This window comes from Microchirus variegatus (genome assembly GCF_963457635.1).
Source record: "Microchirus variegatus genome assembly, chromosome: 12".
Classification (NCBI taxonomy): domain Eukaryota; kingdom Metazoa; phylum Chordata; class Actinopteri; order Pleuronectiformes; family Soleidae; genus Microchirus; species Microchirus variegatus.
The window spans coordinates 12,413,845-12,558,023 of NC_139813.1; the positions used below are offsets into that span (position 1 = coordinate 12,413,845).

General features: G+C 41.2%; 4 protein-coding genes and 1 long non-coding RNA gene across 7 annotated transcripts; 2 read left to right on the forward strand and 3 right to left on the reverse strand.

Moving 5' to 3' along the window:
* Positions 1–2,215: 2,215 nt before the first annotated feature.
* pak5 (p21 protein (Cdc42/Rac)-activated kinase 5) lies at positions 2,216–72,649 on the reverse strand. Of its 3 annotated transcripts, XM_083898969.1 has the most exons (12): positions 72,524–72,632; positions 60,379–60,439; positions 36,213–36,436; positions 16,276–17,115; positions 12,369–12,578; positions 11,647–11,788; positions 11,400–11,554; positions 9,839–9,972; positions 7,122–7,248; positions 5,320–5,445; positions 5,070–5,204; positions 2,216–4,065 (listed from the first exon to the last, which is right to left on the reverse strand). In XM_083898969.1, the coding sequence occupies exons 3-12, from the start codon at positions 36,414–36,416 to the stop codon at positions 3,910–3,912; spliced, it is 2,229 nt and encodes a 742-aa protein (XP_083755095.1). In that variant the 5' UTR covers positions 36,417–36,436; positions 60,379–60,439; positions 72,524–72,632; the 3' UTR covers positions 2,216–3,909. The 3 variants fall into 3 exon arrangements, with proteins under 3 accessions (XP_083755095.1, XP_083755094.1, XP_083755096.1); XM_083898968.1 differs by lacking the exon at positions 60,379–60,439 and having other exon boundaries at positions 72,524–72,649; XM_083898970.1 differs by lacking the exons at positions 36,213–36,436; positions 60,379–60,439; positions 72,524–72,632 and adding an exon at positions 28,671–28,883.
* Positions 37,341–38,637, forward strand: LOC310934917. The gene is made up of 3 exons (XR_014592969.1): positions 37,341–37,600; positions 38,164–38,269; positions 38,352–38,637. It is a non-coding gene; the product is annotated as an uncharacterized lncRNA (long non-coding RNA).
* Positions 72,198–84,542, forward strand: LOC310934722 (uncharacterized protein; the record flags this gene model as incomplete). The annotated part of the gene is made up of 5 exons (XM_083898517.1): positions 72,198–72,297; positions 79,949–80,796; positions 80,890–80,978; positions 81,457–81,628; positions 83,753–84,542. The coding sequence occupies 5 exons, from the start codon at positions 72,198–72,200 to the stop codon at positions 83,909–83,911; spliced, it is 1,368 nt and encodes a 455-aa protein (XP_083754643.1). The 3' UTR covers positions 83,912–84,542.
* Positions 84,543–85,847: 1,305 nt separating this feature from the next.
* mapkbp1 (mitogen-activated protein kinase binding protein 1) lies at positions 85,848–111,350 on the reverse strand (the record flags this gene model as incomplete). The annotated part of the gene is made up of 33 exons (XM_083898518.1): positions 85,848–86,087; positions 87,056–87,141; positions 88,164–88,252; positions 88,788–88,875; positions 88,971–89,594; positions 89,762–89,910; positions 90,276–90,380; positions 91,593–91,659; positions 92,017–92,247; positions 92,914–93,008; positions 93,158–93,303; positions 93,707–93,904; positions 95,023–95,063; positions 95,269–95,408; positions 95,527–95,637; positions 95,957–96,020; positions 96,196–96,307; positions 96,398–96,473; positions 96,569–96,690; positions 98,702–98,772; positions 99,751–99,876; positions 99,956–100,047; positions 100,881–101,071; positions 101,176–101,307; positions 102,467–102,656; positions 102,851–103,011; positions 103,415–103,597; positions 104,819–104,956; positions 105,030–105,200; positions 107,012–107,069; positions 107,192–107,254; positions 109,173–109,264; positions 111,249–111,350. The coding sequence occupies 33 exons, from the start codon at positions 111,348–111,350 to the stop codon at positions 85,848–85,850; spliced, it is 4,554 nt and encodes a 1,517-aa protein (XP_083754644.1).
* Positions 111,351–135,342: 23,992 nt separating this feature from the next.
* ora6 (olfactory receptor class A related 6) lies at positions 135,343–136,272 on the reverse strand (the record flags this gene model as incomplete). The annotated part of the gene is made up of 1 exon (XM_083898519.1): positions 135,343–136,272. One exon carries the CDS (start codon positions 136,270–136,272, stop codon positions 135,343–135,345), a length of 930 nt encoding a protein of 309 aa, XP_083754645.1.
* Between the last annotated feature and the right edge of the window lie 7,907 nt (positions 136,273–144,179).

The following is a 144,179-nucleotide window of genomic DNA, read 5'->3' on the forward strand; positions in this document are numbered from 1 at the left end:
ACCAGTTATCTCACCTTAATCTTATACAGATTATATTATCCTGACAACAATAATCGAATATCAACAGATTAAGACAAAAATAAGACGCCTCTATTTCAATTACCTTAACTTTGTATTATGTATTGTATCATCTCCATTATGGGTTTAAGAGATAAAAATCAATATATTCAGTATAGTATTATGGTTAGCCCTCACAGCCATTTGCAGTAAATTACAGTTTAAAATACAGAGGAAGAGTTTGCCAAACACAAGTTTGACCTAACTGAAATACACAATTTGAACTTCCAATACTTATGTCCACGTTAATTGTCCACAATCATGTCACCTAATCATCTATGATAGCCAGAAATTAAGTGAAATGGTTGTACTGCCAATAACTTAGATTAGACTGGACTGATTCCACACTGGGAATATTCACTTGTTACAGAAGCAAGGATCAGGGTTATACACAGGACACAATACAAGTACTATACAAGTACTAAATGAAATAAGCACTATGCAAACATAGTACAGCAATTGGTGTAAAAGTGTACACTGCTGTGAATATGGAAAACAAAAACTGCATTTTGTTTTTGTGTCAAATCTTAAGTTTAGTCAAACGCCACATTATGGTGTATGAGTAAACAATGAGTAAAACGTAAGAAACTGCTGTAGCCACATTCACCAGCAACAACAAAACACATTACAACAGAGCAGCTCCACAGCTGCGTGAAGCTCACACAACCACCACAATATCAACACAATATCAACACAAAGCAGCCCACAGTTTCCCCACAAATGACTGTAGCTAAACTAAACAACAAACAGTAAACAGTAAACAATGCAGCAAAGTAACACAGCAGAACACGGCACAGGAAAACACTCACCCGGTGCTGAGGTTGACACGTCCCGGTGCAGCTGCAGTACAGTCTGTTTGGTTTCATGGTGTGGACGAAATATATCCTGGATACTGGATACTCGCGATTTCCGTTTTCATTTGTTGGGGGAAGAATTTACAAATTCCATTTTCACGGTGAAAAAAAGATTAACTTTTCCACAAGCAGCGACAAAGTTCAATATCACGCCGGCTTCTTCCTCTGTCCTAAACTACTAACTTTGGCTAACTATTAACCCGTCAAACGCACATTTTAGGTTAGGTTAAAAAAAAATGTGTTTGCTACGTTTATTACTGTTAGTTGTTTTGTTTTCCTCGCAGAATTAGCCAGATTCGTGACAGCAGCACACACACAGGTGTAGCTAATGTTGCTAATGACGTACCTGAGAACCAGCATGCAACGCGGCAAGGCCCGGAGATTGACATGTAAACTGAATACAGACAGCGTTTCAGAATGCCGTGCAACAAATAAGCACAAAGTAGCTAAATGAGCAATATTTTGATAGCTACGCAGCCAGAAATATGATATTAGTGCAAAAATAAATTGTTCATATATTTTATTTTAGACAAAGTATTTAAAGATACCAACTCAAAATGAGCCTATAGTCTGCTCTTACTGTAAAAGGTGCAAGTGTCTCTTTTAAGTTAAAATATAAAATGAAAAAAAAGTTGATAATATCATTTTTAATATATTATAACCACCAACCCTCATAATCTACTCACATACTGTAACATGACACTGAGTCACAATAAAATATGGTGTTATGTGAGTGTAGGGGTATTTTATTATTCACCTTAATTGTAACTGTGTGCCTACAGTCGTCTGAGTGATCCTCATTGATTCCTGCAGTCTGAGCTGCCAAACTACGTGTGCTTTTATTTACTGGGCTGTTGGCAGCGGCGTCTCTGTCCGAGGGAAGAAGCTCCATTCTTTGTCTGAACCAGATCAATATCCTATTATAGTGTTTCAGAGGGAAATGGCTTAAAGGAAAGAAAGAGAAATAACCTCATATATTATGACAACGCCAATCCGTGGACCTGTCTTTCTGCTTTTTCTGTTCAGAGATGAGGTTAGAGCGAAATAGCTGGGAATGGGATTTGTTGAATTTAAGAGAATATGAAGGACCAAAAGCACAAAGAGAAAAATGGACTGTTGATGGAGGCACTGTAAACAATCTGACAGTGCGCTGTTAAAAAAATATCTGCTTGATATGAGACACTGAGAGAAGAGGAGTGTAGAGGGTGATGAAGGAAAAATCCATGCAACACGTCTCAATGTTATTATGGGTGTTTGTTTGTTTTTTAATTGAAACCAGCTTCACTGATAACAAACATGCAATATCACTGTACAAGCCAACACCACAGATAAGTGTTACTCATTCAAGTCTTGACACATTGTCAAGGATTAGCCCCACACACACATACACGCACTTTCAGATGTTGTACAGAGATAAACACTCTCTACCTCTTTTGCACTTTGACACACACAGACACCCACTCACACTGAAACACACTCACGCGCTCAGTCATATTTACATATCACAGTGAATGATGGGTAAAAACGATGCAGGGAGGAGGATAACACTGTTTTCTCCTGGTCCAACCAGAGATGAGAATGGGAGCACAGTTCCAGTGATAGCGAGTGAGTCTCTGACTGAGGTGGGATAAGAAGTGAAATGATGACAATGGCGATGTGAGTAGAAAACGAGACCTTTTATGGGCATCCCAAAATCTGTGCGCTTTGAACGAATGCCTCTTAGGATTTATAGAAACAGGATGAGACACCTATTAAAGAAAACACATCAGCGTAGAGTAATTTTTTTTTTTTCCTCATTTTTTTGTCAAATCCACTCAGTCTGTGCTACATTTAGATGCATGGTGTAATTACAGGTTACAGGTCATGGTTTCATAAATAGGTTTGGGGTATTGCTTGGATGATATACAGTCAACAACTGATATCACTGTCGGTCAACGCGCTTCTAGTAATGCAAATCAAAACCCAAGAAAAACAAACAAAAACAAAAGAAACAAAAACAAAAAAAAAGGCCACACTACCAAAAAATAAATCCTCAATTCGAATAAATAAATAAATAAATAAATAAATAAACACTTTAAAACATCATACAAAATTCTGACATTACCCTTTTTTCCCCAAACATTTAATGGAAGTTCTGTCTACAAATGTAAGATAATAATAAATATATTTACTATTTTTTTAAGTGACAGTTTAGGTTTAAGTGGTTTTATTTGGGATATCTCGTATCTTTAAGCAAAAACTGGATTATAAACAGTAGGAAAGATCTCTGCAGAAACTCTGTTTAATACTGCTCATATCACAATGGTTACGACACGATAAAATACTGCAAATTATCAAAACTGTACAGGAAAACTTACAAGTTTCTCTAAAATACATTTTCACTGTTAGGGTGTGAGAAGACGTCTCCATCTGCTCAGGTGAACAGGAGCCTGTCCTTCAGATGGACTGACGACGCAACACCTGTATGACAGTCAGTGCCCATCGCTTTTTTCCTCATTCTCTCTGCTCTAAGCCGACTGTTCTGCCCTCTGTTGCTCTGGTCTGGAGCAGAGCATCAGTCCTCCGTGTTCCTCCACCTCGCCACAAACATCTGAGGCTCTCACTGATGGCTACTACAACTCTACATGGAGCCAGACACTCACAGTCTATAAGGAGAGAAGACTGCAGCAGGGTGAGCCAGCCCTTACGTTTCTACTGGATGTCTACGGAGTTCCTCTTGCACAGACCTACTCCAGTTTGTATTTTTCAAATGTTGTAGACACATTTTTTTTCCTCTTTTCTGTGTCTGTGTATTTTTTTAAATATTTTTTTTAAACGTATTTATTAGATATTCCTCAAGCTAATCTACTTCACGGTTACAGGTGTGAGTGTTAGTGGCGCACCACCAGGTGGTGGAGTGTTTTGGCTGGGTGAGGGCAGTTCCACCCTGGTAGTGTGTGTATACAGTGGGCTATGTATGTGTTTTCAGTGTTGTAAAGGGTGTGTCTGAGCCAGCAGGTCAGCGGTGGCGGTAGTGTCTCATGAGTGGGACAATGCAGGAAGGAGGGCCCGACAGCTTGAGGAAAGGGTGCTGGAGGAGTTCCTGGGCTGTGGCTCTCTGAGAGGGTTCCCTCACCAGCATCCGGTCCAGGAAAGATCGCAGCACCGAGGACACCTGCAGGTGGTAAAGAAATACTTCAGCTCTGACCCGTAATTATCCATTTTAACATCCTTGTGATAAAGCGATAGTAGCTTCGGGATATTTACATATTTTTAGTACGACACATGATGACATGGCTAAATATGGAAGACGGCCTAGTCTCTGTTGTGAAATGATCTAACACTGTCCCCGATATCTAGGAAGAGAAGGATGATGATGACATTTCTGGCCATATATGTTTGAACCGTGATATTGGCTGGCTCATCCATATGTTTAGTTGGGTTGGAGTGGGAAGGAGCATCAAAAGAATCATCAGGAATCAAGACTCAAGAATCATCAAAGGTCTCAAAGCAGATGTGATGGCATAAGTACTTCTAAAATCCAATGGTAATATTGGGAGAACATCTTTTTTGATATTATTAGGTCACATACGGGAGTGTAGGTGACGTTTAAAGCAAAACATACACGATTAAAGCACTAAAACATTGATTTTGATGTCATTTTCTTCTTAAGTTTCCAATTCACCAAAAACCAAACAGAGCTGCAGCCAAATCCAGTACAAGTGAAGTAAATGGTGAGTTTCTTCAAATGTAAAAAACAAACTACTCCTGTTCTCATCTTAAGTGCAACCTTTTAGGGATGACAAAAGCACTTGGTGATTTCCAAATCGCTCGTCCTCTCTCCTTTATTGCAAGTTATGATTGCATGTTAACATAGGTGTGGACTTATCTCGAGTTCTCACTGATCTTTTCTCTCAGGAGAGATTTCACACTGTCTAAAGGGGTGGACTTAACTGAACATTTAGGTTAAAAACTTGTGTGACACCAGAGGAGCAAGATGGAGACATATCATTTACTTCAATTGTGTTGGATTTGGCTGCGAGTCTGAAATTGTTAGAATCAGAAACTTGGACTGCAAGGAAAACCAATAAGATCACAGATATGCAAGAAATGACACGAACATTGAAAAGATGTGCTAATAATATATATATATTGTTTTAATATCGTGACCTATCGTACCTTGTGTGATTCTTTTAACCGTGGAGGCAGGTTGTCTCGTATCCTCCTCATGGCCTGCAGAGGGGGCTCGTTAAAGTAAGGTGGCTCTCCATCCACCATCTCGATCACCATGATACCTAAAGACCAGATATCCACCTGCACACACACACGCCACACATTTCATTCTCAAATGCGATAAACTGCCATGCACAATATTTAGTTTAGCTTCTATCATTGTTAATCTGTGCATGTGTGTGTTCCTGGTCCTCACCTCCGTCCCATAAGGTAGTCTAGAAATGACTTCTGGTGCCATCCAGTACGGCGTGCCCACGAGGGACTTCCTCTTGGGCACCTCTTTGGAAACTTGTGCACAAAAGCCAAAGTCTGACAGCTTGATCTGCAAACACACACAAACAGCGTGCCGCCATCATCTTTCCACTCGTCTCATGTGTGTATCCAGACACACAGCTGGGACTACATTAGTTCAGAACCTCGAGTGCACTGACCCATTGTGAAGAGCTTTCATAAAAAAAATCACTAATCCTTGTATTAGTGGTTAATTATCCTTCAATTAATCATGTCTTATCAGCTCATTCGGATGCATTAGGCAGGATTTAATTACTGGGGCACGAGTGGTAATAGATGATGATGAGTTTCTGGCACTGGCTGTTGACAAGTAGAGGGAATGACACCCATGAAGAAGGTCAGTGAGTGTGTGAAAGAAAATGCGTGCGTGCTGAAATTAGGAGGGACAGGAAAAATGGTAGAAGTGGTTCAGTGCATGTATCTGATTGGCCAATCACAGGACAGTAACTCTGCGACAGTTAACCCTTTAAAACTGAGCGTATGTGTTTGCACAGCGCACTCTGCATGACTGTAGTTACGCAACAATGTGTGCTCATGAGAGAGTGGGAAGAACACCTGTACATAGGTAAAAAAAATTCGGCCTGTCTTCACACATTGAGAGGCTTTATTGTAAATGTGTTTTATACTGGTCCAATTTCAAATTTAACATGCACAATCTGTTGTTCGTGTACAACTGCAGTGTTTTTCTTCATTTTAAACAGTATTTTAACATGCAGTAAATTGTAAATAACTGGTTTAAACAAGCAACAAGTCCAGGCAGACATTTTGAGGGTAAAGTGTTAAAGGGTTAAACATGGGGCCAATTCCAATTCCTATCTTAACCCTCAATAACGCGAAAGCTGTGTCCAGTCTGTCAACTCCAAAAAAGAAGAAGAAGAACACATTTACGTCACAATTATTTATTTATTATTTTATTTCAGTCAAGTTATTAGGTTGTCAGTTAGTTATAAGATGATACTCATACAAATACCACAACCACAGACATATTCAGCTGACAGTTACCTCACACCACGGCTTATTGAAGGGTAAACGATAGTAAACGATCGCGTGTGCGCACCGGCCGGCTATTGACAAAAGATCATAAAATAAAAATGTTACGCAACAATGACGTAAGTTATCCATAATATGGGCCTAAACTAAGATAATACAATGGTTTTCATAATTTTTATATCTCTATTAACAAAGAAAATACTTGTATCGTACTCGCTTCGCTGCTTTCGACGCCATCTTTCTTATGTGAAAACATGCAATGCATTCTGGGTAGCCCTTGCTCCCAAGGGTGGTCTCGGAAAATCTCAATATTGAGGGCGATACAGCCCTTAAATCGCCCCTCAACTTAATTTTTCTGAGAATCGGGACAGCACTTGCACTAGCGGGAGTGCGCATTTTTGAGATTGAGGGTAAAGATTGAGGGCTAAGCAAGGAATTGGAATTCACCCATGATCACATAAAACATGCTTTTGAACTTGCCATGTTTGGCAAAACCATATTACACATATCCAGTGAGCAGCAGTTCTCACAAATAAGCACCTGTTACATCCAAAGAATGCATAATCATCTCTGAACGCACAGACCTCGAGGCAGATTACAGTACAAGCCACTCCCTAAAACTCTATATCACCTAGTGTGTATCTAATAAAGTGGCTGCTGAGAGTATAGTGTATTAGTAAGATCCATAAAAAAACACCACACTCAGCATCAACTTACCCTTCCATCACTGGTCAGGAGAATGGAGTCACTCTTGATGTCGCGGTGGATGACGCCCTGTGTGTGCAGGTATGACAGAGCCCTCAGCACCGACAGACACACTGTAGCAATCTGCTCCTCATTCATCCTGTTAGGAAACACACACACAAACACACACATATAAATAAACGTGTCAGCAATAACTCTAGCAGAAAAGCAGGTCGTGTACACAAGGAAACTTGACTTTCAACTATCATGCGGTACAAGCAGCATCACCTACTAAAACTTATTGTTGATGAAAGTCATTCACAGTATCAATTACACGCATTTCCTGTTTTTTCTTCCAGGACAAGACAAATGCAGTCAGTCTTGAATCTATTTCCAAAAACTGTAAATCAAAAAAATACATGATAGTCAATCAATGGAGTACTTTCCATATTTCATATAATAAGACACATCTTTCGGGAAGCAGAAACTACACTGACAAATCTGGTCACGGACAATGCTGTCATCCTAAAGAGATTACAACACAACACAACAGATATGGAGGAGAAATCCGGTTTGAAAATATCCCCCATAGCCTGCAGCGACTGTAGCTGTGCTGTGCACAGCAGGCAGGAGGGTCCCATATGGAGAGAGGGCGATGCAGTGTGTCTGCTCACACAGAAACTCATGGCTTCACTGAACATTAACATCTTCACCCAGCTGGCCTCTGTGTGTGTGTGTGTGTGTGTGTGTGTGTGTGTGTGTGTGTGTGTGTGTGTGTGTGTGTGTGTGTGTGTGTGTGTGTGTGTGTGTGTGTGTGTGTGTGTGTGTGTGTGTGTGCTGCCATCAAACAGTACATGTGTCGAAACAGCGGGACTTTCATTTTCATATAAGAGGTGCATGTACATATTCGCACATGCACAGTACACACTGCTCATTTTATTTCTGACCTCTATCTGAAAGAATCTACTTTTGGAAGTCACTTACAATACATAATGTGAAACAATGCCCCCCCCCCCCCCACACACACACACACAAACACCGCAGGCCACGCACATGCACACATATAGATCCTCGCACTTCACACTGCAGGCTGCAGCAGATTTTATTGTCACACTAATATGCATTTACAATCACGAGAGATAAATGAGCCTCCTGCTAATGTAAAAACAACTGGCTAACTTAAAGTGAATGGGAAAGCAACACGGACAATCAAACTAGATGCAAACTCATTGAAATAGAAAATTGTTTCATACACACAACGTAAAAAAACAATTTTAATGAGCCTGTAAAGGTTGTCAAGGAGAGACTTACATAAACACCTATGTACACACACGCACACACACGCACACTTTCGCACTTACACTGAGCCAAATCTCTGTGAAGTGCAACTCATTAAGAAACTCTCAAGGTATAATTGAAATTAGAACGTGAGTGAAATGGTATAGAAGCAGAGACGACCATTCCGCCACTGCTGCATGTGTGTGTGTGTTCCTGAAATTCAGTGTGTGCGTCTGTGTTGACGACAACCTAGCGAGCTGATGAAGCTCGCGCAGCGCGAGGCAGGCAAGTAGCGATTTTCCGCAACAAAAGGCTTAACAGAAATAGCACACGAGGCTTCACCTGGACAAATGTGGCTGAAATTAGCAGAACATCACACTGCTGTAGTCCTGACATTATGAATGTGGATATTCACTACAGTGTAATGGTTCATTTGCATGTCCACGATCAAAACAAACTCAAACTGTCTGATTTTAATAACGTCTTGGTAACAGAGTACCTTTTAACAAACACATATATTTCACTCTGCCTTTGTGTCTTTATTCAAATTGGACTGAATAATGACGTGTTTGTTTGACACACTGACATTCATCTCAACACCCAAGCAAAAACAGCTATGTGAGATGATGACAAGGGGTAAAAAATGGTGAGTTAAAGACTAGCATGTGTATATAATACCCTGTGTATTAGGATTTTATGAAACTCTCTCCCCCACACACACACACACACACACACACACACACACACACACACACACACACACACACACACACACACACTGAGCGCACAAAGAGACAAACATCTGCATAGGAGACTGTTTAAGGCTTCACCAAAGCATGTTATTAGCATCTGACACCACACAGTGCTAATGCTGACACTCCACACAAATGACTGTAATTAAACACCAGACACAAAGTAAACTTAAAACAATGAGATGGCAGCTCGGCACACGACTCGACAACAGAGAGGCAATTAAGAAAAGTTGGGAGAACAATCATCTCAGAACTACTAAAACCAGGACTGAGAAACAGCCCACCTGCTTGTAAGTGTAGAGCAAATTAAATGACCTTATGGTTTCCAACAACCTGTCTCAGTTTGATAATTACCGGCTAAACCACATCGACACAGAACTTTCAATGTGCAATCTTTTTCTTTTTCATTCCTAAGAGGGTTTTCTATAAACACAGCATCATTTCATGAAATGTCTTCATATTAGTACAAGTACTGCTCTCAGTAGACATGTACTATACTCTCATTTTACACAAGTATACATACATATATAATATCCCACTGTATACTGTAAATATCAACTCCATATTGTCTGGAAACTGGAAATTTATAATCATATTGTTAATACATTTCTTTACTGTACTTTCTTATTATCTTCATTTTTACTGTCTTGACTAATAAAGGACTATCTTATCTTATCTTACACTTCAGTGGATTTACAGTATTATAATATTTAAGGTTACCTGGTGTGAGTCACTATATCAGTTAGTGCCCCGCCCTCCAGGAACTCCATGACGACCCACAGCTCGTCTCCCACCAGGTAGCTGTTGTACATGTCCACCACGTTCTCATGATGGTAGTCCCTCATTATCACCACCTAAAAAAAAACACACACACACACACACACACACACAGTATATAATCATTTGGTCATGCTAAATGCACATTAAATATGTTACTAAGACACGATTTACTATTTCATGACTTCAATAAATGTATTTGTGCCATTTCAATTATTAATTAAATTAACAAAATTGGTGGGCACAAACTATAAAAGGATTACATTCAGCAATTCATGAGATTACATAAATCAAATTAGTTCCCAACTGAACACCCACAGCTTCAGATCTGCGCACACACTCGTTTATTATTGACATGTTTCTGACAAACAGGCGATCATAAAGTTTTTTTTTTTCAGAAATTATGATTCATTTTTGTCTAAGTGCAAATGAAACTGAGCTAATTTTTCAAAAGTTAGCATCCCATAAATAGAAACTGCCATGAATTAATTTGTGGCAGAGGGTTTTTCAGCGTGAACACTATTTCAGTTTTAGTAAATAAAAAACATTATGGATGCAAATGTGGTAGTGGTTCAATGAATACTATTTAATATTATATTATGAACCAAGCCATACTAATTTTGTGGGATAGATTTATTTTTATTAGGGCGATGGCGGCTCAGTGGTAGAGCGAGTCATCCTTCAAATGGAAGGTTGTGGATTAGATTCCCTGCTCCACTAGTCTAGGTGCTGATGTGTCCTTGGGCAAGACAGCATGTGAAGGGTATGAAAGATGTGTGATAGAAAAATGTGCTGCACTGTATGAATGTGTGAATGAATGGATGGATGAATGAGTGTAAAGCAGCTTTGTCTGTGATGGTAAAACTGACCCTCAGTAACACACCCAGCAACATTTATATCAACGATCGCTCTAAAACAGCAAGGGAAGCTCAACTTCTTCTGAAATGTCAAATATGTACTGTGTTGTATATACATTTAAGTACTAAATGTGCACTTGAACACGATTAGAACATATCGCTAGTTCTTTCAGAATAAGCCGTTTACCACAGTTGATGGATCATCACCACATTAAAGGACTCATATTATACCCTATTTCTCTAAGTTAACCTAGTTCCCTGGTGTCCTAATGAACATGTCTGTGACATGCTTTGGTCAAAATACCATCAGGATGAAGCACTACAGCAAATTTTCATGGACTTTGCAGAATTTCGGTTTGCAGATACCGCTGCCCTCGCCAGCACTCTCGCGTTGCTGACAGCGTTGCAGAAACCTACAGGACAGTGAAGTCTGTAGACAAATACCCGGCTGTTGTGCGTAGTTGCTCGTTTGTACATATACACTGAGAATAAAAACACTATTATAGCATTTCAGTTTTACACAATTTCCTTGTTCTAGTTGTTCATTTGCAGAATTAATGTATAAATAACTGGGTCTGAAATGAGCTTCCCCTGTTTCAAGGAGCAGCAGCCGCCACTGCTGCAGTTACTCTGTCAGTCTTTCACACCTCATTAAAAAGCAGCTCTCTCCTCTGCTGTTTCCTGAGGTCCATCTTCTTCACAGCCACCTGCTTGCCACTGTGTTTCTCACTGGCGATGCACACGATACCCGTGGAGCCCTCGCCAATCTTGATAAAGCTGTCCAGGTATTCCCGTGGGTCGCCTGGAGCAAAAGAGAAGCTTAACACCAGCAAACAAACATGGGGACAAACAAGGTAATTCAGTATAGCTTTTACTTCATTGTCCATTTCTTACCTGGGTTGACCACCAGTTGGAGAGCAGCTCTGAACTGCTCGTGGGAAACTCTGGAAGGCTGAGTGTCTGAGCTTGAACCCCAGGAAGGAGGGGGATAAGCCCCCGGGGGAATGTAAGGTGATGAAGGCTGTGAGTAGGCCCCCTGGATGAAAACATGCATAAATTCTTACAAACACTCTTTTAAAAAAAAACCTTATGCACTAGTCATTTCACATTCAAAGCACCTTGAGAATTATGGCCTTCATACATCACATATTTTATATTGTCTGTCTTTGGGAACACAGCCTATGCTGCTTCTCCTTATTTCTATTGATATGTGTTGTTATTATCATGTTAATGCATTTTTCTTTACATGCACTGGAGTAGTTTGCCTTCATCCATCAATCTACCAAAGCTAGAGACATAAATTACAGTAGCTAATGACTGTAATCTGGCATATTAACATGTTGATGTTCATGAATGGGCAATGTCTATACGCAAGTAAATAAATAAAGCTTAGTAAATGAAAGCACACTTACAAAACATCATGTAATCATTATACTGTCCAGTGAAATTATGATTATTATATATACTGTATATAATATTATTATATTAATTATACCTTTTTAGAAGCATAAATGATTTCACCCTGTATACTTATTTTATTAAATATTATTAAATGTTAAGCATCTCTATCATACTTGATATTATGTTTATATCCGAAACCAGAGAACACACTGTACCTGCGGGGTGTACGGTGGGCTCGGCTGCGAGGGTGGATGGTGGTAGGGCGAGGGTTTGTAATGGTGAAACATCGGGGGGTAGGGCAGGTGTACTGGGGGGTAGCCAGGTGGCTTGCTGTGGCTCTGAGGTAGCTTAAGAGGCCCTCTGGGATAGGTGTCACCACCCGTAACATGGGGACTGCCATCACGTGAAGGCCGCTCGTAGTCACCCTGGAGGAGACATCAAAAATAACGGATGACTGACGAATACAAAAACAGTTAACATTAACATTGAGTGAATATTTGTACAGAAAGAAGAGGCCTAAAAATACTGTCCAGTTGCATACATCCTGAGATTTATGTGTACATTAGCAGAGTAATGGTTGTACTGAATGTATCAACTTATACATACTATACTCCCAGTCCCAGGTACAGTATGTCTGCAGCTACACCGGTCCTCTGACAGGACATAATGTAGACCACTTAGTCCACAGGACAGACTCCATACTTTATCATTAATACCCCACAAAGTTCCTCAACGACTCCATTCATCATCGAGAAACCCAGCGAGGATCCAGATCTGGGACACACCTTTTCTTAAAAGATCCCAGAAACGCGTGAGGCTCCTTTAAAGTCGTGGTTGAGCAAATGCAGGAAACCTCTATTAATAGCTTGCAAAGTTGTATGACTCATCTTAAATGATGTGACTCATAACAGATGCACACACACACACACACACACACACATAGAGGAGAATCTCAGACCACAAATGACCAAACCAGTAATGATGATGATGAACCTGTCTTACTGTAAAAAATGAATATGGCAAATTGGAAAAAGGAAATGAACTGAAATTGCTGAACGTATAACAGATGGGCCAAGAAATATGACAAAATATAAATATGCAATTTTCACAAATTCAGCTCCTTCAGAGACAGACACTCACTGCTATTTTTATGAATGAACGCACATGGTTGGTGTAGTGCTTAGCACTCTTGCCTTTGCAGCAAGAAGACCTGGATTCATGACCCGATCGGAACAAGTGTCTCTCTGCATGGAGTTTGCATGTTCCTCCCACAGTCCAAAAACATGCAATATGGGAATTAGGTCAATTGGACACTCTAAATTGATGTAGGTGTGAGTGTAAGAGTGGATGGTTGGATGTGGATGTTTCGTCTCGGTGTGGCCCTGTGATACCCTGCCTTTTGCCCTATGTCAGCTGAGATTGCCACAGCACCCCTGCGACCCTCGTGTGGAGGACAAAGCAGTAGAAGATGGATGGACAATGCCAATAGTCCAGGATGTGAGCGATAATAAGAGCAGTGGATCAAAGTTGATTGAATTAAGATTCAGATCAAATTAAATGACTGTTGTCTCAGCTCCTATAAATGGTCTTCAGCCAGCATGTTCTTTAAATTGGGCATTGAATATAATTAGAAGATAACAGAAAACTGCATCTGTTTCAGTTTCTGTTTATCGGCGTCTTCTCTGTGCCTCCTTTCACGTGCACACACATGCACACGCAACACGTGCGTAGACAGGAGTCGTAGCCATAATGTGTTGGAATGGTGTATAATTACATGGTGTGAACTCTTTTAATCAATCACTCAGGCTAGGTATGCGTGTGTGTTGGGGAGGAAGGCGCGCTGCCGCTGGGACGGCCCAGCCTCGCGCCTCACTATCATTGGCCGGCACCACTGGCTGGCTGTCAGCCAAGGGTCTCCTGATCCATGTTGGTTAAACGTGCATTAATCTGAGTTTGGCAGGGTAATCAACAACCTAACTCAACTGTGAAATTGAATTCCGCGGTGGAACATCGTTCGGCCAGTTTTATGCTAAGGCTGCAGAAAAAGGAAAGTGCCGCAACATCAATTTGTCACCGAGAGCTGCGGCGCCGAGCTCATACTCACCACAGAACACAGAGAAAGAGAGAGAGAGAGAGAAGAGAATGGAAAGGGGGAAGAGAGGGAGTGTGTGCTTGTTTGTATCTTTGTGTGTGTGTGTGTGTGGCCAAGTCTGCGTGGTGTCTACTGTTACATCCCCACTGGCTCCCAACAACAGCAGCAGGGAAAAAGAAGGATTTACTTCAGTGGTGTGAGCAGGCTGAATGAGAGGGAGAGGGAAGAAAAGGCAGAGAATAAGAGAGGATAGAGAAAGTGGATTTGTTACAAGGTCCGTGAGCCAAGAATAATAGTGCTTCTTAATCTGCCACATGACTCCTTTTTTTCTCTCTCTATTACTGTTGTAAAATCTGTAAATTGGGGCACACTGATTCCACAAACAGCATTTGATTACAGTTCATTTCATTTAGCCGACACATTTAGCATATTTTCGTCTTGCTGGATCAGTACACAAACTGTGGAAGAGAGTTCACCCTTTTAAGTCCTTAATATTTTCTCGCCTACAAATGCTGTTCATTTTCAAAGAGGCAAATGTGTCCCCTCAAGCAAAACAATTCAGAAAATGGCAATAATAAACAATATGTTAGGGGGAAAAAAATGACCTTCTCCTGCATCACGCGCAATCCTGCTTCTCTTGCATTCTTGTTTTATTTTTTTTCTCAGTGGCTATTTACTGAAGCATGCAGGTTAAATGGTTTTTCATCAAGGCACCCTGGGATCTACATCAGCAAACCCAGTTTTCCTCTCAGCTCCTGGACTCAGTGTGTGTGAAGGAGGAATATTGGAGAGCAGTGCACACTCCTGTGTAATGGACCTAATGGGGCAATGAAAGCTTTGGATAGAAAGAGGTGACCAACTCCTGCTGTTGCATTGACTGGCAGCATATTCTGCCCTCTGCTAATATCTGCTTTCAAATGCAGGTCTCTATAATAATATTAATAATAATAATAACAATAATAATAATGATATAAAAAACTGGTTCTCTGGCTGCTGCACTGGACAACATCACAGACTTAAAGTGAATGTGTTTCTTACAGTAAACAAGTAAACCATTTTACATTTCTTTTCTGATCAGAATGTTTTTGGAATACTCATTTTATTCTTTGCACTTTTTAATATTGTGTTATTTTTCTATGTTGTCCAATATGTCTAATAATTAAAGGTGTCATATGTAAGAATGTGGCCAAAAATGGTTACTACATTCAAATTCAAAATACCGAGGTCTTTTAGGTTTCGTTTTCTGACATAATTGGCAACCCGTGGTTGCCTGACAGATGAGACTCTACTGACTGCAATGATTGGTAGACGGCGGTAGGTGGTGCCACATGCCAAAACATGATTTCAAAACATAAACATGATTTGCAGTCTGCAAAATATTTTTTTTAATTCAAATATTTTGGCTGTACTGTTGTTGTTGTTATATGAACATTATTCCTGAGTCTCTGTGACATATTAGGAGGATTTTATGGACAGTTTATTACATAATGCACGTTTAATCACCGATGAACATTTTACATTTTGTGGCCATTCTGTTTCCTGCCATGTCAACGCCTCAGTCTTCTGTGTAACTGAGAGATCTCTGCTCGATGGTCGGTGGCATTTTAATTGATCTGTGTGCAGAGACAAGCCCCTGTACAGAGCTAATTCTGTCCTGCGTGTGGCAGTGGCTGCCTCCTTTGCAGACGAGCAGATTAGCAGGTTGCACTGTCGCAGGTTGTCTGCTTGGCAAAATAGCCAGGAAAGAAAGAAAGAAGGAACAGATAAGAGGTAGAAAAAAAAGGGTAATGAATATGTGAAATTGGCTGCAGGTGGATGGGAGGTGGGATTAAATGCAGGCACACGTGTGCAATTTTCTCTGAAATGTTTCTACAGATGTGTCAAGGTAGGTATAAGTGTTGTGTTGACACGTTTCCTGGACAGAGACTGTAATCAAGTATATTATATGATATGCTATTATATGAGTAAAACTTCTCAACACAGCTATTTTCATATGACAGATATTATTTTTTAGGTTTTCTTGTAGTTACCTTAGCTAAGGTCTGTGAATTAGCAAGACTCTCCGAGAGACGAGGGTAGGTGTAGGAGCTGTATGGATGGGCCTGTGGAGGGTTCTTGAAAGCCCCACTGGCTGCATAGGGGACGTTTGGCTCCTGCAGCCCAGAGCCTGACCGAGATCGCTGCCTGATAGCTGGTGTAGGGCTCGTCTGCGTCACATAAGAACTCTTGGGTCTCTTTTCATATTCGTCCCGTAGACCACCATAGCTCCACTCACTGTCTGGGTAGTTGATCTGCTCACTGTGCAGGGAGGCACGGGACGGTGTGCCGACTGATGTGTCCCGGTAGTCCTGGCTGGACGAGCCACCCACTGACGCCCGGTAGTAGCCACTGGAGCCGACCCCACTGCCCACAGTGGAGGCCACCTCATCGGCTGACCGCCCTTTGCTCTCCAGGTAAGTGTGGTAGTCTGGGGGCAACTTTCCATAGTCTGATTTTTGGGGCATGGCGTCTGGGTAGAAAGGGCTGCGTATTGGGTGTGAGTGGCCATTCTGCTTGGTGAATCGATAGTGCCTCCCCATTGCCCAGTCTCCATCTATGGAGAAGCTTGGTTTGCCAGGATCCAGAGAGAAGTCCCTGCTGGATGTGTCTAAGTCACAGGAGTAGCGGGAGTAGTAGTGGTTGAATCCGTTCTCCTCTGGGGCGTTGGGTCGACCACTGCCTGAGGGTTTGGAGCTGCTCCCGGCCTGGTGTGGACCCGGGGGACTCTCTTTACGCAGGGAGTTGGACCGCGTCACTGAGATGTTGTCAAACTCTTCTAGCAGGCCGTTGATGGATGCGTCTTTGGGCGGTCGGTTACCTCGAACAATTGTCTACAAGAAGAACAAACACGTTTAAACTTAACATGCAAAAGAGCCTGCAGAATAAATAAAAAAAAACTAGATGGGAGACAGCCCTGATACTTTGGGTTGCAGTACGTTTGATTTCAGTTGAATCATTCCTGAATGAAAACTGAACGAGATGAATTCAAATTCCTGTTTGATTCAATACAGTTCAAAACAAAGCTGGAATTTCAATTCATGCGTATCAGGGCTTTGTGACAAGTGTGAAATTAATCATCACTTGCGGTAAATGAATACTGATGTTTGACATCTGAGAGAACACAACAGCAGGCATTAATCTACACAACCACTAGTTGTTGTGAGATGGGGATGCAGCTCGATAATGCATGGAGATAAATGACGGGGTATCTCAGATGCTAAAAAGGAAACCGCTGGTGGATGAAAGGAGCTAATTCCTGCCCCATTTCCCTTGCAACAGATTAGCTTCATTTTCCGTGGGCTGATCAGGATACATTAATAGTCGTGACGTTTGGTGTAGTGCTCGTGAGGTGCGCGAGCACTACACCAGCTTGTGCTTGCACACAAACAGAGAGAGTGTGGAGGAGAGAGAGAGAGAGGCTGTACACATATGCTCACATCTGCTTCAAAGCAAAGGCAGCTTAAACATCAGGGGTGCTGCTTATCCCCTCCTACCTGGTGTTAAGCTCTTTACACGGCTGTGTCGTGAGTCATGGGGAACTGGTGCCACAGCAGTACTCCTAGACTCACCCCACCGTGTGTGTGTGTGTGTGTGTGTGTGTGTGTGTGTGTGTGTGTGTGTGTGTGTGTGTGTGTGTGTGTGTGTGTGTGTGTGTGTGTGTGTGTGTGTGTGTGTGTGTGTGTTGTAATGCTTTTTTGGGGGGGTTTTAATGTGGACTGTGAGGCTCACCACCTCCACACAGTGAAAATCGTGAGTGATGGCAGAAGCAAAGACAGACACACAGCCTTCATCTACTCTCCTTCTCTCTCTCTCTTGGATAAGACAGGAGCGACTGCGTTAGAACAAACATGTTGCATGACTGCTGAGCTGAGAGGAGGCCGCGCTGCTGGGATTATTTGAATTTCAAACTCTTACATAAGCTATTTGACAGGTTTTTGTCATGATCAAACATAAGTGCAAAATTGTATTTCTGTATCACTGACTCTGAGATGTTTTACTTGCTCTACAGCCTCCAAATCCATCTTGTCATAATCCTGTGACGACATTGAGTCAGTATTTTGTATCTTCTTTTTCCATTAAAAATCATAGTATACCTCTGCATCATTTTGATCTCCTTGTGACACCTTGATAAATATCCTTAAAGGTGCCATATGTAAGAATGTGGCCAAAAACGGTTACTACATTCAAATTCAAAATACCGAGGTCTTTTAGGTTTCGTTTTCTGGCGTAACTGGCAACACGTGGTTGCTCGGCCGCTGAGACTCTACCGACTGCAATGATTGGTAGACGGCGGTAGGTGGCGGCACATGCCAAAACATGATTTCAAAACAAAAACATGATTTGCAGACTGCAAAATATTTTTTTTAATGCAAATATTTTGGCTGTACTGTTGTTGTTGGTGAGTTCAGTTTGTTATATTAACATTATTCCTGAGTCTCTGTGACATATTAAGAGGATTTGATGGACAGTTGCTTTAGATTTATTACATAATGCACCTTTAATGGTTTTGGTTAGTTTTCAGCTCCCTATCCACAACCATAACTGTTTCACTATCCTGAAATTTCCTGAAAAAAGTCATAGATTATCATCCACTCAATCCAAGTAGCTTAAATATGTAACTTTATGTGTTCGACACAAACAGCAGCCTTTAGCGGCGGATGATAACAACACACCTACGCCTATTTCATCTGTTTGTCGTGACACACTTGTTAGCCTTTTGCACACGCGACTGTTTGCTGAACCGCACTTTTACGTGCAACAGTGTCACATCAGCAGGTTCTCTGACAGCACACACGCCTCGCTGTCCGTCACACGGACTGTCATACTTGTCTCCCGCTGTGCTTTGTCTGTGTCACATGTGCTGAGGCAGAGTCTCAGAAAAAGCTGGGATAATCATCAGCGCTGAGCAAACGTGTTGACACAGCGACACATCTATGGGCTTCCTTCACACGCAGCTACCTGCAAACTGCCTCGCTGTCCTTTTATTTATCCAGGAGATTGTGGCTCCAGCAGGCAGCCACAGTTAATAAAAGCCGAATTATCACGTCTTCAGAACTGATTGATCCTTATAAAGACACTCTGCTTTCATTTATAGCCATCCAGAGGAAGAAAAATGCTACAATACCTGGTCTGTTGCTATTTTACTTTGCTGCAAACCTATTTCCAACATGCAATACCAACCGCTTTCATCATATGTCATATAATGTGCAAATATTTGAGGCAAAATTGTCACATGGAGGTGGAGAAGATCAAGTCAAGACCAAACAATTAGATTCCGTAATGTTGATCGTAACTCGTAAAATATTCACATTTAAGAAGCTATAACAATCAGAAATATTGTTTTAGCGTCAAACCGATTAATCGATTATCGAAATAGCTGACAATTAATTTAGTAATTGATTAATAATCGATCAATCGATTGATTGTTTCAGCTCTACAAACAATTGTAGACTTCTCCATTACTTTCTCCATTAGAGAATGCTCTCTTCGGAGGCCTCTGCTATTTATTTCGCACACACATTGTCTCTCTCTCCGTTTGTTTTGTTTCTTGGAACACCTTCCCTCTCCCTCTTGAACACTCCAGTTGCTCTCCTGTGTTTGAGAGCCATAGGCTGTACGGTGCCGTGAACTGGAACCCAAGGTGAAATGGCCTATAAAAGCAGTGAGTTAAGTCATGCTGAGAGGTGGAGGCTGCTGCAGGACGGATGGTCCTTTAAACAGGTCGGTGAGTAGAAATCTATCATGCTCTGGACAGATGTTGCAGAGCGTGGAGCAGACTCGGCCTGACATAAAAAAAATATTTCAAGATGCATATAATGGCACTGTTCTTCATTTCTTTTTTAAAAAATAATGCATTTAAGGAAAGTTAAATACAATTAACCAAAGCAAGTAAATCTGTTAATGGTGTTATTTGTGTGAATCCAAAAAACGAGGCCGACTCACATCAGGGCAAATCAGAGCTGATACGATTGGCTGTAATTGAATAAACCATGATCGTCTCTATTTGGTTCATAATCAATAACAACTGTGTCAGGCAGCACGATAGGTACAGCGGATGGAGAGAGTCAGAGAGAACACAGCAGAGAATGGAAGTGGGGGAGGTGATGGGGCTGCGGTGGAGGGGGAGAGGGAGACAAGGTTAATTGTGTGCCAAATCACTGTCAAACGGCCGGCATCAGGCCTTAAAATCTTAACATTAATTTGAATTAGGGGGCTGATACTGGCTTCCGTGGCGCGCTCCCCTCCCCCCGTTTCCCTATCCCACTTTTACCCCCAATCCTTAAAGCTCTGTGAGCCTTGTGCACAGGTTGTGTTCAGCGGCAGCTGTGACAGCAGCCATATTTCACTGGCGTGCGGCGTTGGCCTGTCCTTTAGTGATAAGCTGTAATAGATCTACTCTCTCCGCTCACCACGGCCAGTTCAAGGTAAGCACAAGAGAGGAGGAGGAGGAGGCGGAGAGGAAAAGGAAGATCACATGGGGGAAAGGGCAGAGGAAGTGTGGATGGATGGAAGGACCAAACTAAAATGGGAGGGCGATGAAAAAGTAACAACAGGAAAAGTAGTAGAATTCGAGAAGCAGCTTTAAGGGAAAAAAGGGAAGGGTGGTGAAGGGGCGAGGGAGGGGGTGACGTAGAAAGAGAGCCATGAAAAATGAGGCTCATTGGGAGATAAGGGGGGATTAACCTTGCTGGTAATGAAGGGAGGGTGTGATGAGAAAGGAGAGGGAGGAAGAGAGGGAGAGATAATTAATGAGCTTGCCCTTCCTGTGACTCCTCACTAGAACCCTGGTTTGGAGGCTGTGCTTCACTGGTCAGCAGGGTCCCGGGACAACTGAGGAGGAGGAGAGGCTCTGCTCCTCTGTTGCATGGATCATTATATATGCAGTCGTTTTATTGTTGTTTTTTCCTACAGTTTGCTGGACTATGCAGGGAGTAACTTGAAAGTAGGGCTGAAACAATTGCTCACAATTAATTTCTAGTTTCTTTGATCCATGTAACAAAAAAATACTGATCATCCAACATTTTTCAACATTTTCAGGACCAAACAAGTACTTGATTATGAAAATAACCAACTTTAAAGCAGAAGCATGAATTCCTACCCTCTTAGAAATAAAAGTGCTAAGTTGAACCATATATGGTTCTTCGGCTTGTCCTCATAAGAGAACCCTTTTTGGCTCCAGGTGGAACCTGGAACCTGAACCACCAAAAACCCTTTTATTCAGGAAAGTGGTTTTAAAGGGTTCTCTGCATCAACATGGGTCTTACTGGAACCATTGGCGTTACCAAGAAACCTTGAAAAACCCTCTCTTCGGGAAAGCAAATGGTTCCAGGTAGAACCTCAGCCCTTGTAGAAGAACCCTTTTGGAACCCTTATTTCTAAGAGTGTAAATTAGCATTACTCATGCTAATGACAATTTCTGGCCTATAACTATTATTTCACAATTTTTCAGATTAATTGTGTGGAATAATTTGAACTGATTGTATTGATTATAATGCTATAATCTTAAAGGTTGCATGGTTTTGTGGACTGCAGTTCTGAAACTTTTCTCCCCCGTCACTTTATTTGCTGCACAAAATACTGTACACGATGGGAAGGACAAAAAAAGGTTCTGTGTGTGTGTGTGGGGGGGGGCAACAGGGGCAGGTGTGTAACTCCTCCCTCTTGGGTGTCTTTAGTCACACATGGAAGCGCAACAACTACTACACCCCCCACTCACTGCCACACATACACACACCACACACACTGCAGAATACTACTCCATGTGACCACTTTCAAGTCCTGCCAGTGCTCAAACACTACAAGATTATTTTACTACTATATTATTGTGCTAAATGCAGGTTGCGATTTGCCTCTATACAAATATAAGTGAACTGCAGTGGTACATGATGAAACGTATTCACAGAAATAGTATATCTCTTTCTATTCCCCCTCATTCTCTCTCTCTCCTCGTATTAAATCCCATGCACACACCGTCTCTGCTGTGTGGATTTCTGTCACGACTCACACTGCAGAGAGCAAACACACACACACACGCCCGCACACACACACACCTCAAATAAATTAACCTATCATTGTGTCTTTTCAGTCTAATCAGCTCTAATCAATTTTAGGTTCACTTTCTTGTCCAAGGACACTACAAAATGCAGATTTGGGATTGAACCATCAACCTTCCCATGGACCCACTGCACTTCCTGAGCTGCAGTCGGCTACGTTTGCAGACGCCGCTGCACCTCAGGTGCAATATCCCTCTGCATCAGTGACCAAATTGTGAGCAGAAGCTTATTCACTGCCGTCTGAGAAAGATAATATCAGAGAGCCCTTGAGACAACAGACAAAGAGCACACTCACGACTCTTCTGAGTGTCTCGATAAGCACCAAACATGGCCCACAGTATACTGACTAATGAATTATCAAATCACACAACCACTGCAGCTGATGCACACGCCAAGAGTAAAGAGGCCATTTGTAGAAAATGAAGCATCCATCACTCACAGTGATACAAAATGGCTCTGTGTATTATCACTGCTCTGTATCAGGCTCATCTATGATGATGATGATGATGATGATGATACTGTACATAACAATGGCTCCTGTCTCTTCTAACATTGCATGAATTAATGCCCAACATGAACCGACTGAGAGCGGGAAGTCCTTATCCTCTGTCTCTCTCTGCTGGACGGAAGTGGAAAAGGAAAGTGGTGCTGGAAAACTCCTGTAGTAGGAGAGGGAGGAGTGGTGTTGTTAGGTTATGTTTTTGTTGGTTTATCTGTGAGCAGCTCAAAAAGAACAGGACATTTTCTATGAAGATCTCTGAGGGTGTAGGTCAGGGGTATCCAAGCTTTCCAAGGGCCAGATTTGATAATGTGAATATTTCCAGGGTCTACTGGTCACTTCAGACCTTTTTTTAACGGTAACATTAACATACAAATGCACTGTTTGTCATAATTACAATTTTTAGATGGAAATGTAACCAACTCTTAGCCACATAGGAGTGAAAAAATGAAGAAAATACCTCGAAGAACATAATAAGAGATGAGAGATGCATATTTAAGTAATTATGAAATTTTGGTTTTAATGTGGGAAACTGAGTGGCCTTAGTGATACTTTCTCTCAGATACAACTGAAAAGTTACCCAAGAAAATACCTACCAATTGACATAACCATTCCTTCGGATTCTGTGAAACAGGAAACTCTCTGATCCAATAATTTTTTTACGACCTTCAAATTTGACAAATCCCATGTACGTATTCAGACCTGTGCTTTCGTTGACTGGCTGTAGAAGTATAAAAGGCCGCTCAAGTAATTGTGCCCTTCCCTGAACTCACCATGACACACTTACAACCAAAATAGTACTTCCTGGTGGTTCAGGATTTATCAAGGATATTTCTACATAAATTCATGTACACAAATAAGACTTTTTGTTTTGTTTGGCTAGTAATTACAGGTTTGAAGTTGTTTTTGATTCCCAGATGAAATCATGTTTGCATTAAAGCATATCATTCACTATCCAATCTGAACATACTGAACTATGGTGAGATGTATGGTTGGAAACTAAGTTTAATTTCTGTGCAATAAGCTTTGGGACATACCAATCAAAACATTCATTCATTCAATCATTCATCCATCATCTACCACGTTCTCCTCCACATGAGGGTCAAAAGGGGCGCTGGGTCACACCCTGGACAGGTTGTCAGTCCATCACAGGGCCACACAGAAACAAACAACCATCCACTCTCACACTCACACCTAAGGTCAATTCAGAGTGTCCAATTCTCCTAAAATCCCAAATCCAGAATAAAGAGAATGTGTAGAAAACCCACACGCATGCAACCTCAATGCAGAAATGCCTCGATATTCATAATTGTTAAAAGTTAAATTCAACACATAGTTGTATTTTTATGTGATATAAAAGTTAGATTTTAATGTGAAATATCTAAGGGAAAAGAGCCAGGAAGTTTTCCTCCACTGACAGGTGGGTTTCATTCCCTCTGCACTGGCAGAAGCAGCTTGTGCTCTGCTGCTCTCTGCTGGTCTCACTCAGTTACTTCAACCATGAACCACAGCATTTAATGTTAATTAAACGAGCATGCACTGAAATGATGTGGATGTTAATTTCACTGATAGAGAGACAAAGTACAGTGAGGCCTCTGTAATATGCTTCCCTGAGGCACACCAGCCCGAGATATCAGTCAATCATTGGAACGACTAATCCTGACCTCAAAACCCTGATGCATACACAGTATGACCTCGGATCAGTGTCCACGCTGACAGGTTGACCCACCTGTTCTTACCCGGGCCGAGGATTTCGCAGAACATTTTCACTCAGTGCTTGACATGTTATTACGTAAAACCACAGATGAAGTCTGAACAAACACGAACAAGATTATTCAACGGGTGGATTTTTGTAGCATTAGCGTGATTAATAGGCTGTGAGCTGACCTGTTTCCTCGGGCCATGCTGCTGCCTGTTACTTACAGGAGCTAATAACCGTCATCTCAACATGCTGAGCAGAGGCCTTCACTGAGCGGCCGGACAGTAAAGCTGACTTTGAAATGATCAAAAATGTGTCTTACAGCGAGTGGTCATGTATATTTGGGGGTTTCTGAATAAGGACACAAAACCGATAGGTGTTTAGAAGTGTGTTTTTCTAACAAATCAATGAGACAAATGAATTTTAAAGGAAAAATCAAAGGGTTCAAAGTCACAGTCTTCGAAATGACCTTGCATTACGTCCTGTGACTAAAATGTATTAGCATAAAATGATTAAAAATCTTCTTAATAAACTACTATGTGTTTTTGGAACATACCTTTTTCATACATTTTTTAAAGATTGGTTATTGGATATAAGATTCGAAATAAAAGACAGTATGGTCAAAACTGTATTTTTACTGAAGTAATCGTTAACTTTTTTGATCTTGATTTTTTAACGTTTTCTGATATTTTATGGACCGAACGATTACTCGATTAATCGTGAAACTAATCGGCAGATTAATCGATTATGAAAATAATCTTTAGTTGCTGCTGTACTATCAACTTTGACCCCTCCCACTTCACAGCTGGGCCGGTGATGAACATGCAAAATACATAACCCAAAAAAAACCTGTATAAATTACATTAAAGAATTAAAGATTCATTTGATGTCTTTACCACTGTTAAAAATACTATAGGAAAACAAGAATTGGCTATAACAGTATCAATATTATTCTAAAAGTTAGTGATTGTTCTAAATTGAACAGGAGAGTCAATGGTAACATGTAAGTGTTATGTACCACATTCAACAATTTAAAGTGACGCAAGGAAGGATTTCAAACTTTAAAAAAATGTCTCCAAAATAATCTTGATGGTAAATCAACTTACAACAGGGTGAATTGTTTCCCTGTCAGGTATTGACGCTATGTAACATCTAGCTTTCAGGTCCTTGCCACAAACAGAACCACAACAACAACAACACGCCTATGTTTTCCAGCAATGACACAACGTCTCCGACCCCCACAGCTCCCAGCAGCTCAGACCAGGGTGACCCAGTCACCTTTAACCTCAGATCAGTCGAGCCTCAACTTTAAGCTCCGTGATCCACGAGTCCCACTGGGTGCAGACACGTGGAATAAAGGATGATTTCCAGAGAAAAAAAAAATGGATTAGTGCAATAGACGAAATGAAATACAAACATCAAGTCAGACCGAATTCCCCGAGCTTAAGCATATTAGTGCAGTAAAGCCCGGAGCAGGGAAGCCGTATGAGCACCGGCGCATTTAGACTGATTCAGAAACATAGCTGACAGATATTTCCAGAAAAATATGACAATAAGAAGAAGCAGTGTCTCTCTGTGTGTGTAATCAATTTGACGTCCTTCTTTCTCGACGGAAAGACAGATTAACAGACAGCTGCTGTTATAGATTAATTACACTCGGCGGTCATTAATCTGAGCCCCGTCAGTCTGTTCCTGCGACACAACAGGATCCTCATCAATACTTTCTACCCCATTTCCTCCTCTCATTACACTGCTACTGTTGTCTTTGATTTACTTATTAGCATGTTTGGTGTGGCTGCTTTATAACAATACGATCGAAATAACAGTTTAGTGAAATAAAGGTCCAATGCGTAACATTAAGGTGGGCTTATTGGCCAGAATTGGATATACTACACATGAGGACATGCGTAAAAGTTTGAAATTGCTCTCATTTTGTATTCTTACTTTTAGAATAATACTTTTATAAGTACTTTAGGTCAGAGCTTTGCCTCATGGAGGCCATAATCTTGCTCCCTGACACACACAAGAAAGAAAGTTGTGAACAGAGGAGTCCTCTGTTTGTTACAATCTGCAGCCTCACCACTAGATGTCGCTATTTCTTACACACCTGACCTTTAAGGTCAACCCCATTTTAAAGCATAGCAGCAGATACTGAAAGTAAAACAGTAAGAGTTACTGATGTTCAAGACATTTTAAAAAGTCAAAGTCAACCCATGATGTTGTGCCTGTGATAAATTCTGTATTATAAAAAAGTATAAAAGTTTTTTTTTTATATCCAATAAAAATAAATCAATGAAGACGAAGCTCATCAAATAATAAAAATGATGCAGTGTCTAATCTGCTGCTGAAATGATGATGGATGGATCAACAGTCACATTTATTCATTCATTATTCTTCCACAGTGAGGAGGGAACATACTGTATTATGGCTCGTCATGGGAGTTGTAGTTTGTCTCTTTGGCCACACGAGGATACTACAGGTCCACTCATTCAATTACATTACACACCAAGTATGAATGAGCACGTGCTGGCTGGGAAACAAAGACAGTGAGTATTGTTTACAGAGCCATGTTGGGCTCGTATTAAAAATAATATGGCATAACGCTGCTACTTGACTACTGTGGATGCAAAGATTCACACTGGAGTCACTAAAACAGTCCCTCGCAGTTCCTTATCAGGAAAATGGAGAGGTCTGCCAATAAAAATGACACACCAATTACCTAATTTACTACTTTATATATATTTCCCTGCAAAAAAAAAGCATTTCCTATTTAGAATTCACAGCTTAAATGTCCTTCCAAAAGAAAACCCTCCACTTTCAGACACTGTTGGATGGTTGTTAGCCAGGACATTTTGAGATGCCCTGGCATAATACGCGGCACATTACTGAGAGCCAAGATCCCCCCCCCCCCAGCAGCGAGAGGAGACAAAGTGAGAAAGCAGAGGAGGAAGGAATGAGAGAGAGGTCTAAATCAATGCCATCCACTTCACCTCAGTGCCAAGAAAGACAGATGCTCTCTTTATCTGTGTGCGTGTGTGTGTGTGTGTGCTCCAACATACATCAGTCATGAGTGATTTTCCTCTGAGTCTATTTCTGCCATGACCAATTTCACTGCAGATCAATGAAGATGAAGACATATTATAATACACACTGAGCCGAATTCAAATGAAACTTGAAATGAAATGCATATTGATCACATCATACAACTCCATTTGTTTTCTTTCTCTATGAAGAAGCTGAATGATTGCCATGGTTATTGTACATGACACACTGGCAGATTCACCTGTTGCAAACCTTTACCAAAGAAAACTATTTCATGTCTGTACAAATAATGTATTCAAAAAAGCAAAAAAACAACAACAACACGTGTCATGCTTTTACACCACATGTTAAAGATTGTGGACATGTTTCACACTTGTCTCAACATCATTCACTCTCAGTCTGGACAGTCCACTGTCTTGGAGCTCAGTCAACATCATTAATACACACTGCAATAAAGATGTCTCCTCAAATTAGCAACTCCCTGTGTGTGTGTGTGTGTCAGAACCATAACACCCAAATTCTATATTCAATAATAACTGAAGTAAGCATTTCTGCCCCTGAAGCAAGGACTGGGTGACCCTGTTAAATCAGAAACACTATCCCACTAAGCTCAGTCGCCATATGCACACATGCAGCAAACCCAGCAAAGCTACAAAAATAACTCTGCCATGCAGCACTTAGAGCACAAAGCTGCACTCACTCAAGAAACACGAGTAAACAACCTGCTCCCTGACTGTGCGACAATAATTCTTGGAAGGTCAAGGCTTTGTGTTAAATATGCAACGAAAATAGAAACAGGACATTTTTTCCTTTTTTTTTTTTTAAACACACGCAGAATATGTGACCCTTTTTTAACATCTGCAGAATCGGCAAAAGAAAGAGTGAAGGAAATGCTGAGTGTAGCCGCTACAGTCTTACACTAATCTTGCACGATCAGTGTTTGGTCTGATATATACAGTATGTTTCCACTAAGGGCTGATGGGAACTGCTGGCAGTCAGAGGCTGAGACCTGTTGCAGAGGCAGATCTGCATAGCCAACATACCAGCATGCAACCTTGGCTCACACCAAACAGAAACAGTCAAACGCCCCACCTGTAGCTTTTTACGAGTCGCCTGTGCCTGAGGTTTAAATGCCACTGACTCTTCAGTCTTCACCAGCTGCCTCTGCTCTGGCCTCAGTTGCCCCTCGGCCGCCCTGCTCTCTCTGGCCTCGGTCCCTGCTGCTCCTCGCCCCCCCGCCATAGTAAGTAGCTCTGTCTGCCTGCAGCTGCATCCAGGCTGCATCGACTGAAGTCAGGCACAGAGAGACTGAGAGAGACCCAATGATCGAGTTTCCTCCTCCGTCACCTGCCAGTAAACCGGAGGGGGCTGTGGTGGCCGAGCTATCGCTGACCGAATGCCATTTACAGTGTTGCTGTACTAGTGATCACCGTGTCCATTGTCATGTGATGTTAGTAAACCCATGTCTGTCTGTCTGTCAGCCACAGTGATAAGTTTGGACTGCTTTGAAAGCCACAGAATGTAATGCTACAAATGTAATAAGAAAATCTAGAATTATTCGATTGCATTGCAATACACGTTTAAGCCATGTATTATAATTCAAAACAATAAAAAAAAACATGAAAACAATACAGCACTGATGTAAACATCTATGAAACAGTTAACCTGCTGTCTTAAAATCTCAATTAAGTGGCATTATCAATGTATATCCCATTTCAAGATAACCCCTTTGACAATGTTAACAACATACATTAAATAATTTAAATCGCCTTTAGTGTTGTGTTGACATGACAACGTGGTCACACCTTTGCATTTCAAAAGTCTGATATGCCAACATTTTATTGCTAGACTGAGATAAAAACAACAACTAAAACACAATATAAAGTCTACATACAATGCACCTTACAATTCTACTTCTTTTAATGTGATGTAAGACTGAGATATTTACAGGAAGGCTATAATGGACTTGACAGCAGGGAGATCTTCAGCTTTCTAAAATATCTAAAGCCACACTTCTCTCCTGCCTACACTACAGGTAGGCACGGACTCTGGGGTCATCAGCTCTGTTAGAAAAACACATGAAACAGGAGGAAGAAGACTTACAGAACTTAACTTTATGGAACACAGTGCTCATCAGGAACTGCTGAATCTGAAAATGAGTGAATCCAGGGTTCAATTTAGCATCTCAGTCTATAACACATTATTAACAGATTCACATTAGTGCCCTGTAGGACATAATCAAAGACCACAAATCTACTGCGTTCATACATGTCTGTGATCTTGATAAATGTCATTCTTTTCAAATTCACTACAAGATGCATTCACAAAACCTCGTAAATGTCATCACTTCTGCAGCAGCAGCTGCTGCCACTGCCAGAAAACATTGTTCAGTTGTGTATCTTTTTAATACAATCATGTATGAAGTCACCTTAACTCATACATTTTTTATATTCAAAAAAATAAAATAAAATAAAAAATAAAATAAATAATTGAATATCCCTGATCCTTTCATCGCTGAACTTGTGTGATTAATTTGTTATAATCTATCATTAACTTCCAGTACTCACACAGCGAGAGGCTGAAACTGATATCATTAGTCATCCCCTAACTGTCAGGATACACATAAATCAAAGTGGGCCACTTGAGGTGTTATTTTTAGAAAATAAGCAGTTAGTGTTCTGCTGTATTTTGCAGTGAAGACGGCGAGAATCGAGGAAGAGGTATTTCAGACATGAGGAGATAAATCGGGGGATTTTCTCAGCTTCTTTAAGGAGGAGGGATGTGTAATTGGAGGTAGCATTAAGGAGAAATATTCACCTTAGATCATGATTTACATATTACTCCTGGTTCTACAGGTTCAGTGATGATCATGTCTTTTCAACAGCATAAAGAGGAATAATCTCTTACTTCGTCTTCTTTGAAATCCAAGTTCTTTTATCTTTTTTCTCTCCACAAGTCTTTAGTGTTGTTGATGTTTATGCCTCTAGGGCAGTTTGATAAAGCAGAATGAAGACAAATGATTTAAGCTGCTTTCAAAAAAAAAAAACAACAACTCATGCCCTGGAAGTGGAAATGAACTAAGATTACTGCAGCCAACTGTCACAAATGACAGAATGACATCTTCACTCTTAGTGGGTTAAATCCCCCTTTTTCTACCAAGGTAATAATGACCTCATAAGAAGCATGAAATTAGAGACACTTAGAGACAAACAACCATGCAGACCTAAACGCATTTCTGCTGGACTGTGGCAGGAAGCTGGAATACTACGAGCACAGAGAGAACATGCAAACTCCACATAGGAAGGACCCCGTGGCCACTGACACACATAATATCAGGTTATTATAGCATTGACCTACTTTTAATAATTGACGCAATTGTCTTAATCCCACATCTAATGAAAGCGGTGGAACACAGTCCACTATCAACCATTCAACTTCTTTGCTATCACATGTCAACTCTCCTACTCGTGTCCTTCTGTCTCTCACTTACAAGAACACAGACATCTAGTCATGTTAATATCAGGCCCCAGCTGAGGTAACATGAGCAAATGGGAACAATGAGACAGCATTAGCAGGGCTCTTACATGCATACTACACACACACGCACACACGTTTGAGCAGCATTCATAATGAGGACACTCATTGACATAATGTATTCCCTAGGCCCTTAAGCTTAACCTTAACCATTACAACTAAGTGACTAACCCTAAACTACACCCAATCCTAAACCTATCTCTAAAACCAGGTCTTGACCCTGTAAAAGCCATTTTAAGTGGTGACAGAATGTCCAGGACCAGCCAATGTCCTCACTTCCTTAAGTTTTAGGGATCTAGATACCCATACAAGATCCCAAGCCCATCACCCTAAATGCCTAACCCTAACCCTAACCCTTACATAAACCAAATTCCAACCGTAACCCAAAAACTGTTAACCCTTAAAAGGCCCCTTTAAGGGATGAAGGAACATGAGGACCAGCCAAAAGTATGTTGGTCCTCACAAAGATACATATACAAGACAGATAGACTATTCTTAGGACACTGCAAAGACTTTAAATCATTTCGACAGCATAATTAAAGTGTTATCCCTTACCATAACCATAACCAGTTAATACTAAACACAATTAGGACCAGGTTTTAATCTCTATGAGGACTACAGTTTCAGAATTTATGCCAGAAAAGGTCCTACAAAGGTAGCAAATCAATTCACATACGCGCGCGCGCACACACACACACACACACACACACACACACACACACACACACACACACACCATCATGGTAAATTACCCCTTTAGCAGTTTGAGGGTGTCAAACTAAAATCAAGGTGCAACATGAGACTGCCATTAATAGCCATGGCAAAGCCCCCGCTAGTGCTAATGTATGCAACACATTAACACAAATGTGACCCTGTATCACACACACACACACACACACACACACACACACACACACACATTTGAATGTATGTCAACATCAAACCAAGGAATGCAGCATAAGAAGATGTTTTGCGTAGGCGTTGTATATTTCTACTTACATACGCACACATCACACACTTCGAGGCCACAAGAGCAGATATGGACATATTGTTAGTCCATGGTGTGAGTCCAAAGTTTTGAATTAGCATGTGCTGTTGAGGGCTGGTGGAGTTACAGAGAGAAGAAGAAAAAGAGAGATGACAGCAAAAAGCTTGAAGCAAAACTATAATGCTCAGCCTCGATGAGCGCTTTTGTGAATAAATGATGAGTGCACAAGCCAGAGGGCAGGAGGTCGTGGTTGTTACAACACGATGACCACGCTGACCTCTTTATATGATCTATATATATATGTACATATATTAGAGAGACAGGCAAACATGCATATTTTCCATGTTGAGCAGGACTAAAGTGAGACAGACCACGTCATCTACTGTATGTACAAACACACACACACACACACACACAGGTTTGTGCGGTTGTCCTTTTAAGAAGTGAAATTGACTTCCTTTCATTTGGACAGCCTAAATAAAGTCTTATCACTAACCTTAACCATAACCACAAATCAAACCTTCACCTTAAACTTAACCAGGGTCTTATAAATGAGGTTCTGCCGGTTTTTGTCTGTAATGGTGCTGACAAGGTCATTGTTTGAGCCAGAAAAAAGGTCCTAAACAACAAACACAAGTGCAGTGCTGTGGGGGGAGTCTGCTCAGGCAAAGGAAGCCTCGTGTCAATCAAGTGTCGGGGCAAACTGGCAAAGGATATCAGGTCATCGGTGAGACTCTAGAAATAACCCAGCTCACCTTCAGAGTCAGGGTGTCACACACACACACACACACACACACACACACACACACACACACACACACACACACACACACACACACACACACACACACACACACACACACACACACACACACACACACACACACACACACAAAAAAACATGGACACATTAAAGACTAAAGATGTCTGGCAGAAGGCAAAGTCTGAGTTTCTTTTTTTGAGGTAAAGTCTGGCAAAGTGGGCAAACTCCATAGATCATGTCCATGCAGTGTTGAATAACCGCCGTTAAACTTCATTTTCATCAAGTCTGAGTTGTGTGTAAATCCTGGAACTAAGGACCATCACTTGAATGACATTTGAATGACCTTCGTTACCAAGCAGCGTGACAAATATTTAGTTTTTTTTCATCTGGAGTATTAGCTCTAATAATATCGAGCTATAAAAAGATACGACAGGTACTGTAAGAGCATGTCCCCGTTTGAGCCAGTCGATTGAAGAACATCTTGTGCTTAAATAAACCTGAGGGGAAGACTTGAAGATGAGCAGAAGATCTAAATTCTTACACACTCATATGTTGTCTGGAGTTACTTCTTATGTCAATTGAATAACAGCCTGTGCTGTAGAAGAGGAGGAGAGGAAGAGGAGAGGAGAGGAAGAGGTTTAACTGAAGAGGAAGACTTTAAAAAGGGTCTTCTAACACGTGCAAACCCTTCATGGCCTAATGTGTAGTGGCCTGCAGCAGAGCCAAATCAGTTGTCATGGCAACATGCACTACAAATCTCAGCACCCATCACCAAAACCATCATTGTGATTATCATCATCATCATCATCATCATCATCATCATCATCATCATAGGGAACATGCTGCTACGGCTAATATTGTCTTTACTGAGGAGGCTCATGCGAATGAAACAAAGGGACGAGAGAGTGAGAGATGAAGTCTAAGAATAGACTTGGCAGAGTAATGCAGTTATGTCATGTGCGGAGTCATTCTCAAAGTGTTTCTCCGTGCTCCTGCTGACACAACACCTCCACCTGAGTGCATGACGGCAGGCATTGGAGGAGAGATGTGGAAACAAAACAGCAGAGTTGTGACTGTGTGAGAGTGACAAGAAAAGACAAAAAAACAATCAAAAAAAAGAGGGAGGGGAGGGGTTAAAAACAGAAGGGAAGAGGATGTCATACTTTGGGCAACGGCGTTTCGGATGACCGGACTTTCTTGGGAGATATCTGTGAAGAGAGCAAGAGAATTATTTTCTTGTTTCCCCCTCTTCAGAGATATCTCCTGTGGCATATTGCTGTTCTCTGTTCGAGGACGTAAGGACTTAAGAGGTTCCTTGGTCGTTAATGTTTCCAATATGTGTCGTCGTTTTAGGTATTTTTTCTAATGGAGTGTCGTGGAAAAAGACTACGTGTGAAATGCTTATGGGACCAAAGCACTCAACTTATTATCCATGTCAACAGAAATGGTGTGAGCAGGTGTTGTAACACACACAAGACACAGGAGACTACATGTGTAGCTGAGGTTTGAATACGGGTCACACAAAGCAAGATGGGACCACAGACGATGGAAGAAGACAAAATGTCACGGTTTAAGCGGTGACCGTTGTGCAAGAAAAGGCCATCACATTACAAAACCATCACATGTTCTGCTACAACCCAGAGAAAGGTGCACAGAGAAATGAATCGTCAAGTGTTTTTTTTGGGACTATAATTATTATATAAATAACATCAATAAACTGTGCCCATGTGATTGCATTTGCACGTGTGATATAGTTTTTGTTACGAAGAACCAATGAACAACAACACATCAGAGGAGACACTCAGAAGGTTTGGAGACAAGAGGAGACACACAATCACAGTCAAAGGAGGATAAAGAAGAAACATCACAGAGATACATGGAAAAAAAGACAAGTTCGAGTGTTTGTTCTAATGGCAGTTGCTGATTTTTTAACGGAAATGTTTAATAATGTCATTAAAGCTGCATTTAGCAATTTTTGACCAGCAGGTGGCAGAAGGTCTATGAGTTTATCAAATGCTGGTGATTTGCATGTTAGCAAATGTTTGCCGACTAACACATACAGTTAGGTCCATGCGTATTTGGACAAAGACACAACATGTTGTCATGAATTGGAAATGAAACAATCAAGATGTGATTCATTTGAGGGATTGAACAAAACTTTTATACAATAATGTATAAAAATGCTTGTAATTCATCAACAGTTAATGTGATTCTTTTGTTCAATCCCTCAAATTAAAGCCAAGAGTCCACACGTTAATCTCATCTTGATTGTTTCTCTTCAAATTTATGGTGGTGGTGTACAGAGGCAGAATGACAAAATGTGTCTTTGTCCAAATAAATAATTCAGTATGGACCTAACTGTGGATCATACACAGAGACAATGTGCACCTCATTTCAGTCATGTGCTCATCTGTGGTGCATTGTTCTGTTTTGCTCTTAGATCCATATTTTGCACAATTCTTATTGTAACAATTGGATTATATTTATTTCTGTCTTCACTGTTTTATACTTTTGTTTTACTCAGTTCTCAGCTGCTTTGAGTTCCTGGTAAGACTAACAGATTAATTACTTTTACATCCACAATTTTAAAGCAATGCAATTGGCAAATCCCAAAAGCTGCAATTTATTTGTTCTATTATTGATGTTTTTTTGTGCTATGCAAGTAAAAAAAACATTGATTCATATCTTTAATTTCTATTCATCTTTAGATGATTAACTTATATCACAAAACTCACTGCAATATCTGGCAGGAAATCTGCAGTCATCATTCAACCCTAGTTCTTTGCGAGATAAAGTAATATTCTTCTTTTTGTCAAAAAAAAAAACCAAAAGAAAAACAAATAAAAACAGTGAAATATGTTGTGCTAAATTCAAATTAAAATGAGTACATGTATAGAATTGCTGTGCTGTTGTGTGGGAGCTCATTTTCTTCAACATTTCAGTTATATTATGACATTCTGAGAAAGTCTGGTAGTTATTCAGTTGTTATTCATAAGAAAAAAATGCTAAATGCAGATTTAATGCGATACTATTTATAATTGAATGTGAATAACGGTAACTGAAAGAAGAGTCCGGGTTACACACTAGTGAGAGACAGCAACACTGAGGTGAAACAGCGACAGAATGAGAATTTAAACATAGAAAAGTAAAGGAAACACATTAAAGACAGTGAATGGAAGAAATAAGGTTTGTTCAAATATATATTCACACATATAGATGGACAGAGGAGAAGGGTGTGGGGATAAGAGAAGGATAGAAAGTCACAGGTAAGAGGCAAGTGATAAGAGAGGAAATGTTATTGTTGTGCCCACTGCTCAGGCCTGATGCCCTCTGCTCATTCACACTCTACCTTCATTGGTGCCAACTGGATGGGGGTGATGTAAGAGGGGTCCACCATGGGCTTGGGGCGGTTGGCAGTGTCTGCCAGGAGGCTCTGCCATTGCTGTGGCAGCCCTGTGAACTTCTGCTCCCGCGGGTCGAAGCCCGTGTGGACCCGGTGCTCAAAGTTAGAAGGAGCGGAGATCTCCAGCCGTTTCTTCTTCTTCCCAAACATGCTGGAAAACCCTGGCAAACCTGGCAAAGAAGGAAGAAGAGAGCTGCAGATGAGCACGACAGATAAAAACAGAGATTAAACCAATTACTGCACTGCTACTCAGTGTTGTAATGTACTTACTCAAGTACAAAATTCACATATCTGTACTTTGTTATTTATATTTCTAGAAACTTAAATGTTTACTCCACCACATTTCCTCTAACTATCCTTGTTACTTGTTACTACCAAATAAAATCAGAAGAAGAAGAGTTGGTTATGGTCTGTATTTATATAGAGCTTTTCTAGTGTGTGTGTGTGTGTGTTACATGAGGGTGCAGGGAGTGGGGATGTTTAAGGGGTTCGTTTCATTTTCTTTTCTTTTAATGTAAAGCACTTGTGCTACATTCTTACATGTATGAAAGGGGCTATATAAATAAAGTTTATTTGAATTTAGTCTTGATGAGCTGCTTTACACTATATTTTTCACACATCTTACACATCATACCCATTCACACGCTGCAACATAAGTGTGAATGGGAAGTTAAGTGTCTTGCTCAAGGACACATTAGCAGAGCCAGGAATTGAACCAACAACCTTCCAACTCACCATACCACTGAGCCACCATGGCTCAATTCTAACTCCTCACTAATTTTTATACTTTTACTTCTAAAACTGAAGTACATTTTATAACAGATAATTACTTTTGATACTTAAGTACAGTAATGGCGCTTTTCCACCGGCCCGACTTTAAACGGCACTACACTACACGACACGGTTTAGCGAGTGTTTCCACTAGCGTAGTACCTGGAACTCGGCACTATTTTTAGTACCTGCGGTGGTGAGGTTCCATTCGTGGTGCCGGTACTATGCGCAGGTACTATGCGCTGATTGGTCAAAACTGCCGGTAACTGATTGGCCAGAAGTGTCGTCACTGGGTGCGTCATGAGCGCGACATAAAATACAGGATGCAGGAGTCTATTTCACCATTTTTCGAAAAATAGTAGCGCGCAAATACTTCGACATGGCGACTCTGCATAAGAACACTCCATGGTCCAACGACGAGGTCCAGACTGTCCTGTGTTTAATCGGAGACGACAAAATACAGAGAGCTGGACGGAGCCGCCCGTAACGAGCAGGTCTTGCCGGGAGTCGATGTCCGCTCACGGCGTAACACAGCAACTCCAATAACTCTGCACACGCCAACGGTAAGTTTTTTATTTTCAGCCTAAGAGCAACGTTTAACTACTGCTGAGAATAAACTCGCTTAAACAAGACATTATAAAAGTAACATCATGTGTGTCGGTAATCTCTGTCCGTCTGTTTACACGAGACAACGTAGTTGGCTAGCTAGTTAGCAATGTCGCTATTAGGTGCTCAACCTACAACAAAACATTACGTAAACCTGTAAAAGAAACCAGATTTGTACAAGTCATGAATTAGACTTACTACCGTGTAACGTTTTGTCTTTGCGTGTTAAAACAGACTAGACCAGAATATACAATATGGGTTCTATATTTACATTATAGACAGAGAATGAGCATCGGATATTATATGTCTATATTACACTTTTGCAAAAAGACAGTATATTGCACATGGGATGAGGAGCCTGGTTATATGTTGTCTACTGAGAGCTAACAGCTGCAGGGAGGAATAAAGGATAATAATAATGATAAAGCTCCTTCATTTAGGGTGTTTCAGTCTGTGGCTGAATATATATATATTGTTATGCGTGTAATTACAGCGTATGTATACACTTCTTTTGTTCAAGAATCCCATTCCATATGTGAGGAGTGTTCATCCACCCCAGCAGAGCCATCAGCTGCTTCGTTATCGGGGGCACCAACTTCGCCACAGACCACAGATCTGTGCAACTGGTAAGAAATAATAAACATGATTTACAGCATTTGTGTATTTCCTTAATGGTTTGATTAATAACCCCTTTTCTCTTCTCTATAGTGTTATGTAGGGAAGAGAAAAAGAAGCACACAGCTGTCCTCGCAGAGCTTCAGGTGGAAGATGTTCAGTAGCAGGAGTGGAACCGGACACAACGTAACCGCCACATCACGAGAGTGCTGCGTTCAACCACGCATTCCTTTGAGTGATTGGGCAGCTTGTCCAGGCAATAGGTGGCAGGAGCATGCGACCTATTTCCTCCCTCCTGTCCTAGGACTCCACCACCTATGTACAGTTTATTTGATTTGCTGTGCAATTTAACTTTGGTTTGTTGTGTTTTTTTGTTTGAATAAACAACAATGTGACTTATGTGATTACGTCATGCGTATTTCTTTTCTTTTAATTGTGGCAGCCTTTACAAACAAAACGTATACAGACAAAAGGAGACATCTCTGCAGAAAGTACAAACTTTTATTTGTAATTCAGTGAAAAACAGTACAATAATAAAGCATTTTACAAATTCACAACAAGTGACACATCAGGCCCTCACCTACATCTCTGCCATCCTCTACACCCTGTGCCACTGCCACCACAGGTTCAACCACTGTAGCTGCTGTGTGTGCATCTCATTCAGTGTCATAGGTCTCACCATGATTTTCACACAGGTTATGCAGAGCACAGCAGGTCATCACCACCATGGATTTCACCAGCTGGACATCACAGTCATTCCTTTTCAGGAGTGACAGAACCATCTGAAACACACAGGCAGCATGCTTACGTTAATACCAGAATACCAAAAATAGAGATTGCTTTCGGTCATTACTACGCTGTACAATTGTACAGTACTATGTAGAAGTCTGAGGCCACCATTAGATTGTTGCTATAATGACAATAGAGGATCATTATTTCTATTTCACCATACTGGAACACAATCAGAATATATGTATGCAGTTTTTTGTTGTTTTAAAAAAAACATCCTCTACAGGTGTCCAGTATTTAGTGTGATCGACCCTTACACTTGAACAATAACACAACTCTGTTAATACTGGAGTGGAACCTTAATTAATGTTTCTGGTTCAAGACATGCATGAGTATTACATACTCAAAAAAACAACATCGTTTCTGCACAGTACTGTATATGAGCTAGTTAGCGATAGCAACTATATTAGCTTACCCTCACTCGTCGTCTCGTAACATCTCATCTTCAGTTTCATGATGTATGACTTCTCTGTACTCCTCCACAGTATTTCTTCTTGCCGCCTGTAGCTTTTTCTGGCGATCTTCTCTTCTGTGTGTGAACAAATGCCACAGACCGAGCAACAGAACGAGTACACGTCCGTCATTGTTTATATGCGTGTGTGTCTCGCGTATAAGACGTCATAGCAGTTTCGCGCAGCCGGGTTGCAGCCGTGTTGTGATAACCACGCCCACGTTGAGAAGGTACGTTCTCTGTAGTGGAAACACAACTAAACCGTGCCGTTTCGTGTCGTGTCGCTCAGTGCCGTGTAGCCCGGAGCTAGTGGAAAAGCGCCATAAATGTCATTTAATTTAAGACTTTTACTTCTGTAATGTTATACAAAGTGACTTCAACTACTTTATACAAGACTGCTGCTACTTTTATTTTGAAAGGCAAAACTAGTACTTTCCTTCCCAATCTTCATCTTCCTCAATATGTGCTCCACTTCCTGTTATATATTTCCTCTATAACCTAAATATACATTTGTTTTATATTGTGAATTATTAGATTGACATTACTGCAGCATTTTCTGTTAAAATGATTATATTACACAGGAAATACATCGTATTTTGTTTTGTTACACACAACAGAACACAATAGGGATCACATTTTTGACGTCACAATATTGTTTAAGGGTTTTTAAAGATGCAAGTTAAGATGAAGTAAATAATCCTTTTGTTGTAACAACATTTTAAAACATGAAAGCTCCATTGAATTTCATCTCATATAAAAAATAATGATTTTTAGAGCATTAGAGCTCACTATTCCATTGAAAACTGTGCATCACCGACAGTTCACAGTGGTGCACGATATGATACAAAATATTTACAAAGGTATGAAATAAGAAAACACGATGAATAACTAAATAACTTAATAGTCTGTTTTGCTGCAAGGTTTACACACTGTAGCAAATATCCAGGTTTAGTTTACCATGCCTGTAAGCTGCATGGTTTTACATAGTGATGTGCTCCGCTGCCCTGTAGCTTAGCTCGGCATTATAATGCTGCAGGATACAAACAAGAGAGAAAGAACAAACAAAATAAATCCACACATGCTCGGAACAGAAACAACCACTTTTGGTTATGTAACAGAGCACTATTTAAAAACCTGTTCGGTTTAGGCAGTGGACGTGTGCAGCTACTGTCAGAGCTACAGTACATCGTGCATGGCAGCTGCTCGGCACCGACGGTGCTTTCACTCCCAAACCAAGAGGAACTGTATGGAAATCCCACAGTGGTGTTGGTGGTTTGGGTGGAAGCATGATGTCCAATCATAGGAACAAAATGTTAATGTGTCTGTGAATGGAGTCTATTGTGTCGCTCCAGTCTAGGAAGCATTGTCCTCAGAGGGGAAACAAAGTCATCCTTCATCCGCCCTTTACTTATTTATCCCCCCCTCACCCCTCACCTCCCTGTGGCTGTTACACAAAAATGTTTTCTGTTATCAGTCTATGCCACTAATTCCTGCCTTTACATATTACGTGTATAAAAGCAACTGTTATTATGGATTTTACTGAGTCATGTTTGGCATTTTCTTCTGTTACAGTCTGCAGTGGTTTACATGCTGGTGCATGGCAAGACTCCATGGTAGGAGATGAATGTGATAATCACATATAAAATCTAATAACAAATGTATTTATACATACATTACTCTCTAAATAAGAATGGTGGTTCCCAAAACATACAAAACACTAACACTAACCTCTACCTGACCTGACAGATCCGTGCTGCACCCTTGGTAAACTGCCACGGGAATAACACACAGCTCTTTATATGGACTTCCTGGGGGTGTGTGTTTATAGGTCATATCTTCGGGCTTTACAAAATGCATGTTTTTGTCTTCGTATGTGTTGTTGAGTCAAAGTTATGATTCATTTCATGTTGGAGTAGCGATAATTGTGCAAAAGTCACAAAATAGACCGTTTTTTCTTTCATTTCTGTTGATAAAAACAAGCCAAGTGAAATTTGAACTGTGACGTATTTCCAAATTTCACAAATTCGATCCGATTTAAAATACATTTGGGTACTTTTTGCTCAGGTGTGTTTATATAGTTGATGAAAATGATAAAACATTTTTTCATCAGATTGCCTATTACTGGGATCAGCAAATAACAGTTTTCTTTGTAAGCAATTAAATATTGGGCCAAAACATCATATCTTCATCAGGTAAAGTGCCTTAAAGCATCTTCAGTCACACAAAAAAAAACACATGCTGCCTTTAACTAGGAATAATGTGGATGCTGTCTGTAATCAGATGATTGTTAAGAAGACAAATACGCGACAGACTCGTACTTCTACTGTTAATATTTATTGTGAAACATTAAAATTTTAAGAATTACCACTTCAAACCAAAGTTAAGTGGCAATTCTGGCAACAAAATCTATTTAAACAAGTAATTTTTTTTCAGAATAAAAGCCCTGAACTTGATATAATTTCTGTAATAATTAAATGTATCTGCCCATGGGCAAGCAATTGCTGACCACCGGCCTATTAGTTGTGCTGAAAAAAGGATATCTTAAGATTCTCTAGAAGCAGCCGAATGCTCTGTGTTCTCAGGGTTAATCTCCAGCTACATTTTTAAATGATATAATGAAAGAACAGCATTATGTAACATATACTACTACTACTAATAATCTTCTTCTTTCAGCATCTCCCTTTAGGGGTCGCCACAGCAGATCATCTGCCTCCATCTTTCCCTCTCCCCTGTGTCCTCTTCTGTTACACTAACTGTCGTCATCCGTAAGTGACAAACATTCATGTTTACTAGAGTACATTTTCAGAGCACAGTGCTAAATCAGTTTTGGTTGTGAAAAATGACTGACTCTTTTGATCTGTCACATGCAATTACAGAAGTCACAGAAGGCTTTACTTCTAAATGTAACTTTAAACAGCTAGACATGGCAGGGAGAAAAAAAGTAATTATGAAAATAGCTCTCAATCATTTCCTTTGCTGCCCTGCGGGGGAGCCAGAAAGACCAAATTAGCAGCCTCAAACAGGAAAGATGGAGAGAGAGATAGATTGATGGATGAAAGGCGGGGGTTTGGGGAAAGCAGACAGAGAAGGAAAAGGAGCATGGTGGGGCGAGATTAAGGAAAAAGAAACTGATGAAGGAAGCAAGAAAAGGAAAGAGAGAAAAATGTAAATAGTGATGGAGAGAGGATGAGAACCGAGAAGGCTCTAAGGCTTTTGTGATGCTTTTAGTTCAGCACAATCATAGCACAACAGATTATTATGCAGGACAGTGCTGCCTTTAGAAAGCTCAATACTGGATCAAAAAGGTGTTAGGTCATAGATGGAAAACTCATCCCACGGGCATGTTGACAGATCTCTGCCTTCTGAGTTCACACTGATTCAAGCGTGCGCTGCATTAGTTGCGAGAAAATATGCAGTTAGAAAGACTTGAAGGCACATCATGTCATATGTATCGTGACGTTATAGGAATCCATTCGTGCAAAAAAGGGATGAATGATAAGGAAACGAAAGAAGGGCACAGGATGTGTGCTACCCTGAAGGAGAACATAGAAAAGATAAGAGAAGACTTTTTATGCAGCTATCAGATGACCCCATCTACAGGATTTACACATTTAAACACAGAGTGGTGGAAGCATCTAGCAGACAGGAAACTTGCTCTTTGTTTTTCTCTCTCGGTCCAACTGTGTCGTCCAATTCCCAAAAACACATAACTTGCATTCTCTCCATAGGTATCCTCACAATAAACCTGCACATAAAATGCCCCGTCGGCCACAGCCCTCATCCTAATCCTTTCCATTTTGTGCTGAGCCTGAGCTAATAATCTCTTATGCAATGCGGACATGTCAACCCTTCTCACTTTTGGCAGGCATCCACTCCATCTACAGAAATATAAATATATTAAGTGGCTTTTGCAACATGAAGTACTCACACGTAGACACTATTTGGTTGTAAAACAAAATCAATGAAGACAATAAGGCTGAAAAACAGCTCTTGGGAGAGTCAAGTGTGACAGAAGGCGACGCTCAAATGTTTTGTAAACATAAGCCATAAAGTGGCTTTTCTGCCGTCACCGCAGTCAAACACACAGTGAGTAAATACGAGGGTTTGATTGCTGCCTTGCAATGAATCATCAGCTGACACACAGCCCTCGCTACCTCTTGAGTAACACAAACACATGCTGTCATGTCATGCCCGTTGTCTGCTGATGTCTTGTCACGGTTAATTTAATAATAAATAAGTACATAATGACTCAGATGCGATGTGTGGTGGACATGACTGGATCTAAATCTACGTAAGCCGCAGACTTACCTCAACCAGACGAGACATTGTGCAAGGGAAACCAGCATAAAACTGATTCATATACTTGTAATGTGCTGAAAACATTGTGTTTTTGTACATTTTACACTACAATTGTACACATATAGCACTTTGACGCATTAGTAAAATAATTGTTTTAATGTTGGGGCAGCTCTGAGCATTTTTCAGTCCAGTGAGTGAGAAATAGTGACATCTAATGGTGAGACTGCAAAACTTAACTAACTTAAAAAGCTAGTTTGTCCATTCCATTACTGTAGAAACAAGATGGCAGCCTCTATAAAGGAAGTCCCTCCCCTAAAGTACACATTAAAAGCTTATTCTAAGATTACAGAAACCAAATTATATCCATTTTACAGAGTAGTATAGTAACTTTATTCCAATAAACAATTGGGAATGTGGGTTGTAGCCCCGCCAAAAAAAGATTATTATGGTAATGCTGGAGACACTGTGGGAACCTGAGCATCCTTGGATGATGTTTGTGCTCTCTGAGGGCATTCGCTGGTTAAAAATTTAATTTTGGATGAAGTAAATATTTGTGGAATGCCCTCTCTGCCCCATTCTCTGTGGTCTGTGTGCAGCCATAAAGAGGGTGGAAGCCCCTGACCTACATGTTACATCTTGGGAATGAGATTATTAAAGGCTAGTAAGGCTTAAGTAGTCTAGGCCAAGCTCAACCGCTAAGAGACACAACAACACATGTGACACACAAAAACACACACTGAATATGAGGTGAGACAACAGATGGAGGTGTGTGTTTATGTCGTCGCCCAGTCCAGCCTTTCTCCTGTGGAGCTTTTAAATAGCGTGTGTCCCCCTCTCAACACTTCAAACATGTTTGGACTGAGAGTGTTCTTTGAGGGTTGAGGGCTCTCGGGGAACTACAGAGGAACTACAGTGTACACAGCTCAACTTCTCCCGGCTGCCACATAAGCACCTCTTGAGCTGTAATTTATAGACAGGTTGTAAAGCACTTGGTGAAGTTTGAGACTAATGCCTGCAAGGTTATTCTCTGCCTGAGAGTAACAGTCACTCTAGTGAGAAATGGCACCTGTTAAAATATGGCACAGATTACGAAACTCCATTTCTCTACAGTGTGTGTGTGTGTGTGTGTGTGTGTGTGTGTGTGTGTGTGTGTGTGTGTGTGTGTGTGTGTGTGTGTGAGTAAGACTGAGGTGAGCTGTGACGGTGTGTGTGTGGATCTGTGTCTGTCTGTGAGTGCGTTGTGTGTGTACTCATTCATTAAACACAGCTGCGAGGGCTCTACAGTGGAGTGGAGGTGCAGATTGCTCCGAAAAGCAATCCATTTTGATGTGATGCCATAAATAAAACCATACGCACGTTCATATACACCAACCATCTCTCTGTATTGTGTGTACAGGATCATAGTATACATAAAACCTGGACACAAAATACAGAAAGATGCTCACGTGGCAGCAACTCAATGACATGTAGACATGGATCGGACGACTTGCCGAAGTTCAGACTGAGCATCAGAATGGGAAAGAATGGGGTCTTCACTGAATTTGAACATGGTATTGTTATCTGAATATTTGAGAAAGTGCTGATCTACTGGGACTTTCACGCACAACTAAAGAGTTTATAGAATGCAAATAAACACTTACTAGACCATCTTTGATCGCCAGAGGTGGAAAAAGTACTTAAATATTGTACTCAAGTAAAAGTACCAATACTTTGATGAAATATTACACAAGTAGAAGTAAAAGTAGTCATCTGAAAATGTACTCGAGTAGAAGTAAAAAGCAGCATTTGAAATGTACTTAAAAGTTACTTGGTTACTTTGCGTGGGGTGTGAGGATAGTAGAAATATGACAAGGGTTCCGGAATCCAAAACTATTTTGGAGCTCACGCGCCCGGCGCTACACAGGATATTACATCACTTTTGGCGCGCGCCCTCTATGTTCACGCACCAGTGCTGGTGCTAATCACATCATCATTCGTCTGGTTCTGGTTTATATTTTCCCCCTGTAGGTCTTCATTGAGCTGAATTTTTATTTTTACTCAGTAACTGATAGGATTTATAAAGTAACTAAGTACAATACCTAATATCCTGTTTTTAAATTATACTTAAAAAATACAAAATACACAAAAAAGTATTCAATACAGTAACTTGAGTAAATGTATTTCGTTACTTTCCACCTCTGTTGATCGCTGATCGAACCTTGAAGCAGATACTGAAGTAGAAGACTACACGAGTGCCCACTCTGCTACTTTGTTAAGTGTAATGTCTAGTATGGTTGAACAACTTAGGGAAGAATATCTCACACTACAACTTGAGATATCATCAATACAGTGATGATGCAGGATGAGAATTATGGCGCTTTTCCACCTGCACTGTATAGTTTGCTTCCAAAATGTAGGAATTACATTGTTTTGAATTGAGAATATTCAGTAAGTAAGTAGATCAATCATATATAGCACAGATATCAAAAGCGACAACAGGGTTCAATCAATTAGTAATAAAAAAATCAAATAATTTTAGTAAACAATCTGTCAACTATCTCTGACACTGAAAATAAATCAAATGAGTCGGAAGTGCTATTTAACTTAAATCCTTAATTGCAGTCTTTGCAATATGCTAATTGAGAGTCTACTATACTGAAGACTAAAATGGACAAGATTAACATAAGACACATTTATAAGAACACATAAATATGTGCAGCTATTCTTCATAGGACAACTGCACTGACAGCCTAAACAAAGGATTATCCCGAACCTTAACAAATGCCTTAACTTAACCTGACCACAATTCAAATCTTAGCCCTAAAGTTAACAATTTCCTAAAAAATGTGATTCTGCCTCATTAAGATCGGGTTTTGGCCTCGTCTGGTTCTGCTTCTCACAAGGCCAGTGTTATGCCAGAAAACGTCCACACACACACACACACGCACCACATACACAATCCTACTTAAAGGGGTGACTGGTCCTGGGGCAGAGATCCTGACTCCCAGGCTGATTTGTCTGCAAACCATCTGTCACCATCTGAGCCTCCGCAGGCATTTCCCCTTTAGTACAACAACACCTCAACAGACACGCACTTTCACTGAAACCTGCTTAAGTACAACAACGTACGCCTGTCTGCGTGTGCATGTGCTGGAAAATGCCTTATATACATAATATCCTGGTTCTATTTTGGTTTCCTAAGCACGTGTTAGCACCCAGCATGGTGCATTCATGTTATCAAAGCACCACATTAATTTTGTCTCCTTAAGATTGTAATTTAGAGGCCTCGTTTTGTATTGAGATTCAAAGTATTCACTCATGCACAAATATGCAAATACATTTCATACATAATTTAAAAATCAACATGAAAAGGACACAAATTCCTTCTGATAAACAAGCAGGGGGAGGAGCGATATTCTCCTCTGTACTTGCCGCTACTGAGAAGAGGAGGAATGCCTAATTTAATTAAAAAGGTCAAATCTTTCAGAGCCAAACAACACAATCCAGTGATACATATTTGCCAGGGTATTATCCTTTTCTCAGTGCAGTTTTGAAGGACAGAATCTGCACATCATGAGATTATAAGTGTTTCTGCATCCTCCTCATCATTAGCGTCTCTGCTGTGTTGTCTGAGCCTGCAGTCTGTCCCATTTGCATTCACCTGTTCTCTCCAAAACTTGCTCCTTCAGATGATTTAATTGGCTGGAAAAACTGTTAACACACTCACACTTCACCTTCCATTCCCTGCAGATGTATTTGTAGAGCATTCACAACTTTAACTGAGGCAGCTTTTCATCATTTGCACACTATTAACAACATGCTAAGAGGTTTGTAACAGCCCTCACACCGCGTTTCAAGAAGGGACGATTCAGAACCTGTTGAATTAAAGATCTGTGATGAATATTCTTTATTGCCCTTCTTAAATGTTTATTTCAAGCCATGTAAACGCACTGCTCTTACCTGGAAACACACTGATGGTTTCTTTCAACCAATTAAAGTGCTCTGGATTAGTCATCGTGAGACAGTCCAGGACAATCAGAGTCTCTCGTCTTTGATGTCAAAATAAACTTCAAATGCCCACCCAAAATCCTTAATGGACCTCAGTTTTCCTTCAACAAAGATGAAACAGTGAATCTTCGGCATGCACCACAATTGCTGAATTATACACCGAAGGTTCCCCAGAGAAGCGACACTTCGCTGAACACATCACATGGACAAATCAGGTCACATCCAGGACCTGCTGCAGCTCCCAGTGAGCTGCTGCTACTACTACTACTCCCAGCCTGCTGCTGCTGTTATGCCTGTCCCTGCCTGCATGCTCCGATAACTCCCAGTGTGAGACGCACTGGGCATGGAAAAAGTGCTGACACCAGCAGCCCCAGCCAAGGCACGGCCAGACAGCTTAAGCCCAGACCCGACCCATTTCACTTCCATTGTTTGTCTGACAGGGTCTGACCAGTCGTGTCCCAAACTGACCACACTCTGACCTTCACTGTCCTCCTCCCACTTGTCACTCTGTCGACAAAATACACAAAAACAACAGAAAAAGCCTAAGTGTCCTCTGCGTTTCCACAGTCCACAGGAAGTTTGTTTGTGTCCTGCTTTCAGACACAAACACACACACAGAAACGTCTCCCCCCGGCGTACAGCATGTGTGGATATCAACTTTGGTGTGAGGAGAGCTGCACCACCAGGCGCCCAGTCACTGTCACTGACACAAGGAGAATCACACAGAGGAAGACAGATCGTGAGACAGAGGAGATAAGACCAAAGAAAGGGAAAGAGGAAGCAGCCGGTGCAGGCGGCGGCTGTGACAGAGTCCGGCCTTATGACGGTGCTGTGGGGACATTTAGTGGTGGCAGCCACGGACGACAAACACACACTCACTTACACAACAAGTGTGTGGCTTTTAGCAGGAATGTCCCTCACAGAGAGAAAAGGTTTGGCCTTGGAATTATAACAATAATAGGAATACGTTTTATTTATATAGCACGTTTTGAAACTCGGTGCGGTACAATAATTAAAACCCAAATTAAAAACAGGAAAACATAAAAGCGCAAAAAGAACAGACTAGTTAAAATAAGATAAAGCCACATAAAAGAACAAGCACGTTGAAATATCCCATAGTTTTCAAGAGAGATTTAAAAACAGCAACAACACTTGCAGCCCATGATCTCTTCAGGCAGGTTGTTCCACGGTCCATAGTTTCAAACAACAAAGTTAAAGGAGGCGCCCGAGGATGTCAGAGTGCCAGAGGGTGAATATGACATTAAAGGTTCAGTTCAAGTATCTGGGGCGAGGCTGAGCAGGGGTTTACAGGTCAGGCAATAACATTTTAGAATCAATCCTAAAAGCAACAGGTAACATGATTTGATCAAACATCATTTGAAATTAATACTTTTTAAAGTGTTGCTGCCATTAATAATATAAATTAATAAGAAGTTTTTCTAAAAAAAAGTAATGTTTCATCAAAACAGAGCTGACTTCACTGTGCCCATTCCTGATTTTCAAATGAAAATGACAACAAATGTTGTTGTAGTTTTTGAGTATCGTTTGCACACTTGACATTCATAGCACATTCATGCAGATGCTAAAATTGCATCCTAGCTTTAGTTTGGTGGTTGCATATTTTTTTTCCTTCCTCCTCATCTCTGTTTTCATTCAGGCACAGAAGAGAGTTAGAAGAGAAGATCTATATCATCATTGCACACTGTCGGCTCTTTCATGAATAAACAAATAGCAGTGAACATCTGTTCAAACCCGGTATTATCATCAAACCTGAGAGATCCGATTAATCACATTTACAGTGAGTATGACTGCTCACACTGGGGTGGACATCACAGACTGACGTCCAGGTCATGTGTCACACATTGAGAACCTGACCTTTATTAATATTTCATACTTTCGTACAATATAAAAGGTTCTAATGTCAGACTGGGCAACATTGCGATTGACACAAAAGATGTAACTAATATAAAAATTAAGCGAGTATAATGAATTGGATCAAATGCATCTACTGGCTGCCTGCTATAATTATACAGCCTCTTATGAAGTTGTGCTTTTGATAGCCTCTGTGCTTTAATATTATGGGAAGAGAGAATGTGTTTGATGGTTAAAGGACATGTGCAGCAGACACACCCCTCTACAAGTGCGACTGGATATAAATACACATGCCACTCTTTCCTCCCTCCCTCCCTCCCTCCCTCTCTCTGTAAAAACCAAACACACATGCAGAGGAGGAGTGGAAGTGTGAGTGCTGTGGAGGTGCAGACTAAATGGAGAATGAGACAGCTAGAATTATGGCAGCTGGAGCTGATTTGGCTACGCTAAGTACCCCACACTTTAAAAAGCATCAATACAGCTCCCTCCACTTGGCGAGTGGGCGGCTAGGTCCTAACTGTCAAAGACAAATGCCTGTAAATGAGACGAATGATGAATTCTGCAAAGCTCAGGGTGATATTCTGTTATCGGCGTAAAGTTTGAGCAACGTCAAAAAAATTCCTGCTAAAGACGGGGCATCTGTGAGAGGGAGATATCCAAGTTCAAGTCTCTCGCTGATCTGTCACCATCGAGGGGGAAAGGATGAGCTTAAGCTGTTGTTGTCTCCACGTGTGGTAACACAATGGATGGATATAGCATGGAAAGGGCGACTGTGGGAGGCAGTGACAGATCAGCAGAGTTATCTAAATGAGATCTCCACAGTCCTGCGGACAGAAGAGTGTGTGTCACTGTCTGAGAAAGAGTGAGCACACGTGTGTTGCCATCCGAGCAGCTACATGTCTTGGATTTAAAAGCATATAAAAGCAACCGAGTGACCTAAAACTCCATCTGCAATACTGGCTCTTCTAGTGAATGGGTCTACCATACTTTTCTTTACTTCTGTCTTATGAAGGTCAAGGAAATAAACTAGTTAGAAAGGGAATACTCCAGATTTTGCTGACTCACTAGTGTTCTATTTTCATTTTCTGCTACATATCATGGTCTAGGTCTTTTGCTGGGCCCTTAATAGATTAGACCAGACACCCACCCCTTTGCCTTGTCTCCTTCTGAGGTGTTCCACAGGGATAGACTATATCCTTCCATGGTTCTGGGTCTGCTTCTCGTTAGCAAAGCCTCAAATGTAACCACATACCTCACCATCTCCTTTCACTGTGAGGAAGCTGCACTGTGTAAACACCGGGGGTTGAAAACCCTCTGTCAATCATCATCAATTCTGGCTTATTGTTTTTTTTTTTTTTACAGAACTGCACAGGAATCTTGATTGTGAGGTGATAATGAATGTATGGCAGGATTTACAGCTGCTTATTTGCAAAGGATCAGATAATGCATGCGTTAATAATAATAATAATGCTGCTCCAGCTGTTGACCATATTAACTGAAATATCTTCCCTACCCTTGTTTTTATAGTAGGAAGCTCACAGTACATGACGATGCAGAATTCCAACACATTCCAACACATTCATTCAAAAGCACACAGCACAACAGAGCACAAAACAGCAATCTGTTATGAAAACCAATCTAAAGCATTAAAGAAAGCATTAAAGAAAGCATTAAAGACGTTTTATAAAAATCTGCTTGTTCCCAGTCCCTGTTCCCTGACACCAACTGTAAAACCTGCTGGTTGTAACAAACAACAATACATAGGAAGTTCACAACACTCTCTGCATCTGCAAACAAACAATATTCATGTTCTTTATCTGCACAACAGAACACACAGATAAAGAAAGAATGAAGAACTATGAATCTCAGCCTCGCTATCAAACACGTGAACAGAAGACACTGACATATGGTGTTAGTTTCATTGCAACGGGACAAACATCTGCATGCAGACGTCGTCCGTCCACATCCTCCCTGAAGAGACAAACGTCCCTCTTTTCAAAACTGAGAGCAGTCCTTTTATAGATTTGCCATTTCAATGTCACAGTCCAACATAAAGAGAGTGACTGGCAACGCTGGAGGCTACTCTGACTATTTGTTTATTAGCATCTGGATAAGTGCGTGTGTGTGCTTGTGTGATATAAATTGAAGAATTTATATCAGACTTGTGAAATGATTCTCTCATAAAACCAAGAAGCAAAAATAACTGAAATTAGTTTTTTTTTATCAGGATAGCCTTTTTGGTTATATCCCTCAACGATAACCACTAGCTAGAAATAGCTAAGTAGCTAGCTAGAAGTAGCTAGCTATCTAGCTAGATATCTATTTACTTGCAGTGCCAAAGTATCTAGGTGTTTTCTTCAAGGACAAAACAAGAGAACCTGAAAACACTCACACCAGCAGAATGACTTAAAATTCCAGTCATTTGACTGAAAGTGCTGGGATTAAGTACTTAATTGACTAAACTCACCCAGTACTTGGATTTGATGATTTGAAGGTCAAGATGTCTGGGGGAGTGAACCTGTTTACAGACCTGTTTGTGTCTGCAGTAAATCTGTTTGCAGACACGGCAAACACATTGATTTAGAGGTTAAGGTCATGTACGATACAGCCGTTGTTTTAAAAGCAATGGCACATTGAAATTGTGATTACTAAAAAGGAATATTGACAAAACTCTGACACAGTCATTTATGTAGCAGTCTTTAACAAAGCATAATAACAAATGTTGCACATTTGTCATATTAAAACACATTCTGTTGAGGGATAATTATTGCTTATGTTGGTATGTGCACATTAATTATAAGAAATGTCTTTTATGATTTGTTAATTGTAACAAAACAATACTTACAACAATAAAAAGCCAGTGCCTTCAGTGTCTGACCATTAAAAAACAATGTTCTTCCTGCTGGTGGTTTTTCTCAGCTAAAAGCACTCTGTTCTTTGAAAGCCTCCTCCTTTCCACCCCATTATCTACACAAGGATGTTAAACTCTCAGCTTAATCGTTTATTATTGATAGCTCGGCAAGAAGCTTCTCCCCCTGTTGGTGTGGGGAACGCATTAAAAGACATGTGTTGGATTGGATTTGTGGACCCAGTCACAGCCATGTTTATGTGTGCAACATTATTGGTAAGGATGAGTTTTCTCCAGGCTAGAAATTGCTGGGTCAAGGTGTGGTTGACCCAGTCCATTTCCTGATGTGATTGTGTGGAGAGAAGAGTGAAGCTACTCTACGGATGTGCAGGAGATAAGAAGGATGAGATCAAAACAAGGCTTTCTTTTAAATGTCTTTGTGATACCCATTCTCTGCACATTTTCATGTGGAGTGGAAAAGCCAAAAACCTTAAGAGTTATCATTCTGCAAGTTGGAAAATGAAGAGGATTATTTACAGTGTAATGCATATCTTTTTTACTCAGTTTATTTATGTTTTTTTCAGTTATTTACAGTATTTTATTGTTCTTTACAGTGTAATTTATTTTTTCTACTAAGTGTATATAGTTTTTTTAAAGCTATTTACAGTATGTTATTGTTCTTTACATTTATATTTTCACATACTTTTTAATTCCAAGGTTTTTACATGTCATTTCATTCATTAAGAGAAAAAAATAAATATTTTGGACTCATACATTTTTCGTTGGTGTCAGATTATTTATTACATAATGTTTGGAAGGGCCCCCTGGGAATTTTATCTTAGGGCCCCTACAGACTCTAGAATCGCCTCTGTGTGTGGAGTAGCTGTTTCAAATGTGCTAGTAAAAAGCCATGCAGTGTGTATGCATTTTGTGCCGTTGCTGCACAAATTGGGTTGGTGTGTTGGCATTTAAATCATATATCGCTTGATTACCCCCTAGTGCCCCCAAATTAGAAGGGTTCTGACGTAGACTAAATGCATGTACATTTAACTTAACCAGTAGCATAACCTGTAAATGTACAAACTATTTTAGCAAATGACACAAAGTTCCTTGGAAATTAGGCAAATTGGACATTCTAAATTGACCCTATATGGGCGTGAGTGTGAATGTCTGTTTGTCTCTAATTGTCCCTGTAGATTAGCGACCCTTTCACCTTCAGCTGGAGGATAAAGCGGTAGAAGATGAGTAAATCTCGAAGTTACAATGCAGGAGCAGATAAACAAAATTCTATCTTTAAATTCTTCAATGCTTTTACTGTGCCATTCACGCTACTCCTTCATGGGAAAATCAAAAACTTTGATCTAAAAATAGCTGACTGAACAGTAAGCTGCCTCTGTAGATTCAACAGCCTCGTCACATGCAGCGTGTCTGTCTAATTGCACCCTACGAAACAGCAGTACAGGATATATCTTTGTGCGTCCCTCTGGTATATCAGGGGTCATGCCTCTGTAAAAGCCGTGGCAAGGCCTGCTGTTTATGAGCTGGATTACGTGGCGTCTGACAGCGTATCAATCCTTTACATTTCAGCCAAGGACGCCGCGCAAAATGTCAGCGTTGACAGATGATGCAGCCTGGGATTTTCACCGTAATGTCAGACAGGACAATCCAGTTTACACCACTGCTTTGAGCCCAAGTCTACTCCGAATTTTAATCCTCAGAAAGCCACAAACATGCAGCAGAGAGGCAACGGGCTGACCCACATTTTGTGGACAAGACAGGAGAAGATGACGAAACAGGAGGAACAATGAGAAGATAATGTTGTGACAATGACCGGATACATGTGCAGTACCTTACTTATTAACTATTTGTTGAGAAAGGTTATTCACCATCTATAATTGATAGCTCGGCAAGAAGCCTTTCCTCCTGTTGGTGTGGGGGAAAGCATAAAAGACATTTTCAACATTATACTTTTCAGTCAGAAGGACCATCTGCAAATAAATCTCTATCTGCTCCACAAGCTTGAAACCATAGAAACATTAACAAACGTGCCAAGGTTGCTGCTCACACACAAATTTTATAAATTAAATGCTTCCATGCTCTCTAAATCAAAGTTAATGTTGCTTAATTGTATTGCTGGTTAATTGTACTGGGGGGAAAACAACACACACTGACAATGCAGGGCATTATCTCAACAACACAGTCCAGTGCGACTCACAGCTCCACCATTATCCCGCACATGGGAGAGGAGAGATAAGTCTTCCCTACAAAGAGAGGAGTAATACTTATAAAACATTGATCAGGCCACCACTTCACTCTGTGAGCCAATCATGTGCTGCCATTTTACACTTTATCTCCACCTCTGTACTTCCATTCACTCTGTATGGTTTACATCCCACTGTCTCTCCTTCCACCCGGGCTTGTCTTTATCTGTGGACGGTAAATGGAAGCTTATACCTGTTGACCTAGTTTACCAGGCGCTGACTGGCCAGGACTGAACAGAGGAAGTTGCTTCTCTCCTACTGAGAGCTCAGTGATGCAAAGAGACGCGTGGTTCATCATTGGACTAAAGTGACAAACAGGATGGAGCAGAGCACAATATTATTCCCTGACAAAGCAAATGCATATTCTCCCATCGAGGCAAGAATAAACTACAAATGAGAGAGCACAAAATTCAGAAAGTGCCCATAATGTTTCTATGTTAGTCAGACAAAAACAGAAGAAAATGACTGGGATAAGACTTCCATCTGCCACTTTAAGTTGCATTCTGTTTTCAAAGTCCCACATATCTGTCAGATCTAACAGTCCAAAAACTGTGACAGCAAGTGAATTTTATTTATCTAGCCCAACATCACAAACACAATTTCCCTTAAAGAGCTTTAACGTCTTTATAGCAAGTGATGCACTCTGTCCTTAGACCCTCACATCAAGTTAGGAAAAACTCAACTCAAAAAAACCTCAGGAGTTCAGCAGACTGAACAAAAAATGTATCGTGATAATAGTTATATCACTATAAGTAGTAAGGAGAATATGTGGACACAAGGCTGTGGCTTGTCAGATGTAGGTTCTGCCTAAGAACAGAGAAACTTTAGTCACATTTAAGTTATCAAATCGCATTTTAGATGAAGTAGGTGGGAAAAGCTGTATAATAAACTGTAGTATACTTCTTCGTAAGTATAAGATCATTGCTGCATGAGGTGAATTTATGTAAAGGGGAGTACTGCAAGGATGATATTTAATGGCATGAAGGTTTTCATTGACAAGAACAGAGCAATGATGTCATATTTTATACCACATGTAGCTGTGCTCAGGCAGTGACTCTTTAGCAATGCTCACCGTCTCCACACAGACTTTCACAGTGGAAGTAACTATCTTTCTGGAACTACGTCAAAATGGAGTTTACTAGCGTTTATGGGTGGAAATATTTATTGGTATATTTAGTTTGTTACAAACAATGTTCCCTGAGGCTCCATCTGTGGTCTGATATCAAAATGATATTGGTTTGTGTTAGACACCTCTCCAGGGCTGGCAGAGTGCAAACAGAGAGCAGGTCAGGCAATAAAAACAAAGAATTTACTCAAATAAAAAGCATCTCCAGTGATGGCCCCATATAAAGGCCGGGTGAAAGAACATGGGTAGATAAACTGCTGGTGCTTGTCATACTGTATATGCCAGTTCAACATGCTGTAATTATGTATTGTTCGATGTTGTCACTGTGTGTGTATTTAAGCATCCACTTTGAGACGTTGTCTTTAATTTGTGCTGTGTCACAATTAAAGGAAGTGTCTTCTCAGTGAAAAACAGGAGGGCTATTCATTTTTAACACTTACAGAAAGTGTTGACTTTGTATCAAAAGTGTTCACAAAAACATTTATTTATACTGTTTTTATGCAGGTCTGCCTCTAATATTAGTCTGCTATAAACCTTCTGTACTTGGGGTAAATGGAGGTCAGAGTCTATGATTATTCTTATCCTCTTTAGATGAAAAAAAAAAATATGGGCCACAACCCACTAAAAAATGTTTACATTTGCCAAATTTGGAGACATATGTACAGTTTAATCAGGCTAAGGTCATAGTCTGACTAAGACATCAGACAACTTGCAGAATCCATGAGCATACATGCGGAGGAGAAAACTGATTTATTGGCCGTGTTGAATCAGTTTACAGTTGACTTTTACATCACAGAAAAACGGTGAAATGGATCGTGCTGTGGTTCGGTATGTTTCTTACGTCCTGTACATGTTAATCGTGATGCAAACTAGATCAAGTAATGCGGTGGCTGTGTTGTCTGAAGAAAGACACCGCCAGTGTATCATTAACGCCAACAGTACTGCAGTTTATATGTCGTCTCCTTCTACTTCCAGGTCAAAGACAGAGGAGGAAATTTAGGTGCATGCGCAGAACGCCAAGTCTGACTCCAGTCCAACTAAGTGTATACATGCAGAAGTAATCGGATTATGAATCCAGATATGTTAGTCCAACCAAAACTAGCTTGATTTTAGTTGTGAGTTTACCTGACATTAAAGGCACTTTCACACCTACAGTTCGATTGCTTTGGTCTGCACCAGTCAGAAAAATGTTAATATGTAGCAAACAGACGTGGGTACGGTTTGCTTTCACATATGCATAGTTATAGACGAAGCCAATGCGAAGACCATTGGCACTGGAACCAGACTAACCCCCGATTTCCACCGAGAGCGTCACCGGAGAATGATCGCTGCCATTCTAATCAATGTGAGCATTTCCACCGGGCACACCGCAGCTTCTTGTGTGAATACGGCTGGCTCGCAAGGCTGCACTGCGTTGATGGCAGCACTGCACAGCCGTAACGTGCCCGGTGGGGATTGAAGCTGGCCTGAGAACGGCGTAAAACCGTGCTGCTGAGATTCCGAGGCGCTGGCGCGCCTGGTGGAAATCCAGGGTTATCCCATATCTCATACCCATAATGCATTAAACTAGACCGTTTCATCCCATTTGGTTTGGTTGCTTTCACAACAGAGGAACCGTACCAAGTTAGGGCGGATAAAGCGGTCCGAGACCACCCCGTCAGGCAGATCTCGGACCGGTTGATTTGGTGCTCACCAAAGGACCGAGATTACATTCACACCTACACAAACGAACCGAACCACAGCATTTGTGCTGTAGGTGTGAAAGCACCCTAAGATAATCAAATTATTGTCCTAGTCCAACTAAAATCACACTGTCACACTTTGTTATTCACATGCATATATATGGAAATAAAACGTGTGGTTTCTCAGTTATGGCCAAAAATGATCAATGTAAGATTAGGATTATTTATGATCATTCATTAGTAAAAGAAACAAATTGTTTTCATTTCAAATGTTTCCTGTTTACTTCAGTATTGAGGGCCTTAAACCTCTGAAGTTTTGGAAGCTCTACGATAGAGAGCAACCAAATCCATAAAAGTCACCACTGGTTTCATCGACACTGAGCTGGAACAAAACAACCCGACTGCTCTGTATTTCCCTCTTGACGAACGACAGAGATTTTGACATCTTCATCGCTGTGTAACATCATGCAGGACTGTGCTGTCTTTCAGTGATATGGTATGAGCAATCACAGACACATACAGTGAAAATGCCAAAAACAATGACTGCTTTGAAAGTATCAGCAAATCTGAAACAGTTTACAATAGTCACCCAATAAAAGCTGCAATTAACAACCAATTCAGGGCCAACAAAGTCCCAAAATGACCATGCAGCACTCGACATGAAACATGTGCATCAGTCTTCAGTCACTTTCATCATTGTTGACGTTTACTATTGCTGTATCTGTCACCACAGATCAATAAAATGGTGAAATGATCAACTCCTGGACTAAAACGGCCGATCACAATAAGCCATATTACAGAAAAAAACAAATACAGACTGCCACGACAAAGACAATGTGTTCAGTTGATCTACTGTGACATACTGAGCATTTAAGTCGATGCAGTTCAATATCAGAGTGGAACAAATCCTCTATCCCTCCATAGATGACGAGTACAGAGACAAACAGGCCCGTTTTATGGTTTACTTCAATGAAATGAAAGTTCAATAGCAGCTGAAACAAACATTTGTGGATTAACAAAATCTGTTCACCACCCAGCGAGTCTCTGGAGAACCAAACAAAGAGACTCTGTTTTGTGGCAGATAAAACAAATCGCAAACTGTGTGTGATTTTTGTTTGCGGAGACATCAAATCGGTGCAGTTATTAGAGGGTATAGCGCGGTAAAAATTTGACTATCATTTTATCTTGATCTTGATATTCTTGAAAAATGCTCTTTTTTTTTTTCCTCCACTAAGCAGCTAATGTGGGCAGCTACAGGCGGTGGTGGGACGGAGATGCTCTCATCATCAGATCTCAGCTGCACACCACTTGAGTCTCAGCCACAGACTCATAACAGTCCACACGACTTCATGCACTGATGCTCACTGATAACGTTGTCGGATTAGGGCCAAAGTGTGCATGTGTGTGTATTCAGACGCTAAATTCCATGGAAAAGTCACAGATAAACACACCCCAAAATAGCCTTTTTAAAAGACAAGTTTTACAAATCAAAAGAGGGTAACTAAAACTTAAAGTATCACAATAAAATATTTTGTTAAACTGGATGTCCTATCTTAAAGGTGCTGCAGTATAAAATGAATAAAAGCTTTTTCTGTATTTCCCTTGTCGCTTTGGCTCTTACTTATCATCTGCAGGGGGAAGTAGCAGCAGATAATGGTGTCAGGGCCTCTTACAATCCGATGTGCTCCCTTGTACAAAAGCACAATAGTAATGTTGTCAAGCAGATGATCAACTTTTGATCAAACTTTTGTCATTTTGACAAAAATCCACGGTCATCGCTCTGAGAAAAGGGGAGGCCATCTTTTGTGTGTCCATCTTTGAAAGTGTGTCGACCAAAAATGACCATGAATTTTGCTAACGCTTCGTCCGCAGCCATCACCGAATGTGTTTTCATTAAATGGAACTTGGGGTGAAATTGTTTGGTAAAAACAAATGGAAACAATTTGGATCATAAAGATGTTCAACCACTTAACAGAGCTGCTATTTGTAAGACCACGACAGCTCATAGCTCAGATTCTTATTGCTCAGGAAGCACACACACACACACACACACACACACGCACACGCACACGCACACGCACACGCACACGCACACGCACACGCACACGCACACGCACGCACACACACACACACACACACACTTCACGGGGGTTGACTGGAGCTAGCTGAGAAAGCAACCATTACCTTGTCTGCTTGTAAACCATGAGAGCCAGAGCAATCATCACCCTTAAACACATCGTTTCCTATTACTCAGTGCACACACAGACACACACAGACACACACACACACACACACACACACACACACACACACACACACACACACACACACACACACACACACACACACACACACACACACACACACACACACACACACACACACACACACACACACACACGCACACACACGTACACATATACACACATATACACACATATACACACATACACACATATACACACATCGCATGGTCCATTTCTGCAGATGGATAAACAGAAAGAGGGAAAAGCACAGTGGAACTGCCGTCTGAGGAAATGAAAACTCTTAGCTGGAAGGATAATAGAATGACAGGGGGGAAAAAAACCCAAAGCCAAATAATTCATAATGCATTGTAGCATGCTGCATAACTGCACAATCAGGTAAACTGCCCTTTTTTTTTCCTGGAGCGATACAAAAGTGACAACGCAGCTGCTGCTTAGAGAGCTGATGGAGGTGAAGGACCTACTTTCTGCTGCTGGTTGAAAGAGCCATGCTATTTCTGACTTAATAACAGAAGCATATGACAAGTGTGTTGCTCCATACCGTACAAGAGGAGTGAGGTATCAAACTGAAGTGTTGCATCACCATTTCATTTCTTCTGTAGCTGTAAAACAAATAAATATGTGCAGTGCATTTAGATTTCAGCAGCAGTGTGCAGCTTCCTCCGCCTCCTCTTCTTCTTCCTGCATCTCATGGAAGACTTTCAGGGAGGTTTATTTTTCTATTTCTCTTAAACACACAGGGGGTTAAAAGAAACTCGTGCCTGACTTAATTAGAGCTGCTCTGGCAGTGCTGTGAATCCTGCACAACCAGAAGTCTGCCAGAGCTTTATTTTATGCAAAAACACAGCAAACCCCCATGGTGAACATACAGCTAACAAGCCTATATGCTGCCCATTAAACCTTCCTTTAGACAAATAGACATGTACATTTAAACCAACTATGAATCAGCATCAGTCTAAAAGTATTAGAGTGGGAAACCTCGCTCGGAAATGCTTCTACACAGCTCATCTTATAGTTGTGTATTGTGGTGGTAAATTGTGCAGAGTTGGGCAGTAATTACATAATAAATATAGCATTAAATGTTATATCGGTTTTACAAGTGCTGCACTAATGGAGATGTAAATCAATAATAATAATAAGCAGATGAGCGGTGGCCTGCAGCTGCTTCACAGTGTGAGCATGCCACATGTGTCAGAGTGGATAGCTGGGTTGTTTCTTGTATATATATATTTTAAATCTCTGCCTCCATCTTTTGTTGACATTTCCTGCAGTTTCATGCCCAGGCATCAAAGAGAGCACAGCTGTGTCACTGGATGAATGCTTTAATCTATTCAGCCAGTGCATCTGTGTGTTCTGTCTTACACGTCATCAGCTGCCCGCATGCCCGCCTTGTGTGTATATGTATTTGCCTCTGAGTGTGTGTGTGTTTGTTCCAGGTATTACTCGTGTTGTGGAGACCTAAATCTGTTTACATTATTATGAGGACTTGTCTTCTTTATGGGACTTCTTTAAGTCCCCAAAACATAACTGATTACATTTTAAGGTGAAGACATGTTGGTTAAGGGTTAGGCCAGTAGTAGTTATGATGATAATTAATAAATGTGTGTGTGTGTACTTGTATTAGTTATCTTGTCGGGCATAAACATAAACACTGGCCTTGTCAGGACCAGTAGTCCTCATGGAGACCAAAACCTAGTCTTAATGAGGTGGAACTCAATTTCTGAGGAAGTTTAAGGGTTATGATTTGACTTGTGGTTAGGTTAAGACATTAACTGGTTATGTGTTAATATGTGTGTGTGTGTGTGTGTGTGTGTGTGTGTGTGTGTGTGTGTGTGTGTGTGTGTGTGTGTGTGTGTGTGTGTGTGTGTGTGTGTGTGTGTGTGTGTGTGTGTGTGTGTGTGTGTGTGTGTCGGCAGTGAGGGTTATGTGAGAATTCATATGAGTGCATATACATTCAGTCATGCACACATACAGTATGCATGAGTCTGGGTAAATACTGTATGTACACTCACACGTCTGCCTTGTGCAGCACTCAAGACTAAAAAATGAAACACACACACACAGAAGGCGACGCAATATCGTGTTGAAGGAAAGTCACATCACAGACACTAATCTGTGTCACGGTAGATTTTGCAAAGCTACATTTAGAGCCATATGACTGGTTCACACAGACAGCAGATGAGAAACAACAGGCATACTCGTTGAAGATAAGGGAGGGAGGAGAGCTGGTGAGGAGAGGAGTGGAGCTCTGCAGGAGATTCCCCACAAGCCACAACATCCTCCGCCCTGAACAACACCATTAACACTGTTACAACACAGGTGGTTACAGTGGCAACACCACTGCTAGAAGCCTGACTGCAAGACTCACTCTGGGGACTGAATGGCGTCCATTCCTATGGCTCAAATGAATCCTGGTCATGCATTCTGGGTATTTAGCTCAACAACAAGACACTGGATGTCTTCCCTTCATGCTGACTGAATAGATTTCACTCAAAAGGTCAGAGTCATTTGCTTATCAAATGAAGAACGCAGTTGTTTAGTTTTAGCTCAGTGTCTTGAATCAGAACTTAATCAGACCTAAATCTCACCTCCACACAGCAATGACTGGAAGACAGGAAGTGGATTAAGTTGTCGATTTCTATACGTGTTGAAGCATCACATGCAAGAGTGCAGTTCGGAAGTGATAACACTTAACTGCAGTAGTGGTGTAGAATTACACTCGCAGTGTGTGAGGTGTGGAAAACTGCATTAATATCACTGTCCAGGTCATTCTTTTAGTTTTTAATTCATAATATTTACATAGCAACACGGGGACCATGCTTCAATCTGTCCATGTCTGTATATATAGACAGTAAAATACAGATAGTACTGTATTTTCAACCCTGTAACTGAAGTTTGGCCCATATGGTCACCACCTTTGCTGCCCGAAGCTCTCATCAGGAATCAAAAACAGACGTCAGAACAACCATATGGGACCGGGTTATAGCATGTCAGACTGTTATGTGAGATCCAGGCGGGTAAATACCCAAAGCACTGCAGAATTTCATTATTATGTCGTTTTGTCTCACATTTAATCAGTTTCATTATTTTCCGTCTTTTCGTTTGGATATTGCCCTTAGTTAAAATGTGAAATGTCTCCACATTAAAATAAAATCTAGTGTACTTATATTTGCCATTAGCTTTATATTGATAGAGAACCACATTTCTATTCAAGGTAATTACAAATCACAACGTTGGCTCAGATACACAGAGGTCAGGTTTGGTTCAGTGTCGCCTCGTCATGATTATCTCTCATATGGAGGGATCTGTGTCGCTGGTTAACAAATAAAAAAAAGGATGCTATGGTGTGAGCTATGTTGCGATAGCAGCCTGCATCTTCAAACTCTCCGTTTTTCTTTGAAGTCTCACCATGTGGGTGAGGGAGCTGGGGGTTGGTAATAAATCAGGCTGCGCCATAATGACTGTCCTTATTCATGTCTGCTTTGATGAAAATCCACCTGACTGATCTCAACTCACGGACCAAAACAGACAGAGCTTACTGACAAATGTCGCTGGCAACATGAAGGAAAGTGTGTAGGAAGAAATCAGATGAGAATAACTTGTACTTGTCATGTTTTGATAAAGCGTATAGAACTCTCCCAGGGGAGAAATTTCAACAAATAAGACATCATTTATGGGGATTTTTTCCCCCTGCACTGAATCCTGATTACAGACATACACATGTGCTGCAATTAAAATGTTTTATGATCTCTATAAAGTGATTTATCCACAGTCGATTCACCGGAGCACTGTTCAAATACATCAACCACATTAAAACATCATAAAAAACACTGAAGTGATCACTGTGGAACAATAACCATGTTTACACAGCCAGAGCAATAAATACTGTCTCACAATTCATTTCAGAAATGGCTGTCTTTGTCCACTATCTTTTTTTTTGACACTTCATATGAAACGAGGTGCAGCGTGCAAGACTTGGACCCATCTGGACGCCTGCAGCTTTTAAGAGAGAGGCTGAGAGAACTGCTAGGATTAACAGAAGAAGTGAGTAATTATAGTGAAGGACCTCAACAGCGTTTTTGCTGTGCATAAGACCGACTGCTGCCTTTCCTACTTCAGGTGATGAGTTTTGTTAATGATGGTTGGTTCTGCGACCTTTAATTTTTAACAGGACTTTAACAAAACCGCAGGAACGGTGTCTTAAAAGCAGCAGTGAAAACCACCCTCGCAATTTAACTGAGTTGATATAGAGTGAAAAACGGGGGGCTGAAAATTAGAGATATGAGAAAGGCTGTTGCCAGATTTTGTGTTCAATTTATTCATTAATTCATTCATTGTCTACCACTTTATCTTCCACATGGAGCAAATCCCAGTTGACATAGGGCGAAAGACGGGGTACAAACAGGACAGGTCATCAGTCCAAGACAAACAACCATTCACTCTCACATTTATGTATGCAATTAACCTCTGTGTGTTTTTGAACTGTGACAGGAAACTGTAGAAAACTCAAGCACAAATGAGGAGAACATGCAAACTCAATAAAGCCAGGCCTGCGGTCAGACAGGGTTTCTGTAAGTCATCAGCTAGCCACTACACCACCACCAAGTGGTTTAATTTATATATTTAAAGGTGCATTATGTAGGCCATAAAATCCTCCTAATATGTCACAGAGACGCAGGAATAATATTCATATAACAAACTGAACTCACCAACAACAACAGTACAGACAAAACATTTGCATTAAAAAAAATATTTTGCAGACTGCAAATCATGTTTATGTTTTGAAATCATGTTTTGGCATGTGGCGCCACCTACCGCCGTCTACCAATCATTGCAGTCAGTAAAGTCTCAGCTGCCGAGCAACCACAGGTTGCCAGTTACGTCAGAAAACGAAACCTAAAAGACCTCGGTATTTTGAATTTGAATGTAGTAACTGTTTTTGGCCACATTCTTACATATGGCACCTTTAAATTTGAGTTCCGCTTTATCCACACCATGAGGGTCGCAAGGGGGAATTGTGCCAATCTCAGCTGACATAGGTCAAAAGGACGGGTACAACCTGGACAGTTCGCCAGTCCATCACAGGGACACATAGAGCCATTCACTCTCAAGGCCATATTATACTTCTACAACTGCGTAATGCGTTATCCAACTGCGTAACTGCAATTTCCCGGTCGATCAGTAGGGGTCGCTACGCAAGGTGAAGAGAGAAAGACTGTTGTTGTTGCAGCTGAATAACATTGAAACACAGATACTTGATGTGATGTGAAAAAAGACTGAGGTGGTATGTATGTCCACTAAATGTACCGAGACTGATGGCAGGCAAATTTAACAGTCTTATTGGACCGATTAGGGAGGAAGAAAACCCACTTTAGGTACTTCCGAATGTCAGCTGGCTAAATTGGACTTCTACGCCATGTGCTACCTCATATTAATCATCAGGGCACCCACCGCATGCCCGTTGATGCCACCCAGAGACTGGCTGAGGACCAATCGCAGCCCTTGCCGTCTCCGTTGTCCCTTGACGGAGTGACGGACACTTATATAAATAAATATAAAATATAAATATAAAATATTTACTGCAGCCGGAGACGGCAGAGAGACACCCCGACAGGCTCTCCAGCGACGGAGAGGGCTCTCCGTAACCGACGTAGAGCACTTTACGCAGGAGTATAAATTGGGCTTCACGCTAACACCTATGGACAATTTAGAGTGTCCAATTTACCAAATCCTCATATTGCATGTTTTTGGACTGTGGGGGGAAACTGGAGGACCCAGAGAAAACCCACGCACACACAGGGAGAACATGCAAACTCCATGCAGAAATGTTCAGACCAGGTCGTGAACCCAGGTCTTCTTGGTGAAAAGGCAAGAGTGCTAACCACTACATAAACCGAGTGGCCATTTATCAATTTCCTTAAATAAAATGAATTGTCATTTTACTAATATATTCCTGCAATCCTGCAATATGATGAATTTTTTTTTTTAAAGTTGTAGGAAAGTGCTCCATGTCTGCCGCTATATTCCTTAAATCCCTGTCCCAGAAGGGAAGGACTGGCACTTAAAGAGAAAGGTTCATGGTTTCAGTATAAAGTGGACCATAAGGACAAAGCATATACAAGAGCAAAAGCACAAACATTAAGGGAAACACACTCGGCGGCACCCAGGAAAAGCAATAAATACCTAAACATATAAATAGATTACACACGTGCAACAAGAATAGCTACAGCACCAGAAGTGCTCTGGGAGTCTAAAGGAAGTAATATGTGTCGCACACAGTAGATAAAGGTATGTACTTGAATAAAGGCTTGACATTTTTTCAGATGTTAAGTACTCATTTATGTTTGTAGTGCAGCTTCTGAGATGACCCACTGCAATGTATATACAGTATAGACGTGGGCAGAGAAGTGAGATCTAAAGCTCTTTGGTAATTCAGCACTGGCTCAGTTGTCTGTAGCATTTTTGACATATAATTGCGTTTATAAGATAGAATTTGCTCTCAGATAGTTGTTGTTTGTCAAGGTAAAACTGAATAAATGACATTTTATTGCACAGTTTACATACAGCGCTGCTTATGAAGACATTATAAATTCCTTCATTTTAATAAAATAAATGTTTAAAAACAGTCAGGGTACACTATAATAAATGTACTGTAGCTTTACTTTCTATTGAAGATTCAAAACCAGGAGAATCTTCCACTTTACTCACTGTCAAACTCTGGGGGAAGGTGAAGACACAGCAGCGTTTGAAGGCTGCACAATCTTAACACCTATCGCTTTAATAGCAATTAAACTGGTATTAAGCTCCAATAGGTGAGTGCAGCAAGTGCATACAAACACGTTTACAACAGACTTATGTCTCTACTAGAGAATCATTTATTGCCAACATATATGAAATACGCTGAGACCACCACACACACACACACACTTTCACAAAAGTAGTGCGACTCCCTCAGCCTAGGGCGAGGCTGACAGAGCTGGAAGGGCCATTGCTGTGTTGGGCAGCAGCAGCGGCAGATGCGGCACTCGAGGAGCCCGAGGGCATCTGTGGGCATTCAAGCTTCACTGGGCCTCTTCATCAGTGCCCGTTGATGTCTTGGCCCCATGACCAGTGACACACACACACACACACACACACACACACATGCAGACACATGTCCAACACAGAGCTTGTCAGGCTTTTTTTTCCAGGCCTGGACAAGAGGAGGATTTGAAAAGAAGTAGAACAGCCTCATTGAGTGGAGACACACACGAGCTAAAGCGAGCAAAGTGAAATGGATGTGTGTCTTCTACCAAGTCTGAGCAAGTAACTAGGTCAACTCACTGTGTGTGTGTGTGTGTGTGCACGCCTGCTCTTACGGTCATGACTTCACTCATACGAATGCGAACTCCCATTTTGAAGCATGGAGAGTCGCTATTTTGGCCGACGCCATGTTGACATTTTGAACATGGGCTTCACCTTCACGCCATACTTCATCATCAATTCTCCTCTAAATGTACACCCAGGACAGATCGCCAGTCCATCACAGGGACACATCTCACACTCGCAGTCAGTTCAGAGTGTCCAATTTACCTCAAATAGACTCTACCAGTGGAGTCTATTATGTAGCTTCCTGGTTGGTTATGACTTTGGGGAGGAAAAGGGAAGATTACATAATTGATATATATGTATATATAAAATCTATGATGCTCTCAGAGCTGGTGCTATTCCAGCACACTGGCACAGCTCAAATATAACCACAACCATGACCGGGCTCCTACATGTCAGACGGCATCAAATGTTGTGCAGATGCACTTTGATTTCATTTCTGCAGGTTATTTTTTTTTTAACGACTTATAATAATAATAATAATAATAATAATATCAGATTTACAGTTCAACTGTCATTTCACAGCAAACTGGATTCACAAACGACATTATGAACACATGACGCAACTCCTGTACCATAGACTAGTATTATATGAAGTGTCTTAGCCTGGAAAGACAGAGGTACACAGACACGGTTTCTGTCCTTATTCCCCTGAACTGCTCTTTCTCCTCTGTCATCATGTCTCCTTCATTCGCTCTGACTCTCTGTGACACTGACAGGCCAAGTCATGCAGAAAACACAAGGGATGCTTCTTTTTTCTTTGGGAGTATAATCCCAGGTCAGAAACAGAAAAATGCAATAATGTGGGACACAACGTCACCGACGTCTGAAGATGGCTCTCAGATAGACAGACTGAAAAGAGCAGAAGTGACAGAAAGAAATTAAGACTCCCGACACAGACAGATATTCAGTCTCACCTTCTACATTTCCTCTGCAATAAGATTATCCCCTTCATTGACTCTCTGGTTTCTGCCCTGCTCCTCCTTCTTTTCCCCTCATCTCTGTTCTCGGCTTCACCGTTTTATTTTCTGTATCCTGTACTTTACAAATATTCTTCTTTCATCCTCACCTACGGTTAAACCACCACCACGTCTACGCTGCAGTCCTTATCCTCATCTCCTGTGTAAATCTGCACTTCCTCATTGTTTCCACTTGTTTCTTATTTATTCCACCGTCTTCCTTCCCTCTCCTGGACCTTGTTTGCATGCTCCCCGGCTCTGCTCCTTGATTAGAAAGATCGACCATTGCAAGTCTGCCAGACACTCCTCGGCTGACCATTGACCAATGAGTCTTTTGAGAGGCTCCCATATAAATAGAAGCTTCAATTACAGATAACACATTCTCACTCATGCATATCAAACACTGTTTGACAACAGAGAAAGAGGGAGAGAAAGAGGTGGCACGTGAGGTCAGCGTTGAAGGTTGAGGAAGCGGCAACGTCGGAAAAGACGTGCATCGGCACCACATTCTTCTTCTTCTTCTACAGCCAAATTATTCAATGTATGACTCCCGCTGACTCTTACGTAACCATGACTTTGTGTGGCACAGGCTGCCTCCTCACAGACCCCGGGAGCAGACTAGTGCAGAGCCATCGGGACTAAAATAGTTGGTCATGTGTTCATTATCGTTATCCTTCCTTTATGTGCTCAGCCCGTATCCAGAAACAGTAAAGAGAAGAGAAGAGAAGCTTCGAGTGGGTGTGTAGGTGTTTGTGTGTGTTTGTGTGTGTGTGTGTGTGAGAGAGAGGAAGAGAGAGCAGAATACGAGGAGAATGAGGTTGTGGGATTGTGATAACTTCAAAGGTTATTTTTTTATTATTATTATTACTCCTGCAGGCTGAAGACATGCTCTGGCTTCCCTCAAGCTTTGATCATTATGTAAAGCTGTTGTGCTCGGTTGCTGGCACTGAATACATTACACAGCGGATAACCAGGGAGCATGCAAACAAGCGTTCACACACATTGACTCAGCTTCTTCTAAGTCCCCCCCCCCCCCCCCCCAATTTTAAAATAAAATGAGCTCTAGGGCTGCAAAAATTAATCGATTGGCATCTATTTTGATAATTGATTCATCCATTTCGCTTAATAATTAGAAATTAAATGAATACATGTAGGGGTTAGCACTCTCGCTTTTGCAATAAGAAGACCTGGGTCCACGACCCGGGGTTCACCACCCAGGGTTCACGACCCAGTCAGAACAAGGACCTTGGTTATGGTTAGCTAGTTTGCGTGTTCTCCCTGTGTGTGCATGGGTTTTCTCTGGGTTCTACGGTTTCCTCCCCCAGTCTAAAGACATGCAGATTTGGGGATTAGGCAAAATTGGACCCTCTAAATTGACCATATGTTTGCAATGGTTGTCTCTATATGTGGCCCTGTGATGGACTGGCGATCTGTCCAAGGTTTAGCCCGCCTTTCTAAAGGAAGGAGGGAAAGGAAATCATCTTTATTGTCATTATACAATCGAAATTGCGAAGTCAAACGGAGGCTGTAGTGACCAAAAACCCACACAGACACATGGAACTCCACATAGAAAGGTCCCAGACCAGGAATGGAACCCAGCACCCCAGTGATAACCACGACTAACCACTGCGCCGCCATGCCGCTTTCACCCTATGTCAGCTGAGATTGGCACAGCATGTGGAGGATGAAGCGGTAGAAGATGAACGAACAAATAATTGTTTTGTTAATTGATGACGAGTCAACGATCAAATATGTCATTAGCTGCAGCCCAAATCTGCACCAAAGATACAAATGTTATAAGCATCAATGATAGTCCACCACTCAGACACAGGAGGAACAGTGGGTACATGGTCTACTCGTCATACAGAGGAAACTGATAAAAAATAATGATGTCATCAATGTTATGTCAGCAACTCTATTGAAAAAAAACTGCAATATAACACTGGAGAAGTCGTGTTTAAAGGATATGGTTGTGATACAGTACAGCTGGGATTTACAGGGAGCTGCTTCTGAGATGCAATATGTAGGGTCTACCTTTATTTGGCACCAGTCTGGATATCATGGCATCATCTGCGGGATCAATTCTTTACCATTAATTTTTAATCAGACTCTCACAAGCACCCTACTGTAACCCTACATTTACAACCAAGAGTGCCACTTTAATTTGTGACCGAGAGCAAAGGGCTTTACTTTTATAGCATTGATCACAGCCGCGCTGTTGTTATCAGAACAGAGTTCAGCAGGTGAGCGCCAGCTTAAACCTCCTGAAGTCAATTTATCCACACAACCATTGTATGTTTCCTGATTTAAGCTATAGCATAGCAATGGCCTTTTAATCAGTTTTCTTTGAAAATGCCATACACGGCATCCATCCATACATCTTCTTCCGCTTTATCCTCCACGTGAGGGTCGTAGGGGGGAGCTGGAGCCAATCTCATGTGACATAGGGCCATCACAGGGCCACCATACAGAGACAAACAACCATTCACGCTCACAGCTACAGTCAATTTAGAGCGTCCAATTAACCTAATTAACCTTAATGCCTACCGTGCATGTATTTGGACTGTGAGGGAGCTGTAGTACCTGGAGAGAACCCATGCACACACAGGGAACACATGCAAACTCCACACAGAAAGTCAAACTAAGAGCTAGCCACTGTACCACTGTGTGATCCCATACACTGTAGGTATTGACAGTTGCTATTGTTTGGAGGGCTGCAACTAATGATTGTCTTCATAGTCCAGTCATCTGGGGATAAAATGCCACAAATATGTTCTGGCAGGTCCAGACCAAAACGACTAACTGCTCCTTTAATTGATTCGACAAATGTCAAGTGCTGAAAAACGACCGCAGACATCATTATCTAGCCAATTGTTAAAGGTTAGTTTGTACAAAAAAAGCCCATCACCCTTTTCTGAATCACATGACGACAACGTCAAAGAACCAGCGAGTTTGTGTCACATCATTCAAAGAAAAGAAGCTACAGCCACTTATTGTGACTTGGTATCACCAACGATCAGGACAGAAAAAGAGGTGAGCTTCTACTAATTCCATGACATTTGAATAAATATGACCATGGACGAATGAGAATCTACACACGTGTCACAGAATGACAACACATTTTTCTACAGTTACTGAGCCACTGACAGGTCTGACACCAGGGAGCACTGTGCTCCATCATGGTCTAGGACAGGACTTGCTCCTCCTGGCAGCCTTAGAGCTTTTTTTTGTGCTACATGTTATCATTAGCCCTATTAATAGAGTGTTGTTGTGAGGGCGATTAGGAGCTTAGAAGGGGGGAACCCCGGCTCACGGCCACCACTTTTAATTTTCCTTCTACACGTTCTAATCCAAAAAGCCACGTTGAACTTGAAAACGAGCCATATGTTCCTGGCCTTAAATGGCCAGTGCACACACACACACACACACACACACACACACGTCTCTCTATACTCGTGAGGACATTCATACACATAATACGCATGCTTAATCTTAACAAAGTTGTGAGAACCAGTTGAAATGTCCTCACAATGTCAAAATGATGATGTAGTTGAACTCATATTTGAGCTTCTGCCTCATGAGGACCAGGTTTTGGTCTCCACGAGGACTACTGTTTCTGACAAGGTCAATGTTTATGCCAGAAAAGGTCCTCAAGAGGTAATAAATACATGCACACACACACACACACTGAGTCTGGTTGGCTGCAAGCAAAAAAAAAACAAAAAACATGCAGTGTGAATACATGTCTTGCACTGTCATCATCACTGACATACAGTGGAGCACTGCTGCAGCAAATTGAGATGCTGTGACAGTGGGGAAATAAAGACATTATAGCAACAAGAGAGATCCAAGTCCCTCAACTCAAGCACCGGGCATCATCCACGCACTGAGACCCCACTGTCGCTACGTTATCAGCCCACAGCCATCCACAAACAATCCCTCCTGATTTAAGCAACAGTGACAGCCTCCAAGGAAACCGTGGCACAAACACAGGCCTGCACAGTCTACACGGGAGCATGCATAAGGTGTGATCATGCCCACCCAGTTCAATACCAAGGACAGCGGTCGACGCACGGAGGGGAGCCTGACAGCCATGACAACACATGATGACTTATTTTGTGCAAAGACGCATCGTAAGCAGCGGCGCTAACCTGCCCTGAATGACACTGCTGTTTTTTTCCACTGCAAGGCTACAACCCGCAGACACAAACTACAGCCTTGCAAAAAAAAAATCGCCTTTCCACAGCGGCTTCTTTCCCTCCTGCAAGAAGCAGCAGCAGCGGCAGCGGCAGCTGCTTCATTTCTAACCATTTCCGCCGCGTCAAAGCGCATATGTCGCATCAAATGCTCCGGACCTACCTGCTTGTGCTGGGGGTCGAGGAGCTCACATGTCCCGCCGCTTGTGTGGGTCTGTGACTGAGGATAGTGTTATTATGGTGGGCACCGTTAAGTGTCTGCCAGCGCCATGTTATTACCACAGTGAGTGGACGACTGTGCGGTGGTGTGCGCTACATCCGGGCTGTTGGAGAGAGCGAATGAGCGCAGAGCGGAGAGGGCGGAGAGGAGAGGAGAGGAGAGGAGGAGGAGAGAGGAGGAGAGAGGGGGAGAGCACCTGTGACAGCCAGCAGCGGCAGAGAGGACGACTTCCACTCACATCCTTCACATCCACCCACACCTGCACACAACCTGGGAACCACCTCCAACTAACTGTATATATATATATATATGAGAGTTCATGTACAGGTGCTTATTATGGAGGAGGATACCTGACATATCAATAAATAAATACATAAATACATAAATAAATAAATACATAGTTAATTAATTAATTAAATGAATAAATGAATGAATTTTTTACATGTATTTATTTATTCCTGTATTAATTTATTGATTGATTGATTGATTGATTGATATGTCAGGTCTCGTCCTCCATACTTATTCCTAGTGTGAGAAATATTGGATAATGCTACATTTGCTACAATGCTGCATAACTATATTTCTTTCACAAGAGACGCTGACGTCTTTAAACACATTCAAAGGTCATGAAAAAAACCATGTTTTTATTTTTACGTCATCAATAGTCTCGTCTCTGTAACTACAGTTGTACTATATATGATGCTGATGATGACCAGGACTCCCTGGAAGAAGAGATAGTGTGTCTCAATAGGACCTTCCTGGCTAAATAAAGGATGATTTGATTTATTATAATGCCACGATTACAAAACATAATTGTACGTACTTGCAATACAATCTCTGTACATTTTGAGTATATATGAAATTTGTAGAACTTACCAGAGCTTCAAAATGGACATTGACTGCTGATTTCCCACACAGCTCATTCCACGTCATAAGTTCTTGGTTAGATCATCACTTGAACCCAATCTTATCAAAAGAAATAGAGAAGGAAATATAGAAACTGCTGCTGTGATCATGGTAATTATGGTAGAAAAAAAGGCCTATTACACCAGGTTTATTCAACACATTCTTCAATAAACTGTTGCTTCAGATAAAAACCGAGTCATGCCGCTTTTTATCTTGTGCTACTAAAGAGTGTGTGTAACTTAAGTGTTTTTGAAGTGAAGCCAGACACAGACGACTCTCCAGCCCCAGAGCTCAGTGGAAACACAGACAGTGGGTCAGCTTCTGCCCTCTCTGACATTACCGTCCTCATTAACATCCCCTCCTCTCTGTGTCTGACGTGCCATTTGTAGCACAGGGTCTGGCTCTTACCCCCGACTACGGCGAGTGAATGTTAAAAGTCAATTTCTCCCACTGCTGCTGCAGAAGAGTCCTTATGTCTGACTGTTTGGTTTAGTGTGTGTGTGTGGGGGGGGGGGGAGATGACAGAGGAGGCAGAGTCATTATTATTATACCAGTTCTAGCTCTTCTGTGTTGTTAAACACAGGTGGTGTCGTAACATGTCCTCCGACTCAAGCCTTCACCATTTTGCCAGTTACTTCTGCAGTTGGAAAGTTCATCAAATCAGAAGTGCATTTCTCCTCCAACTATACTATATATATATATATATATATATAGATGTTTCCATATTGACACACTCTTCCAAACCAGATCTATTTCCTGCCCCAGTGATTTGTCTTCTTGTGATGATGCTGCTCGTACCTCCTCTGTCTCCCATGCTGCCTCCCTGTCACCCATAAATCCTCATGGGAAATGCGTGAGCGCAGACTACTACAAGCATCGGAAACGCCCCCTTCTGCTCAGGACTACACACTTATTATGGGCTTTAATGACAGCCACATCTGTCCTGCACACACAGTATATATTATGTGTATTAAAGATGGTGTCTAGATCAGGATAGTACGTGGAAGGACCGATAAAGCTTCTGTATATGTGCTTTGCATATTGCTTGAAAATAAAATCCATATTTTCACATTTTACCTCTCACTTTTCTGGGGGGAAACACTCTTGAGTTACAGACTGAGTGCATATACAAATGACACCTGACCCCCAAATATATCACTTGACTATCAATTAGTCGCTGGAATATGGAAAAGTTTTGCAATTTTCTTAAAAGCTTCGGGGGAGAGTGAAAACATCCACTTTTCATTTTGGCAAATTTGGTTTGCTGGCAGACGTCAACACGCAGTCCAAACGAATCCAAATCAATCAATGGCGACGATCAATATTTAAGGACATAAAAGGGATATATTAAAAGAAAAGAGTATACATAAAGAATGAGTGACGAAATAAAGCAGCATCAGCACAAAAATATATACAAAATCACACAATGCTTTTGAGATGCAGTAAGATTAGACACTGACATGTAGAATAAAAGTCCTTCCTGGTAAAGAAGATGTTGTGTAATTGAAAGTATTTGTATTAAGGCAATTAGATAAAGTATAATCTGGGTTTAAAGTCCATGAGGCACATGTGCAGATTGGATACTTTGCACACAAATTCTGTTTTCTTTCATGGAACATGAACCAAATCATTTCAACACTGTTGTGACAGTTATTACCCCCATCTAGTGGCGGATTGTGGTAGTGCCGTACCTTAATATTATGAATCCAACAGTAACTTGTCTAAATTGCTGCTGTTTATGTTTGACACACAATCCAAAAATATCTATATCATCCTTTGTGATATTACATTGACCTCTCGAGCTCCACATGTGATGATGACTTTAATACACAGAGAGAGAAACACACACACAGAGAGAGAGAGAGGGATACTCCTGCTAAAGTGTGCTGCTGTCCCCATGGCAACTGCAGCAATATTATTTTCTTTGAAACTATCAACCACACACTCTTACACACGCTCTTTGATTTTATCTCCCGTGTTCTCTCACTCTTTGAAAGCCCTAAATGCGTCTTTAGAGGGGAGTTTTTTCCACTGCTGAGTTGTCAAACATCCACAGGTTATTTAAAGACACTATATCATGGGGAATTACCCCCTCTTTTTATTGGGTTAACCACCAGAAATGTCACCTATTTGGGGGGATTACCTGTTTCTTTATTCTTTTACCATCCTATAAATTTGTCTTTAATTTTCAGGGAAAGTGTGAAAAAGGCGGGATAATGAGAAGATGGGGAGATAAGGAGGTTGCCGCTTACGAGTGTTGGAACAGGGCCCAGAGCTTATCAGAGGCTAATGCAGCCACTGTTGCTTCAGAAGAATCCTCTGCCAGAATACTCTCTTCTGCCTAACAGCAGCACATCTCACGGTTGTCTCGTCTTTCCTCAGCTCTCCCATTGGTGGGAACTTCAGAAGGAGATCTGCTGCAAGTGACATCACAAGTCCCTCGGCCAGCTGACAGCATATGTCATGACCACATGGTAAACGTCCCCTCAAATGAGGCTACATGCATGTATGTGGACCTTTTTATTACGTTGTTTACTGGGGTCAAATTGCAGGTACAAGGTCTTGACAGTCCAAACACGCAGGGAAATAAACATGAACCAAATGAACAGGATTGTTTCTCGGTAACAATAGGCACTCTAATCAAAGTCTCAAAGATCCTGACAAGGAAGATTTATTTTGGTGTTTTTTGTTTTGGAAAGATCAATCTCATTAGTCATTTTGTTAATGGTTTAAACAAATATAAATGCTCGTCCCATTGTTGTTCAGGCATTTTGTCCCCAGGGTGAAGTTTGAGCTTCTGCTGAGTTCTGTTTATCTAGAAAATGTCCTTGAGACACAGTTTGTGCTGATCTAGGTTCTTGTAAGCAGAAATAAAAGTTTCTCCAGGTGGTCTAAGGTTTTTTTTGGCCACATGAGGGCAGCAAAAACAAACATCAAACACAGAAAAGACACTTTATCGCCCTTTTTTTCCCATGGACCCAGCCTGCACAGATGGAGACCATGCCCTCTGACCTCATAAGGTTCCATTTTGAAAGGTATTTGTATAGTATTTCCTTGTCAAATTTTATTTTTTACCTTTTAAGAGGCCCATAGCATCAATTCTCAATAAAATAAGTGTGTAATACTGCTCCAAAAATGCATTTAAGTTTTCCACTCAGTCCACTTGCATTTTCCACTCAGTTAATTTGAAGAAACTTACCGAGTAAAACTATTAAACACCTTTAAGAGTGTTTGGGTTATTAAAATCAACATATTAAACATGATTAGTCTTTAAATGTTTATGATTGACAGAGGGGGACCTTTGTGTGCAATGGAAATGCTTTCAGTGAACGAAAGAGGACATTTAGAAATTGCATGACTGAAATGTCCCTCCTGCTTCTGCATTTTACTGTATTGGAATAATATAAATACAATGGACGAAGAAGTGGAGAAAAACACACATAAATGTGTTTTCTCTTTTTAGCAACTCTTTGAAAATGCAGTTAAATGTTGTGTTACGTGTCGATGTCTGAGCACACCACTGCCTTTAATAATAATAAACAGTTGCCCATGCAAACATCCAGAAAACAAACACATTTACTCACTTTCTGATCATTAGCTTGTTCCTGATTTCCCTCATATGATAGGCACAGCACCCCCCGCGACCCTCTGGTGGAGGATAAAAGCGGTAGATAATGGATGGATGGATGGATATTTACAGTCTTTTTCTACTTTGTCTCTCACCACTGCTGCAAAGAAGCTGATGAAGGCAAAGAGAGCAAGTATTAAAAGTTTGCCTTGTAACAGCTTGTAGGAGATCTCATCATACCAGATGCTCAGTTGAACAGATTCGATTACTGCTACTTAAACTAAAACACTCACAGAGAGAACAGGAGGCTTCCATTTCCCAAACTGTCTCGTGTGTGTGTGTGTGTGTGTGTGCATTCTGTTTGTGTGGAATTTAATAATTGAATTATCATCCATTTATGTGGATTGTGTCATATCACATTTCTCAGTGCAACAACCGTGTGTTTAACAGAATATTATCCACATGTTAACTGAAAATGCAGGGCTTTCCACACACACATTCCAAACTTTAATACAGTGATTATGTTTCTTTTTAATTGAGTAAATGATCCTTATACTTAATTATTTATATGGAATGATGACAGCCTGGTCGGCAACCATATCCCCAACACACTACTTCCCTGGATCTCCCCGTTTACAGATAAACACAAAGATCCAACAGGAAATGCGGAAAGGAGCTGAATTCTTTGAGGATTATTATCTCCGCATTCTGAGATACTTTCTGCAATTTCTGACATTTTCAGCTCAGGTGACGGCTGATCTAATAATGGTGTGAGGACAATCACTGCAATTGTGTGACTCCACATAATATGTGACTGTTATTTGTTGTGAAGTCGCTGCCGTGGAGATTTATGTCATTTGACAGTGACTAAGTCGCTCCATTTTGTTTAACAGATGTGAACCAGTATTCGAACAGGTTGGAGGAGATCGAGATGTATCATGCAGAGATGAATCTGAAATCTGAAGTGTGAATTAACCTGGGGGTGAACTCTGCGGTGTGTATGAGTGGGAGTCACAGCGGTGGACCCTGACTCCTCTGTCTCTCTGCTGTAATCGTGTTACTATAGTGAAGAACCAGACTGAACCGAAATGTGAAACAGTCCCATGACTTTTCAACAGTGAAGTGAGCCATTAACACAAGAACAGATCATTGTGCTGTCGGTGGATAGTTTGGGTATAAAAAATGGGAAAGTCATCCCCCACCATCATCATCATCATCATCATCGTCAACATCACCCTCACTACCATTCCCCTCTCTCTTTCTCATCACTGTCACACATTGCTCACTTATGGAGGAATGTTGAGTCTGTGGATAATAAAGGCCTGTTTTATATGAAAAATGCCCAGAATAACTTATTATGGTTTGACACTATAGAAACAAAACACTTGCCTTAACTTGTCTTAGAGATTTCACATGAATTCATACCTATCGCTATAAATTTGCTTATTTATCTATTTACCTCAATCCCCAGTTTCTCTATTTTCACCCCGTGGAGGCAGGGATTGTTCTCTCTACTGTCATACCTCTGATATGGTATTGTTTTTATTATATATATGCAAAAGAAACAAAGTTAAAGTAAATGAACTATAACTAAGTCTAACTTCCTTTAATTTGTTTTAAAGACCAGCGTAACTTTCCCACGTTATGTTTAAACTCCTGAGGAAAATGTCAAAGAGATAACATGGATCCAACCAAACCAAATCTGAAAAAAAAAATCTATGGAACATTTTAAGTGAGAGGGTAACTTATCGCTCACCACGTATATGGCACGTCGCGGTGACGTGTCAGGGTGATGTCCTCCTGATGAAGTGAGGAGTGACTGGACGGTGAGGGAGCGTCTGGGTCTATAAAAGACAGCATCTTTGTGTTGGACAGATTCACCTAAACTACACCACAGCCTGCAGCCTGCTCCTCTGTGCATCTGAGGACAGAAAGACAAGACAAGGTAAATTCTGCTCTTCATTTTAACCGTGGCAGCTCATACGCATAACCAGATAATAGTTTAGATTTCTGAGCATCAGATACAAAAATTTGACATTTGTATTGTCTGGACTGAGGTCATGCTACAATGCAACAGTAAACAAATGTATGATACAATAATATCCTAATACATTGTATAATTATAACTCTGAATGCATAGATTATTGGTGTTCATGTTGTGCAACTGATTTGGTCAAAAAATTAAGCTTCTGAAAAGTCCTAAACTTTAAAAACTAAATAAAAACGGTGCATAATTAAATGTCATCATGGTGCTACCTTATGCATTTGCTCTATACGACTAAATTATGAAGTAATGACTTAAAAAATGATCTGTTAAGTTCTTATATTTAAATCCACGGAGCAGAATGTGCAGTCACAAGAATCATTGTGATTGCACATTCCTCTATAACTGCACATATGACTGAGAGCCATTGTGTCATCATGTTTCTCTCACAGGGTTTTCTGTTGCCATCATTCTATTAGTCCACACCATGGCATCCACTAACCTTTACTAAAAAATATATATAGTATGTGGAGAGACAATCATCTACCCTAAAAATGTGTGCAATACCCTGTTGACCCCCTGGATAACTATTCTGTCAGTGTCTATAGAATTAAAAATACATCTTAAATAGTTAAATAATTAAATATTTTGATGTCCCATAATGTGGCATTTCCATTTTCTTTCATCTTGTGACTCAAATCCATGTTTGTTTTCTGTCTTTCTGCTGTGTTTTGAGTGTCTTGACAATAAAGAATAAAAAAAAAAAGATGTCAAATAAACTGGGTTTTGATCTTGTTCTGACAGGCAGCATGAATGTAAGTATCTCATCATATCCTCAGATCTCTACACTGGTAAGACTGACACAAATTATTGCCGCTACTCTCGCCTCTGCATTTTTGCATCTAAATAGAAAATGTTTCAATCCTTGCTTATGTTTGCAACTGCAAGTTGGTGTCCTCCATCCTTTCCACACTGTCTCTTCCCCGGATCTCTGTCCTTGCCCCTGACCCCACTCTCCCATCTTCCTCCCCCTCTCCTCCTCCCTCTCCCTCTCAGCCCTCTGATCCTCTCTGTGGCAGCTGCCCGTCCACTGGTTCTGCCCCACAGACTAACAGCCTTTGGCCCGGCCTGACACCATCTGCGACTTCATTCCCCGCGTGGCCAGGACAGCCCACCCAGCCTGCACCGTGCTGGACTGGCCAGCCAAACACACCGTGCTGGACTGGCCAGCCAAACACACCGTGCTGGCCTGGGACACAACCAGCTCCCGTCTCTGTTCCTGCACCAGTTTCATATCCAGCCTCAAGCCAAGTTATATCACCAGCTCCTGTACCAACCACTATCATCACCACAGCTCCAGCTCCAGCTCCAGCTCCAGCTCCCTTTCCAGCTCCAGTTCCAGCTGCCTTTCCAGTTCCAGTGTCAGCTCCAGTGCAGCCCTGCGGCCCTTGCTGGTCAGGCACCCAGTACCAGCCTACACAGCTCCCAGCTCCAATTCAAGCTCAGATCCCTGCTCAAGTCCCTGCTCCAACTCTAGTCCCAGTCCAAGTCCCATTCCAGGCCCCTACTCTTGCTCCTGTTCCTCTTCCTACTCCTGCTCCTGTTCCCGCTCCTCGTCCTGCTTCCACCGTCAATCCACACGTTCCAGGATGGCCTATCCTCCCCAGTTGGACTGGTTGGCCAGGCCAGCCTGGTTGGCCTGGACAGAATCCATACACGATGCCTACACACTGGATTCCACCCACATCTGGGCCTCTAGTAAGCAAGAAATCAAATTTATCTTACGCAGTTTTTGGTTGTCAGGTTGTTTTATAAATCTTCCCTAACACTTTTGCTTCTCTTTTTTTTTAGAGCGTGCCGTACAACTTGAACCTGGCCCGTGGAGTGTATGACAAGATGATGATGACCATCTTGGGCCATGTGAAACCTAACGCTAAAATGTACGTTTATTTATGTATACAGTACATACCTGTATAATTCTGTTAACCTTCACTCACTGGCCACGTCTTTAGGTATTATGTGTAAACAATAAGTGTTTGATGGTGTGCTGCTGTAACCCTTCATACCCTGACTGTAACTAGTGGTTATTCAAGTTACATTAGCCTTTTTTCATTGTTGTGCTTGAAAAATCCTAGTCGATCAGCAATTTCTGAAATACCCAGACCCGCCCATTGTACACCAACAATGCCACATTCAAAGTCACTTAAAGTCAGTCTTCACCATTCTTGACCATGTGTTTGTGCCAATTTGACATTTGTGTTAATAAGCAGTTGGACAGGTGTACCTAAAGAAGTGGCCATGAGTGTCTATCTTTGATTTTCTCTATGATTTATTATCTCAAGTTGTTTCAATTCAGTTAAATATGAAGTGCATATCTCCATCCAATGTCAGTTCAAGTCAAACTTTGGTGTCTCACAGGTTCACAGTGAACTTTCTGAGAGGCAATGACATTGCCTTTCATATCAACCCTCGCTTCAGTGAGGGGGGTAAGCAGGTGATGGTTCGTAACCACAAACTGGGTGAGCGCTGGGGGCCGGAGGAGAGAGAGATGAAGGGACCCTTCCCCTTTGGTCTCGGCAGCCCTTTTGAGGTGAGACTCAAACAGAGGAACCACAGAGTGGATTCAGTAACTGAGCTTGAGGATGCCGTGTGTAGCACTTTAACAACATTAACCCATTACCACATGCATTCACCTGCAGTTTGCTTTTCTACTTCATATTTTATTGACAGAAGCTGCTAATTATTTTAACCACGGCTAGACTTGTTGTGTTGTGATATCTGTACAAAATGTTACAAAATTCTCCATATGGTGCGTTTAACTGACTCCAAGTCACTTTCTCATGGCTAATGTCAGGCTAACCTTTGGAAAAGTTGGAAAGGGTTGGAAAGTCGTTTGTGCAAGGGAGCCCTAGATAAGGGAGTTGCTGTACTGCAGGGAGGCTCCTGGAGGTCAGTGAGGGTCTCGTTTTGCTCAATAACATCAATAACACTTAGGCTTTACAGGCTTCGCCAGGTGGTGTCTTCATGTCCATGTTTACATACGACTTTACTTACAACCGTATCCGCTTCAGTGTGCTCTGGTACCACACCTTAAAGCTGGAGAGGACAATGTGACCAGCCATGGCAAAACTGGGAATAAGTATCCTGAGGTGCATTTTGAGTTATTTACAGATTATGAAAGTGTGATCTCTAAGCTTTCCATCAATGTCACACACGTGGAAATTGGATAATATTTAAACAAGATGTGGCCATTTGAATGTAGGCACTCCTCAAACTGAATCCAAATTGTGTGAGCTACAGTGCTACACAGAACAATACATATACAATACATTAAAAAAAAACCATAATAACATGAAAATTATATCGGATTAATTTTAAATTAATTTTTGGATTTTATATCCTGGCCATGCATACATTAATCGTTGCATTTGTCTGTTTCAAAGATGTCAGGCTCAAAATGTTCACACACACAAGACCTACAACACACAAGACCTACCCCTATCTCAACTTGAGAGCCCTGAAAAAACTATTGTAATAGTTTGAACAACGTTTATCAATAACAGGTCTAGGGACCGCAATGGTTCTATAAAGAGGTCCCAGGGGGTTCCAAGATAAAAATAAAATGATATATGAATACAAATTTCCTAAAAATTGAAACGACGTTAATGAAAACTCACCCCATAAGAAGATAGAAGGTTAATAAGAGGTTCGGGCTGCTGACATCATGTCGTCATCTCCGACGTAACTACTGTGTCTGTTCCTCAAGGTGTCCAGTTATTATCATGCCCTGCACTCTTTCAGCTGCTAAATAATCCATCTGTTTGTTGTACATAAGCTCTGGAGAAAGTTTTCTACGATGAAGTCTGCTAACTTTTATGCTAACGCATTAGCATAACGTTCGCTAGCTTAAATGCTAGTGCTAACGCGTCCGCTCCCATAGCAGAAGTGAGATCGGTGTCCGCATGACCGGAAGTCTCTGTCTTCGTTAAGATGTACAGCAATGATTTAGTTCTTCTGCGTTTTCCATCTTCATTCAACGGTGAACACACACCGCAGCTTCTGAAGCACAGCAACAGTGAGGAGCAGGCTGCAGATAAGTAGCCATGTGTTTCCTCTGTGGAGCAGCTGATTGGTCGAAAAAACAACAGAAGCACTGGAATGTGATAATCATTCACAGATCATTCATTCACACATATCAAACAACCCTAATTCAAATAGAAAGTTGATGTTTTTTAGTACAATACTGTGATTTGAAGCATGTAGTGGCTTCTTCAAAACAAAAATAAAATTATTTGTTTACTGGTTTGCTGGGCGGACTTGTTGCTACTTTTGCCATCGAGGGTCACTGTTAAATATAAACAAATGTCTATTAATAATGCTGATTAATCCTGCCAGATATGGCTCTCTGTGATAGCATTACTTTTTGTAATGTCTGTGGACTGTCACTGTGGCACTTTGGGAGGTGGAAGAAGCACACCGCGCAAGTAAAGCGAAACAGCCTCATACAGAAGCAATCTGACTGAAAGCTTCCCAGCTTTAGTTGTAAATTTACCTTTCAGGTTTGTTGTGTTGAGGGGTTTGGTTAAAAAAACACTTTTTTAAAAACAAATCTGTGAGTGATACGTGTATTTTTTGTTATATTTGAGCACTGCCTGCATGATTGCTCCCAGACTATGTGGAAGTATGACATTGTTGATGATGTGCTCTGTTCCAGATGAAGATCATGTGCACTCAGGATGCGTTCCGAGTGGCAGTGAACAACATCCCACTGTTTGAGTTCCGCCACCGCATCAGGGAGCTCAACCAGATTGACAGAATCAACATCCTGCATGACGTCGTCCTCACCTTCGTCAACGTGGAGACACTCCCATAGGACGCACACATTTACTTTCATACAGACACCAACACACAAGACACACACGTGTGTACTAATGTGATGTAAATGCAGCAGAAAGGACATATAAATAAACACAGGCTATTAAATGAAGATTTATGGAGATACTAAAGCTTTCCCACTTTTATATCAGTGTGTAGTGACTTAAAACATAGGTTTTTATATCATTAAGTATTAATAATCACATTAGCTGAGCTCATTGTATAATCTGCCACAATAATTTTTTGCACAACTAACCATTTATTATCCTTTAAGCTTTCCATTAAGGAAATGCTACTGCTATTTATTGCTTACAATTTTTCCTTTCCTGTTACTACTACTAATGAAGAGTAAAACATGCATCACTATTGTCAGAAAACAATGGAGGGTTTAATGTGGCTGAGTTTTTCTGTTAACTGTAATTATTCTGGAATAAAACTGTCAGTCAGAGATAATGATGATGTCTCCACTGTCAAATGTCTCCACTGTGTTTACAGTTTCAGAGACAGAGAATTGGTCAAAATCTCTTTCAGGGAACTCTAAAAATCCAGCACTATAAAACCCTTCATAAATGTACAGGAGCTTTTAATCGAAAAGTAATAATAAGTGCATTAAAGTTACAGTTATTTTTACAATGAGATCGTGCTTGTTGTGGTTTGGTGATGTGCAAATAAAACATGAATTTAACATACTTCTACAGCTCGTTTTTGTGATTTTCGTGTGACTTCACTTTCCTAGTATTGTATAGTAGTATAGTATTGTTTGAAGATTATTCTTTTTTTTCATATCCTATCACACATATGAGTTATGGAGGTCTACTTACGTACAGTAACTTGTTTTTATGGTCAAAAATCTCCTAGTTGCTGCCAATGAGCCGATCGAAATCTCTCCTCACTGAAGCTCTCATCAGTCGCGTCGTTTCAGACTGAAATCTCACCCCCAGAAGAGAGAAGTGTTGTGATTGGCCAGCCAGCGAGAGCTTTCCCAACTCTCTTGTGATTGGCCAGGTACCTGGAAATGTCGCAATTAGCACACCAGCCCTCAGAAGCGCAGCTCCCCCTCTGGAACGGTGGATGCATTGCTACTCATTATCAAAACATTGTTTAAAGCTCACAGAGTGGTCCTGCTGCACATATATGTTAGTTATGGAGGTCTACTTACATACATTAACTTGTTTTTATGGTCAAAAACCTCCTAGTTGCTGTAAACGGGCCGATAGAAATCTCTATTTTCTCATGCTGTTCCTCAGCTGCGATATTTCAGACTGAACTTTCACACCCAGAAGACAGTGTGTTGTGATTGGCCAGCCAGCATAGAGCCTTCCCAACTGTCTTGTGATTGGCCAATACCCGGAAGTGACATAATCAGCACACCCTAAAAATAGCTTTGTCACGACTCCCCGCCGCAGTCCCTTTTATGACTTTGACCCGGAGTCAGACCCAGAGTCAGAAGACACTGTCGCTCGTGAAACACCTCCACAACGGACGTTATTCTTCTTCTGCAGTTCAATGTACGCAACCGGACGTGCCCGGACTAGTGCCCAGAGCAGGATGATCTGCTGTTCCGGAGAACCGGTGTTTACATAACAAGACCGGGTTTTTTCAGCGATCTCACTGAGCCCGAGATTATAATAAAACACAGCGTTTCGCTGAACTGTTTGTTTCGAAACTTTTAGGGTTACATAAATGAGGTAATGGCGCAGACCAAAAAACAGCGTTAATTGGAACTTCCGCTCTATGGGAGCTTTAAGTGGAAAATAAAGACACTCAATACCATCTTGAAAGGTAAGGCAACACTTTTACTCAGTATTATTTCAGTGAACAATACTCATTATAAATCTTTATAATAAAATCTCATCTTTATAACATCTCTGTACAAACAACAGTGCTACTGTTTATGTGTCTGAGTTGTGCCCGTGTCGCGTGGAAAGGAAAAGTCAGGTCTTGTTCTCCAGTCTCTTCTCCACAGACTTCAGCAGCAGCTCGGCATACTGCTCCAGCAGAGCAAGGGCCTTGTCTCCCTCGCCTTTCGCCACCTGCTCCACTGGTGATGTCTCACACTCTGAGGTAGGGGGCAGCAGAGAGTCGAGCTCAGTCTTGACTGTGAGCAGGGCATCAGACAGAAGTGACCTCATCAGCGGCTGATCCTCACTGAGCTGCTGGCCACACTGTAGGACCTGGTGCAGATACATAACCAGAATATGTTTATGACATGATAGATGAAACTACACGTGTTTCACTGAAGCAGGTTTATGAAATAATAAAATAGAAAAACACTCAGATATCCTTAAAAAATAATTACCCACGTAATTATCAAATAATCCAAAAAAGTGAAACCATGGTCAGTTAATCTTTATAACCATAATGCAACGAATACTCTCCGGTTCCAGTTTTCAGTTATGATAATAAGCTGTTTCTATATATATATTTGGGGGTTGAATTATTAATGAAACAAACAAGACATCTATCATAGACTTTTGTAACTCGTCATGGTCATTTTTTATTTATTACTTCATGATGAACCAAGTAAATAATCAATGGATATTTTGCTGCTATGTACAGCAAAGAAAAGCAGCAAATGACTGCATTTGTAATAGATGGAACCAGCACTTCATTTACAGATGTTTAATCAGTTAATCAATAATAATAATTTCAAGCCTCCAGTGAATATGTATAAATTACGGTCTAATTATTGTGGATTCCTGATGCACAAGATACTTTATTTTGTCTATCTATACACATGTTATTAAAGGGCCAGTTCACCTAAAAACTGCACAGTCTTTTAACTAATTTCCTGAGATTGTGTTGTTCGATCATCAGACAGTGGATCTGAGATACAAGCCTCATTTCCACAGAAGAACAGAAGAAGTTGGCATTGTAAAAAAATTGACAGAAATTCAAGGTCAAAGTCACTTCCTTCAAAAGGAAATAAAAGCCCTACACTGCTCTTCACTGTGTTTATATCAAGTTTTATGAGTAAAAACTCAAAATTTAATCGCACTTCATAATAGAATGTGAATTTAAATAACATTTAAAAAATGGGTTAAATTGACCTTTACCAATGAGGCTAACATTAGAGCAGCAGTAGTTGCTGTAATATGTTACCCCCCCCCCCCCCCCCACACACACAGACTCACTCACTGACCGTAGTGTAGAGCATGATGGTTTTCCTCAGACGGTGGTGAAGCTCAGTAACAGTCTGCCTGCAAGTTTCCAAGGTGATGCTGTAATCTGCAGAGAGAGAGACAGAGATAATGACTCTCTCAAGTGTAGCACTGCATGAGGCAAAGCACAGCGCAAACAAATACCCCACAACACACTTTTTAAAACACACCAGGTGTACAGTTAAATGTTACAGATTATTTTAAAAAATACACTATACAGGAGGACAAAGCGCACAAGGACAGCTGTTGTACAAAAAGCAGAGAGCACTTAATAGCATTAGTGGCTACTGTGTTTTCAAACTGAAATTAAATCAGAATGAGTCTTTGTGAGGCAGGTTTGTTCACTTAACAGCAGGTGAAGAGGCATGAACAGCAGGATGAAGGCATCCAGCCACATGCAGCATTATAACACTAATAGATCACTGAGTAATGTGGAAAAAAACAATTAACTGAGGCTATATAGTGTATATCAGTCATTTCCAGAGACTACTTTGGGACCCAAACAGCCTTTTACTCAGAATTTATGTTGTTGTATGTTTATGTATATATTCTAAATAACATGCATTCATGAATTTATCAGACATCAATTTCTTACCTGTACAAAATAATATAGTGCTGCTACAGAAATGGCAGTTAAAAACTAGCTGCTATTTGGTCTTGTAATGATTTATATGGTGAAAAAGGTTGGGAAACGACTCTCTATGTCGCAACAACATTTTAAAATAAAAGGTTATCACTGCATTATTGTCACTAGGTAGAAACATCCTTTCTTAGTCAGATGAAGGAAAGCACTTCACAAATGTTTTGTTTCACATTTCAAATGTCAACTTTCATGTTTGATTTGTTGAATGGTGGCAAAAAGAACGATATATTTGACCTTCAAAGACGGCGACAAGAGGGATAAACACACCAAAAAAATCCTCGTCGTCTTCATTGACCTCACATTATTGACAGCAGGAGGACACCAGGTCAAACAAAGGGGACATGACTCAGACAGACACACCATGATCAGTGTGAAGAGACGCAGTGATAAAGAGGAGCAGCATTCGTGACAGACAGGTTAATAGAAGAGTTCTGTGTCTGACAGACCTGGTTCAGGGTCAGCGCTCGATGTGTGGACACTTTCAGACACCAGAGGGCGCTCTTCGGCTCCACCATGCTGTACTGGTTTGTTGGCACTGAGAAAATAAGAGAAAATAAGAGAAAATAATTGCCTTAGTTTTAGTATCAAGCTAATTCTGAATTATTCATTTAGAAGAGAGACATTAATACTTGTTGTTCTTAGAGGTGGTTTAACCAGTCGCAAAAACAAAATCTGTCCAGAGCTCACCAACACGTGTAATTAAAGCTGCAGTGTATAACTTTTGTTATTCTGCCTCTGTTTGTTGTTGTGAAGGGAAACTATGTAACGTTATTTGTATGCTGTGTCCTTCATCTGTCAAGCAATACTATCAGACTTGACCGAGAGTGTGTTTGTGTGTATTTGTGTGTTTATTCTGTCAAAGTGCTGAACAAATGTTTGTTTTGAGCAGTAGAATTCACTTGTAAAACTTTGTGTGGGGCCTTCTTGGTATTCTCAGTTATACTTACTTTACTATTGCAGTTTTGCTGTTGCCTGATATAAAACACAAAACATTTGTCTATATTTATCAGCACTATCAGACCTATATTTATAAGCACTACAGTTTTTAGCATGAAGAACAAGTGATGTACCTCTTAGAGACGGAGCATCTCCTCTGCCTCACTGGCAGAAAACTTTGCAAAGACGAATCCAAACATAATGACAGATGTCTCCCTGTTACTGAAAATGACAAACACAAGGCAGTACACGTCAAATTAGGAATGTAATTCTTTAACTGTGAGTGTGTATATATTGTCCACTACAGTCCGTCTAACCTTGTTTATGTGATGGGATGTCACACTGAGGCTCTGGTGTAGAAGATCTCATCAGGCCTCTGGACCCACTTGAGTTTGGTTTCACCTCCAAGCAGAGGCTGCGTCGTGGGCTGAGAGGCTGTTTGGGAAGCGGGATGCGAGAGGGTGGAAAGTTCTGGGTAAAAGGAGTGGGTGATGATGTCGCTGAACGGTGAGGAGGGGGAGGAGAGGGGCTTTTTGATAAACACAGCAAGGTAGATGATGATGATGATGATGATGATGAAGACAAAGGAGGGGGAAAAGCAGAGACTGGAGAAGAAGCCAAAAGCGGGGACTCCAGCTCCACAGATGATCTTCTCCTCTTAAAGAAAAGGGGAGAAGAAGGTGGAGATCCTGTCTGAACGCCTTCTCCCACAGAGGAGCGGCTGCTTTTGGCCATGGAGCTGGCCGTGGGGTTCATGTAGGAGTGAGGTAGCTTGAGTTTGGGGCTCTCCCAAGGCAAAGGGGAGAGGGGAGACTGTGGTGATCCAGAGGAGGGTGAAGAAAAGTGGAAGGACGGCACAGAAGAGTCATGCGCCAGGAAAGGATGCTGAGGTCTCTTGTGGAACTCTTTTCGGTCACTAGACAGCACAGGTGAGCGAAGAGCTGGAGAAAAGACGACAAAGAGGAACTTAATCAGTTTTGCATTGAGAAAAAGGCACATTATATAATAATCAATCATTATCCAAAGCTAAATAAACAACTTCACACAGCTGAAGTCAATAAAATGAAAATGACAACATATTTATGGACTCAAAGAGGCTGAAACATACGGTCTGAGGCCAGGTTCTGAACAGACTGGGATTTCATCAAACATGCGGTTCTGTCCACATGAACTGTGGATGCAGGGCTGGACAGTCTCCATAGGTGGGAACTTGTCGTCCTCTTGGCTCTAAGAACAGGAGAACCGTCCTTCTCTGGCCTGCTGGGATGAAACACCTCCTCTTTAAGATGACTTCACAAAAATCCCTCAGTAGACACAACATAGCAAGTGTAGGGATGTGATTCAAGAAACACAAATCTCTTTAAAGTGGTTGGTTTAATCTTATTCAAAATAATATTTATGTAATAATTATAATATGACAAAAAATAGCAGTAAAAATAGTTAGAATCATTATATTACAAATGTGTATGTTGGAATATATGACCTGGTCGCTATCATAGCTGACTTACACTCATGTTCTGTACTCCTAACAATGTTTTACAATAATTATTTTTAACTTTATTCACTTTTAATTCATTAACCCTAATCTGCACAATCTCCTCACAGCTCCCAAACTGTCTTACTCTGGTGCTTCGATCCTGTCCGAGGACTTGTCCTCTCCGTTTCTGCTCTGGTTATCGTCCATCATGGGCTGCACCTTTGACACTGGACACTGTTTAATGGAGGCGCTGCCGCGACACAGAGAGAAGTCAATAGCAGGTTAGAGAAGCAGATGATTAAAATACACAGTGTACGTCCCTAAAGAGAGGCATACTAAGTATACTCAAATATTGACACTAAAGAAACCATATCTCAGTGTTTGAGTGTGAGCTGTTTACTAACATGCATACAAAGATTAGTGATTTGAACCATCAATACATTCAAATATGTTATCTTGGGTTTTCAATATCTGTCATTTGGATTTATCTGTGTGAAAAACTTATTACATATTGACTAGTTACCAACTGTGCTCAGCTCAGCAAACTTGTTATCATTTAATCTCTCTGTAGCATTGTTTAACATATCCTTCAATTTAATTGTTTGGTTTTGTTGTATTGTTTCTTGTATGTGCTGGTGGTCAATAAAGCCAGTTCTGATTCTTATTTTATTAAATATGATAATATGCTCAGCTAAATGGTTGCTGGCTCAAACCAGCAAACTTAAGAGCAGCTTGCTGGAAATGAACTGCCAGTTCAAAGGAATAGTTGGACTGATTCAGAGATCAACAGAGAGTTGGTTATAATTAATGATATTATCTGTGTGTGTGAAATCCAAACTGGTTCACTTCAAGTAACAAAATCACCTCAGGTTCAGTAACATAATACATCTTGATTACTTTATTTGCACAATACACAAAGTGTAAAAAGGTTAATTGGAATTTTGACTGTTTTATGAATTGGGCTATTTGTTAGCCAGAAGCTGCTGCCAGTGAGTGAGAGAGTTATTTGTGGGTGGATGAACAAAGCCAGACTAGCTGTTGACCATGGCTCTGCAATGATGAACAAACTGCATGCTGGCTGTAAATGAGTGTACTGAAGCAATTTCCTCATCTAACTTTAGGAAGGAACGTGAAGAAGCAAATATCCAGGAAAATATTAAAATATTTCTTAAAAAACAATCCTGCAGTCGTACACAAGGTAGGAAGGTAAGTAGGTGGGTAGGTATTATTGATCCCAAGGCATCTTTAATAAAATACATTTTTTTCCATTATATTGTAGGTATACAAGGATAATAACAATGTTCTCCTTCACAGAATTACAAAAATGAATTATAGTCTTTACAATCCGACAGCTTTGCTGTATGAAGGAGGTTTACAGATGGTTCAGCAGAGCAGTGTGAATAAGTCCACACAGATTTGTAATTATAGCTGTGAGTACATGATCTGAAGTGGTCAGCAGTACCTGTTATTATGTCCTCTGGCTAGGAAGCGTGAAGACATACTGAGCCTTGGGACTCGGCTCTGCTCAGCTGTGGACAGACAATCGGCATTAGAGAAGAAAGAAGAAAAAAAGGGAGAATTGGAGACAGTTGCGCAGAGAGAGATGATGCCCAGAGAGGAGAAAAACCAAAACCAACAGAACCAGAGAAACTATGAGACGATCAATATTTTGTGCGTGTGTGTTTTTGTAGCTGTGAGCACCAGTTTTGTTTCAAAAGCGTGTGAACTTCATAGGTCTTTTTGAGGGTGGTTTTATTGTGGTTGTTTGAATTTGACTGAGGTTTTGGGCTAGGCATTTTCATTGTGAAAGGGAAAAAAAGGAATGCATTATGTCTATGACTGTCCTCTGTGTGTTTATTTATACACACGTGTTTGTCTCGTCTGACCTGTGCTGCCGCTCTCCGCCAGCATCTCAAAGTTCTGCCTGAGGAAGTCTTCCTGCCTGCGATCGGCGGTAAACGCCACGGTCCTCAGCGCCTCGTCGATGCTCGTCACTTCTGCCTTTTGTTTCACTTCCTCCTCCTCCTCCCCGTCTTCATCGGAAATGTCCTGGCTCAGGGAAGCCACATCAGCAGAATCTGAAAGGCAAAGGGAAGAACGTGTGCAACGGACTGTTTCTGCAGAGAACAGGCAGGTACCAGATAATCCTTCACAAATGACCAGCGAGAACACTGGGGCTCACTGTGTGTGGCATTAGGCTATTATGTGATATATTTCATCAGGTCTGAAAATGAGAGAAAATAATCTCTCTGCCGCTGTGTGGTCAAATCCCTCTCAGAAGGTTTCAGCTATAGAGTAGGAGATGTGGCTTCTATGTGCATTTTACTCTTTCTGAGGGGACGATGTCTTGATGACTTGAAGCAGATTTAAAAAAAAACAGCCCAAATGTGACTTTAATCACTATTTTTTAAATTACTCTGCTCTACCTGCAAGCTGTAATAAGAAAAACCATCACTGAACGTAACTACGTGTGGATAATTGTGTGGTTGTACAACCTTAAATAAACAGAGTTATAAAAATCTGATTTCTTTTTGTTTAGTTTGTGAAGTTTGTGTCTTTTCTGATACAACCACTAGGAGGTGCAAAATGTAAGAATTATTATATGGACAAAGATGTCTGTTGTTTTTATTAATATGTAGGTACTGTGTGGTTTCAAAGTAGCTTAAATGCGTCATGTATGTTTTTTTAAGGTGGATTAGCAGCACTGAATACATCTCAGATTGACATTTCCTTTCTTTCTTGAGTGTTTGTTTCTCTCTCACCCTCAAACACCTGATCCAGACTGGAGCAGCCACTGTCCGGGCTGTGGCTGTCCTGGCTCTCGCTGCGCAGGCCTCGTCCTCGCGTCCAGCAGTGCTGCTCCTTCACTGTGGAGTCACTGACGAATGAAAACACACAGAGAGTTGGAAACAATGGAGTGAGCAAAGGGCAGAGAGGAGGTGTGTGGGGGGAAACATTAAACTAAGAATAGAAAGGCCCTTTTTCTTTTCTCTTTCACGGTCACTGTGATGAAAGGCAGAGGTTTACCTGCCCCGCAGACTCGTATTGTCCTCGTTGTCCTCCGGGAACGTCACAGCTCCATCATGTCCCACGATGCCCTTGGATGGATGCGAGGACAGCATGTCTGCATGTGACCAGGCCTGATGTCTCTCGGAGCTTTCGTCCAACTGCTGCTGCTGCTGCACAGGATGAGCATGAGTGACTTTGTGAAGCCGTGAAATGACTTACATATACTGTTATATACATGCCCTGTTATAACCATGGCCCATACATAAAAAAAAATGAATGGAGTCTATTTTATAGTGAGACAATTGGAATAGCCACCAGGGGGTGTCTCCTCTTTTTGCAGAAATAACTAATCTAGGAAGGGAAACTGAGTTTCTCACTTGATGAACACCAGTAGACATTTTCTGAGGTGTTAATTATCGAAATCTCTAGTTTTGAGTCTAGCACACAATCAATGTCAGTTATGATAATTATGTTAAAGTGTGACTGACAGCTGGTTCTGTTGACTATGAGTCAGGTGTGAACGTCCAGCTGCCATTTGGTTGTGATGCCCTGTAAACGTGTGCATACCTGCAGTTCCCGCAGACTGGACGAGCTGGGTCTCTGCCTCTGTCTGGCATGAGGAGGATTATTCTTGTGAGCAAAGGTCTCCAGTTGCCTCAGGTCCAGCATGGATTTAATCTTCAGCTCCAGGGAGCCCATACGGTGAGACCAGCGCCTCCGAGGACGCCTCGCAGTGTCGGGGATGACCTGGTCGACGACTCCGTGCTGCACAAAATGAAAAACAGCAAACCCCAAACTTTACTTTAAATGACAATAAAAGGTCAATGTATGTCAGGTTGTGTGGTGTCATTTTTGGTGTCCTCATTTTTCTTTCCCCTGTGTATTTAAGAGAGATTTCTAAAATCACTTTAAGACTCAGCCCCCACCTCCAGCACATTACAGAGGATTTAATCTCATGTTTGGTGGATATAAGCCTGAGATCCTTAAGCTACTTCAGTCCCTCTAATGCAGTGCTTCTTATAGTGTGGGCTGTAGCCCAGTGATGAAGCCTTCAAGGTATTCTTCTTTTTACCAAACACTACAAAAACATGTATTCTTTTTTTTCGGGAAGAACATTTATTTAAATTGTATTAAACGATGCCCAATTAAATATGAGTTGTGTTTGCAAATAACCACAGTTATTTAGAGACACAGGCCTGATCAGTTATGGCCAAAGTGGCCGTCTCTATTATTTTGATAAAAATAGATCAAGTTTTATGATTATTTACTAATTAACTGAGACAGTGTTATCTATTTACTTTACAGTTGTGCTACATTTTTCTTAACACTTAGAACACAGAGCATTTAGACTGCTTTTCCCCCATTACTATGTTAAAACATATGTACAGAGGGGATAAGAATGTGCAGCATAGTGCTTTATATCCTTTTTCCCCAGCAATCTAATCTGACACCAGTTACCTTGATTTGTTTTTTATGAAGAAAAATAAAGGAAATTTTGTGACTTTTGCATACTTACCGGTACTCTTCGTTATATAAAAAATAATATGCAATTTATGATAAATCATGACTCGACAACACATAAGAAAATGCAAAAAAACAAAAAATAAATTCGGAAAAAGCCTGAATATGTGACCTATAAACACACACACACACCCACAGGATGTCCATATAAGGAGTTGTCTATTCTTCCCGTGGCAATTTACCAAGGGACAGCAAAGAGTTGGACATAAACTAAATAATTATGTCTCTAATAAATACTATTCTTTTCATTAAAGAAAAAAATTAATTAAACATTTAACACTATAGGTTTTAATGAAATATGCAAATGAATGTCACAATTCTGTTGATGAAGGTGGAGAATGTTTTTGAATTTAACAACATACCTTGTTGTTCAGCCCCCAGTCCTGTGCTTCATCCGAGTCTTCTGATGGATGAAAGAGCAGAATGTTGTAAAAAGAATAATTATTATTATTATTATATTAGATGTATCTTTGCCTCTTGTTCAAGAAATCTTTCAAGAAAAACTAAGTCCAATGTGTTTTAGATGCTTCAATTATTATTTGAATGACTTCCATGGATAAACATTGGGTTTAAAGGGTTAATGTCTGGGTTTGAATTCTTATACAAACCTGAGTCTTCCTCTCCATGGCTGCTGTCAGAGGAAGCAGTGGATGCGTTGTCAGCGCTCTCCGCTTCATCCTCCCCCTCGTGCTCACGGTCACTGTCCGAGGACAAACCACCCAGAGAGGGCGCACTGTGCACCTCCCGCCTGGAATAACGCCATCAGAGCAGCACAAAACAAAAAATCAGACATTTTCTCTCTGCGATTATACGATCAGTTTTTGGAAAAGACCGAAAGGTCTTGGTGTCGGAGTGTGTGTCGTCACCTGAGACCGGAGGTCTTTGTGGCCGGAGTGTTTGGCTTTAGTCTGAGTTGACAGAGCCTCTGTCTCATGTTCATTGTCAGTTCTGGAGCCAGCCGCCACACAAAGATACAGCTAAGAGATAAAAGCATCCAGGCATTAAATATTCAGCATTTCATTTCAGCTCGACTATAGAGGAAACTGTCTGCAAACACATTTCCTCACTCATTTCCTCCTCCTGCAGCAGCAGAAGCTGTAGATAATTTCAATTTCCCACCCTGATTTCATTCCAAATTATATATTTTACTGCAGGGGGGTAGAGCACTGAAACTATTGTTTAGACATCTTATAATCATAGCTCTGGTTTTAAATACATTACTAATTTGGGAAATGTCATTTAAACAGAGGATTGTCTCGTACAACTACACACAACAACAACAATGCTGTTTCTCACCTGTCACCTGACACCGAAATCAAACGCCTGCAGTCGTTTGTGAACTTCATCGCAGTGACAATCTCTGCGAAACAGAAAAGATGGCTGTTTGGTTATTTTATCGCCCTTGGCAATGCTGGGTGATATATCCTGTTGCCTACTGCTATAAATGTGTCATTTAGTCTCTGCTCAGTGTGGCTACATGAATTATGTGTATGTGAGATAAAGGTGTGTGTGTGTGTGTGTGTGTTCTCTGTTACCAGAGTGTCCAAACATTGTGGCCACACACTCCCCAGTGTAGAAGTCAAAGACGCTGATGCTTTTATCGGAGCAGCTCGTGGCAACATATTGACCCGAGGGATCGATCTGCACCTGTCAACACCAAACACAGAAGCATTCTATTTATGATCTGTGTGCACAGGAAATGAGCGGAGTGCGGACGCCGGGGAGAGAAAATGTTACCCTGAGCAAACTGCCGTCTTCGCTCAGCGAGCCTTTGAAGAGCTTCTTCTGTTTGCCGCTGCCGATGTTGAAAATCCTGGACTCAGAAAAAACAGAAACTTCAGAATTTCTTGTTGTTTTTTTTGTTTTGTTTTTTTAACAAAGTCAAAGTGTAGACGCCTGCACACTCACCTGATGCAGCGGTCTTGGCAGCCGACAGCAGCATAGTTGCACGTGGGGTCTACGCTCATGTCGCACAGCGTGGTCTTCCTCACCGTGTGATGAGAGCACCTGAACTCTGTTCCTCTGTCGGTCTAAAAAAAAACCAAAGGAAACAGTGTCAAAGCTGTGCAGACGTGGAAGACTCCACTGTAGCTTTAGCGTTGAATAACAAAGTGCTGCATAAACTACATACTGTATCTGTAACAATGAGAAAGTGACTGCATCCTACTGATATACCCTCTCTCTATATATATATATGCTTCAAAGTGAAGTATGTGTTGACAAGACAAGTGCAAAACAGAAATGATGAACTGTAATCAAGTCCACCAAGGAGGTTTTGTTTATTGATGCCGTTTGTCTGTCTGACTCTGTCTTATTAAATAAACTGAGAAACTGAGCAGATTTGCATGAGTTATTGTGGAGTGTCAGGACGTCACATTATGGAGAAGAAGTCTGGAGTGGATCCACTTTCGTGGACGGATACGCTACCGTTCAAAAGTTCAGGGTCACCTATACAATTTTTTGGTGTTTTCCATTAAAAGTCACACTTTTATTCATCAAAGGAGTTGCAAAATGAATAGAAAATTGTGTATTTCTGATTCATTTAATGTTATATTCACTGAAAAAAAGTGTTTTTCCTTAAGTGACATTTGAACGCTAGTGTATCTGTATTTGTACAGAAGCTTTGAACAACAGATCGTTTCTGGGACGTGAGGGCCACCGTAGTTCCCTGATGTGCTTGGGAAAGAGAAGGTTTAAAGGAGGCGTCTTTCATTTGTTGCAATCTGCAGTCTCACCTATAGATGTCACTCATACACGCTCACGCACAGAAATGGGTGGATACAGGAAATCAGCGACAACGCTTGAGGAGTTGGTGAAAAGCATGATTTTGGCATTCAGATCTCAGCTTGAATAAACATCATTATCTGTAAATGGCTTCGTACGCTACGCTTCGAAACAGACAGAGCATTCGACGTCTGCCTCAATAAAGATTTTGCTGCAATGAATTTGCCTGGCAAAGAAAATAAGTCATATTATTTTTGAACACAATAGAAAAAAATCAGTGTTTGTGCAGAACAGAAGGCAATCATGAGTCATTGGAAAAACCTTAGAAACACTGACTGTTCACTGTTCACTGACTCAGAAGATGTTCATTTGTGTTTTGCAGAGAACGCGCTGTTTGTTAAGAAAAAAAAAAGACTACATTTCAGTAAATGTAAATGAACGAGTTGAGATTCTGCTCAAGACAAACAAGCCGTTTCTGTGTCACGTACGCGTGGTGACCTGAATTGTTGTAATGTACGCTGGTCTGATCAAACAGAAGAGCTGCCCCAGTGACACAGAAACAAAGAGAGGAAAGAATGGAGCACAGAGTCTCCTTTGTTGCTTTCGGGTTTTTTTGTGTGGCAAATCTTAAGTTGTATTCACAAAGAGGCGACGTGCAGTGTGTTACAGCTGTGCTGGTGCAGAGTTAGTTAGGCCATGATGGAAAGAATTAATGAGGAAAAAAATAGCTAGAAAACAGCAAAGAAAATAAAATGAACCAAGATTAGCTGGTATGACAACTCTCCTTTCTCTGTACAATTAATATGCTGAATTAGCACCAACGACGCCACCTGCACACTTTTGTCTGGATCCTGGATTTAGGCCCATCTTTGTCTGTCTTTGTATTATGCATTGTGTTCTTTTTTTTGTTATCATCTGCTGGGTATTTATTCATAATGTTGCATTCATGTTTTTAGGGCCTTGCTGCTGCAACCAGTTTTTTCCCTCAGATGGGATAATACTGTATGTTTGGCCTGTAATCATGTAATCCTCTTGCAGTGTCCCTCTCCAGTGAAAGTAGGGGGTAATCCAGAGAAACACATTATTAGACAGTGATTTTAACATTCAGACTGGAGCCCTCAAACTGTTTATTGCTTCTATATGATGTGAAAACGTGATAAAATATCATATTTGGTGTATAAAACACTAGTGTAGTTCGAGATTGGGTATATGACAGCTCATATTTAGGTACTTAGTGTTTTTATGTGTATGCATATTAAAATTCTGCAAGAAGATAAACAATTTATGATGCGCTTAAATTTTGTGTTTGTGTCTTACCTTGTGTGCTGTGCGGAAATAGATGCTTTTGTCTGCCCCACAGCTGATCATCCTCACTTTGTTCTCGTTAGCTGAGGACCAAAGAAAATTATTACATTTTTAAACTTGTTTTTAGTCCTTTTTTTCTTATTTATGTCAGTAGATATCCACATTTTCCAAATCCACATTCTAAGATTTGTCACGAGAGTGTGTTACAGATGTGTTTTGTTCACATAATATGGGACATGGAGTTACATTTAGTAAATGCCATAAGAAAAATGTACTAAATGCTAATTCATGTTTTAACTAAACACTCAATAATTAACTAGGTTAATCAGGGTTTATAAATCAACAGTGAGCACAGCAATACCCATCAACTGTTTATGGGAGTGCTAAATAAGCTTTACCTAACTATTATTAAGCAATTATTCACCTTTGTTAACTTTTTATTAAAGCTCCTCATGGCCCTTATTGTAAAGTGGCTTAGCCTATGTATAACTTCATAAATAAGCCTTACATTAGTAAAATTGACCATGTATTAACCACTGAAATTATATTAATGCTCATTGTGACAGATACTGAAGTTTAGAAACTTTACCTTTAATAAATGCTACCTAAAGGAACACTTTTACAGCCAATTAAAGCTTTGATTGTCATTTTTAATTATCAGTTCACTGTTATTACTGACATTAACAGTAGCTTTATCAATCGTTGAACAATATACGAATGAATAACTTAATTTACCAGAATAAACACTTAGTTAAATAAATAAATAAATAAATAAATAAATGATGACAACAGCATTAATTAATGTACCCTTATTGTGATTAAAGTGTTACCTGTGTACCTTGCGATGGAGAACATAAAGTGCGTAAGAGCATAACATAAAGGGCTCATCACAAACAAGGCTCCACCTGATCACACACACGCAGAGTCGCTGTGTGTTATTTAAACAAACAGTGCTGCCAGCAAAAATTAAAGAGGGACTTTGTGTGGTATTGAGTGGAGATAAAGGCGAGGATTAAGCACAGATTAGCTGTCAGATGTTGACAGAGTCTCGAGTGGCTCACCAGCGAAACGCACGGCTGTTATAGACGAGGAGTGCTCGTCGAGTGTCTGCACCAGACTGTAGTCGTCTTTCACGTCCAGCACATGGATCAGACGGTCTCTGCTCGCAGTGGCCAGCATATTCAGACCTGAGAGGAATGGTTTAATGAATGATTAAATATTGCATAATAAGTATCCTCTATGTCACATGCATGTGTTTGCGCGCACCTGTTTCCGGGTTACTGTACTCCAGACAGAGTATCTCACCGTCGTGGGCCTCCACTTTCAAAATCTCCTCCATGCGGCTGAGGTCGTGAACTCTGCACAAGACACATGCACATTGTAGTTTGTGACTGTGTTCATATCAAGTACAATGTTAGACACTTCAAAGTGGTTGTCTGCATTAAAAATGAATACAGATTGTGTTGTTAAACATATGATAATGTGCTTAACAATCAGTTTAACCCTTTAATACCTAAGCATCAAAATGTCAGCCTGGACTTTTTTGCTTATTTTAACCATAAAAGTAAATAAAAAGTAATTTTGCCCATTTTTCCAGAATAACCTTGGATATTTGGCAGTTACTTACAAATTACTGCACTTAAAATAGTGTATTAACAGTTTAAAATAAAGAAAAGCAAAACGTTTTATATAGAAAAACAATGTCACTGTACATGAACACCAACATTTGCATAGAATAAAATATATTTTAAATAGCATTTGTTTGAATCTTTGTGTCAATGTCCAAAAACAGGACAAAAAAATGGAAACTACTTCGTGTACAGGTGTTTTTCCAACCCTTTCCTCTTCACCGGCTTCCTGAAACAGCGCAAGTGAAATTACACTTGGTATTAAAGGGTTCAATAGATTGAACTTGTGAAAGTGTTCCTTATCTCTGCTAATAAGTGTACATTTTCCATTCACCTTAACATCTCACTGTAGCAACTTGTTTGTTACTAAGAGCCATGTTGACCAACAAGGCAAAATTCATTACCCCTCGACAATGGACACTTGTGATGTGATTCATGTCCAAAAGTGGACATGAGTGGTGTCGAGTAGAAGTAATTTCACATAACTTAAAGTAGTATCGTCTTCTAGTGTATTTTTTTTAATCCCATCAATCAAACTCTGAGAATAATTGACCAAGTCCTACCTCAGCATCCCACTGCGGTCTCCTGAAGCGAGGTGTTTACCGTCTGGGCTCACACAGATGGTCCTGATGCCTGTCCTGCTTTCTGTCGTCTGTCCATCTCCTGATTTATCGGCACTAACACTTGCCACAGACGATTCAGGATCCAGTAACGCAGCCGTGCTTCCATGTATGTAGATTACATTCAGCAGCTCCTGCGAACAAAGCAATTACGGACAGACACATTACATCATTTAATAATGTCATTATTTTCAGTTATATGACATGAGGACAGACAAGATATCGACGCCAAACTCACGCTGCTGAGGGCGTTCTGAGTCTGAGGCCCATCCTCTGTGCGCCACAGTCTGATGGTGTTATCATCTGAGCAACTGAGGAACGCACCTGATGACAAACCAGCCGCCATTTCTGCAGGAACATCTGGGAAAACCTGATGAAGGATAAGAGAGGAGATGTGTTAATGTTGATCTGCGGAATAGACTGTAAATTACAGAAGCACTAGGAGAAACTGGTCCAAAAACAAGATTTGGAGATTAGGCAAATTGGACATGCTAGTGTTTCCCTGCTCAAACACACCTGATTCAAATAAATAGGTTGTTTTCAGGCTTCAGCAGAGCTTACTGATGAGCTGACCATTTGTGTCAGGTGTGTTTAAACATTTAAAACATGCAGGACTGTGGCTCCCCAGGACCAGGAGTGAGAAACCCTGCTCTAGACTGTAGGTTTGAGTGTTAGAGTGGATGGTTATTTGTCTCCATGTGTCCCACTTATGGACTGGTGACCTCTCCAAGGTGTACCCCGCTGAGAATAGCACCAGCGACCCTCATGTGGAGGAGAAAGTGGTGGAAGATGGATGGATGGAGGATGAATTAATAAGTGTAATAATGCATACAAGGATATGCACTGCCTACGATCAGCAAACTGTCTCAATTTCTGTCAAGCACGACGAAGAAGCATATCATACTAAATATAGAGTATTCAGAGGTACGTTGTGTAACATTTAGGATGGTTTATTGGCAGAAACTGAATAAACTACCTATAAGTGTAGCCTTAAATGGGAGGTACTTTGGGTAAGAGGCTTGTTTTATGGAGGTCTCTATCTTGCTTCACCGTGTTTCTAAAAAAGGACAAATGGATTTCAGGTTTTTGATGTTGAAACTTACTGCAAAAACAAAGAATAGCTCTAAATAATCCACCCATTCATCTTCTACCACACTCATACTCACACCTACAGTCAGTTTAGAGTGTCCACTTTGCCCGATCCCCACACCTGCATGTTTTGGGACTGTCTGTATCTATTGGAACTGTTAATTGTAAATTAGCTGTCTCTAATTCTTACACACTGGGCCTATAATGTAACCACAAACGGCTAAATGTTTCCAAAATATCCATTAGTGTTTTCCCACACAGCACGGCACTGCCAAGAGTGCTCTGCTTTGGCACAGAGACGTATTGATGAACCCCCCCAGTTTCGTCTGAATCAGTAACTCAATCAATGACCAGCACAGAGGATCTGTGCCAGTAGCCGTCGGCAAAATGTCCCACTTCTTAAAGAGCCGTTTCGTTCACTTCCTCTTTCGTGTGTTTACCTCCAGGTCCCAGACACACGCAGCATGGAACAGGGCAGAGTGCAACTTCCCCACTCTGCTGACGTCCTTCACATCCCACACATACACGCTGTGGTCATTATACACACAGCTGAGCCAGTGGCTGATGGGGTCATAGGTAAGCGCGATGGCTGCTGGATAACGGGCACCTGTCCTGGTGGGGCACAGGTGGCTGATGGGAGAGAGGTTGGAATGAAATAATGGAACAGCAGCTGATTTATTTTCCAACAACCTAAACAACACGTTAAACCCTAAGAAATTGAGAAGAGCTTTGTGAACTGTGGAGCAGTGCCACTTGAGACAGGAAGCTCTATAAATAGAGAGCATTTGATCCTGCAGCGGATCACTGCCTGAGCTCTTCCTCACCTGGCCTCAGTAGCGGCCGAGACGTCAGTGCCGAGGGGGTGTGGCCGAGGCAGCGTACAGACAAACTGCAGGTCAGCGAGTCTGAAGGCTCGCACTGTTCCATCAGCGCAGCCACAGAAGATCATGTCCTCAGACAGAGACAGAGACTGGGCCAGGCTTGTCTGCAACACACCGTAGAAGTGAAATTAGCAGCTGGTGCAGCGGGGAAACCCGTCCCCAATAATGGCACAGTACAGTAAATACAAAGAGCAAAAGCTGAAATGTCATAATCAGGAGTATGTGGAATGTTAAGGCAAAGTAGATTATAGTAGATAGAGTAGAGTGAAATAAAGGAAAACGTCCTCCAGAAAAATCAAGAAAACAGTGCATGTTTTTATAAAAGCCAGGAGCATTTTTGGCAATTTCTCCACTTGTACTTCTTATACACTCCGTCTAGTTTTGGTCACATTGGTCTAGAACTGATTTATTTGTATTATTGTGACTGGAAATCTTCTAATAGTAGTTTAGTAATTTTGGAACACAAAAACAACACAAAAACATGCAAATAAATGCTAACAAACTCACCCGCAGGTCCACCCACTTGTCCAGCATCCTCTTGCTGTTGAACTCACACAGCAGGCCAGAGGAGGTAATGCAGAAGGTGGAGTCATATTTAGAGCCCCGCCCACAGGCCACATCGCAGAAAAAGTTGTTCCTCAGCTCTCCCAGGATCCCTGAGCGACCCAGCAGAGGAACAGGAGCGCTGGCCTAATCGCCACAGAGGGACAAGGGTTAGATCACGCTGTGGTTATACTAATACTGCTGTTTCTCCAAATGTCCATCAATGTGAGGAGACCCAAATAACTCCCTTTGTGCTACAACTTTTTGTTTGCAAAGAAAGGACAAATGAGACAGTAAATGTAAGAGATTGGGCTTTGAGCATTTGTGAAGTTGTGAAGGCAACTGTATGAAGTCCACTGATGTGAAGACACACATCTCTAGAACAACAAAGAGCAATGAAACTGTGACAAAAACCACTTCACGCCCACTTTACTGTGATTGTTTTGTTTTAGCTTATATAATCTTCAGGCAGCGACACATTTCTACACTGTCTATGGCAAGAAAATGTTTGGCAGGAAACTCATTTTTCAACTGGCAACAGAGCGGCTCCAATACAAGTCAGTCTACAGAAGTCGAGCGATGAAAATGTAACACACACAATTATACTTAAGACATCCACTGTGTAATTAGGAAGCAGAAATTGAATGCACTACCCATAAGAATGTTTGTACGGGTGCATAAAGACTTGAAATTTAAATTCTTTAGTTTTTCTAGCCTGGGAATAAGACTTTTTATTGTTAATCTGACTCTGTTTGGTCTTCATGAACAGAAACAATATTGACTCTGTCAAGCAATACTATCAGATGTGACAAAGAGCATTTGTGTGTATACAGCAGCAGGAGGTTTGGGCAGGGCAAGAAACATTTATCCCATCAAACCAGTTACGAGTAGAATTCTCTACTGAATCTTTCTGTACGCTCTTCTTTGCATTTTCAGTCTGACTCCAAACTGTTTGCAGTCGTCACATTTCTAACACAGTGTTGCTGTTGCCTCTGTCTCTTTTTACATGAAGCAAATCACTTCCTGTGTTCCTGTCTGCAGCGAGGCTTAATCAGCATTGGGTGAAGTCATTTGACAATGTTTGAATGTAAAGGACTTTTGTTTAGGTTTTAAGGCAAACGTCTTGCTTTACAGAGGCCACCATTTCGCATTGTGAGGCTCAAAGTTACAACACAAACAAAGAAAAACAAACATCCTTTCTGGCCACCATAGTTTCCTGACTGTTCTGTTAGTTACAATCTCACCATTTGGTGTCACTAATTCTTACATACTGAACCTTTACCAGATAAACTAACATGATGCACAGTACAGCAGCTCAAATGGAGACATGTCTCTATTATCATGATCATGAGAGATTTTAAAGATTACCTTGCTGGCCTTGCAGTGATCCAGATACCAGAACCTGACATGTCTGTTCCCCACAGTCACAAAGTAGGAGCTGTCCTCAGAGAAGGACACACCCGTCACTTTGCTGGACACCTTGTTGGCAGCAACGACGACATCTTTCTGCAGAAAACAGCATGTTTGTACAAAAAGTGAAGCCATCGTTGATAGTTGCTGCTCTAGAGTGTGACCATACCTTCCATGCCCAGACGTTGACCATCATGTCGTGCTGGTTTCCAACACTGACAATGTATTTGCCGTTCGGGGAGAAGGCCACACACGAGACGCCATGTTTGTGCCTCTGCAGCTCCGCCACCTCTCTCCGCTCTGCCACGTCCCACAGCCTCACAGCTGGGAGGTGACCGCTCTGGCGGATTAAACAAAACGGGAGACAGTGAGTCGATGATCGCGACTGGGGGAAGATGCTGCGTTCATGCCTCCATTCTTTAAATCCAGTGGAGCAGACTGTTATTAACAACAGTCACCTGTCACTCCAGTCTATCCAGCTCTCGATGGGATTATCCTCTCTGACCTGTGACCGCTGCTCACTGTACAGTTACTTGTCCTTCAACCCCCCTCACATTATTCTCCTCTCAGGATCAAAAGGTCAGCAGGCTATTTGTGCAATCTCTTTTTTAATATGGTGGAACGACCTTTCAAAGGTCACTTAATGGGTGAGAGGAGAGGAGAGGCAGCAGCACAGAGGATGCTGCAATATGGAGAACACAGCAGAACTGCATCCAACAGAACCAGACAGAAATAAGATGTCTACTGTCAGACTGGCCTATGTGTCAATTAGCCATTGTTTGGTTTCTTATCAGATTGTTCACTCAGGAATATTTTAAACCACTCTCCTCTTCCTAGACTCACAGGAAATCCTCAAACAGAGCTGAGACGCTCACAGCTTTGATCACAGACGTGCAGCAGCGAAGAAGAGAGTCCTCAGAATCCCTACGCATTTTCACTAAATGTAAAGATATGTATATATTTTATAGCACTGAAACGATTCATCGATTATTAACTGATTTTAGCTTCTTAAATGTGAACATTTTCTTTGTTTCTTTGCTCCATATAACAAAGAAATCATTGAAACTGAATCATTTTGGTTTGTGGACAAAACAAAGACATTCGAAAACATCTTCATTTCCAGGTTTGACAAACACTGAAGAACGTTTTTTCACATTTTATGGACCAAACGATTAATCAATGAAAATAATCAACAGATTAGACAATTATGAAAATAATCGTTAGTTGCAGCTCTAATATGTTAAATATAAAATCAACAGAAAGCCAGTATCAGTTCATTAACTAAAAAAAAACGACTGACACATTAACATTTGAGTTCATAAAATGTGGCATTTTGGGTTTTTTTAAAATTGCAGCAGGACAGTTTGTCCACAGTTTATCAGGTCTTTGAACTTTGGTCTCTGCTGTCATGGCAACGGCAGGCGCACGTGCCGCGTCCACTTCCACGGAGAAGTCAATTTAGTGCCTTTGATTGGCCAGGGAGTGGGGATTGAGATTGTGTAGCGGAGCTGGCTGTGACTACACACAGTGTGTCAGGACACGTAATAAACTGCAAACACTGCACAGCACATTATCACATTTAACACACACACAGTAACAGGCCTGAGAGTCAAACTGCTCATGACTGCAACACAGAAGAATTCTAATTTGCCAAATCCTACAGCACATACACTGCAGACACTAATCCTACAGTAATATTCACCAAAAATAAATACTTTTGCAGCCAAATTCAAAGTCTGAATAATTAAAAAAACAGACACAAATTCAAAATAAAGCAGCATTACACAACATACTGAGCATTATTTAGTCCAGAGATTAATTTATGCATCAGGAAAAGCTTTAAAAGTGTCCACTTCTGCGTTACAGAATAAGTCACTTGCACTGCGAGAAGCAGTTTAAAGGGAGCTGTAATGAGTATATCATCATTATCAGGTACATGATTTGCGATAAAGTGATCAATTTGTTTCCTTTGACTGCACACAGATAAACAAACAGTTATCTGGAAAACACACAGATCTTTAGTGCGACACTTAATCACACAATCAGCAGCAGCATAATGTAAAGATGTCTGTGTTTGAACAGGAGCCAAGAGCTGAAAGAAAACGGGCACCGTAGAACGAGGTTGACTGACTGACAAGTCAGAAGACTCACCTCTCCTGTGACCAAGTACTTCCCATCAGGGGAGAAGGAAAGAGCGGTGATGGCTTTCCTGTGACAGAGACAGAAGACAGAGGACAGACAGCTCAGTGTCACTCAGGTTCTGGACCGAGTGGGACTTCGTGACAGTTTCATGTTGCTCAGAGTAAACGCTTATTTGTGTGTGCGACTCACCTGGAAGTGTTGATAAGGTGGTGCTGTCTGTTCTTTTTGGGATCCAGTAAGACAACCACACACCTGCATATGAGGGGATAAATATTTACATGGGGGAAAACACATTTTTAAAGCTCACACAGTGCTTGTTTATATCATCACCGATTATTGAGCTTAAGAAACAGTGACTCTCAGATGTCGACTTCGATGAGTTAACTCATTTCTGTTCATCTGCAACTCAGCTTTATTCTATGATCTGTTTAAAGGAGTCATATTAAAGCCTATTTTTACAAGTTAAACTAGTTCCCTGGTGTCCTAATGAACATGTCTGTGACATGCTTTGGTCAAAATACCATAAGCATGAAGCACCACAGCAGTTCAATCACCCTGCCAAAACAGCCCTGTTCAGAACGCTCTGTTTAGTAGTATCTCTTTAAGTCCACCTTAAAAAAAAAAAAGTAAAATGAAACTTAAGGGACAGGAAATGACATCAGCCACAGAGGCTTCTGGGAGCTAACAGCAGTTAGCATTTGGAAAAGCGATCATTTGCAGGCTTTAGCAGGCACATTGCCGTCATATATAACATGTATCCACTGGACAGATGAATCCTCTGAGGCTGGAAGTTTGGGTAGAACTCTGTGCTGCACTGTGGAGCCAAGAATACTTCCAGTTTTCGGATACCGTTGCCCTCGCCAGTACTCTCGCATGTTTTACGGACAAAGCGGAGCTCCGCAAGACAACAATTCCAGGAATTTAGCGCATTGTGACGTCCCAGTGAGTGCGCAAGTCAACATTGCGTGTTTTATCTCCTGTACTTAGACTGAGGAGTCATCTTTTTTCACACTGCCGATTTAAATGTTTAAAAAGTTGATTTTGCATAATATGTCCCCTTTAAAGCTCCAAGTACTCTGATCATAACCATACATGCATTTCGTCTTTAGTGTTGCTAATAAGTAAAAGTTGAAGAAACTTCTTTGTGGACAGAAAACAACAAAAACAGTTACAGCAATTGTGTGTTGTGCGTCAAAGTATCACACAAACTGAAGAATAATGTCACTGAATTATTGCCCAGCGTGGACTAACACAGTATACATCACGTTAATTACAAACACTTCTGGCACATCGACAAATCTTAAAAGAAACCTGTGATAGATGTCACTCTCTGTTTTCACTCCTTACACTGATCTAAGAAGCCGCTTGTGATAAATTTACAGGCAGACGTGAGGATAAAGCAGTTATTCATGAAGTGTTTAATGACTTTGATTTTAATCATTTACTAACCCTGAGCGATGTATCTGCTTTTTTATCTCATTATTTATTTACAATAAAAATAAAAAAACTGTCATTTCGCGTTAACTAATCTTCCTCTTTACGTCATGTTGGATCGATGCTGTTACTATTAACAGATTTAAACGGCAGGAGGATGCAGACACACACATGCACATAGTGTACATGAACACAGTTGCTTCCTCCCTTTCAGACACACAATCCTTGACACAGCAATTACATAAACAAGTCCAATTCTACCCTCTTTTTTCCAGCCATTGACCTTCTTAGTATGAACAAAGCTGAGTGAAAGGATTTCAAAGCAACACAAAAGAGGCTCAGTTCACAGTTTCTCAGCGGTCACGGCCTCACGAGACACACTCTGTTTGTTTTTAAACGGAGCGCAGTAGCTCTGAGGGCCCGAGTTGTCACCCAGGATCTACAGTAAAATCCCTCCAACCTGCAGCTGACACCACAGCTCTCTGATTTTTTTTTTTGGTTCAACAAACTGTGAGTGTTTGCTCAGAGAGAGTAAAGACACAGCGATCTTCAGATCAGTGGCTCACTGAGAGAGTAGGAAACCCTACTGAGGATAAGAAGTGCTGCTCTTCTCAGAAGCTCTGAGATAACACACACACACACACACACAGAGATATTTGCACACAAACATGGCAGTCAAAGGCCATCGTTTTTAGATAAAGATAAATAAATGGTTCCTCTGTGTCTCTCTTCTTACCCGGCAGGATACGCCACCAGTCCAGATCGGGGGTCACATGTTAAACCACTGTTTCCTGACGTGGTGATGCCCAGAACTTTGTCCAGCGTCACCTGTAGAGACACAAAACAGGGGATGAATCATTTATTTTATTTGAAAGTATTTCCCTCCCTGCATGAAGTCAAAGTAAAGCTGGTTTTGGATAAATACAGAACTCAGGACGGCAGTGATGTCACAAATGAATCAGATACAGAGATGGATTGTTGTTGCTGTCTGTTACACACCAACATTTTCATTTCTTATTGATATTGATGTTTGCTTTTGTCATTCTGGCACCAGCGTCCCCCTGCGACCCTCGTGTGGAGGATAAAGCAGGAGAAGATGGATGGATTTGCTGGTTTTTTTTTAAAATGTGAAATATCCACAAATTTATGGAATGAATTATTTCAACACTCACATTTTATATCTGCAGTCTCTTACCATAATTTATTATTGTTCAACCCACTGGATAATAACCTTGATTAATGTTATTATCCTTTATGGCAAATACTCACAAAACAAAATATTACACATCACTTCCCGTTTACTTACTTTCTACATGAATTTACTATAATCAAAGTCACTTGATTTTTTTTCTAGTCATAGCTGTGCATTCACACCTGAACAGCTGCCGTCGTCGTTGAAATATAGTATAATGAAATTATGCCAAAGGTTATTATTTACATTTTGTCAGGCAGAAATATGCATTGAAAGAAAAATTGAAGGACTCATAAAAATTAAAACTGTATGTTCTATTACAGGAACTAATCTGTCAAAAATACATCATTTTTAAATGTCTTTTTTTGCCGTTATTTTATGTCATTGTTGTACAGAAGGTGGCAGAGGTCTGAGCCAAAATGGGGGGCAATCATTTTCCTTTGCTGTCACCAGAGAAATATGAAGTATATACTTTATACTTTCTCTCTTCAAAAGGTGAGTCACAGAACTCTCCTGAGATAAAAGAGAGCATATATGAAACTAAATCAATATTTAAGATGTCCTTTATTACTTTCTCAATCCCTTCTCAGTACTTTCAAACTTTGGACAGTCCCAAAAATAAGTTTATGTGTATTATTAATAAAACTCTTAGTTATTTTATGCGATGACTGATTTGTTGTTTGCCCTTAAAATGGAATGAGTGATGAGTGAGTGGCTTTGACTCAAAAACACTATATTTCATCTTTTGTCTCACTAAATGTGACGATTACAAAGTACGTTAGGATATTTAGTTTGCTGGCTTGTTCAAACACATTCATCAAGATATCCAGTGCAACTTTATTTACTAAACACATCCTTGTGTGTTGAGATATATCGTAAATCCTTTGATCGGTGGTCTTGGAGGAAGATGTAAAAGATCAGGTTTAACCGTGCAGTCGATCAGAGGGCGTGACAGTCAGCTTGGCGAGGTCATGCTGTCTGTGTGGGGATTTATGAAGCAGCTGTTTGAGTCTGAGTCGAATGATCGTACCTGTGCCAATGCTGGGAAACTAACACGGCAGCAACCGAACAATCCCAAACACAATCTAACTTTAGATTAGGGAGCACATATTCACCATTAACTAACATGCATATACGTAGCATACGAGCCCTTTATTAGTAAATATTAAGCACGTATTAACACCTTATGTAAGAAAAATCTTGATTCATGTCGTAATAGAGGTAGAATAAGGTGTTAATACATCCTTTATGATTACTAATAAAGGACTAGTATGCTACTTATATGCGCGTTAGTAAGCACCTACTTAATGGTGAATATTCGTTCTCTAATCTAAAGTGTTGCTGTAATTTTGTGTATGTGTGTGACAAAAGTTACGTTCTATTATATGCTATTACTGTAATAGTTAGTTTTCATTAATAAATGCTTATTAAAGTCACTCATCAACATGTTTTTGGTCCAAACCTGCATGGTTTGAACTGTTCTGGATCGTGTTTTAGAAATATATTGCATGAAGAACAAGAGTTTGAGTTCATGTTAAGGTAAACTGAAAGACATTATACAATCAGAGTGAGTGGGTTATTTTGCTCAGAAACTGTTGCGAGTGAGACATGGACACTTGCCTTACTGGTGAGGTTTCCTCTCTCGCTCTTCTTCTGCTTGGTTGAAGGAGAACGCAGCAAATTCCTGAGGCGACTTTTAATGGTAAATCCCTCGGCCGGCATTTTGTCTTTTTGCCGTCTTCTATGAACAACAACAAAAATCCTGACAGGAGATGAGCTTCACAGAGTTTCACAGAGTTTCACAGAGTTTCACAGAGTTGAACAGTCCTGCTGTAAGGACACTAATCTTCTGAGTCTTCCCTGTCTCTCTGTGTGTGTGTCCACTAGTGGACTGATTGCGTCTTTACGCAGCGTTTTTGAAGGGTCAGTGATTGGAGGCTGCCGCTCAGCCGTTTACTTTGCTGCCTGACATCAGCGGTTTAATCTGGAGCTGCTTCGGTCCCAGTGATTACATCAATGATTGCTTTTGTTGCTGTTGCACCTAATTAGTATAATAGGATTAAAACAAGAGAGCAGTGGAAACTGTTGTTAAAGCTGAACGCCGCGTGCTTGGACACCACAGCAGCTCTTTATGTATTGTTGTCTCTGCTAACTGAGTAAGCACAGCTGTCTTGTGTTATCTCTAATGTGCATAATTATAATGTCACATTTCAATAACTGTTATTACACGGCACGTTTATGCCGACTAATGCTGTCTTCATATTAGTTTGTACACAAATGCGCGCATGCTCATACTAACCTAACCACTCATGTTAACTATTAATAATGAATGTTTTACCGGTTAATTAGTACAAGTTAATTTCAATTTTACTCTGGTTATTGTATTTTATACTTGTTTTGTTTTACACGAGGACTCTTGCAACATTGGAGTAAGAATTACAAACAAAACCGTGGCTAACTTTAATGGTAATTAAATAAATATGTGTATATATATGTACAGACTAGAGGTCAACCGCTATGGGTTTGTCTATCAATGTCGGTTTTTAGAAGTCAGGGCCGATAACTGATGCTGATTTTTTATACATGAAAAGGATCATTTAAAAAAACAAACAAGAGTTTTAGTGACAGTTATAAAGTTTCTGAGAACTTTCTGCCTTCAACTGACTCATAGTAGTAGTAGTAGTAGTAGTAGTATCCAGTATTTTGATTAAACTGCTGCCAGGGTCCCTGACACAGGGGTGGGCAGCAGCCAGCTAGTCGTCACACCCCTCTTCCATGCAGCTCTGTCCAGGGGGTTCACGCTGGTCAGGCCGCACACCTTCATGTCCTTCCTGACACACTCCATCCACGATTTCCTAGGTCTACCACGACTCAGCGTAATTCATTTGCATGTCCTGACATGCAGAAGTGGGTGGTTTAATGATAAATCTGTTACATTTCTATTAAACTGCACACAAATGGTGCCCTTAGTTAAGTCTTCTTCTTTCAATCAGTTCCAGCAGGCTCTACACACTAAGAGGTGCGACGCTGCCCTCTACATTTCAAAGACTTGTCAAGTGATCCGAATAACGATCCTTTAATTAATGGATGTTTGACGGACGTTTTGTTCCTGTCATCATCGTGATGACTCATTTACATGTTCTTTCAAAGTCATCTAAGACCTCTGACTCTTTGTGTCAAAGGACTCTTAACATTATCAAAAGAATTAAAGGACTTTAATTTGATGGCGACAGACACACAAATGATCCTTGAATTAACAGACTGGCTGATTAATAAATAATAATAGGCTAATTCCTATAATGAAGAAATGAAGACAAATATCAGCCCGATTAGTTGACCAAACCAATTAATCGGTCTACGTCTAATACAGACTTATATTCCCGATCGAGTTATCTATAAAATACTCTAATTGTATGCAAACTTGTGACAATAAAATCAAATTTCCCCTGTTCATTTATTTTATAGACAGTGTAAATGTTAGGTAGGATATTAGTACAAACCATATGGTCTGTTCATCTTGTGTTGGCAGCAACAGTTTTGAAACAACCTGTAAAACAGGAAAAATATAGAAAAAGCAAATGCTTATGTCTGGTGGCAAACTACAATTTTCTCCCCCCAAAAAAATCAAATTCAAGATTAGATCAAACATCTCAACACTCATCGAGTAATTTCACGTTTTTTGTAGTAATTAATTTGCTGATTGATCACGCTACACCAGGAAGGGGCGCCATCAGTCCGAAAACCGGAAGTCCGCGAAAAGTTCTATCCTTGGCTCTGACACAGTCCGACACAAACTTCCAGCCTCAGAGGATTTATCTGTCCAGTGGATGTATGTTATATATGACAGCAATGTGTCTGCTAGAGCCTGCAAATTATCACTTTTACAAATGCTAACTGCTGTTAGCTCCCAGTACCCTCAGTGGCTGATGTCATTTCCTGTCCCTGAAGTTTCGTTTACCTTTTTTTAAAAAGGTGGACCTAAAGGGACACTACTAAACAGAGCGTTCCTTATCACGCATTAGCATAACTGAAAATACATACTTCCTACGGGCTCTGCACTAGTCGTTTAAAAACCTACATGTGGCACTTAAATCCTTGTGCTGTAAAAGCAGACAGTGTCATTAAAGGGCGGCCAACACTTACATCGTGTTAAGTGGCTCAGTCATTAAACAGCCAGGTCGTAACACAAAGACTTCAATGGTAACTATTTCAAGATGTTCGATTCAAGTGTCCACGTGCTCTGCTCGGCTTCTTCTTCCTGTCAACGCAGGCCACGCCCACTATGTTATCCAATCATAATAACAAGCAATTGGCCAGAAAATGTCACTTATAATTAAGATTTCAGTACACATCTGTTTCCATTTCTTCATTATATTAGATTATATTGCAATTCTAAGGTTTTAGGTCAAATAGAAAGTAGCAGCAGATATTTTACTAAAATAAATGTTGATGTTTTAACTTCTCACAGAATATATAGTTTTCATTGGTCTGTTGAACCCGACTTGTGTAAATGTGTACGTGTGCACAATTCAAGCAAACAGTGACACATTTTCAGAGACAAACCGTCTCATTATCACGAGACGTTTTAGTTTCTGATTGAAAGCTGATGGTGATAAATGCATTTAGGTTTTATTTATTTCAAAAGGCCACAGGATTGTTCACATTTTCAACACATGTAACAAAGACAACCAGTGTTTCCGAAAGCTCTCCACAACAATATATTGCAATTTTTTAAAAAAGAAAAAAAATGAAATTAAATATTTACAGGTTATTTTTTAATTCAGGACAAATAGTTTTAATGGTAAATTGCCTCGGACACATCCAGCTGATTATTGAACAAACCCCAAAATACAGATCATTCATGTTTTAATACAAAGCAGAAACAAAATAAAAGAAACAAAACATAAAGTGCTCCTACAGAGGATTTTCACTGAGTTAGAAAGGAACTTCATTAAGCAATACAAAAGTAGTTAATGAGTGACAGAGTATAATCTAATCCCAATCAAAACACACATATTCTATGTCATCTGTACTTTGTCATTTTTATTTGCATACAACAGATCATCAATAAATGTCTCCCAACAAAAGTGAGTAAAAAGGTAATTGTCCCCATTAGAAACATGAATGTGTGACATTTATAGAAAAGCCTGAATTTAGTAACATGAAATTATAAATTTCATTCTCACATTCAGCAGGTCACTTCATGTGCCCTCTCCTTTGTTTTTTTTTTTATATAAATCCAAAAACATTACATTTCTTTAGCATGAAAGGCGTTCACTGAGTTTTCTAACGTGTTCTTCAGTCCTTTGGACTTATACACAGGCACATACGGTGGGGGTGAGGCATTCAATGACCCAAGTACCATCACAAACAGTACAGAATAGAGGAACCCCCCCTCTACATAAGTGGATGATGGAAGGTGAGCTGCAGCTGCTTTAGAGAGGTGTGACATTTCAGTGTGCGACTGGGTTTAAATTATGTGCGTTCTCTTTTTGCTGCAGTACAGGAAGTTACATGAACTATTCAAAAAGCACCCTCACCTTCCAGCTCCTTTTCTACGTCTATCCAGGAACGTTTCTTGGCACTGGGGAAGTCTTTTCCTAAAGCACCCCGTGTTAGTGGCCGTGACGTGTTCGCCTGGGAACTTACTGTGGGGCTTTTAAAATAGACAGGAAGTCTGACATCGTCATCATCTTTGGAAGATGAACTGGGACTCTGTTTTAGCTTCTTCGGCCTTCCTCTGCCTCGTTTCACAGGGACAGGGCAACCCGACACGGCACTGCCTCTTACTGGCGTGTTCGCAGCTCTCACAGTTCCTTCACTGGAATGTTGTGTGGTTTTTTCCGACACTAAATGTTTCTTGCTTTCACCAACAGCAGATATAACACAGTTGTTCAGAAGTCCACCAGGTCTGTCACAGGGAACAACATTTACTGATACATAAACTGGACGCATGGGGTTAAAACTCAAACCCTGCATTGTGTTCTGCTCCTGGCTGCTGTCAACAACTTGCTTGGGTTTCAAAGGTACATAGATGGAATTGTTTAGTAAGGCAAGCGTAGACAGGGGACTTTGTTTACACTTTAGTTCAGACTTTAAAGATGGAATTTTGTCCTCTAAAATGCTTTCTGAGCTACGTTTCTCCTGGTTGCTTTCTGAGCTAGAAGGTTTTTCATGATTCTTCTGGCTGCTTTCTGAGCTAGAAGGTTTCTCCTGGTTCTCCTGGCTGATTTCTGAGCTAGAAGGTTTCTGCTGGTTCTTCTGGCTACATTCTGAGCTAGAAGGTTTCTCCTGGTTCTCCTGGTTGCTTTCTGAGCTGGAAGGTTTCTCCTGGTTCTCCTGGCTACATTCTGAGCTAGAAGGTTTCTCCTGGCTGCTTTCTGAGCTAGTCGGTTTCTCCTGGTTCTTCTGGCTGCTTTCTGAGCTGGAAGGTTTCTCCTGGTTCTCCTGGCTGCTTTCTGAGCTAGAAGGTTTCTCCTGGTTCTTCTGGCTGCTTTCTGAGCTAGACGGTTTCTCCTGGTTCTCCTGGCTGCTTTCTGAGCTAGAAGGTTTCTCCTGGTTCTCCTGGCTGCTTTCTGAGCTAGACGGTTTCTCCTGGTTCTTCTGGCTGCTTTCTGAGCTAGAAGGTTTCTCCTGGTTCTCCTGGCTGCTTTCTGAGCTAGAAGGTTTCTCCTGGTTCTTCTGGCTGCTTTCTGAGCTAGACGGTTTCTCCTGGTTCTTCTGGCTGCTTTCTGAGCTAGAAGGTTTCTCCTGGTTCTTCTGGCTGCTTTCTGAGCTGGAAGGTTTCTCCTGGTTCTTCTGGCTGCTTTCTGATATGGAAGGTTTCTCCTGGTTTTTCTGGCTGCTTTGTGAGCCAGATGGTTTCTGGTTCCTGGAGTCCACATCAGAGGGCTGTGTATTTGCTGAACTGCTTGATTGTCCATCACCAACCATCTGATTGGGTCCCACAAAGTTAAATGAATAGAATTTTTGAATCGCTGTGGAAAGATTAAGAAAAAAATACATAATTACACATTCAAACACAAGAATCAACCCCATGGTATGAGTAGGAAGTTTCAGGCCGGGTCCACACTGAGAACTTTTTCACAGAAGGTGTCTGCTGCAGAGCTGCTGTGGAACTTCTGCTATGAATTACGTAGAGTTTTGCCAGATGAGCAAATATTTTCATATACTACTCCATATACGCATCTGTACTCAACCTAATGCCAGGAGTATGAAGCTACAGATAAGGTAAGGATGCAAGGTAAGGTAAGGATATTTGCAGTCCTGCAAATATTTCACAATAAAACGATGTGTACAGATATAAATGTTCATACTGTCAAAGATAATTTTCACTGTTTATTTTGCAGTGAAATGTGCAACTTGTGCTCAGAAGAAGGTGAAAAATAATTAGAATCAATAAGAATCACATGGCTTACTCTTGTACTGTTCCAATTGTTAACATGTATGCAAATTATAAGCAAGACCTTCCGTGACACAGAAGCACCCGTTTTGGACCCGGCGAGATATTCCCTCACAACTTACCTGGATTCATAAATGAAGGAAGTATGATTCTACCCGTCTTAGAGCGGACTAGTGGAAGAGAAAAAAGCGGTGGCTTGTGACCAGGGGGATTTTGGGAGATGGGTACTGGAGATGATTGTGAGTCTGCATTCTGAACTATGTTGACTGGAATTGCAACTGCGCCTGATGTGACCGGAGTCTGCTGACCGGCTATTGTGCAATTCACAGGAGCGGCAGGGGTGGGTTTGGGTTTCTCAGCAGTCGTTTGGGAAGTTTCTTGGTTAGCCCGAAGCTGGATCATCATCTGCCGTAGTCTCTCTTTGGCTGCTGCTGTGAATGAGTTTGGCTGATCTGGAGGCTTGAATAGGTTAGACTGTGACAGATACATGTCTTGGTTCTCCGACTCCGGTGTGGAGCTTTGTAGGAGAGCAGCTCTGGACTGAAGAAGTTTAGAGAAGAACGGACTCCATTTCATCGTCTTCTCTCTCATTTTCTGTTTTTCGCAGATTCCGTTCAGCTTTTCTTTAATTACCGTCTCTGACTTGCCTGAAAAAAAGAAAAGAGGTAGTATCTCACAAAAACGTTCAGTTAAAAGCAACTTGCATATTAACTTTGCTCAGACATCATCAGATACACTCTATTTATTAATGTTGACGAGCAGAAACAGAGTAAACTTACCAGACAAAAGTGAAAGCTGCTTAATGTAGACAGAGTTTACACGAGTGAGCTTGATTCTCTGCTCCTCCAGAAATTTGGAAGTCTGATCCAGGTTCTGGATTTCCCTCAAAGACTGCAAACAAAAGTAGATGAAGATAACAACATAGCAGTGAGCAGATTGCCTCACCAATGAAAACATGTTTGTTGACAGTTGAACTGCAAAACAGTGAAAACACCAGCTTTGGGCTGAAAAATGTTCCTCTGCAATAACTGGAACAAAAACTATTCAGTCAATCATGAATCTTATGTGTACATTTGAGAAACATTTGAAAAATACAGGACACGTAAGTTTAAACCAAATTTTTTTTTAAACATTAGGGTTTGTTGTGTTGTTTGTGCTACTATTGAGTGAAAGGTTCAGTTCAATATTCACTGTGTAACACTGTGATGCAGCATTATCCAAACTTCATCTCCTCTATATTCAATAGCAAGGACGTTAACTTAACGAACTGTTTTCCATCTTTTTTAAATTTGCATAGGAGCTCGAACAATCACAAAATGGAAGGATTCAAGTGCAGTCTTCTGCACTTCCTCATATCCACTTCTGAAACTTCAAGCGATGAATTAAACTTGGCTCAAAAATGTTCCCAGCTTGTTGCAGCTTATTGTCACTGATGGTGTCCTACCCAGTAACATTTAAATGTAGTTCCTGGTTCACTAGGATATATGGTTGTTTTTTATTTATTTTTATTGAACAGGAGATTTTCCAGTGCTTTGTTGTGGTCCACCATGATTGAAAACATAAAACTGCCTGAGGGTAATTTGGAACTGACCATTGCGAGGATATGGAGCCTGTTGGCCTTGGGGTCACATCGAAGGAGAACCTGTAGTTTGTCAAAGCGTTTCCTCAAGCCCAAACGTCTCTGCCTTTCTACCATCGAGTGCTGCTTTTGCCGATCCATGTCGTCCATCTGGAAAGACAGTGAAGGTGATAAGCAACACATACAACACCAACACTGGCCTTAAGTTTAAAACACATACTGATGCTTTTCAGTTATTTAAAAAAATGACTGGTTGCGAGTACAAAATGACGCACCTGGATGGGGAAATACATTGCTGAGTCTCGATCGTCGGCATTTCTGAAGGTAGAGAAGGCCCTAAATTGAAAATTTAAGTTAAATTATTTCATACAATATACTGTAAACCCTTTCATATTCAAGCATACACATTCACACGTTTTACCTTCCGTCTGTTGTTCCGACAGTCAATTCTTCCCCTCTGTGATCTACTGTTTCAATGTCCACCAGCTCATCCTGGAGAAAAAAAAAACATGATCGCAAAATGACTACAATATCAGATATATAATTTATTTTCCTTTATGTAATATTTTAGTTTCATTAACTTACATCTTCATCACCCTCTCCACAGTAGTCAGAGTCTGAGCTTTCACCTTCTGAAGAACTAATGTCGGATTCATCAGCCTCAACTGAAGGTCTCTTCTCATGACTCGTCTTTGTAGGCGAAGAGCAAGGTTCCACTGGTTCAGTACTCGGCAAGTCATCTCCAAGAAGAGAGTCCAGACCAAGCCAGCTTGTATCTAAAGCCAACTTTATCTGATCAACATTAAACAAAGGAGCAGTGTTTCTAGTGTTTCCAGTTTCTGGAGGTGGTGCAGCTTCATTGGTTTCAGGCTTTGGGAGTTTAAGGAAGGTGAAGCCCCCAGGCAATACAAGTCCTGGTGGGTTCTGGCCTGTGGTGTTCTTGTTGGCTGGAGGGCAGATCCTGAATGAATAAGTCCCACTCTGTCCAAGGAAGCTGGGGGTCTTCAGTGAGGGGGAGACGGTGAGAAAGACAGGTGAGGACGTGAAGCTCTTTTTGAGAGGTTTGGCCGAGCTGCATTGGCTCAATGTGGGCGGCTGCACGAGGTTAACGCTGGAGGTGCTTTGTGGACACTTTGACAAACCGATGGGGCCTTTTTTCCAAGAGTTGATGTGGATGTTACCTGAAATTACATAAGAATACAAGGCACAGTGGTGAGGCAAATAAATAATTGCTTGATTATAACATAAAGAACAGACACGGTAAAAGAGTAAATATTAAAAAATAAATCCTAGAGAAGGAAAAACATGGATCTTGTTCATTTGATTCTCTAATATTGTCAATTAGGGCAATGAGCAGAAATATTTACTTACTTTACTAACTTAATACTGATCCAAACAAGAGCTTAGACACTCAATATCAGAAATAATCTTTTGTGCAGTTGTTTTATTAGTTACACAAGACTACAACCAATCAAGGAACAACAATGGCAAAAAGTGTGCGCAATGATTTATTTTATCAGATTGACGATGATGAGAAACTCAAACGTGCTAATGGAGCCGTTTGTTCACAGATTATAGTCAAGTCATGGCTGATAAGGATCAATCAGGGAGTGAATAAACACCTAAACACAGAGTTTACAAACAAAAAGGGAGCAAGGAATCGGTCATCAACACCACCAGATCGATCATTATATACAGTGTATATATATATATCTTTACTAAAATAAGTATGATAGTGTTCCTTGTATGAGGTCGATCTACTTGATGACAGAAACTAGGTTGAGATTTGATTACTTTTCAGTCAAAGTGGAAGTTGTGCTCCAGAAGACATCCTTACCTTGTGGTGGTAGCATTGCTGTCTTCAGGTCAGCGGTTTTCCTTGCAATGATATTTGGCAGGATTGATGTGCTGGCTACTTTGATATACGGGAAAGCAGGAGTGTGAGGTTTTTGTTTTAAGTGTGGCTTAGGGTCTTTGTGCCGTACTTCAGTGTGCAATCGTCCTGTGACATATGCTGCGATGCGGTTAGCTGGATGCAAAGGTCCCATTCTTCCCAGCAACAGTTTGGCTTGACGGTAGGATTTTCCATTTACCTGTTAAGGAAACAAATGTGAAAAACATTGACATTTTCAAATGCTTTATTGATACCTTCAGCTGTGGTAGTGTTAGACTTACCTGTACAAGATCACTTGCTTGACGGCCAAGAGATTTGGTCCTGGCTCTCAGTATACCTGCAGGTATAATTCCATCTCGGAAAGGTAAGACTCCAACCTGCATGTCGGACTCGTCAGTTTGGCTGTCTTCCTCCTTTAAATCACAGTCCTCAAAGTCATCCTCCTCATCGTGACTGGTTTTTGTTGGTTTACTTATTCGTACCTGTAAGAATGTGAAGAGCATCCGGTTATGAAACGAAGGCAAGCACCGCCTTAGGCCAAGCAGAGATGTTGTATAATAAAATCATATAATTTGACAATACACTGTCTTATCTATGGCCTTTTAAATATTCCAACTTATATTTAACACATCACTGATATACAGTGTCAGAGACTTACTCTGTATGTGACAATGGAGCCACTGGGCTTCCGCATGAAGATCTTGCAAATGGGGGTGATTTGGTACGGTCCAATTTGGAACCGTTTCGACAGTCTGTTCTGACTCATGCGCTGACACAAAGCTTCCAAGATCATTTTGTGGTCCTTGTCCCACTGACAGTCTGACTGAATCTGTATTTGCTTTCTTGCTTCTGCTTCACCGGCATTGATTTCATGACTGGTCTCTTCTGCGGCAGGACAAAAGGAAATGCAGTTATGTATCACAACAAATATCTTCAATATAATGCGATACAAGCTACGTTCTTATATTTCTGCACCTTTTTTCACATTTTTAGGAGTGGTCATAGTTCGGTGGACCTGTTTTGGTAGGTCGCCCGTGGTCGTGTTCCGTTTTGTTACAGCATTTGCTGCGGCAGTATCCAGAATCTTTGGCTCAATGGAAACTCGAGGAGGAGGCTTGCTGTTGAACTCTCGAACACGTGCACATGTCATAAAGCTCTCCAAGTATTTATACACCGGGTCTTTGTCCTCCTCTGGTATCTAAAAAAACAGCAAAAGTGACAAAAGTTAAAAGAAAAATATCAGCACAATTCTTAAGACTTAAAATGTAACTCACAGCTTCCATGTCAACTAGAATATACTACAGTAAATACAGAATATTTACTAGAGTGAACAAATCAAGAGCGTTTTTAAGCCCCAGTTAAATCCAATGAAACAAAAATATTCTATTTTACCGGCTGTATAGGATGGTTTACAGTTTTGCGTTTGTAGACCCTTTCCGGAAGATTTCCGGGATATAGCCAAGGAGCCGCTGTGGGGATGAAGAGCGGTTCCTGATCCATAGTGTTAATGTTGCGTTTCCACAGTTTTTTAGCGTTGGAGCTTTGGTGAGATTGGGCTCCATGTGCACTATTAATCATAGCTGGGGAGGGATAAAAGAATCTCGTTAACACGAATGTGACCAAAGCGGGCAGAAAACGCAAGCTCAGACCCGAGGAAAACAGCTACACAGTGCCTGACAAAGATTATATTAATCAAGAGACATCACTCGGAACAAGAGATAACAACATACATAAATGTCATTAAAATGACTTGTTCTTACAGAAAACAGACAGGATCAGTTGGTTGCCCTCGTCTGCAGAGAGGTGCTCGGCGATCTTGCGCTTAAAGCAGTCACAGACAAACATACATTCTGGGCGACGGCAGTGGGGTGGACCCTTAGAGGAAAGTTCCAGACTGGAGCACACGCAGCCCAGTCTGCAGAACTCCTGACCACATTTAGGTCCCGGTGGAGTGGTCTTTAATTTTTGTGGATATTTTGTAGTCTGATGGTACATCATCTGATTAAAACAAACAAGGAGAGAAGAGACGATACCACTTATTTAACAGTTTAGATTTTACATTATAATGGAAGGAATTGCCTTGAATTATTTTTTTTTATCCAACATGAAATATGTAACATAAAGAGACATCAGAGCATTTATACGACATGACACTTTTCAGTATGTTACTTACATCTTTGCTCAGGATTACAGACAGAGCCACTGCTAGCCTGCCTGGAGTCAGCTGCGTCCTCCCCATACCCTGGAGCAGGGCTTCTTTCTCCATGCTCAACATTTTGTAGTGGACCCTAGGAGGGTCTGGGGGTATGGATCCGTTTCCATGGCAAGGATTCAGCACTGGGCTGACCAAAGGCTGGTGTGTGGGTGATCTGAAGAGAGAGAGAGGGGCAGAGTAATGAGCAGATTAATATACAGTGTGTGAATGTTGAAGCGGAAAGAGTGAATGAAGGGTTGCCGGTTCAAATCCCTTCCAGGTTAAGGGCTGAGGTACCCCTGAACGAGGTAACATCTTGCACATTGTTAAATGGACACTCATTGTGTCAGTCCTAAATCCAGATTAATGAGAGGGTTGCATCAGGAAAGAAAAAATATAGACATGGGCATAAGAATTTCTAATATTTGATTAGTGCCGTGACTTTTCATAATATGAACTCAACGTGACTTACCAGGGTCTTTTAATGCATCTTGTAAGAATATTCAAATTGACAAATAACACCACAGAACATTTCGAAAAGCATTTTTGCTTGAAAATGTGTCTTCAGAGCATGTCGGAAGCGCTCTGTAAAAACAATACATTAGCCCAGGAGAATTGTTTTCCTCAAAATGAAACACTGAGCCTCCGATAACAAACGAAAAAATAAAAAATAAATAAGCATAGCATAACCAGCAAAAGCAGCAATATTCGCCTCGTTATATAAAAGTTGGAGAAATGTGAATGCCCATCAAGGGTGGAATGGAAACCAATTATAGATAAATAAATGTGTAAAATTATGTTTTGAGTGGCAGTCTCACCTCCAGCTCAGAGATGAGAAGCCTATCGCCTCCAGGTCGAACAAGGACAATGAGACGATTTATTCCAGCCCAGGAGGCAATTCATACATATTAAAAAAATGTGGATAAAAAAAAAAATAGGATAACATGGAAGACAAACACGTCTCTGCCTACCTCTGTGAAACAGCAGTGGAGTGACCAGATCCAGACTCATGTACGGCCTGAGCTTCAGCTTGAACAGGTGTTGAGGGGCTGTTTGAGGTAGGAGCCTGTGATGTTGGTACAGAGCCCAGGACAGGTTTTTGGGAGGGGGGACAGGGTCTGTTGGAAGCAGCGCTCCGATGCTTGAGCACGCTGTCCAGAGTCTTAACGTAGCTGGAGCCTTTAGCAGGTAACTGATAGGCCACAGATCCCTCTGCGCTCGTGGAGAAGGCCTCAGCCCGTTCACTGATTTGCCGAGCCTCGCTTTCCAAGTACTCGTCCAACATGTCGCTGCAGAAGGCAGATAGGTTCTTTTGTAATCCTTTTTGGAGAGGAAGAATAAAGAGACTTTAAAACGTCAGCGGGGAATAATGAATCAGACGCCATTATATTCAAGTGGTTTCGGTTCAGTTAATCTTTCAGTAATTACAGCCACTACATAATCTCACTGTGTCATAAAAAGCGACAACGCAGATGCTACAATTGGAAGAAGAAAAAAACACACTCACCATTACATTTAGGAGATATTTGTTTGCTTTGTATGAACTTGTTTTTCCATCCTTTTATTTTTGTCACGTCGCTCGTCTTTCCTGTCCTGGAGATGAAGGGCAATCCACGATCTGTGACGAAAAAAATAAAAATGTGTTTAAGGACCCAGCACAAGTACAATATTCATTTCTTCACAATGTTATTTTAATGGTGTGTTCCAGTTTAGTGGGAATTTCCGAATTGGAAAGTCAGCGCAACCTCACCAACCACAGGATATTAAGATGGCAGACACCCAGTGAAACACTGCTAATGAAATCATTTCACAGTAAATAAGCCATACACAAATAGTAGAGCGTAGTTATCCACTAGTGCTGGTAATGGCTAGGTTTGGGTCAATAGCTTTTTCCAACTTCTCACTTGAATATGAATTAAAGAACCAATTTCCAAGTCCCTCTGTAAATGGAATGCACCACGTTATGGACGGAAACAATTTTCTCAGAATTTGGTCATCACTTTGAGCAGCTAAAAAGGAAATTGCATTGAATATAAATGTGAAAATCTGCGGAAATTTTAATCTTCCGCTGCTCGATAGCGACAGCTGTCAACAAGGCAACAAAATAGGGGATATTAATACAGCTCCAGTCCAGACAGCATCAATAAATACACTTGTCTGGGGAGAAGAAGTGCGATGCGTGATGATTCTGTACGAAAAGTTTGTGATTAAAGCTACACCGCAACCAATGTAACCAACACATCCATCCTCTCCCATCAGCTCTCTGGTCAAAGATCCACCCATAAAACATAAAAACATGGACTGACTGAAGCTGAGTGGAGGAGCGAGTGGTATGTGGATCAATTTATTCCATTCACACAACATTTTTGGTCATCTTTATTAAAGTATTGCAAGGGAGTATCAGAACATCTTTATTTATTGATGCTTGTAATGGGATGCGAGGAGAGACACTGTTGTATTTTTATTGACCACAAGCAGGAGGAAACTCACGTTCTTAATTTGAAGGACATTCTGCTTTAAACCCAAGAACCTGTGATGAATTTTCAATCCAATAAGAAAAGAAAAAGAGGATATTTTCCATTCTGTGAACATTGACAGTTGGATTGGAATAACGTGGCTGAAAGTCTTGTATATTAACAAGCTGACAATGAGTTTCAGGTTTTACCAGTAACCATTAATTAGGGATGCAGGTATTAGAGAGCCAGGGTTGTGCTATTGTTCAAGTGTACGGGAAGATCACACTGAATACTTCACACCTTAAACCTGTAGAAGCAGTTCCTGAACATGTCATTTAAAAAGTGAATGCGTGCATTCAATATTTCCTAAACGTGTTCCAATAAAGTGACCGAGAAAGGTCATAATAACAAAACTAAAACAACAAATATAACGGCGGCCAAAGACATTTGCGCAATTCTGCGTTGACATGAATGCTATGGGTGCGTCAATGAGTGTAGTGAAGATCAGTTCATCTTACCGGCAAGAGACGGAGTCGTGGAATTGACTTCTTCTAGTCGCTTTGCTGGATTGGCTGGCAGATGGACTCCCAGATACTGCAGGTCAATGGACATGCTGGTGTTCAGGGAGCTCAACTTCAACCCCACTAAAATAAGAAAGGTAAAATGAATCTAATCGTGTTCACATTATGTTGCTTGCTATAAAGACTGTGAGCTTTGTGTGCACTGACCTTCCTGCAGCACAGGATGGATGACCTGTCTGTGTTTGAGAGCCCTGAGGTCCTGCAACAGGACAGCCTCCATATGGAATATCTTCTCCTCATCAGTCTCTGGGACCAACTCCACTGAAACACAAACAAAGCTTTGTTTGTTATAACTGAATAATAACCATTTGAATAAAGAGTTTCATGACATGCAATCATCTTAAATATTTACAATCTATACTTAATCACCTGATTCCTTTACTTGCTGCGAAGTTGTCTGGGAAACTGGGGGAGCCGATGCTACACAGCTATTGGCTGGTTTGTTCCCTGTGTGAACCTCGAGAGCTTCCTGTGACACCAAGCAAGCATCACCACAGTCCATTAAATACACTCAGAGACACAAATGCCATGTGTTTGGAGCAAATTCACAGCAGTGATATCTGCAGTGCTTTACCTTTGAGGGGAACGATGCAAAGAGGAGGCCCTCCACGTCATCCAGCTCCGGTTGCAAAGAGACGGTCGGTGATGAGGTGTAAATCTGTTTGAGAGAAACAGCAGTTCCCCAACTCCTTCCCCGTCTGTTGATCTTTTTCCTGCCCTTGCGTTTCACGGGTGAAGACCCCGGGGATGACTTTGAGGTAGCGGGAGTGACCGATGTTGCTTTGGGCATGAGTTCCAAACCTTGCTGCAACTGAAGGGTCACACTGACGTTGAGGCTTTCTTCCACAGATTCCACAAGCGGATGTTTTTCCACAAGCATAAGCTCACCGAGGGCGTGTTTGCCTCTAATACAGGGGACGTAGCGCTCGTCTTTACTGGAAGTTGAGGACATTATAGGCTTTAGGACCAGCCTGGTCACCTTTACATTTGAGACAGGAGCAGGGACGGTGTGGTTCTTTGGTGAGCTACAAGACATAAAAGAAAGGAAATTTTTTAATTGACACTAAACAAATATGATCTCATTTCTAAACATTAATTTGCAACGGCACTGCATGTTGTAATAAACTCATTTCAGGAGTTTAATGCTTCTCGATTTATGTCAACATACTTGGGTGGGCATTATCTATCTATACAGCAAGTTGCGTCTGTGTGTCTGTCTGTGACGGACATATCTCACTGACCGTTAGTCAGATCGCCCTAAGACTTTGGATATGGGTTGAGCATGGCCCGATGGTTGATTTTCCAATTTTTTGGAGGAATTTTAATTTTCACTGATTTATCAAGCTTCACCAGGGAGGCAGTGGCTCATCAGCGGCAGCTGCGCTGTCTGGAGCAGGGAGGTGGGAGTGAAGAGGCTGTCCTCAGAGTAGGTGAGATATTTTCACACGGTTCGCTGCAGAACATGGTGTTATACTGAAACGGCGAGGTGTCCATTCACCAATACTCGAGCACATAATTATTTTGCATTAGCATGCTACTACTTTGCGGCTAACTTGGCGAACCTGTTTCCAAATGTAAGCTATCGAGGCTACGATTAGCATTAGTGTAGGGCTAACATAATACAAACACTGTGCAGCCTCATTAGGCGCAACGCAAATGTTTATTTTCATTTTCGATTAGCATTAGCGTAGCTAGATGTTGTGACTGACAGCCACACCAGTCACCTAATGACGTTGCACAGTGTTTGTATTATGTTAGCCTTTACGTTCCTTTTCATGCATTACCATAACTGAACAATCTTCTTCAGCTCCCACTATAGGAATACACACTTCCTACAGGCACTGCACTAGTAAACCCCCAAAAAATAAGAAGAAAAATCATGTCTAAATATGTTGGCTATTTCTTTACCATGTCACCTCCATATCAGAACTTATCTACATCCTGACCAACATCACACAATATCACACGACCATTTATGCACACGTGTGACAAGGAAGTTGACATGTAAACAGGAAGTTGATCCTCTCCTCTGCTTAGTTTCACACAGTATTTAACAATGGTGAGAAGTCAGAACAAGGATTCCTCTTGTGAGACTGATGATGATGTGAATTAAATATTAGGGGATATTCTCATTCACAGTCTTTTGACCAATAACAACCAAATAGGCAGTGAAGGTTGGCAATTGTGTTGTTGTTGCCAAAGGTCGCACAGACTAAAATGCAAGTTATCAAGTTAAAATGGAGCCATCAGACTTTTACTATTGAACTTCTGTAATTAATTAATGTTTTAATCATTTAATATGGCAACATTTTCAACACCAAAACAAAAAATACTAAATACAAGATGCAGTATAATTGATAAATGCATAATAAACATTTAATTGCTAACTGATATCAAGTGTTTTAACTGGTCTGAGAAAGTACATTATCATTTGGTTTGGAAGACAAATCAGTGATAAATTTACCTCAGATCGACGTTCTCCTCTTTGCTTTCCTTTTCTTGTGAAACAGACGACTGCATGTCGATCTCCACCAAATGCTGGGACTCTCCAACGACCTTGTTTAGTCGTACATCCTCCCTGAAAGCCTTTGCAAATGGGTTGTGGCTAATTTTCAGCTGCGTGATATGAAAGTTCTGGTAAGTGGTCACAGCCATGAATTCGGTTTGTGGAAAAATAAAAGTCATGCTTTCAGGTCCCATGACCACAGGCTGCTCGGGCGCAGTTACGACCCCATCTGGGACTGGTATAATATGTAGCCTCGGAATGTATCGCTGCATCGATTGTAGGATTATATGATCGTCTCTGTCTAGGTAATTATTGGTGAGTTTGAGCCTGTAGAAAGACACCCAGCCACACGACCACCCTGAGCCTTTGGAAGGTGAGTGTTGGTGAGGGAAGGCCCGGATCAGACCCTGAGTCTTATCTTCAGCTGCACTGCAGACCTCCCAATGTACTCCGTTCCAGCGGTATTTGAACTGGTCAAATGGAACTATGGACAGGAACATATTGTAGTAGCGCTCAGGATCTAAGCCAGACAGGCGGTATCGGCAGTAAGGAAACATGCGGCGGCCCTGTTTAGTGAGAATCATCTCAGTTCCGTAGTTGTGGAATTTCTTCCACACCTTGTTATTATCCAGAGAGACAGTGACACCGTTGAAGGTTAGTGAAGTGGGAAAATCATTTTCCTTTTCCGTTTTGTTTGGACAGCCAAATGTGTTGGATGGCGTCTCAGTCACCACTGGTGGAGAAACCAAGATTGTGACTAGACTGGTCCCTGGGCTTTTTAAAGAGTCCGACGCTGATGCTAGGTGTGAGGTAGCTGGGCTTGTGTCCATAGTTCCTTCAAAAGTACTGGGTGGTGTTACAGCAGGCTTGGCCGGGCTACCTTCAGCAGGTGAGGGGAGAGCAGAGGTGCAGCCATTACTTGCTATGGAGACCGCTCTGTTCTCAACCACCGTCTCATCAGTGAAATTAGTCACAGTGGAACGAAAAGGAGATGAAGACATGGGAGTGGTCATAGGAGGAGCTGACGGGGGGACGTCGGTCAGGCTCCCCTTCTCATCCTCCACTGTATGTGGGTCCTCCAGGGACGCGATCTCAGTTTCTGTAGCCGGCATCACCAACAGCTCCTGTCCTGCCACCTCATTGGATACCTTACATAAAAATGGTAATGATGATGATTATTATTTTATATTACTAATTACTTATATTGCACAGCAATGCACAACATTAGAGAGATATTACTCTTATCACACAAGACACAACATAAACTTTAAAAGCTAAATCCACTCTTCAAAATATGTTGACAAAATTGAACAGAAGCTATTACAACACAGTCAAGCAGAGCGAACGACGACGCAGAAGAAGGAGCCACTCAAGACATCAACATTGGGATTGGCATCAGGGGTGCTGGTGCCAATCCCAGCTGACATAGGGCAGATAACGGGATAACAGGGTGGAGGATAACACGCTAGAAGATGGATGGACGGACGAGGTAAAGTGACTCAAAGAGATACCTAGATCTTTACCCTGAGCTATGTTTATGTCCTGTTTGTGACAGATCTATACTTGGCTGCTGATACACGCAACCTTCATTTAAGGTTGAATCCTATTTTCTGTTTAATCAACTTAAGGAATTAAGATGAATAGAGGCTATAACAAAGAAGTGCTTAGATACAAAGGCATCAAGCTATTGGTTTCTTATGTTATCGACTGTGCGAGTGTTTGTGAGATTAAGAGTAGCAGTTTTTATAGCTTCATTGATCCAATTAAATGGTCCAATGTGTAGTATTTAGGAGTTTTTTATTAGCCTTTAATTATTATGTATATATTCCAAATGGATGCGCACTTGCAAAAACCCAATGCAAAAACTAAAGAGAAGAAAAGGAAGCAGGAAACAGCAGAGTTGGGGAGTGTGTGTCAAGAGTGTTTACATTCTTTCTGGTCTGCAAGGGCCACCGTAGCTCCCACTACACTTGGGACAGCTAAGCGGAGGAGTACTCTGATCATTGCACGCACACCAGTATTCACCATTTTTTTTAAAACACTAGACCATCAAGTACAGTCAAGTCTGTTGTGCCATTATTATCATTGAAAACAAAAACACCCACTAGTGGTCGGAGGCTTGAAACAACTCAGAGCGACTGTCAACACATCAATAATACAGTGATTGACAGAATCTATGCAGCATCACTTCATGAAATACCCTCATATTTTAAAGCTCACATAGAGTGGTCCTGTTGCACATATATGTTAGTTATGGAGGTCTACTTACATACATTAACTTGTTTTTATGGTCAAAAACATCGTAGTTGTTGTAAACGAGCCGATAGAAATCTGTCTTTTCTAATGCTGTTCCTCAGCCGCGATATTTCAGACTGAATCTCACACCCAGAAGACAGACTGTGTTGTGATTGGCCAGCCAGCGTAGAGCCTTCCCAACTGTCTTGTGATTGGCCAATACAAGGAAGTGACATATTCAGCACACCCGCTCTCAGAAGCGCAGCTCCCCCCTCTGGAACGGTGGATGCACTGCTCCTCATTATCAAAACATTGTTTTAACAATGTTTAAAAATAGCTTCGTCACGACTCCCTGCCGCAGTCCCTTATGACTTTGACTATGACTTTGACCCGGAGTCAGACCCAGAGTCAGAAGACGCAGTCGCTCATGAAACACCTCCACAACGGACGTTATTCTTCTTCTGCGGTTCAATGTATGCAACCGGATGTGCCTGGACTAGTGCCCGGAGCAGGACGATCTGCTGTTCTGGAGAAAAGCTGTTTACGTAACCGGACCGGGTTTTTCAGAGATCTCGCTGAGCCCGAGATTACAATAAAACACAGTGTTCTCAGCAATGGCTGAAATGTTTGTTTAGAACCTTCAGGGCTTCGTAAACAAGGTAATGACGCAGATACACACTAAACAGCGTTCATTGGAACTTTCGGTCTAGGTCCGCTTTAATGTAAGTATATTATTCTTACACGGCTAATAGGAAAAGGTTGATTTGTTGCGATGGTGCAGTATAGAACAAAACTAAGAGGTAGTAACAGCCTCCACCCTCTACTAACACCTTTGATTATGATGTATAAATATACACACAATGACTCATGACTGAATATTAACAGGGATTAGCTGATGCGATACTTAGGATAAGTTTGTTTGTATTTACACATAGGGTAAATGTAAACAAATATTAGCAACAGCATTCTAGCTGAGTCATGTTGTGGGCTGCTTATTTCTTCTTTATGGGAGATGAATATTTGCTCCACATCTGAAGAATTGTTGTCTTTGGAATTGCTTGAAAGGACAGTGGCATCAGCAGGAATGTCTACACAGCTTTGTAGTCTCAAATGTGGAAAATGACTCTATTAGACAGGTATCACATATAAGTATCAATATCACCTGACACCAAAAGTGATTGAGGAATTGTGAATCAGTTTTAAGAAATGTGTCTTGGCTCCGTGAGGAAAGAGGGTGGACTTTGCCTGAGGTGAGCTGTGAGACCTCGATGGTGTGACTGACCAATAGCCTGTCTGTCTGTCTGTCTGATAGCACTCTGAAACGCTCGGACAGGCCTGTGTCCAAACTAAAATACACAAACACAGAAACACTGCTGCTGCTGCTGCTCATCGTCTCCACATCACTTCATCATGTCCGTGCAGCTCACGGGACGAGCCGAGGACAGATGACCTGTTTACTGCGCTCCAGTCCAGCTGTCCATTCACGGATCACACCGACACACGGATGCTGTGCGCTGTTTCACAACACAACGCTCCCTTTAAAATTCAACAACACCGACCTGTTTACACAACAAATGAGTGGGAAAAAAAAATGTTCTTACCAAAACTGAAATAAGAAACCACGCTGACGATTCAAGTTGTTTGTCAACAGCTTTCTCTCCTCACGCGCCGCGGAGGAGGAGGAGGAGGAAGGGCCTCCTGCTCCACACACACACACACAACCAAGTTGGAAAAGTTGCAGGTTGCCTCACCTTTCACCATCCGTGGAAAACCCTCGTGGATCTCGGGTCGACGCGGACACGGCGTCCACGCTGAAAGTCCCAACTGTTGCACTGTCGCCGTCGCCGAGGGAAAATCCTCGACGAATCCCTCGAACGTAAACACAAACTGGCAAATGGAGGCCGAGCGAGCGCCACGCCAGTCTGCTCCTATCTGGCGACCCGAGAGCGTGCACGCGGCGGAGTCAGAGCGAGCGCGAGCACAGCAATCACCCCCCCACACACACACTCACACTTCAATGGCGCGAGATTCCCGGGCCGGCAGCGTGAGGGACGCCGGACTCGCCTGTTCACACAACGAAGTGAGTCCACGCAAGTTTGCGCTCAAATATCGACGCAGACTTTCTCTTCCTCCGTGTTTCCGTCACTTGTTTTCCTCCTGTACAATCACATTCCCATTCACACACCGTTCCGTCCCTCTCTCACACATACATAACACACACACATCCGTGCTCTCGGGCCGTGACGTCACGTGTTCACCGTGGCGGGTGACTTCCAGTAGCCAATGCGCGAGCTCTCTTCGGAGGGTTTTAACGGCTACACTCAAGTGTCCTTAAAAAATAAATAAAAAAAAACAAGTGAAAACACACGGCGGATATAAAGTTATTTTGTCAAACAAGCAGCGATTTTTCAAACCGGGAACTTTGACAGCAGCGTCTTACCTTTACTTCGAAAAAACACGCCGTAAAATTGTCGTGTCCATTGTTTGTCGGCTAAAAAGATGGCGACGGGAAGTCGTAGTTGAAAAGAAAACACACGTACATGCACAAGCGAAACGCTGTTGCGCAGAAATACTTTCATACTAAATTAAAGTGAATGTAATCACCGCATAATGATTGTGTCCAGACATGACGTTGCACAGGAAGCTGAGACTTGAGGACAGTTAGCTGGTGGCTATTTGCTCCATATCAGTGAGCAATGTAAAGGCTTTGAAGTCCAAGTCTTTCTATAAAACTGCTGTGTGTGTTAATATAATCTAATGTTTGTGTACAAAAGTTCTCCAAATGTTGCCGAATCAGTAGCAAAAAGGTAAAATATCTCAAATAAATCCACAACTCCTGTTGCTACGGAGATCTTAGCACAACACAGTTTCCATTTTCCTTCATACAAGGATCTTCAGGCCAATTTATGTCTACTTTTTTTATTGCTAACTCTATTTGCTAACATATCACTTTGAATAGGTAAAACCGACATCTCAGAGAGGGATGTTTTATAATTGAATCACAACATTGTATGTGCATGTTATATCATACATTTTAAGTAAAAAAAAATATTATTAAATCCACGTCAGCCAAGTCTGTAAACCCTGCTTCGAGAATTATGAAAACCCAATCAAACCAGACTAATTTAATCTGATGTGGCCATAGTCTTGTCCCAAGTGAAGAGCAACCCACTAAATAAATAAATACAGTGAGTATGCGTCACAGCTGTTGGATACAGAATAAATAGATGTGGATTTCACGCCAAATTCAATTTCTATCTGAGTAAAATGGGATTAAGAATGGATGATTAAATCCAGAGGAAAGCAGTAATGTCACAGTATAAATGTCAACCGCAAAACGCCACAGACGAGAAAGGAGGACGAACAAATGTCACCTGAGCCGTTTGTGTCGTTAACATTAAAATCATGACTCAACTTTATAATTGATTATCGTTTATAATCCAGCCTCCGTGGAGATTAAACAATGAGAAATGACCACAACGCGTTGTCATGTAAACGAGGCGGGGTCTCCACGTGACGAGGAAGTGCGCGTGAACTCAGTCGTTTGTCCCACGTGGACCTCGTGGTGATGCGCTGCAGTGTGTGTGTGTGTGCGTGCGTGCCTGCGTGTGTGTGTGTGATCATGGCGGCGCTTCATGTTCACTTAATCCTGTAGTAAAAAAAAAAAATAATGAGTGACATGTGCAGTTATTCATCTTTGACAGATTGATGTGTGTGTTTAAGAAGGGCAGACAGTAAAGGCTTTTATATACAGCTGACAAACAATATGGAATAATTCAGTAACGCATCAGTGTTAAATCTCTTCAATTTGGCAACAAAAATAATCTTAAATCAACAGAGTAATTAAATGTATTTGTTATGCTCTAACATAAATATATACGCTGTAATTAAAAAAAAAAAAAAAAATACATATAAATATATCTGCAGCAACCGATTTGTGATTATAAACCTATAAATTGTGCAGATTTTGTCTTTGTGATTTTCTTACATAACAAATACAGCGTGTACCAACAGCTACCAAAATATCATCACTGAAGAACAAGCAGAATTGGCAGAGCGGACAATGAACAGTGCACAGACTTTGTTTGACCTTTGTTTATTTATTTATTTTAAATTCATTTAAAATGACCATGAACAAGCATATTTAATCCTTTACTGCCCATGTAAAGCCAGATTTGACACATCTAGTGTAGATATAATTTTTATTAAACAAATAAATAAGAGCTTCAACCTGCTATATAAGCCAGATATGAATATAGCTGAAGTGAGTGATTTCAGCAATGTTACTACAGCCTAACCACAAGCTAAATTCTCTTCAAAACACAGTTGGTGTCAACATTTTATTCTGAAACATAGAGTCCGGTCAGTGCATATGACATGTGCACATGAGACAGGAGGTCAGTAACTGAGCATGTCAACGTTTAGTGGCACTGTTACACGCAGAGGATGATCAAACTGCTGTAAATAAAGAGTGTGTTGTTTGCGTACAAGAGTGTAAAAGCATTGAAAAGCCAAAGCAGTTTGAGTCTGCATTTATCAGAGTGAAGCAGAGACTCGCTACGTATTTAGTGTTTATTTTCGGATGCACTGCACCACATGAGACTCGCTTGTCCTCCCCCTACTGAAAGGCTGTAAGGGAGCCTCACTGAGCATTTTGTTTCCCCGGTTATGGCGGTCTCACGCTTTTGTCACTCAAAAAAAAAGAAAATGCATGCGCAGCTTTGGTATAGAAATGCTGAAACTGCAAAAACACACGTTTGTACCTATAAGGAACAGTTTAATGTCCTACAGATAAAGAGTATATATGTTGTTTCTGCTTAATATTTCACTGTCAGACAATCAGCACAATATCAGTAGAAGCTCCACGTTACTTCTTCATGAAGCTTTTTAAAGAGAACAGGTTATTCCCTATGCCGTACACATAAGGACTGATGGATGTGTAGGAAGTGGAGAAAAAGAACTCCACTTCTACCAAGAAAGGATAGTCTGTGTGGTCAAATGACAGCTGAAGGATCAGGTAAAGAGTCCAGTCTATTTGGAACAAGCCCATGGCCGCCAGTACAGCTGTAATACTTCTCTGAAGGCCCGGTCCTTTACTCTTCTTGCTGGTCTGGCTCAAGCCGGTCTCGTTCGATACCGACGCCACCTTTTTCCTCTGGCCGCGCAGCACCGCAATGATGAGGCAGCCGGTGACGGTGACGATGACCAGAGGCAGCAGGTTGCACATCATGATGAACACGTATTTGTAGGAGCGGTTGATTAAGGGACAGAATATCTTACTGCACTGAAAGAAGTCTGGCGGGCAGGTACTTTTGTTGCTAGTGCCGTTGTCCGCAGCGGTGCCTTGCAGGTTGACGAGGAAAACGGGAAAGCTGAGGAGCCCGGAGAGCATCACACAAATCACACACACCATGAAGGCTGCCCTGAGGCTGTCCAGGCACACTGGGAGACTGACCCTCTTGTGGGCGTCTCTCAGCTTCTGGTAGCGGTAGATGCTAATGAGGACAGTGAAGAGGATGCTGCTAATTTCCCCAAATAGCGTCAAGAACTTGATTATGCGACACGGCAAAGAGCCGGTGACGGTGAGGGCAGTCTCGAGGATGATAATGTCATAGATGTTCATGATGATAATTTCCTCCAGGTTTGCTATAGCCAGTCCCAGGAGGAAGAATTCGTAGGATTTCACTCGTGATAACCTGTTCTGAACGATGGATAGGATGAGTAGTACATTCCCCACAAGTCCTATGCAGGAAATGAACGCCCTTAACCCCAGAAGGTCCATATGATAATCTCCCATTATGGCAAGCTGGCTCGATCTCACACAACAGACACTTCTGTGTTGTTGTCACAAAAGAGAAGAAGAAAGAAGTGTGATTTGCCGCACGGATGACCAGATTCTTTTCTCCGTTCTCCAAGGTGGCAAGAATCCGGATTGGTGATTGGCTGTGCTCGTTATAGAGAAAGGAAAAATGGGTGTGTGGGTTTTTACCTTTGAGCTTTTCAAAGCTTCATCTTGAGACCAGCACTGTCTCTGTGTGAAGAAGTGACATGTTTTTCCACTGGCTGACATCACAGAATGCAAATCCCGTGAGAGCACAGATCTCCCTTTTAACACCTGTACACCATATTAGACAAATTTTGTTGCCCAATTTGTTTGTTAGCACTTCCTCCTATTACCAATTTGTTATAAGTCTTGATAGACTGCCTAATGAGGCATAAAAAATGTCCAAAATTAAGTTTTGGACTAAGATTTTAATCGTAAAAGTAGACATTAACTGGTTAAGTTAGACAAACTAAGCATCTTTGCAATTGTCAGCACAATGGAGCTTGGATTAAAAGCATAGTGATATCATTCTGTCCAAAGACAATGTGGATAATTGAGAGGAACAAAACAAGAAAAGCCGTGTCCATATGTCTCTCTTTGTGTGGATGTGAGGTGGACAGTGTGTTATGAAAAGACACCAAAGGACAGTCACTGGCCGACCCTGCTGTTGACACACAGGACCAGTTCATGTTCCAACTTGTCTCTTTTCCTCTTTTCCACTGTCTAGTAAGCAGTCGTTCTCTTCAACCATCCTCTATGTCCTGATTCAGCTTAATTGTGAATCCCACAGTGTGTGTGTGTGTGTTTGTGTTTGTGTAATTAAGAATAAGCCCTGCACTGGCAGTAAACTGGTAGACTGAGTGTTGCATAATACACAATGAGCCTGATAGCTTGGTCCTTTTTCACCATTCAATAATTAGTGATCAGACACCTGCTCAAATGGTAGTCTATATGGGTATTTCACACTAATAAGGTGCCTGATAATTAATTAGTTGCTTGTAAGCATATGTTGTTGTTTTTTTGTTTACTACAGTCATTTGTTCCAAATCAATGCAAAACCACTGTTATTTCAGTCTAATACAGTGAAATGAATGTTTTCCTCGTCTGGATACACAAATGCTGAACAGTGTTGTTTAGAAAACACCAAACAAACCCGACTAGAATAGACTGCAGAGACCGACCACATAAACAAGTTGAGCAACTCTGTTGGGCTGTACGGCAGGGGTGACACACTGGTGCTTTGGGCTACATTCTAACATCAACCTGTAAACGTGTTCATAATCACAATACTAACACGTTAATGTAAAGCAGATACACCCCCAATTCAGTGTGTCAGCATGCTAACATCTGCTAGTAACTCAAAACTGAAGTCGAGTGGAGGCTGAAGGGAATGTTATTATTCCTGGATGACTCCAGCTTCTTCTGGATCTCGTCCTCTGACCAGATAATGATCAGGCACTTGGTTTCAGAGGTGCTCCACGTACAGCGTCCAGCGCCCTCCTTCACCCCCGCCATTTTTTTTTTGGAACAAAAGTCCAGCGGTATATGCTAATTAGCGCACGCTATATGCTAATCGCCTAAACCCTGACCGCCCGCTGTCGCGAGCCCGACGCGTTCTCTTTATACCCACTTTGAAGTTGTCGGGGACTCTCACTGAGTTGTCGGGCGGCCACTTCGCAGTTGTCTTGGAATTGGAAGACAGCGGGACCACGACAGGACGGGAATTCTCTTTACACGGGGTTCCCGCTGTCGCCAGTCCCGCTGTCGCGAAAAGCGTAATGTAAAGTGGGCATAAGTCATGGCTTGATGCCACTCTTTTTGTATCCGATATAATACCAGTGTCACAACCGTGATGATGTACAGATTCCAATATCAGTCCAATACACAACTTCATGTTGATGCATTTTGCCAACTATAACTAGCCATTTCATAAACACTATAACAGCATGGAAAAAATTGAAACACAGAGAGACGGACAGTCATTGTGAGACCAATATAAGCGATATGCGGACATTTATCTGGCTGCACAAGTTTAATATTTTGGTTGTACGCCCCCTGCCATTGCGGCGAATACGCGCGCGAGTATACACAAGGCTTTACACATGTTTTCAGGATTTTTTGTTCTTTTTAAATGATCTACTGTTCGGCATCGTTCGGTTTGATTGTTGTGTCGGACGTCGTGCTCATGACTCTTCCAGTGACGACACCCTGACCAATCAGCAGCCGGCAGTCTGACAACATCATGTATAGTACTGACTCAGCTCACTTGGATCCTCGCAAGAGTAGGTACTCAAAAAAAGCCAGGTACTATCGCTGATGGAAAAGCATTTAAAAAAATGTGCAGAGTCATGCCGGGACTGTGTAGTGGAAAAGAGCTGTTAAAGTGAAACATTTACATCATATTTAGGGTTTACAGATATGACAACAGCCCATTTGAAACTCAGTACAATGTTTTAGATAATAGCCAAATACATGTACATACTTTTCATTTATGAGAGTTACAGTTTGTTCAAGCTAAAACTATTTATATCCATGCAATCAGGCAACAGTGGTCTTTTTTTGGGCCCTCTTACATCTCCTCCCATGAGTGTACGGTTCCTGAAATCGTGCAAGAGTTATGCTTCTGCAGTTTTGGTGACTTTATGTAGTTCCAGAGTCGCTCCGCCCACCATCATCTTGAGCTCAGGTGTCATCAGAGTAAGTGTGACAACACCTGACTGTGTTTTCAGAGTAGCTGGTCGATGAGGCAGTGCAGAAAGATGCCATCTTTACTCCATTAGTCCTGAACTGCACAAAGAAAATCACATCATTAGACATAACACTTCAGCGAGAGGTTATTTTTGAAACAACAGATGATTGAGTCAAGTGTTATTGAATCTATTGATGTATTAATTAGTCACTCTCACATGGATGATAGTTTCTCTCCTATCTTTTTTCCTTTCTTCACTTCACATTTGGATTTTGTGAAATATCAACAGATATAACTGTTCCTGTTGTGGGGACATACATCTGTTTACACAGATTTAAGATTAAGAGGAGGTTAGGGTTAGGTTGAATGCAAGTCAATGCAATGTCCTCTGAAGTCATGGAAACCAGACACTGTGTGTGTGGGTGTATGAGTGAGTGAGAGAGTGGGGGTTGAGGTGATGTGGTTTACAAAGTTTGAACGTGAACTAAATAATTATAATAATAATGCTTTGAAAATCCTCAGTGGCCAAAGACAGTAGCTGCTAAATGTCTTTTGCATTTATTTCTTACATGGATTATCTAAAGTGGAGCCTTGAACTTGACCCCACTGTGACATTGATCATTTAAACTTACAACATTTTGACTTTAAACTTTAACTTAACTCAGCTACAGTGCTGCGTATAACAACGTATCAGGTGCTAATATGCAACAGAGGCAGCAATACACTAAGCGATCATTGTGAGATTCTATCTTTAGAGCCCTCGATTGAAGAATCACATTTAATTATCAGGTAAATCGGGTTAATAGTTAGTTAACAAAGTGTGTTGCCATGTAAGTTTTTACATGTTTTTTGGTGCATAATGAACACGATGAGGAGGAAAATAGGTGGGAATTAAATAAAAATTCAAAGTATACATTTTACATATTTAAGTATGAAAACATCAATGTAAGTACAAGAGCAAAAAAGGCCTATTAAATATATGTATGCACTAAAACGCATTGAAACAGGTTTGTTGATCAATAAACGAGCAATATTCAGTTTATACACGAGTAGTTCGTAAATACCTCGGCTACAGTTTAACAGCATTATTCAAGAGGTTTAAAAACTCAGCGTCCATGTCTTCTCGCTGAAGCAGTGATGTGTGATTATACAGAAAAATGTACAACACCTACATGAAAATGTGACAAGAATAGTTGTAGGAGGAAACGCATTCAAACTTACATTTGTTGTTTCAGACCTCTCAACCTCTTTAAAAACTATAATTTAACAGTAATCTGCTGAGTGGAAACTACATTTTTATGCTGCACATAAACATTCTTTTAAAAAAAGGCAATGAATGTTATGATATTCAGTGAAATGAATGTAAAATCAACCTCAGGTAATGGACACAGAGGTTTTGTAGGTCAGTTAATTAATTACCCCATTCACACGGTATAACTTATAAATAAGAATTGGCCTATTTCAAAGATAGTTCAGTTTTTTGAAGGTGTTGTTGAATCAGGCACTGACACTTTATCGACGCCGACTTCAGCCTGGACACTTCCTCTCGCTGGTAACATGGCCACCAGCTGGGACAGACAGAAAAACAGACTTTAACCACTAACAAAATAAACGTTAACAAAGGAGCTGCTTTGCCTTTCTGCTGCTGCTTCCTATGATGAGTCACATAGGTAAATCCAAGGATTTAACACAGCAAAATTACACATTTGAGCTCACTGATGGAAGCAGCAGGGAATTGAAAGAAATAATGTGCTTTTATGTTTGATTGCTGATGATTCTTTCTCTCTTCTATGGACTTGTGAGAGAGTAGAGAGTGGAGAGAGAGTGGGTGTTTTACAAACAGCAGTTTCCATCCAGCAAGAACATGTGGCGAACATATTCTTAAGATACTGCAGACTTAAGCAGGCCTACTTTTTATTAGGTGAGCCTCTGGTTAAGTGGCTAAAACCTGTCTGCCCGCCATGTCATGACTGAGAGCAAGTGTTTGTGTCACAGGCTTGTTCACAGTGGCCACTTCAGCGACATGCTCAGTAAAGTCATTGTTGAATACGTGTCAGTAAACCTCATACAAGGTCAGCTGTTTGAATCCTGGTTAGACCAACAAACAGAAACTGATACCTACACTTTACCACCTGTATCACCTGTGGAGTTGATGAAGATGATCTGCCGTGTGTGTTTGGATCGTTGTACTCCAGCTTCCTCTCACAGTCCGAAAACATTCAGATTGAGAACTGGGTTAAATGGAGTTTGTCTGTATGTTGCACCTGTGATGGACTCAATTGAAGACACTGTAATACTATAAACACGTCATAACTGACAACTGTTGTATTTCTGATCTGGGTCCCTCTCTATCTACACTCTTAGAAATAAAAGTGCTAAGTAGAACCATATAAGGTTCTTCGGCTTGTCCTCATAGGAGAACCATTAGTGTTACCAAGAACCCTTGAAAAACCCTTTCGTCTGTAAAGGGTTTTTCAGAAGCAAATGGTTCCAGGTAGAACCTCAGCCCTTGTAGAAGAACACTTTTGGAACCCTTATTTCTAAGAGTGTATTTCTCTCCACTTCCACTACCCTCTGTCCCCCATTTCATCCTTTCACCCCAACAGGTTGAGGCAGATGGCCGCACATCTTTGAGTCTGGTTCTTTCATTGATTTCTTCCTGTGAAAAGGCACATTTTTTTTCTCTCTGCTAATGCCTAGTGCTTGCTCATTGTGTGAATTGTTGGGTTTCTCTTCTCTCTATAATATTGTAAAAGTGTTGGCCTTCCTATGTACAGTGCATTGAGATAATGTATGTTGTGATTTGTAAAATGAGTCCTTTATCAGTCCTGCAGGGGAAATTCCTCCTCTGCATTTAACATTTAACCCATCCTCTACGAGAAACCTTCCTAGAATTAGGAGCAGTGGGCAGCAACTGAGCAGCTCCAAGTTCCCTTTCCACTTGGCCATCTATCCATCCATTATCTACTGAATGTTGGTGGTTTTGCTACTTAACTTTTTAGCACAAAACTAGCAGCCATTTCAATAAATAAGTGCTAAATATTATATATATAAAACATTTTGTATCTATTAATGTTCATGCAACACAAAATAATAGTACAGGGGCTGACCGGCCCACTGGCTGGACAGCCTTCTGAAGATTTTAGTTGAATAGCCCTGCACTACACCAACCATGTCTTTCTACTTGGCCATATGAATAAAATTAAATATAATTTAATTGTCAGCTGGATCTGACCCCAGGTCCCCTGGCAAACCTTAAGAGGATAAAGCAGGGGTCTCAAACTGGCGGCCCAGGGGCTACATGCGGCCCCCCAATCGATTACATGCGGCCCCCCACGTAATATCATTCATGTTATAATGAAAACATGGCCCACGACCTCACCGTCTTTTAAACACAGCGTGTAGCTGAGAATGTAGCTGATACAATATAATATATGTTTGCTAGCAATGTTTCTATAACAGTAATAATAAGACATTTGGTCAGAATTATACCATTATTCAATGTATTATATACAATATTACAATATTATATATAAATACGCTTGTTAGGGACTGAGCCACGAATGGCAGTGGCTGAAACGGCTCCTGGTACAAATTTTAATTACAGTTGTCCACACTATTATTTGTGTGATTTTAAATAAATGTCTGTTTGTATGTTTTTTAATATTAATACATTACTTTTGCATCATAAATAGTATTATTATGATATATTATGAACAGTTTTTGTTCTCTAGGCCGGCCCCATCTTGACCACGATAGATGCGCTTTGGCTCCCAGGTCATTTGAGTTTGAGACCCCTGGGATAAAGCAATAGAAGATGAAAAATATTTCATACAAACACTCTTGAAAAAACAAACAGAAAAACATTAAATATATTCTGAAATGTGCAGAATGGAAAAGACCCGCAAAGCTTCTAAAATATCTTGTTGGAAGCTTTCTGGCCTCTTAATTTTTCCTTTCTGGCCTCTTGCATTAGCAGTAATAAATGATAATACATCTAAAGTTGAGACTTTTATTGAGAACGTGAGGCTCACTCTTGTGGAGTTGTTCTTGTCCTGCACCTCACACACTCTGACAGTCATCACCATGTCCAGCTAATAACGCCACTAACAGCGCATCTCTCTCTCTCTCCTCTGACAAAGTTAACGGGGTGGATCCAATGAGGCAGTTACGCGTGGATACGCCTTTAAAAGCCTCACCATGTTGCCATCACATGCCTCAGCGCAGAAGTAGGATGAGGATGTGCTCGTTATGTAAAACACGTTTGTTACTTTTACGTCGAGGATCGCACGCGGAGACTTTGTGCTCGTGTTCCTGCTGCTGGGGGTTTGGTGGACTTTGAAGCGCAGGAGGGGGCCAGGCCCTGCCGTCTGTCAGTGCTGTTGTTGCTGCTAGTTGTTGTTCAGTAGCAACACAACAGTGACTGGTGCGCAAACTGAAAGCTGCCTCTGTGTTCGTGCCAAGTGACGGATATAAGCGACGCGTGTGTGTGAGCGAGACTCCGGGTTTGCGGATGAACTACGAGGGACGTTTTCAAGACACAAACAGCGCAGACGAACACCGCTCGTGTTGCCTCTTCTTCTTCTTCTTCTTCTTGCGGGAGTTGTTTGCTCCGTCTCCGTCGGTAGGCTCTTTTTTTTTTTTTTTTTTGAAGCTCGAGTATAGTGGAGTGGCGAAACCTCGGTGACATTCGTGTTTATGTACTCCAGCCGGACTTGCCTCCGCCTTCAGCCGTTTTGGGAAAACAAGGTGCCCCGACACGAGTGGCTCCGTCACGCCGTTGAAACGCCTAGGTGAGGTGTAGTGGCAGAGAGACACACACACACACGCCACGGTAAGTAGCTGCTGCTGCTCCAGCTCCACGTACATGATATTCTCCTCCTTCCTCCTCCTTCTCTCTGCGAGCTTTCTGCTTGTTTGGTTCGGGCTGCGTGGCCATGCTCTCTCCTCTTGTTTCTGCTTTAAAGTCATGAGTGGGGGACGTTTGCAGGGGCAGCTGTGATGATGAAGGAGATTCCCAGGGAGTGGTGCTGTGTCCTAGTGGCCCTACTGAGTGTTATCATACACCACAACTGCCCTCTCCCTCCCACCATCATCACCATCACCACCACCATCCACCAGCAGTCACCAAAGAACAAGGTCAATGACAGTGACACTGTTGTCCACTGAGTTGACTAAGGGCCAATTCCAA

Excerpts from the sequence above, each read along its gene's own strand:
- pak5 (XM_083898968.1), bottom strand. The coding sequence starts at position 36,416 with ATGTTTGGGAAGAAGAAGAAACGGCTGGAGATCTCCGCTCCTTCTAAC. Across the intron at positions 17,116-36,212 it reads TCCAGTTGGCACCAATGAAG|ACAATTGTTCGAGGTAACCG; the intron begins GTAGAGTGTGAA and ends TTCTTCTTGTAG. Across the intron at positions 11,789-12,368 it reads GCCCACCGTACACCCCGCAG|GGGGCCTACTCACAGCCTTC; the intron begins GTACAGTGTGTT and ends GTTTTCATCCAG.